At 33.7% G+C, this 126,256-nt stretch overlaps 15 protein-coding genes and 5 non-coding genes across 23 annotated transcripts; 6 read left to right on the top strand and 14 right to left on the bottom strand.

Annotated features, from left to right (window-relative positions):
- Positions 1-14,777: 14,777 nt before the first annotated feature.
- LOC123887088 lies at positions 14,778-17,439 on the top strand. Its single transcript, XM_045936369.1, has 2 exons — positions 14,778-15,335; positions 16,814-17,439. Exons 1-2 carry the CDS (start codon positions 14,968-14,970, stop codon positions 17,217-17,219), a joined length of 774 nt encoding a protein of 257 aa, XP_045792325.1. The 5' UTR covers positions 14,778-14,967; the 3' UTR covers positions 17,220-17,439.
- A 16,334-nt stretch (positions 17,440-33,773) lies between these two features.
- LOC123887075 (protein FAR1-RELATED SEQUENCE 7-like) lies at positions 33,774-38,358 on the bottom strand. The gene is made up of 2 exons (XM_045936354.1): positions 33,954-38,358; positions 33,774-33,863 (listed from the first exon to the last, which is right to left on the bottom strand). Exon 1 carries the CDS (start codon positions 35,159-35,161, stop codon positions 34,073-34,075), a length of 1,089 nt encoding a protein of 362 aa, XP_045792310.1. The 5' UTR covers positions 35,162-38,358; the 3' UTR covers positions 33,774-33,863; positions 33,954-34,072.
- On the bottom strand, positions 36,897-36,983 carry LOC123887833. The gene has a single exon (XR_006801825.1). It is a non-coding gene; the product is annotated as a small nucleolar RNA R44/J54/Z268 family (small nucleolar RNA).
- Positions 37,080-37,168, bottom strand: LOC123887828. The gene has a single exon (XR_006801820.1). It is a non-coding gene; the product is annotated as a small nucleolar RNA R44/J54/Z268 family (small nucleolar RNA).
- Positions 37,298-37,385, bottom strand: LOC123887829. The gene has a single exon (XR_006801821.1). It is a non-coding gene; the product is annotated as a small nucleolar RNA R44/J54/Z268 family (small nucleolar RNA).
- On the bottom strand, positions 37,525-37,600 carry LOC123887827. Its single transcript, XR_006801819.1, has one exon. It is a non-coding gene; the product is annotated as a small nucleolar RNA Z267 (small nucleolar RNA).
- Positions 37,684-37,833, bottom strand: LOC123887879. Its single transcript, XR_006801868.1, has one exon. It is a non-coding gene; the product is annotated as a small nucleolar RNA snoR145 (small nucleolar RNA).
- Positions 38,359-39,206: 848 nt separating the features above from the next.
- Positions 39,207-48,154, top strand: LOC123885134 (golgin candidate 3-like). 2 transcript variants are annotated; one of them, XM_045934390.1, is made up of 14 exons: positions 39,207-39,665; positions 40,881-40,979; positions 41,588-41,716; positions 42,355-42,487; positions 42,576-42,640; positions 43,456-43,623; positions 43,772-43,885; positions 43,977-44,123; positions 44,841-45,137; positions 45,243-45,308; positions 45,611-45,813; positions 46,070-46,124; positions 46,629-46,814; positions 47,281-48,154. In XM_045934390.1, exons 1-14 carry the CDS (start codon positions 39,471-39,473, stop codon positions 47,632-47,634), a joined length of 2,211 nt encoding a protein of 736 aa, XP_045790346.1. In that variant the 5' UTR covers positions 39,207-39,470; the 3' UTR covers positions 47,635-48,154. The 2 variants fall into 2 exon arrangements, with proteins under 2 accessions (XP_045790346.1, XP_045790347.1); XM_045934391.1 differs by lacking the exon at positions 40,881-40,979 and having other exon boundaries at positions 39,219-39,665; positions 47,281-47,957.
- Positions 48,155-50,728: 2,574 nt separating this feature from the next.
- On the bottom strand, positions 50,729-53,313 carry LOC123885818 (reticulon-like protein B5). Its single transcript, XM_045935148.1, has 5 exons — positions 52,935-53,313; positions 51,833-52,013; positions 51,573-51,714; positions 51,254-51,323; positions 50,729-51,166 (listed from the first exon to the last, which is right to left on the bottom strand). The coding sequence occupies exons 1-5, from the start codon at positions 53,155-53,157 to the stop codon at positions 50,988-50,990; spliced, it is 795 nt and encodes a 264-aa protein (XP_045791104.1). The 5' UTR covers positions 53,158-53,313; the 3' UTR covers positions 50,729-50,987.
- Positions 53,314-61,860: 8,547 nt separating this feature from the next.
- Positions 61,861-63,769, bottom strand: LOC123886019 (probable methyltransferase At1g29790). Its single transcript, XM_045935356.1, has one exon. It carries the CDS (start codon positions 63,480-63,482, stop codon positions 62,052-62,054), a length of 1,431 nt encoding a protein of 476 aa, XP_045791312.1. The 5' UTR covers positions 63,483-63,769; the 3' UTR covers positions 61,861-62,051.
- A 6,308-nt stretch (positions 63,770-70,077) lies between these two features.
- On the bottom strand, positions 70,078-71,118 carry LOC123886020 (RING-H2 finger protein ATL67). The gene has a single exon (XM_045935357.1). The coding sequence runs from the start codon at positions 70,903-70,905 to the stop codon at positions 70,333-70,335; it is 573 nt and encodes a 190-aa protein (XP_045791313.1). The 5' UTR covers positions 70,906-71,118; the 3' UTR covers positions 70,078-70,332.
- Positions 71,119-74,422: 3,304 nt separating this feature from the next.
- Positions 74,423-75,463, bottom strand: LOC123884615 (late embryogenesis abundant protein At1g64065). Its single transcript, XM_045933750.1, has one exon. The coding sequence runs from the start codon at positions 75,307-75,309 to the stop codon at positions 74,647-74,649; it is 663 nt and encodes a 220-aa protein (XP_045789706.1). The 5' UTR covers positions 75,310-75,463; the 3' UTR covers positions 74,423-74,646.
- Positions 75,464-83,091: 7,628 nt separating this feature from the next.
- LOC123885350 (desiccation protectant protein Lea14 homolog) lies at positions 83,092-84,378 on the bottom strand. The gene is made up of 2 exons (XM_045934628.1): positions 84,111-84,378; positions 83,092-83,562 (listed from the first exon to the last, which is right to left on the bottom strand). The coding sequence occupies exons 1-2, from the start codon at positions 84,314-84,316 to the stop codon at positions 83,322-83,324; spliced, it is 447 nt and encodes a 148-aa protein (XP_045790584.1). The 5' UTR covers positions 84,317-84,378; the 3' UTR covers positions 83,092-83,321.
- A 1,377-nt stretch (positions 84,379-85,755) lies between these two features.
- On the bottom strand, positions 85,756-90,756 carry LOC123884186 (39S ribosomal protein L46, mitochondrial-like). Of its 2 annotated transcripts, XM_045933221.1 has the most exons (8): positions 90,549-90,706; positions 89,600-90,002; positions 89,357-89,503; positions 88,072-88,137; positions 87,677-87,751; positions 86,769-86,898; positions 86,392-86,517; positions 85,756-86,150 (listed from the first exon to the last, which is right to left on the bottom strand). In XM_045933221.1, exons 3-8 carry the CDS (start codon positions 89,500-89,502, stop codon positions 86,007-86,009), a joined length of 687 nt encoding a protein of 228 aa, XP_045789177.1. In that variant the 5' UTR covers position 89,503; positions 89,600-90,002; positions 90,549-90,706; the 3' UTR covers positions 85,756-86,006. The 2 variants fall into 2 exon arrangements, with proteins under 2 accessions (XP_045789177.1, XP_045789178.1); XM_045933222.1 differs by lacking the exon at positions 89,600-90,002 and having other exon boundaries at positions 90,549-90,756.
- Positions 90,757-99,047: 8,291 nt separating this feature from the next.
- LOC123884185 lies at positions 99,048-102,881 on the bottom strand. Its single transcript, XM_045933220.1, has 5 exons — positions 102,464-102,881; positions 100,275-100,429; positions 99,867-99,933; positions 99,551-99,602; positions 99,048-99,386 (listed from the first exon to the last, which is right to left on the bottom strand). Exons 1-5 carry the CDS (start codon positions 102,810-102,812, stop codon positions 99,272-99,274), a joined length of 738 nt encoding a protein of 245 aa, XP_045789176.1. The 5' UTR covers positions 102,813-102,881; the 3' UTR covers positions 99,048-99,271.
- An 852-nt stretch (positions 102,882-103,733) lies between these two features.
- LOC123885782 (3-methyl-2-oxobutanoate hydroxymethyltransferase 1, mitochondrial) lies at positions 103,734-108,482 on the top strand. 2 transcript variants are annotated; one of them, XR_006801244.1, is made up of 7 exons: positions 103,750-104,314; positions 105,178-105,384; positions 105,474-105,620; positions 105,970-106,023; positions 106,128-106,482; positions 107,216-107,635; positions 108,280-108,482. XR_006801244.1 is itself a non-coding variant. In XM_045935103.1 (5 exons), the coding sequence occupies exons 1-5, from the start codon at positions 103,907-103,909 to the stop codon at positions 106,365-106,367; spliced, it is 1,056 nt and encodes a 351-aa protein (XP_045791059.1). In that variant the 5' UTR covers positions 103,734-103,906; the 3' UTR covers positions 106,368-106,694. The 2 variants fall into 2 exon arrangements, 1 of the variants encoding a protein (XP_045791059.1); XM_045935103.1 differs by lacking the exons at positions 107,216-107,635; positions 108,280-108,482 and having other exon boundaries at positions 103,734-104,314; positions 106,128-106,694.
- Positions 107,261-113,785, top strand: LOC123886347 (3-methyl-2-oxobutanoate hydroxymethyltransferase 1, mitochondrial-like). The gene is made up of 5 exons (XM_045935674.1): positions 107,261-107,449; positions 108,280-108,408; positions 108,477-108,677; positions 113,016-113,069; positions 113,178-113,785. Exons 1-5 carry the CDS (start codon positions 107,261-107,263, stop codon positions 113,415-113,417), a joined length of 813 nt encoding a protein of 270 aa, XP_045791630.1. The 3' UTR covers positions 113,418-113,785.
- Positions 113,786-117,107: 3,322 nt separating this feature from the next.
- Positions 117,108-118,928, top strand: LOC123886346 (3-methyl-2-oxobutanoate hydroxymethyltransferase 2, mitochondrial-like; the record flags this gene model as incomplete). Its single annotated transcript, XM_045935672.1, has 2 exons — positions 117,108-117,329; positions 117,425-118,928. Coding segments are annotated over 2 exons (414 nt in total), but the record flags the coding sequence as incomplete, so codon positions are not given.
- On the top strand, positions 118,287-118,772 carry LOC123887219 (3-methyl-2-oxobutanoate hydroxymethyltransferase 1, mitochondrial-like). Its single transcript, XM_045936501.1, has 2 exons — positions 118,287-118,373; positions 118,488-118,772. Exons 1-2 carry the CDS (start codon positions 118,287-118,289, stop codon positions 118,770-118,772), a joined length of 372 nt encoding a protein of 123 aa, XP_045792457.1.
- A 1,222-nt stretch (positions 118,929-120,150) lies between the features above and the next one.
- Positions 120,151-122,213, bottom strand: LOC123887218 (WRKY transcription factor 22-like). The gene is made up of 3 exons (XM_045936500.1): positions 121,737-122,213; positions 121,474-121,584; positions 120,151-121,031 (listed from the first exon to the last, which is right to left on the bottom strand). The coding sequence occupies exons 1-3, from the start codon at positions 122,102-122,104 to the stop codon at positions 120,623-120,625; spliced, it is 888 nt and encodes a 295-aa protein (XP_045792456.1). The 5' UTR covers positions 122,105-122,213; the 3' UTR covers positions 120,151-120,622.
- Between the last annotated feature and the right edge of the window lie 4,043 nt (positions 122,214-126,256).

The raw sequence follows: 126,256 nt of genomic DNA, 5'->3' as shown, positions 1-126,256 counted from the left end.
TCACTTATTTTGCATCCTCCTATTCTGGCAGCTTGGTTCCTCATTCTTTTCTGTTGCCTAGTGATTGTTGTCTATCTGCTCACCATCTCCAACCACATTAGCATTTAGCAACATCCCCCCAAGTCAATGTATCATCCCCAAGAAATTAGAAGAATTTAGAATTTTTGGAAAGCTGACTAGAAGGTGAAAAGAAAAAGAAAAAAACCACGGCGAACAACTGAGTTGAGATGTTTTCGGGTTTTGGAAAAGATTTTCCGTAGTGACCACATTTGGCCGCTACTCGAAACATTGATGCAAAACTGTTTTGCATAGCGTCTAGGGACCACAATACCGATATTGTAAGTCGAGTACGGACGGTATCAGTTAGGCGATTAGATTGAGAATTAAGGAAGTCAATATTGTCTTGATGTTGTTTGATCTGATCTTTAAAGCTCTCAGTAATAGCATCATCACTTAGATTCATCTGAAAAATGAGAATAATTTATAGTAACATGAAGCAATGAAGAAAGTAACAAACAACATTCAATTGAAGCAATTCTAGGTTTTGAAACCAGAAATTTCAACTCCTAAAAAAACCCACACTTATTCTTATAATATAATCTTTTACAAGTAAAAGGAATGTTGAGTTGCTCACAATCAAGTATTTTGATGATGTGGCACTCTATAAGAAAAGTTTACAATCTCTATTAAAAAACCTTTTCATCATCTCCTTTAATTAAATTATTTTATTTTTAATTATCTTTAATTAAATCATTTTAATTTTAATTATCAATATATCAAATTATCACTATATAACCTTTTCATCATCTCCTTTAATTAAATCATTTTAATTTTAATTATCTTTAATTAAATCATTTTTATTTTAATTATCAATATATCAAATTATCACTATATAACTTCTTACAAGGGACCAACTAACGAAAATAAAAAATTATTAAATTAAAATGGACCAACTAATATATAAGATTTATATAACTACAAAATATTCATGACTATTGGAATTCTTTCAATACTAATAAAAAAAGGAATCATTATATTTCAAGCAAGTGAGTCACTTTGATATTCCAAACCTCTTTGATCAATCCCTTAAAGAACTGAATTTAATAATAAAAAAAACGTGTGTCTCTTGCTTGAAATATATTCTTTCAATACTAAATGAATTAAAAGGGATCATTCTTCATTACTTATATTGTTTAGAAGGGATTGCTTGAAACCAAAGAGATCATACTTCTACTTAGCCTAATGAATTAAAAGGGATCATACTTCTAATTTTATGACTCTACTTAGACATATAAGTTATTGTGATGATGTGGCACTCTATAAGAAAAGTCTACAATCTTTATTAAAACCTTTTCATATTTCATATAATAGAGTTACTCTAATAATAAATAATAAACAATAATAATATATTAAAAAAAAAACTAACACAATTTATTGTTGTTGAATTGAGACAAAAATGAATTGCAAGTAATGAAAGGTGGAATGATGCATCATGTTATTGTTTTAATTGCATTGCAATATATTATTAAAATATATATTGTATGTTACAATTTCCTATTAATGCAATTGAAAACAAAGAATTCTTGGAGACACTAATATTGAATATGTAAATTTAGCTAATTATCAAACACAAGCTCTATATAAAGTTAACCCAAAAGCTAATTATCACCACACCATATCAGGAAGTCTAGCTTCTATGTTTTAACAAAATTTTAATTTATCTATCTCATGGCAAAAACTCTATGGTTTCTTTGTCTAACATCTCCATGAGAAAAAGTTATGCATCTTCACCTTCCATATCTTAAAGTTACACATTATAGTGTCTTGAATTGATTTAAAAGCTATTGTGTGCATATATATAGTTACATCATAAGTATATTGGTTTTTGTCCTTGGTATGTGATGGTGTCTAACCTCTTAGAATACCAGGTATGTCTAAATGTGATTGATTAAGAAATTGATATACATATATGTGATAGTTGCCTATTAATATGTTTGTAAATTGAAATTTTTCTATTACTCTGAGTTTAGAACATCTCTAATCATTTTTTTATTTCTTTTTTAGGTTGGATATTTTTTTAAATATCAACCGGTGTTTTGTTCGATGATTAATTAAACTTTGAGTTGAATCGATTAATATGAATATGACTATTTTTTCATGTGAAGGAGGAGAACAGGATAAAACATACTTATATTTTTGCTTACGTTGCATCCTTGCTCCTTATAAAGCCTATGAAATGGCACCTCGTGTAAGGATGTGTATTTAACTCTAATGGCAGTTTGTAAACCATCATTTTTTTTTATTGATATAATGTTTACAATCTCTATTAAAAAACTTTTTCATCATCTCCTTTAATTAAATTATTTTATTTTTAATTATCTTTAATTAAATCATTTTAATTTTAATTATCAATATATCAAATTATCACTATATAACCTTTTCATCATCTCCTTTAATTAAATCATTTTAATTTTAATTATCTTTAATTAAATCATTTTTATTTTAATTATCAATATATCAAATTATCACTATATAACTTCTTACAAGGGACCAACTAACGAAAATGAAAAATTATTAAATTAAAATGGATCAACTAATATATAAGATTTATATAACTACAAAATATTCATGACTATTGGAATTCTTTCAATACTTATAAAAAAAGGAATCATTATATTTCAAGCAAGTGAGTCACTTTGATATTCCAAACCTCTTTGATCAATCCCTTAAAGAACTGAATTTAATAATAAAAAAAACGTGTGTCTCTTGCTTGAAATATATTCTTTCAATACTAAATGAATTAAAATGGATCATTCTTCATTACTTATCTATCTATATATAATATAATTGTAAAGCAAACTTTTTTTTGCTGATGTGGCAGCCTAACAAAGCTTCTTTTTTTTTCTTTTTTTTTAAGCTTAAGTTGGTGCTTATGTGTCATCTCTCATACTATTATGATGATGATGTGTCATCTTTAAAAAAAAAAACAATGAATAAATATGGCTAATGATATCAACTTAATGGAAAGAATACATAAGGTCAAGAGTTATCTTGCATTGAATCTTCTTTATTTACGAAAATAATTACTACCTATTTGTTTTCTTACATTCTAAACTCTCTCATATATAATACATACATATAATACACCAACCTTTCAATTATACTAATCAGTAATCACCACTAACTTTTCCATTTTCATCAATTAATTGGTAACAACAATTTGTTATTACAATTGCATTTGCATGATGATGCCGAAATAGGAGGGTTTTGTTTAAAGGTAATTAGCTCTTACATAAAAATGTATTTTTATTTCATTATTTATTATTTATTTTACTTTAACATTGTACCATAGATCTTTGGATTTATATGTCAAACATTTGTTTTACTTTTTATTTTGTGATCCGGTGCATTCTGATATTTAACACCTTGATGTTTTTGTTATCTTAGGAAGGAGTACTCCATTGAAATTCTATCTACCTTTGTCAATCGCATTACTTTTACTCTTTGGCAAGGTGAAAAATGTTTGTTTATTTATTATAATATTTATATGAATATTCTCTAAGTATTTGCTTCTTCTTTTGCTACCATGGTACATTGGTACTTATAAGATATTCTCTATTTGCTTCTTCTTTTGCTACCATGGTACTTATATTGATTTTCACGTTTTTAAAAAATGCCAAGATTTTACATTTGTTTCATGAATTGTAAACTTGAATATGCATATATAAAAATTGTGCTTAGTTAAAAATTTTGTTCTATTTTAGGTTGAGTTGCTACCAGTCTCATGAATTGTACATTTTTAGTCTTTATTTGTTGAGATGTCTGTACCAACCGACAGATCAAATTTTTTTTACAAAAATTGCCTTCTTTTACAGATTATCTATTTCATCAAGTTTTAATAATGAGAATTTTAATTTTAATTTCTATTGATCATATGAGTTCACGCATGCTTGAATTTTTATTTGGGTGAGAAGGTTACGAGATTCACACTTTGATCATTAACGCAACATTGTTGTTGCTGAATGTGTAGCAACATCACAAATGGAGTTTGGGAAAAATATTACTATGACCAATTAAATCAATTCTCAAGCTTTATCATGGAGGAAGTCCTAACCATGGCATCATATGGAATTGCATTATATGAATAGTCCTATTCAATTTCTGTTTCAGAACCATTGTATAGAATTGAATAATTTAGAATTTATTTTCATTAATAAGAAGAGAGATATGTATATTTTTGGTCAAAAAAAAAAAAAGAAAAGAAGAAGAGACATGTATCTTTGTAAACTAAAAAAGCTTCACAATTTCTCTTAAGTTCTCTCGATTTCTATATAATCCAATAAAGTAGCACAAGAACTGCATTTTTTAAAATATGAGCAATTTTAAATTGCTTAGAGAATAGAGAAGAAGAGTAAGGGTAAGCAGTTACGCTATCTGATACATAATTTAAGACGAACTGAACCAAAGGATAAAAAAGATAAAAAATCACCAAAGATAAAATACATTTTAACAAGATTTTTATTCAAACCTTTCTAATGGGCAAGAAAGACATCAAACATATTTATCTCTATAAGAGATACTAAGATAAAAAAATCATATGAATTTACCAATTCGATCAACAAAAAATGAAAAATTCTTGCATATAATTGCAACATTAAGATAAAATATGATATATCTCTCAAAGCTTATGCAATTCTTTTCATTATTTTGATGATCACCAATTACAACCATTGCCAATGAAAAGTCAGGTATAATTGTAGAATGATATATTGCTTAATTTTATATACATTAGACCCCTTTTGTAGTTATTATTATATTTTTCTTATCTGCAAAATATTTATTTTTTAAAAAAATTGTTATCTCATTATGTGTCTTGATCTTTTATTGATTCAACATGTGAGACTATTATGGTGCACATTATGTGTGCTAATGTATATATGATTTGTACCTTTGACTTCATATAAGAGAATGATCATGAGGTATATCTCAATTTATATGTAAAAGAAGTGCTTCAAAAAAAATGTAAAGGAAGGTTTTCCCTTCAAAATTATGAGGTATATGTCTATTTATAACTTAATTATTTATAAAAACTCAAATTTGAGTGGTCGATTGATTATGAGAGCTTGGTTGTTGAATAGGTCTCGAGGTAAGGTCTGGCTTTAATGACCATTGTATGTATTATAGTAGTTTTTTATTATTGATGGTATAACTTAACCTATAAATATATTATTTTATATGAGCTTGATTTCATCCCTACAATACAAAAATACACCATTGTATGAATTGTCGTAACATTCTATTGCTTGGAACAATAAACAAGGTCGGTCTACGGTGTTGCAAGTGAGGTAGTAGCATTGAGCTTGGTATTTTTGTGTTGTTTAACATTTTAATATACAAATTAGGGTATAAAAAGCCTCTAATTCTATTGTTAGTTTTTAAAGGATCTCTTTCAAATTTCACTAACCTACATAAAAAGCTTCAAATTTTTACAGTTTTTTTTTCGGTGAGGGATTTTTACAGTTTTTTACTAATGAGTTTTAATCTATCTCGAAAGTTTATAAACGAACTATTTATTCTTTTGAAGTACATATCTAATATAAAATAGAAATAAATATATTTTTGGTCCTTCTAAATACACCAACTTTCATTTTTAGATTTAATAGAAAATATCGATCAATTTTATGTCTTGATTAAACATCACAAAAAAAATTTCATCATATTTTTTTTTTCCTTTTTGACTTGATCATAAAAAAGTATTTTTAATATACATACCTATCTTTGATAATTTTGTTTGAAGTTGAACTTAGAATAACTTATTAACCGCTTAACAAACTCATTAGTTAGCAGATTAATTAGGTCCATTAAATACAATGGACATTATGAATTTTATAAGTATATTATTTATCAATATTATAAGTCTATTATTAAATTTTAAAAAATTTAATATCATATTATTTTATTCAATAACCAAATTATAAAATAAAAAATTTAATCAACCCCGTGCATCACATATATGTAAGATTTTAAGCTTAAGTTACTCTATAATATATAAATTGGGCAAATATTATAGCCATTCTTTTTTAATTGCTAACCTTTGTTATGCTACTTTCTAACTTCCTTATTTTTTTTAATCCTTAATATTGATATGATTATTTTCATGTGAATCAGGAGAAGAGAATAAACGAGGCTTCTATTTTCACTAAGTTGTATCTTTTTTCAATAAAATGGTATAGCTCCTATACGAATATGTCTTTAACCCTAATATATATGCTTCAAGAAAAATTCAAGATTCTTACTTTTTGGTTTGACAATTTGTTGCCAATGAATTTTAATATATTTGGCTTTTTTTTATATAAGATACAATTCACTTTTTAAATTTATTAAATAAGACTAAAAACAATCATGCACGTAGATCTTTGTTATAAGTTTTGTTTGGTATGTTTGACAATTGATAAGTTGACCGTCACCCTCCTAAAACTAGAAAAAATAAAGGCATGTAAGTTGGAGGAGAAGCCGAGGGTAGCTGATAATGAGAGAAATATTTTTTATCAATTGATAATGAGGGAGATATTAATGTATAATTTGAGAAGGAATAGTAATTTTTTTTTAGGATTACTTAAAAAAAAAAGAGTACTAATCTTTTTTTTTTTGTTACACTATATGAGTACTAATCTAATAAATATGTTTCATACATTTCTCTTATGCTACCGATAACAATACCTTTCTACATTTATATATACAACCACATTCAATTGTTCAATTGTTCAAATTATATTCCTTTCTTTTCATTTCAGTATGAACGAAATCGTGTAGTGTGAATACTTTTCTCAACAAACTTTGCAATGCTACATGTGATTTCATTATCAAAATTAGAATTATCCTAATGTGGACTACTTTGAACATAACTAAAAAAAGATATCAATCGGAGCAAATATAGAGTTCGCCGAAAACGTATTTTTAATTTTTTTTATTAATCAAAGAGTTTTTATATACGAATGTGACCTAAATTATTGTCTTGAATTTCTTTGAGTTATGGAATATTTAGTATAAAGTTCAGTTTTGAGTCATCATCACTTTCTTCAATTTTTTATCTATCTCTTTATATTATATATTCAATTGACGAAATAAAATATTTAAAAATATTTTAATTGTATTATTAAAAAATAATATATCTATTAAAATTGTTATTACTAATAAAATTTTCTTAAAAATCATTTTAATTAAGCCCGTGCAACGCACGGGTTGAATACCTAGTATATAATGAATTGAAGAAATTGTGAATAAACCCATTTTTGTGGCAAATAAAAAGGTGGCATCTTTATGAATAATAATGAATGTTAAGATTAAAATGAAGAGAGGTAACGTTACAATACCATAACTGGCATCTTTATTAGTGTCAACACATTACACCGGTTGGTTGAAAACAAAGGAGAAAATCATCACTAAAGTCTTCTTTTTTACCTAATTAAGTCTATTTAAAGTTTTAATATGCTTTCCTAGTGCTCTGCTAGGGTTTGTATTTACTTCTCCAAGTGGGAAGCTTGTTTTTTCTTGTGTTCACCAAAGTTCTTGAGTAATTATACAAAACTGTCACATAGCTTTTTGTCCAGGTTTTTACTATGGCTACTCCAAACCTTGATGGATTATCACTTCATGAAGAGGAGGAGGATGGATTCAGTTTCGAGTTTGAGGAAGAAGAGGACGCACAAGTGGATCTTAGATGGTGTTTGATAGGGCGTTTTCTGTGCGATAAGGCTATCCATGTTAATTCCATGAAAGTTAGAATGGCGGATCTTTGGAAGCCGGTCATGGGAGTCACGATTAAGGAAACAAAGAGGGGCATTTTCCTGTTCCATTTCAACCATCAGATAGACATGGAGGAAGTGCTGAATGGGAGTCCATGGATTTTTGACTATAATATGTTGGTGCTAGAAAGAGTCCAATTAGGGATGCAGATTGAGCAGATACCACTGAATCATGTTTCTTTATGGGTCCAAGTCCATAATTTACCAACAGGGCTAATGAAGGAGCGGGTAGGGACGACGTTAGCCAACTATATCGGTGAGTTCATGGAGTATGACAAAAATAACAATACAAGCTTTTGGAGAGAATTTATGCGAATTCGTGTTAAGATTGATGTTCGGCTGCCGCTTAAGAAGGATGCAAAAGTGAAGAATAGGGAAGGGAAGTGGTGTACTGTGAATATCAAATATGAAAAATTGGGAGTTTTTTGCTTTGTATGTGGGATCATGGGACATGCTGAGAATAAGTGTCAAGTGTGGTTTGCGATGGAAAACGATGATGGTAGAAGGGGGTGGTCGGCAGACCTTAGAGCAGAACCGAGAAGAAGGGGTGGAAGAGTAACCTCGAGATGGCTGAAGGAGGAGGGAGGGTCCGGAGAGACAGCGATGGGAGGGCACACGGCGGTGCCACCAAACTTTCAGCCGGAACAATCTAGTGGGGGTCCTGCATATGCTGACGTGTCAAGCAATTCACAACCAAACCCAATTCCTAATCAATCTCCTTTAATTACCAGCCTAGCCCAATCAATGGCCATTCAAAGTAACCAAAACGGAAACCCAATCACTACCATACAAAACAGAAACACCACGCAAAACCAGGAGTCAAATTATCAATTCCAATTTTCCACCATAAACAAAAACCCATCAGTTACAATTCCCAAACAGTTCAGCGCCGATATGCCATTCAATGCCCTACCAAACCATAACAGCCTGTCAATTATTACCCATAATATCTCAAAACATCAATCCCAAACAGAAACAGTTATTCCTAAGCAGCAATCATTACCTAATCAAAGTTCTAATCCCATTGGTCAACCTCACAAGTTGGACCCACATCTCTTAAATCTCTTTCAAACAAAAATATCAGATGGTCCAAACCCTGTTCCTTTGTCTACTCGAGTAACTCCAACATCAATACCAACCCAGAAGACAACCCGACCCGGCCCAGAAAAAAAACGGAACCCCCCAAAAAAGACTAACAACTCAACCCATTTCTCTGATGCTGAACCATCGACCCGACCCGATACTAGTGCCATGGAAACGCAAAGTGATAAGAAGAGAAGAAGAGAGGTGGAAAGCAACACCAGTATTGTATCTTATGAAAGCTCTGAGCATTTTTTATCGGCAGGTCCTGGCAGCCAGGACTGCCGGGACCAATGAAAATACTGAGTTGGAATTGCCGGGGGTTGAGCACCCCGAGTGCAATTCCTAACCTTCGTAATGTCGCTCAAGGTCACCAACCTGATATTCTTTTCTTGTCTGAAACACTTTCTAAAGCTCATTCCATGGAGAGAGTCCGGGTGATGTTGCAATATAGTTCTTGTTTGTCAGTGGATGTTGAAGGGCGGAGTGGTGGGCTCTCGGTTATGTGGAGGGATACTACAAATTGTAGAATTATGAATTATTCTAGAAATTTCATAAATTTGATTGTGGATGATCCGGTGAAAGGTGAATGGAGATTGACTTGCTACTATGGCTACCCTGAAAGAAGTAGGAGAAGACAAGCATGGGATTTGTTACGGGAACTACGAGATATGTCAGACCTTCCGTGGTGTATAGTAGGAGACTTCAATGATTTGTTATCGCAGGAAGATAAAAAGGGTACTCTCCCTCATCCTAATTGGTTGTGCAATGGCTTCCGGAGTGCTGTTAGTGACTGTGACTTAATTGATATCCAGCTTCAAGGGTATCCCTTCACGTGGGTCAAAAGTCGAGGCACGCCTCATGTTATTGAAGAAAGACTCGATAGAGCCATGGTAAATTCAGATTGGCTTGCACTGTATCCAGATGTTAATTTGCTCAATCTTCTTACTTCGCATTCTGATCATAGTCCTATCTTAATTCAAAGCTCACCTATGACCAGAAACGGGAAGAATTACTCTTTTCGGTTTGAAAATCACTGGCTGAAGGAAGATGATGTGGAAGAGGTTGTAAAGGAAGGATGGCGTGTTGGAAGTGGTGGTGAGATAACAAGTAGAATATCCCTTTGTGCGGACAAGCTCAAAGGGTGGGGTAGAAGAAAGCGGATGCGATTCAAACAAGAGATTATTGTGTGTAGTGAAGAGATGGAGAGACTACGAGGCAACCATGATCCGATGTACTCAGGGAGGTATAAGGAGGTTGAGGAAAAACACGCCAAATTACTTGTTCAAGAAGAAGCCTATTGGAGACAACGGGCAAAAATGCATTGGTTAAGAGAGGGAGATCTTAATACTAAGTTTTTTCACATGTCAGCCTCCATTAGAGTTCGATCGAAGAGAATAGAAAAACTTGTCAATGGAGCAAACATTGAAGTTAGAACGCACCCGGAAATATGCGAGGTGGCCTTAAACTACTTCGATCAGCTGTTCAAAGCTAACCCATCATTCCAAGATCCTGTGTTGTCACTTGTTACACCGAGAATAACCCAGGAGGATAATGAACGGCTTACAGCGCCATTCACTAGAGAAGAGCTGAAGGAGGCGTTGTTCCAAATGCATCCGGACAAAGCTCCTGGGCCAGATGGGTTCAATCCAGCCTTCTTTCAACATTTTTGGAATCTTTGTGGTAACGATGTGTATGAGGCTGCGACAGAATGGCTAGAGAGAGGCTACTTCCCTTCCTCGCTTAATGAAACAAATATTTGCCTGATTCCCAAATGTGAGAATCCGATAACTATGAAGGATATGAGACCAATTTCTCTTTGTAACGTGTTATATAAGATGGTTTCAAAGATGCTGGCAAATAGACTCAAGGGGTGCCTTCAAAAGTGTGTATCAGAGGAACAATCAGCCTTTGTGGAAGGCCGCTCTATCACAGATAATGCGCTAATAGCGGTTGAGGTTATCCATGCTTTGAAAAGAAGGACAAGAGGTATGAAGGGAGAGTTGGCCCTGAAAATTGATATCAGCAAAGCATATGATAGAGTGGATTGGGGTTTTTTGCGTGGTATGCTTGAGAGGTTGGGATTTGCTAATAAGTGGATACATTGGATGATGTTATGTGTCAGCTCAGTTAATTACTCAGTCTTGGTGAACTTTGAAAAAATTGGCCCTATTTTCCCAGGGAGGGGGCTGCGTCAAGGCGACCCTCTCTCTCCTTATTTATTCATTCTAGTGACCGAGGGATTAACAACACTTATAAAAGATTCAGAGGCTCGAGGAGATTTACATGGTGTGAAGATTTGTAGAGGGGCACCTTCGGTGTCCCACCTTCTATTTGCTGATGATTGTTTCTTATTTTGCAGGTCAAATTTAGCAGAAACTAACAATCTTATGCATATTCTCAAAACATACGAGGCAGCCTCAGGACAAGAAATAAACATGACAAAGTCTGAGGTGTTTTTTAGCAGGAATATGAGTAGGGCAGCTCAGGAAGATCTGTCTAACATATTGGGAGTTCGACATGTTCTTGGTACCGGTAAATATCTTGGTCTCCCATCAATGATAGGTAGAAAGAAGAAGGATGCTTTTGCTTATGTGAAGGACAGGATATGGAAACGTATAAATTCATGGAGAGGTCGAGCTTTGTCAAAGGCAGGGAAGGAGGTGATGATAAAGTCAGTGTTACAAGCCATTCCAACTTACGTTATGAGCATCTACCTCCTACCAGACACTACAATCAATGAAATTGAACGGATGATCAACTCTTTTTGGTGGGGGGGAGGGGCGAATAACAAAGGTATAAAATGGTTAGCATGGGACCGCATGGCCTTCCCTAAGGCTGTAGGAGGGTTGGGTTTTCGTGATCTACACAAGTTTAACCTGGCCATGGTAGCAAAGCAGGGATGGAACATCATGACGAATCCTCACACTCTAGTAGCACAAATATATAAAGCAAGGTACTTTCCCAATTCCACTTTATTTGATGCTCATCTTGGTCATAATCCGAGCTACGCATGGCGCAGTATCTGGAAGTCGCGGTGTGTTCTTATGAATGGGTGTAGGTGGACTATAGGGGATGGTACTAAGATTAGAGTCATGAGTGATCCTTGGCTTAAGGAGAAAGATGGAATTTGGGTCAACTCACCACAAGTCCAAGGTGCATTTAGCATTACTGTTAATAACCTTATGATTCCAAATATGAAGCTATGGGATAAGGAGAAAGTTGAAAATTTATTTTCCCCGGTTGCTGCTAAACACATCCTTGATACTCCATTATTTGATGAGATCAAAGAGGACAAGTTAATATGGAATGATAGTACCTATGGCCAATATAGTGTGAAAAGTGGTTATAATAGTCTGATAGATATTGCAGGGAAGGAAAAAGACTTGAAATACAAAGATGAGTGGAATTGTTTATGGCAAATCCATGCTCCACCAAAGGCCAAGCATCTCCTTTGGCGAATATGCAGCGGTTGTCTTCCTACCCGGTCTCGTCTACAAGCAAGGTGTGTAAATTGCCCACTGGTTTGCCCACTTTGTGACCACTATAATGAAGATGATTGGCATATTCTGGTTACTTGTAAGGATAGCAAATCTGCAAGGCAGGTTCTCGGCGTTGATAAGGTAATATCTGATCGCGAAACACAGTGCAGTACAATAAAGGAGCTGATTCTTCAAGTTTGTCGCGAGGAAGATAGGGACACAGCTGGATTACTTGCGGTGTTGTTATGGGTTTTGTGGAATAATCGAAACAACTGTGTGTGGAACGGGATAAGGGATGAGGGGCGGTGCCTAGGCTTTAAGGCACGACAGATTTGGGATGAATGGAAGGCTGTGCAGCAACACCAGCAGGGCAGTTCACGGCAAGCTCAGCAGGTCCAACAAGTTCAGTGGCAAAAACCATCCTATGGTTGGTTCAAATGTAATGTAGATGCGGGATTCCATCGCGATATCAATAAAACTAGTGCAGGCTGGGTGTTACGAGATCATATGGGACAGTTGGTATTGGCGGGCACCTTATGGAATCATGGTCATTGTTCTATAATTGAAGGTGAAGCAAAAGCACTACTTGAGGCACTGCAGCAGATTGAACGGAGAGGGTTCACTCATGTCATCTTCGAAACGGACTCCAAAAGTGTGATGGATGCAGCTAATAGTTTTATTGGTGGAAACTCGGAATTTGGTGCTTTAATTTGTAATATTAGAAATATTTTGTCTCATAATTCAAACTTTGTGGTGAAGTTCATTAAGCGACAAGCGAATATGGTTGCTCATACACTTGCTAGGGCGGCCATTTCTTGGTCTAGTCGCAACATATTTGATTTGATTCCTCGTTGTATTTCCTCTTTATTGATGACTGAAATGCTATAAGTTTTTATGTGTCAAAAAAAAAAAAAGTTTTAATTTCATAAAATATTTTATTAACAAGATGGCAAAATTGTCTTCGAATTGAATGAGGTTTCGAGTCTTGGTATTCGAAGATGTTCTGGATTTAGAATTATTTTCAGCATGAAATGGTAAGAGTTTCGAAGGCAGGGTTCGAGCGACAGTTAAAGCTAAAGAGGCAATTATTTTCTTCAAACTTGATCAAGAGATCGTGGGTTCATGGGTTTGGGAAGCTGGCGAAGCACATTTGCACAAGCAGTTGTTCATTCTTGTGCCTATAAATAGTAGTTCCTTTAGTTGGAATAAGGGTCACAATTCATATACAAAATTCACAAACCTAAAGTATCCATGCGTTCGAGAGAAAAGGGTGAAGTGAAGAACATGTATGAATTCGTGAACCATTTACTTTCTTTGTAAAACTTTTACATTTTTTATGCAATTTTAATCTTTCTTTTGCAATTTATCTTTTCAAATTCTCTCGTTTCAGTGAATCTTGTTTAATTTACATTTTCCTTTGTAAATTGTTCTTTCAAACTGGTTTACCAAATGTTTATTTCAATGATGAACATTAAAATTTATACACAAAACATGTCCTAGGATTTACTAGTTGGTCCTGCAAGTAATTAAATTAAACTAATGATTATTTTCAAAAAATCAGCGTAAACAATTACATAATCTTAAGTTATTGTGAGAAAACCTAGCAATGATAATAAAATTTTCGCAAAATTATAGATAACCGGTAATTTTCTAAAATAGAGACAAATAAAACTTAAATATATGGAATATGCCCTTATACTCCATACCCAATCCCAAAGACCAAGTGAAATATGTGTGGAATATGCCCTCTACATACCCAATAATCCTGATTTCTCTTTTTTGTAATAAAAATGTATGGTGTTAGGATGATATCTGGTCTAAAATAAATAAGACATCATGGCAAAAAAAAAAACATTTGAACTAAAATAGTAACATATATCTTTAATTAAACTCAAATAACATATTTCTCCAATCCAAAAGACTTAAAAATAAAAAATAAATTCTCTCTAATCTTAAATAAAAACAAACTCACTTGAATTGATCTAGTGGTGTTGATTTGAGATCTTAAAATTTACTCTTATTTTAAATGGGACTCCTGCAAATGAATGTAGAATTGGTTCTTTGAATTAGTCTATCCTTAAGCTCAGATACCAATTTTTTTTTTTAAATAAACTATAAGCCAAAATTCATTTTTTAAATTTATTGATAAATTTAATAAATGAATTTTTGGCTTATAATTTAGACGGAGAATATCTCTCTTAAGATACAATCTAAACCCAAATTTAAATTTTTTTAAATTCAATAACTGTCTTTTTATTATTAAAAAAAACTTTTCAATTTCAATTATCATAAATTTCCCATCATCAATTATTATGTCCTTTCATTATCATCCTAAGTCTATTTCCCCATTTTCTTTCATGTATATCCATTTTATTATCCCCTCTTCCCCACAAATGTCTTGTACTTTCCTAATTTACCAAAAAAATATCATAAAAAGCAGGGTCAAACTCAAACAAGCCCAAAAATATCCTAATCCAAACCCATCACACATTTTCCCGCTTAATAACTCAATTAATCCAATTATCCACAACATAATCTCTTTTTCACCATAAATTCAATTTTTCCCGGAAAAACCAAAATTTTCTCGCTCAATTTTCTAAATGGCTCTTCTAATTCACTCCCGGGAGATGCACGTTGCCTCTCAATTCGCACAAAACCCTAACCCTAAACTGAGGAAACACCACAGCTTCAAACCCTACTCAAAATTGAACGCAATTAGGTCAAAGCATGGGGTGAAAATTTCTTGCGAAGTGAAGGATTGTGCAGTTTTGGATTTGGATTCGGGTTTCGATCGGAACGTGAAGCAATACGGTCAGTTTTCGGTTCCGGTGAAGAGTGGTTCGAGGTCAAGCAAAGAGGAAGAGGAAGAAAAACAGAATTACTATGTGAATTTGGGATATGCTATAAGAACTTTGAGGGAGGAGTTCCCTGATCTCTTTTACAAAGAACTTAGCTTTGATATCTATAGGTTTGGATTTTGATTCATATGTTTCATGATTTTGCATAATCACATGCTGTGTTTTTTTAAGTATAGAAAAATAATATGATTTTGCCTATTCTATCCTAATATTTATAATTAGATATTAGGTTCATGTTTCGTATCACGTTAGGTTTGTCATAATCACGGTGAGTTTTACAAAATCACAGTGGCTCACTAAATGGTCAAATTTGTCGTTAAAGGTAGTTATAGTTATGTTATGCTCCTTAATGATAGAAATCAATCTTGTGCTAGGTTTTTGAGAGATTAATTTGGATGATAATTGTATAATATAGGAGTAAATAGACAAATTAATTCTCGAAATTGTAGGCTTTAGTCAAAATAGTCTTTGAATTTTGTGAAATGGCAAATAATATCTGAAATTGTAACGTGTCAGTCAAAATGGTCAATCTATTAGCTTTCGTCGTTAGATGCTTTGATGTGGCATGTTAAATGAACCTTTGGCCTGGTTTTTTTAATGGAGGAAAGTGTAAAACTGGCAAATTTTGCATACATTTATCTTGGTGGCTGGTTGAGTATATTGAAGCCGTGCTTAGTGTAATCCTGCATTATGACTTATGTTACCTTATTTTTGTTTGTCAAGGTTGTTGTATTTGTTTAAGCAATTCTCAATTTGAGTCCTAACTCCTAAGCATTGCATTCAGGAAGAACTTTTGACTAGAATGTATTGAGGCAGATTATTCTATTAGCCAAAATAATAAGAGGACATTTTAATCTTCGAGTTAACAAGATTAGAAGGAAGTTTCTTCTTTCTTCTATAATTTTTACTTATATTTCACAAGAGTTGAAAATCATACACTATCCATCAGTTAAATTAAGCAACTGGTTATTCTCAACCATGAATCATTGCCTAGCATTTTTAAGCCTTCATATACCTTTTCTGATTCAATCAATGTAAGAAATAAGGAGCAGGACTAACTGTTCCCATATCTGGATTGATTTCCAAATTAGAAAACAATAATGGTTTGGGTTTATTGCGGCCGAGGGGAAGAGAGAGGAGGGGGGGCGGGGAGTATGGGAGAATATCATACTGTGAATACATCATATGCTAGCAACTAGAATAGAGATTTGAATACAAACATGATCAGTGAGGTATTTCACGGTCTCCTTGCTTTGTTCAATGCTATAACTCAAATGTCAAATGAAGTCCAACCATATTTTTGTGTGATTAAGTAGTAGCACCCTCATGTTTGGAAGGCAACAGCAGGGGCCAAAATACACTTCTTGAGGCCTTTGTCATTAGACACACATGTTTCTAGAGAGACCTTCAGGCTTGAGCCTCTTTCCACCCTATCCGATATGATATCATATATGTTTTCCCACTAGTTACTGAGAATGGGATAGGTTGTTATGTGCTTGTGTTTAAATAATAAACTCCATAATGTTTTTTCTACTCTGATCTGCTAAATTTGCTGACTATAACATCTTGTTTCATTTTTTTTTTTCAGGGATGATATTGTATTGAAGGATCCCCTGAATACATTTATGGGTATTGAGAATTACAAATCGATTTTCTGGAACCTAAGATTTCATGGCAAGATATTTTTCAAAGCTTTGTGGATAGTCATAAATAGCGTGTGGCAACCTGCTGAGAATGTCATTATGGTTCGCTGGACCGCTCACGGTATCCCACGGGTTCCATGGGAAAGCCGCGGTAGGTTTGATGGGACCTCTGAGTATAAACTTGACAAACAAGGCAAAATTTACGAGCACCGGGTTGACAACATTGCTTTGAATAAACCTCCTCCTAGGTTTAAAGTGATATCCGTGCAAGAATTGATTCAATCTCTTACCTGTCCGTCAACCCCAGGACCAACTTACTTTGAATTATCTTCATCTAATAAGAGAAAGTAAAGATACACATGCTCTTCAAAAAGTTTTGGATCCAATTGTACATATTATATGTTATACATTAAGCTAAGATATCTAGCATCTTGTTTTATATGTATATGATGGTGCCCAGATCTACTGGCACCAGTTATAGGGTCTCATGGTTATATGTAACTAGTTGAGTTTGAAAAGCCTTGTATATATAATGCAATTCCTACTTTAGTCTTTCTTTATCTTCATCTCAGCAATTCATGTACTTCTCATTTTTCAATCCTTGAATCTTACTATATCTAATTTCCTATCCTTTTTAACTTTACATCAGTAATTTGCTTGTATTAAAAAGGATAGGAAATTAGATATACTAATTTGCATGTACACTCTTTAATTTTACGTGTTTTGGATGTTTTTTCTAGCCTAAATTTTCTTAATCGATTATTGTACACTATTTAATTTTCCATGGTCGGAATTTATTTTCGCTTGAATCCAACCAAATCCCTTGTTCAGCAACCATATCTTACAATAAACAACAATGGCTTGACAAAAAAAATTTGCTTGATCTTTTATATATATATATATATATATATATCATTTTTGCTTGATCTTTAATTGTAAATTACTTTGATTTTCCAATCCTCTTATCATTTTTTAATTGGATAGTAGTTATTGACTTTTTGTAATAGGAAGTTGAAGATCGAACTTAGATTGAAATAGGCTTATCATTCGTATTATTCAAAATTGCAATAATGGGAAAATTATACTCCCTCTGCATCAAAAATATTGTTCTTTCGCACTTATATTAAGAAATATAATCTTGTTAAAAGAAATAAGAATTTTACTAAATTATCCTTATAAATTATAAGTTTGTTTTCTTGGAAATAATGCATATAGTAATTATGAGGGTTACAATTGAAAAGTATTACATTAAAAAGTAAAAATGACAATTATACCATTGTCTATCAATTTAAGTTATTATTCTTTTTTTCCTCTTTTGTTTTTCTATTTGATTCTTTGTTTTGATTTTTACCTATATGGTTGGGAAGATTCTTGACCAAGGGTCGGGTGTCAAAAGTTTAAGGATGATATACAAGATGGATCATTTTAGTTAAATTTTTCCTCTGTGTGCTTGAGACTCATGGTAAAATTATTTTGAACTATTGAAAGAAAATATGTTTTTAGTTAAATGTGAAATGAAATTTGTAATGACAAGTTGGTGTGGAGTAAGCAATGAATTAAAAAGAGCAAAGTAAGCACAGTAAAGAGAGCCATGAAAAGTTGGCAATATTAATTACTCTTCCCAAATTTCTGAGGCAAGTGTGTGAATATATTTGTCTGGTTTTTTTTAATCTTTTTAATTGAGCAATAGTATGATTTTCTATGTGTCTTCAAAATTTTGAATAAGTTTCTGTTGTTTCATTGAGCAATAGTATGATTTTCTATGTGTCTATAGTTTTTCGAATTGAGTATTCAAATATGTCATTGATGTAATTTAGATTGAATATCAAATGATAAAGTTTGCTATGTGAGTAAATATACACTTATACCCTCTAATAACTTTTCCCCTCCAACATTTTAACAAAAACAAAATGTAAAATTTTAAATATTTCTTTTATTTAACAAATAAATATTTCCTTTTTTTAACAAATTTTTTGATATTTCATTCTAACACTTTAAAAATATCTGGAATGGAAAGTGAGTTCAAAAGATGTAAAGAACAATCATTTATAATTACATTTATAATTACATGAGTTGAGATCAACTCCATTTGTATATCCTCCTTTTCCTCCATTGGTTGCCTAGATATGTGACATACGGCACAAAGAAAATCAAACGGTTCAGCAATTAATATGTTTTTTTAATTAGAAAACAGAAGAAAATATTTTTCTCTCTCAATGATTCCGTTCTCTCTCTTTTCGATCTGCAATCTTCCACTGTTCTCTCTCTTTTCCATCTGCAATTTTTCAATCCACACTTAAGAAAATCTAGACGACATAGCATGAAGAAATTTCAACAACATTAAAAATTTGCAGCAAGAGAGCAAGAAAAAGACACGGTTACTACGCTGCTAGCTTTTACTTCGATTTGTTCGCCGCCAAAGTTTTGATACCACATGGTTTGCTCGTTGTTCCTCTTCGTCGCACGATGCAGCGCTCACTCTTTCTCTCCATCGCAGCTCGCCGTCATTTTCACCATTATTACCAACTTCAGTTTTAGGACAAACGTGTGCCATGAGCGATTAGGTTTCAACTTTAGGATCGTGTTGTTGTAATAATCAATTGTAGCTGTAATTTTAACTTTCAATTTTAGACTGTAATTTTAGCTTTCAATTTTAGCTTGTAATATTTCTCTTTTGGTTATGTTGAAGATTCTGCATTTTTTTATGCAGAAAAAAAATATTGTACTACTACATTGTTATAATACAGAAAAATTAACAATTGTTATCACAAAGAAGTGAGAAATTGTAACTTGTTATGATAAAGAGAAGTGCCCTGCTGGTTGCCTTATTATTTTCTGTCATTGCAATATTTTTACAGTATTTTTGCGTTTGGTTTTGCTGTGCCAGGTTATTCTGGCTTGTACATATTCTAGTTTCCCTTTGTACGGTGTGTTGATGGCTTTGTGTTGATGGTGTTTTAGCAAATTTCAAAAAAAATAAAATGGTACCGAATGTTTATAATAATGTAAAAGAGGTTATCTTTGACATCTTCAGCAAGGAAGCTAATAAGGAAGTAGCAGGTAGAGTGGTAACAATGATATGGCTGTTATGGAACAATAGAAATCAATGGCTTTGGAATAATGAGAAGAGAGATGCAACACAATTGGGTGTTCAAGCTTTTCATTTGTGGGAAGATTGGTATAAGGTACAAAAGTTTAATAATAATATACCAGATGATGTACAGGAACAACAGTATCATACAAGAATTGATACAAGTTGTATTGAATTGTAATCACTATAAAGCTATTAAGTGTCTAGCTATTGGTTTGCGAAGGGCTGCTGCATATGAGGTTTTGGCCTGGGACAGAGCTTTGTGCGCAAAACTCGGCATTACTTAGTAACAACATTATAAAGTAACAAAAATCTGCATTATAAAGTAACACAAATCTACTACAAAATCGAAACCGATAAAGACGGTGATAGCGAGCGGTGCTGGTACTGACAATTTCACTGTTCACATTCCTTGCTAATCTCCCGGGAAAGAAGAAGAAGAAGAGGTGACAGTGAAATTATTAACATTTTAATGTATAAAATCACTAAGAATGTGAAGAAGAACAAAATATTATAGTGAAACTAATGTATCAAATTATTAACATTTTAATGTATCAAATCACTAATGTATCAATCACCATTTACCGTTAAACTGTGAAAATGACGGCGACGATGGCGAAACGGATAGAGAGGGTGACAGCGAGCGGTGCTGGTACTAACAAAGAGAGGTGATGGCGGAGAATGGTGTTGAGACAGACGGAGAGTTGATTTCAGCGGCGAGTTGCAAGGAGATGACGGCGGTGAATGATTAGCAAGGAATCCTAATAGTGAAATTGTGTAAGGGAAGAAGAAGAAGAAGATGGACGTGATTAGCAAGGAATAAGGAGATGATAGTGGTGAATGATTAGCAAAGAGTTTACATGTTTCTTTCAATTTTTTTCTTTTTTAACCTGAACCGTTGATTTGTTTTATTGCCACATGTCACAGATCTAGGCAACTAATGGAGGAAAAGAAGAATATACTAATGGAACTGATCTCAACTCTAATTGAGTTACATAATAGTATAAACTGTACTTTATTATTCACAAAATTAACACATCATGTAATTGACAATTAAGGTGTATCATTGAAAAGTCTTATCTTGAAAGAGTAAGGAAAATGACATGTTTCACATGCTATTGATGTGTTACATCATACACACTTCACTAAAAAATCTTCTTCACATGTTATTGACAAATGAATAAAGACAAAATTTGCTCACATGAAACAACAACACATTATGAAACTTAAAATACAATTACAACTTCCCAAACAATATCATATCTAAACATTTATTGGTCATTTGCTTTCTCAATCTATTCACTGATAGGTCATTTGATTTGAGATTGAGAAAGCAAAGGACCAATAAATGTTTAGATCTGATATTGTTGGTCTTGTTTGGAAAGGTTACGGTCAATAAAGTATGAGAATATATAGTCAATATTTTTGGAAAGTTGTAATTGTATTTATATTGGTCAATAGTTTTTGTTTGAATTATATTTTAAGTTTCATAATATGTTGTTGTTTCAATAACTTATTTTGTATAAGTTCTGAAATTTCAATTGAATTATTTTGAAGTTACCAGTTCGAATTTTCCATTTACATTGTTCAATAATTATACAACTATAAGTTCGATTGTAGGGGACTATTTCAATTTTGATAATTTCAAAATAATTCAGGTATTTCAAAATGTGAAATTTCTAGAATTCCAACATATTCAAAAATCAAAATAGTCGAAAAACATATTTGTCTTCACCATGCTTATATTTTCGCATCCAAATGTGGCTACAAACTTTGCAACTCATTGCAACCGACTAACCAAAACCTTCTATATGTCTACTCCTTGGTAACACGTCAGATTCATATTTGATTTGTTGTCCATAATGTATTGGTTTAAACCTAAAACATGTATTGATTATGGGAGCTTCTAGGAAGAAGTCACAAAACTCACTTCTTAAAAGAAGTCAGGTCAACTGTCCAATAGGAAGATAGCTGATTCCACATCAGCTTTAGTGTGTTATGAAGGTTTATGGTGAGTCTTTTAATTAAAGTTTTTGTTATTGCAAATCAGTCCCCCTTAAAGTTAATTATAATTTTCTAGTTTACAAATAAAAACAAGTTTTATTTATGAATTAAATTGAATAATAATTTACAAAAATAACAAAGTTTGAATATTTGACAAAATTATTTCTCCAATTGAAAACCCTAAATTCCCAAATTCATCGTGTTCTTCATTTTGAACCGTATTCTCCCTGCTCCTCCTTCTCCTCAATCGAACTCTTTGTTGTCCTCCATCTACCCCATCGTATTCATCTCCTCCATCGTACTGTTCTTTCTCCCTCATCCCCTCTGTCGTATTAATCTTTGTCGTCCATCTCCTCCTTCGTGTTCTTCTTTGTTATGCATCGCTTATCTTCGAGCCTATTGTTCCTCTTCCCCTCGATTTGTAGCAAATTATAGGTTGTTCGTGTTTCTCTGGTTCGAAACAAGAGTTCAACGTCGTCGTTTTCTATCACAGGTAAATTAAATTGATTTTAATTTTAGTTCGACAATAATTACTAAATTGGGGTATTTATACTTAGCCAAAAAACGATTGATTTGGAAATAGGTTCGGTTTTAAAATTGAAGTTGATTTGAATTGTTTGCCACAAAGATGATTTGGTATTAGGGTTGTATTTTTAATTAAATATGATTGAAGTTCTTACCCAGTAACTTATGAAATTGGTGATTAGGGATTGTATGTTCAAATTATCATCATTGAAGATGATTTCAATTGTTACTCAGAAATATCAATTTTGGGTGAAGGGTTTTCTGTTAAATTGAATATGGTTGGAGTTCTTGCCCAGTTAAATCGTATGTTCAAATTATTCAATTGTAGCTGATTTTAATTGTCAGCCACAAAGATCAATTTTGGGATTAGGGTTGGGTTTTAAATTGAATTTGACTGACCTGAAAATTATGTCATTGGTGATTAGGGTTTGTATGTTTCAAATTCTTTACTTATTAATTTGAAACTAAGGAAATTAGATTCAATAGATTAATAAATTGAATGTGTAGTGTCTGATTTGAATTGGGAATTTCACTGTTTGACACTCTATTAATATGCCTATCAATTTGTTAATAAATGAATACATGCAAAGTTTTGTTATTAGGAAATACCTAGTTTTCTCACAATGGTAAATTTGTGATGAATTTCTTAATGTGAAGGAGAGCATATGAATTCTAAAGTTCGTTTTCAAAATAGTAGCAAAAGAGGTATGTTAGAATAAAAGTGAAAAAACGCATGTGTGTGTGTGTGTAACATATAATTTTTAGTTTTGAATTACGTTGGAAACAAGTACATTATGTTTCCATATAATTTTGTATTAAGTATGTTGGAAACTAGTAATGTACAAGTAAATCACAACCAAAGTAACTCAAACATATAAAGCACAACCAAAGTAACTCAAACATATTAAGCACTACCAAAGTAACTCAAACATATAAAACAACCAAAATAATATCCAAAACACTTAAAGAAACTGAAACATCCAAGTGTCAAAACACATTAAAATCCAAAATTAAAGCAACTGAATGAAGTTTGTAAAAGCAACACATTACAACCCAAAATTAAATTATAAATCAAAACAAGCATAATGCCCCAAAGTCTCATGCGTTAACCAACATAGAACACAAATTCAAACTTTAACCAACGCCCTTCTTTTCTTGTGTTGATCATCCCAATTCTTGGTAGCATTTGACACGAGTTCATTCTTCAACACATTATTAGCTGAGAGACAAATAAAAAGAGCTAGCTTCATCCTTGTGGCCGTAACAACCTGAATACAATTATTAAACAGTTAAATAAAAACATAAATATAAGTAGAGGGGACAAGTATAAGAAAAAAACCAAAGTGTGTTTGCTAAACTTACAGCTACGTTTTCATAATCATTCATGTACCCACACTCAATCATCCACTTTGCAACCCACACTCCGCAGTCGTTGCTACAGTCAGTCATTTAAAAGCATTACATTAGTGTGAGAGTCATTGGTAAAGTTGAATTAATTTAAAATATAGTAAGGGTTGATGAGACGTACGATCCGTGTCGCTAGAATGGGAGTCCCTTAGTGTGAGAGTCAAGCGGATCGTCCGTAATCTAATTTTTTTTTTCTTTTCAAAAATTTCAATTTTCAATTGATTAGCTCTACTCTCGAATAAATTTGAATTTCAATTTTTTTAAAGATTAATCGGAGAGTGACTTTTGGCGTATCCGTCGTATTGTTACGGGTACGGCTCTATAACATATGAATTTCAAAAAAATTAAGTACTTCAAAATACAAAACACATTGTCAAATAATTATCAATTGTCATCAAAATACATTGTCAATTTGAACATAGCAGCCGATCAAAATACAAAGACTAAATTGTTTCAAATCAACACCAAATATCATTTCAAACTCCTAACATAAAAGGTGTGGTCATCATAGATGTTGCTTGTATTGAAGAGCAGCCGATCCCCAAGCTTAAATCCGTTGATTCCAACAACTTCCCTCCAACCGCTTGAGATCGTTACCACAAACGGATTCCTTTGATACTCTAGCTCGCACTTGTGCTTTTCTCTAATGTCTCCAATAATGTTTATTTGATCCAACATTGTGTCCCACAAGTACTCCCCCATCTCTTTGGACAATGTCTGCAACAAAGAACATAAACATAATAACCATCAATTTTTCATTTTCTGTTCATATAATTAATTAAAAAAATTAACCATAACATTTTGATCGAGATACCAACCAAAGATTCCACAATTTCAGGATCCTCCGTCATAGTAATTTCGAAGGTAACCGCCTTTCGGAGAGCTCGCGACTTCGTATGCCAAGTAGGAAATTTGTCGGGAGTTATTGGGTGATCTTTAGGAATGATCTGAAACTGGTTATTACATAAATATTTGAAGAAAATTGGATGATGACCTTCAAACTTGGAGTGTGTTCTTAAAGCCGTCCAACCAGCTGTAATTCTAGGGACATCATCATCGTTGTTGAACAATACTCGGAGTCGAAGACCTTTAGAATCAAACAGCTGCCAAACTTGTCTCAACTCAGCTTTGTGATCTTCATAAAAAGTTCTTTCAACCTCTCCCTTGACCTAAAAAGGAAACAAATAAAAAATTTATAACAAAATTGACAATTTTTCTTAAACAAATTGACAATTTTCCTTAAGCAAATTGACAATTTTCCTTAAAATAATCGACAGCACTAATAAAGTTAGATTCATATTTTTTACTCAGATAGCAAAAAAACTACGATGCTCTGTTTTCTTAACTCAAACTCAAACTGAACAAAACTAAAGAAATCGAACCACAAAACTTACCTCTCCTCTAACATGAACCGTAAAAAAATAACCCCTTGCTGGTTTTTGAAGAATATCACCAACAGTTTCCACCATTTTTTGCTATCTGAGATGGAAGGAGATGAAGTTTGAGATGGATAAAAATGGCGTCTGGGAGATGAAGTGTGAGACTCAACACTGGCGTGTGGGAGATGAAGTTTGATATGGAAAATGGCGTGTGGGAGTAGATGAATGAACTTAATTGTTCTGTCTTGGTAGAAGAAAGGAAAAGATTTCGGTAAACACAATTCGTTTACCAAGGTTAGCAATGATGATATTGGGGAGGGAAATTAATTTGGGGGTTATTGAAGTGAAAAGACAGAAACCTGTCTAGTTGAGATTAACGAGTGAAAAGTTGTGAATTGAATTGTTTAGTTGGTTTGAAGTTTTCAAAAGTCACGCGTGATCCAGTAAACGTTTTGGATGGTTGGATCTACAGAGTGTGTCATCCGATGGTTGATGTTAAATGGATGACTTTCTGACTTACATACTAACCACCGTCCGATTAAAACGCGTTTTAAATGGAACGCTGGATGATGTAAACGCCTGGGCAAAGGCTGCATCGGATAAATGACACGATTTTACTTATTTCTTTTTGTTAGTCAGTTTTTTTTTGTTAGGGTTGCGGTCTATAACTCACGGCGTCTTCGTCCACAATCTCAACTTTTATTTTTTATTTTTCTCAAAAATTTAACTTCTCATTTTATTAGCTATGCTCTTGAATAAATTTGAATTTAAGTTTGTCGGAGAAGGAACTTAGTGTCTCCGTCATATTGTTAGGATTGCGGTCTATAACTCACAGCGTCTTCGTCCATAATCTCAACTTTTATTTTTTATTTTTCCTCAAAAATTTAACTTCTCATTTTATTAGCTCTACTCTCTACTAAATTTGAATTCAAATTTTATAAAGATTGTCGGAGAAGGAACTTAGTGTCTCCGTCGTATTGTTAGGGTTGCGGTCTATAACTCACGGCGTCTTCGTCCACAATCTCAACTTTTATTTTTTTTTCCTAAAAAATTTAACTTCTCATTTTATTAGCTCTACTCTCGAATAAATTTGAATTCAAATTTTATAAAGATTGTCGGAGAAGGAACTTAGTGTCTCTGTCGTATTGTTAGGGTTGCGGTCTATAACTCACGGCGTCTTCGTCCATAATCTCAACTTTTATTTTTCTTTCCAACACTTTTTTACTTCTCATTTTATTAGCTCTACTCTCGAATAAATTTGAATTCAAATTTTATAAAGATTGTCGGAGAAGGAACTTAGTGTCTCCGTCGTATTGTTAGGGTTGCGGTCTATAACTCACGGCGTCTTCGTCCACAATCTCAACTTTTATTTATTTTTTCCTCAAAAATTTAACTTCTCATTTTATTAGCTCTACTCTCGAATAAATTTGAATTCAAATTTTATAAAGATTGTCGGAGAAGGAACTTAGTGTCTCCGTCGTATTGTTAGGGTTGCGGTCTATAACTCACGGCGTCTTCGTCCATAATCTCAACTTTTATTTTTTTTTCCAACACTTTTTTACTTCTCATTTTATTAGCTCTACTCTCTAATACATTTGAATTCAAATTTTATAAAGATTGTCGGAGAAGGAACTTAGTGTCTCTGTCGTATTGTTAGGGTTGCGGTCTATAACTCACGGCTTCTTCGTCCATAATCTCAACTTTTTTTCCTCAAAAATTTAACTTCTCATTTTATTAGCTCTACTCTCTAATAAATTTGAATTCAAATTTTATAAAGATTGTCGGAGAAGGAACTTAGTGTCTCTGTTGTATTTATTTAATGAAAATTGTCAGTTTATCTATCTACTGCATTCAACTTTGACACGGTTTGCATTCATTTTAATCACGACCGCTGGATTAAATTGGATGTCTGCGATTTAGCATCATCATATTAAATCGCAACCACTCATATATATCCTACGGGTGATACTTGAAATTCTCTAAGGCATATGAGGTACGAAATCTGAATCCCTAATAATGTAGACATTATTATATATAAAGGAGTTAATTCAGTCTCTCTTCACACAAACCCTAAATTCCCAATTTTTATCATCTTTCATAACAACCACTCACCTTCAACCTCCAACCCCATAATGCTCCGAGACTGATAATCACTCTAGGTCGAACTTAATCTAGGGTTTTTTACGTGGATAAAATAAAAAAAGTTAAGTTTCGGGACATATAAATTTGAGAGTGTATAATGCTCCGACACTCATTGTAACGCCTCGAATTCTAGTTACAAATATTTTAGCCATATTTGATTTATCAAGTGATGTCTAATTTTGTGCTAATGTGTATTTGTTTATTTTAAATTAATTTTTTTTTGCATGTTAAGTGTGTCTATATGTCTTGGGTAATTATTGGAGTTGAGATTAAATTAGATAATAATAGTTTAATTTGGGAATTTCACACTAACCTAATTGGAGGGTATATAAAGGATAAGTTGGTAAGGGTTATGTAACATTCCAACTTTAAGTAAGACAAGAAATATTAATTAGAGGTGATTATTGAAAACAAGTGAGTAAAGCTATCACATAAGTAAGATACCATGTGTAATGAGAACCACATATTATTACTTAAAAACAAAGAAAGAACCAAAGTGAGACCCACACTCTCATTATAAGCCATATGATTCATTTTTCACTTCCTGAGATATGAAGTCAGAAAGCTAAACTTTCCTTCTTCTTCACACGCCGACTAGCACCAACCTATTCATTCTTTCATCAACCACTCCCACTCATTCTTAGCTCTAAATCCACTTGCAATTTCACCTACATGATGGAAGGTACCTTAGGAAGAACAAAGAGGAGAGGAAAAACTTGGGAACTTGAAGATTAATCATTATTTCTCCGTTTTTGCTAAGGTAAGAGGTTAGAATCATAATCATTAGAGATATGTTAAGGAGAGGGGAGAAGTGATTCTTCTCCGGCCCCAAATTCTCTTTATCTCTAGGTGGGGGTTTGTAAGGGTTTATGGGAATTTGTTTAAATTCAAGTTTTATGAATTGTTGCATGATTGTAAATGTTTATCCATGCTTGAATGATGTTTTGCTATGGCAAAAATGATTCCTTTGTATGTTGATTGTTGTCTTTGATAAATTTGTGGGTTTATGTAAAATGATGAGAATCCATGAATTAATGGGTTGTTTTTGATGATTTAAGTTGATTTAAGTTGTTTTAATCATGTTATAAGTGTGGTAATTGTTTGACATGAATTTCTGGGCTTAAATAAGTGATTTTCGAGGCTTATAAGTGCTTTTGGAGCCAAATCCGAGCCAAAAACACGTTTCTGCAGAATTCTGCAGCATGAATAGTGGTTTCAATTGTTAAAGAAATTCAATTCAATAAGGGGGAGAAGATGAAGATGAAACTACACAACGAAAGGAAGACATCAAAAATGTTTAAGAATTTGTTGTTTTGTTCTTGGATTATTATCTTTGTTTATGTTAAAATGTTTACTTAATTAATTTAACTAATTTTGTTTGAAATTTTTAATTTCCCAAATATTGTTGGATTGTTTTCTTTTCTCTATTTGTTCCAACAGTGATAATCTTCTTTTTTTTTTTTATTTAATTTTTACAAGTTTTGGTTTGTAAAATCGAAGTTTAAAATTCAATGAATGTGGACTAAAGAAGTGAACATTAGGGATAAGGAATGAGATTGGTTAGAGTGATTATAGGGTTGTGGAGTGATTATAGCGTTTTTCAACTTCCCAAACTTAATAAATCTGAAAAAGTATACCTATTATTTGAGCTTATCAATACAATACCATCACTAACTGTTAACCAATTAATTTAGACATAGGGGCATGGAATTGGGGTTTACGCAAAATCAGATGTTTACTTATTTATTGAGCTTATCAACTTCCAAAAAAGTAGTGAAATTGGAGTTTACTCAAAATCAAATGTTTACTTATTTGAAAACTAAGTGAACTACGACTATTCTGACTCTTAATGGAGTTGTTTCGATTTTCACCAAAACGGTTCTTTTTCCATAACATGGTCTTCTTTTTTTTTGACATAACAATGAATAATCGATGAAGCAAGTTAACAACATAGATATATCAGGCCAAATAAGGTAGAGATTAACTGATTGCATTCAAAATACCACATTGCATTCAAAATATATTGACAAACACATATGTGTTTTTCAACTGATGTCTGACTACTAATAAAAGTAGCATTTTTACACTTAATATTCAACAACTACATAATTAAACATAAAGCAGAAATAAACACATCAACCGAACTTCGATTCATCCGAACATCAAGTGAAGCAATTAACGAGTCTTCTAACGTATCAATGAAACAACAATTAGGTTGTAAGGCGGATTCATAGAAAAGTGGAGGATGTCACCAACTTTTGGCTTGTGCAAATCAACATAGTCATACCAACCATCACCAATGTATCTCTGCAACGAGCGTCCGGGATTTAAAATAGCACATTCATAAGTACGCTTCGTCTGCGCAGATCGCAGGTAAATCTCGGTCTTCTCTAATAGAGCATGCTTCACAACCCAGCTAGGTATATGCTGTAACAAATAGGATAAATTCAACATTATCAATCACTAAAACAAAGTCAATAATAGTTAATACATTATTTTAGTTACTGGTGTTAAACTAAAACAAATTCAATAACAGTTAAACTAATACCAGTGTTTGTTTTTTTCTCAATTTCTGCATAGCTTTAGTTACTGGTGTTATCCATTCCACCTTTTCTTTTCTAACCCTGACCACCTTAGGAGCAACATTCTGAACAGCCGTCTTATCAACCCTATTAGCACCGTTGTTATCAACCGTCTTATCAACCCTCTTAGCACCGTTGTTATCAGCCTTCTTATCAACCCTCCTAGAAACCCTCTTAGCAAACCCCTTAGCAACATTGTCACCTTCATCGTCTGAACTTATCCATATTGCGTCAAAAGGTTCTGTCTTAACTGGTACCACGCCTATTGTCCTAAATCAACAAAAGGAAACAACAACATCATGTAATAGTTCATAGATCAATAAACGAACAAAAAACAAACCTAATATGGAAGCAATAAACATCAACAACTCAGATAACAACAACATCCTCTACAACAAAGACAAAATTTGGTAAATCAACGGACCATCAACGTTTCAGATCTTGTTGTATGAAAAAATATAAAATTTCTGTTTAAAAAATACTTTTTTTTTACTCTTTTTATCAAAAAATTACATGCATATCTTATTGAAGACATTTACAGGGTAACTTATTCAAAACTAACTCCTATAAAACGATAACAAATCAAAATAACACTTAAATCCTAAAAACATGCGATGAAAAGATATTAAAAACAGTAGCAATGAAACAAACGACAACGAATAACACAAACTCATGTTGTCGATCAAAAGCGAAAGCGAATAACAGTGGAAATGACCAACCTTTGCTTCGATGAGGACGCCATTCGTTACTCTGGTTGCTCCGATCTTCCGTTTTGGACACTTAGAAGAGAAGGGTAAGGGTTTCGTTGTCGTTTGTTGGAGAAGGGAAAAGTGAATATCTTTCGTTTCATTTTAAGTACCAACACACAAAGGGAAAATCTTTTGGTTTCCACCCAAATGTGGTGTGGTTATGGTATCCGTTCAAAAGAAAACTTTTGGTTTCCACGCACGTGTGTGTTTGTATTTATTTAATTTTTAAAATTTTTACTCCTTACGGTCTAAGAAAAGTCCACCGACAATAACGCACGAGTTAAATTCGAGCGAGGTGGAATATTTAGTTTATTTCATTTTAATGTGCAAATCATTTCATTTGATTGAGTATATGTCGTAGTGTTGAGAGAATAGGTCCGACAGTAGCTCGGGTGAATCAGATCATAACCACATTTAGAAAAGTCTTCCGCAATAACGCACGAGTTAAATTCGAGCGAGGTGGAATATTTAGTTTATTTCGTTTTAATGTGCAAATCATTTCATTAGATTGAGTATATGTCGTATTGTTGAGAGAATAGGTCCGACAGTAGCTCGGGTGAATCAGATCATAACCACATTTAGAAAAGTCTTCCGACAATAACGCACGAGTTAAATTCGAGCGAGGTGGAATATTTAGTTTATTTCGTTTTAATGTGCCAATCATTTCATTCGATTGAGTATATCTCGTATTGTTGAGAGAATAGGTCCGACAGTAGCTCGAGTGAATCGGATCATAACCACATTTAGAAAAGTCTTCCGACAATAACGCACGAGTTAAATTCGAGCGAGGTGGAATATTTAGTTTATTTCGTTTTAATGTGCAAATCATTTCATTCGATTGAGTATATGTCGTATTGTTGAGAGAATAGGTCCGACAGTAGCTCGGGTGAATCGGATCATAACCACATTTAGAAAAGTCTTCCGACAATAACGCACGAGTTAAATTCGAGCGAGGTGGAATATTTAATTTATTTCGTTTTAATGTGCCAATCATTTCATTTGATTGAGTATATGTCGTATTGTTGAGAGAATAGGTCCGACAGTAGATCGAGTGAATCGGATCATAACCACATTTAGAAAAGTCCACCGACAATAACGCACGAGTTAAATTCGATCGAGGTGGAATATTTAGTTTATTTCATTTTAATGTGCAAATCATTTCATTCCATTGAGTATATGTCGTAGTGTTGAGAGAATAGGTCCTACAGTAGCTCGGGTGAATCAGATCATAACCACATTTAGAAAAGTCTTCCAACAATAACGCACGAGTTAAATTCGAGCGAGGTGGAATATTTAGTTTATTTCATTTTAATGTGCAAATCATTTCATTCGATTGAGTATATGTCGTATTGTTGAGAGAATAGGTCCGACAGTAGCTCGGGTGAATCGGATCATAACCACATTTAGAAAAGTCCACCGACAATAACGCACGAGTTAAATTTTGAGCGAGGTGGAATATTTAGTTTATTTCGTTTTAATGTGCAAATCATTTCATTCGATTGAGTATATGTCGTATTGTTGAGAGAATAGGTCCGACAGTAGATCGGGTGAATCAGATCATAACCACATTTAGAAAAGTTCACCGACAATAACGCACGAGTTAAATTTGAGCGAGGTGGAATATTTAGTTTATTTCATTTTAATGTGCAAATCATTTCATTCCATTGAGTATATGTCGTAGTGTTGAGAGAATAGTTCCGACAGTAGCTCGGGTGAATCGGATCATAACCACATTTAGAAAAGTCTTCCGACAATAACGCACGAGTTAAATTCGAGTGAGATGGAATATTTAGTTTATTTCATTTTAATGTGCGAATCATTTCATTCGATTGAGTATATGTCGTATTGTTGAGAGATTAGGTCCGACAGTAGCTCGGGTGAATCAGATCATAACCACATTTAGAAAAGTCTTCCGACAATAACGCACGAGTCAAATCATTTTATTTTAAAATGACTTTATCTTTCGTCCTTTTATTTAATTTAATGTAATTTAAATGTGTTATAGAAACTAAATATATGTCTAATTTTTTTGAAACATGATCTAAGTTTATAAATATATAACTACAGAGTGAAACATTTACAAATGAAATTGTCACAGTCTAGCGGATATGTTGATAGTCCATAATGTTGAGGTCCCTGGTTTGAACCTTCTCCGTTCCACCTTTTTTTCTTATTTTATTTCCAAACCAGTTAACAGTTAAAAATAAATTTAAAAATGTAGCAAACAAGATTCGAACTCACGTCCTACTTGCAATATGAAACGCATTAAACCACTGCCACGCTTCAAAACCATTTGCATTATTATGCATTATGAATCTTAAATTATTATCACATTCGACCTTCAGTTTTATAAAATTTGCATCAATGTCTACCTTTCAACCATCAATATAAGCTTGAATCGGTGTTCATATTCAGTAATCAATATGAACTTGCATCAATTTCTCAAACTTTAAAAAAACTTGTATACATTAAATTTATCAAACATCAAATCCCAAACTTAAATATTGTTTCAATATCTCCACATATAATTATCCACAAACATTACAACCAAAATCATCCATAAACATTACCTAACTATTACCAAAATACATTCAAATCTACTCAAAATAGTCAATCATTCTTAGCAGATTTCATAACATGTTGTAGCAGACCATAGCATGAACTTTGACCAACATTCGTTCCATGTTGCATTCCTTGTTGCAGTCCATACATTGGGTATATGGGTTGTAGGTGCATCGGTTGAATCATCGGATGTACCATAGACATCATATGATACAGTTGTTGATTCATATTTCTGCTTGTGCTCGGTAATTCCATATGTGCAGGTGTCGTAACATTAGCAGCACGGTATCTCGGCGGATACGAAGTTTTGTTTTGCACACTTCTTTCACCATTGCAAGCTGCTTTTCTTTTCCTTTTCTGAAAAATCAACATAATATAATTACGCAATATTTAAACCAAAACCAAATCAGCAATTTGGCTTTCAGAATATAATAACCAGATAATAAAAAATACAAATATAATACCTCAGCAATTTGGCTTACAGAATCAGAAATCGACACCGAGTACAAATCGACATTTGGTTCTGCCGCTTGTTCTGTCGTTTGTTGTGTACCCTGCAAATTTAACAATATCAATTATAATGCTCGATAACCAGTAAAACATTATATAAAACTAACAAACAAATAATGATTTATTAAAATTACCTAACATCTCTTCGAATTAGGAGTTGTATTTTTGGCATTTGAACAGCGCCTGGGAGATTTTGCAACATTCTTCTTTTTCTTTGGAGCACCTTTACTTTTAACCATAACTGGATCGCCTACTACTGACTTTTGTGTACCGATTGCATCATCATCTTTACTGCAATACTTTTTTTCAGCTGCATCAGGTCTTCCATTATTTGTGCATAAACACCATCTTTTTTTGAAGCTTCTTTGCAGAACTCTGTTAAAACCATACAATATGAACCAAAACAAGCTTCGGCAATCATATTCAAATCAACATTATCATTACAATTGCTGCTGTTCAAAAACTGAATTTTTGCATCCTTGGTCCATCGCGTCAAAACCAAATTGCTTGGAATACGATCAACGTGTTCTTCCTTCATTACGTAAAAAATATGAGAACACGGAATGCCACGGGACTCAAACCTCTTACATGAACACTTAAATGTCGAACCATCATAAACAACACTTCTTTCATAACCATCCTTACAAAATTTTGTCAATCTATAAGTCTTCCTACCCCCGACTTCACTTTTATCCCTAACTATCAATTCACCGGCTTTCAATATTTCATGTCTAACTTCTTTGAAAAGCTTCGCCGTATATATTTTACCGGCATGACTCTCAATCACAGGCAGTTGCGTCGACAACACAGGATCTATTGACGATGGTTTAAAATCAGCAACCAACTCATTATTTCTATAATCTCTCGTAGCCTGATCAAAGTTGTTCATAAATTCAAAAATGCATCCTTGCTTCCTGACATAACTCTTAATTATTGCATTAATAGCTTCGTACTGCGACATAGTTCTTATACGTCCAAAAAAGTTATCTCGTAGATATGCAGTAGCCCACAGTGACCTATTCTCGTACGTTTTGACTACCCATGGATGTCCTTGCACTCCATTTTCTTTAATCATTTGTGACCAATACTCTTCAAATTCATCTATTGTAAAATTTGAGTACATGACCTTTGAAAAACCGTCCAAAAAATTATTTCTGTTCTTCACATTCTCACTTGCATTCTTATTCAAATGCCAAGTACATAACCTATGGTTAGCATCGGGAAATATCTGTTTTATGGCCTCTCTCATTGCCCCATCCCCATTTGTTACCACCGCTTTTGGTTGTTTACCTTCCATGCATTCTAGGAAACACCTCAACACCCACTTATACGTCTCCGTCATTTCATCTGACACCAATGCAGCACCAAAAATTACTGTTTGAGAGTGGTGGTTACACCCTGAAAATACAACCAACAGATAGTTGTAAGTCGTGTCAAATGCAAGCACATCACCAAAACAAAAATAGTCAGTCCTACTAATCCAATCAGCCCAAAAAAGTCTTCATTCTTCCATTAATGTTGTCTACAGCATACTCAGCATAAAGCATGAGATCACTAGACGACTTTATATTCAGATAGTTTAAAGATGTCACCATCTTTATCAAAATAGTTGTACAAATATTTCTTTGTAAAACCAACATCAGCATATCCACCCTTCTATGCTACCATGTACCCCATTATATGACATGTTCTAATGCCATGTTTCTGAAGACCATCCACCTGAGCCTTATCCTAACTAAGTGTCTCTTCTCTCTTACACCGTGTTTGTTGTATACAAACTACTTTATTTTTATTACTTTATTACCTTCACTACCTCTTACCCTAGTATCACCTTTCCTAACAGCAAAACCATTATATTTACCATAACGGTAATAAAAGTCATAAGCTTCATTAAGAGTGGCAAATTCCATAGAACGAATTTCTTCAACAGTTATGGTATCAAACCTTATATGGCTATTGTCACAAAACAAAACTCAGCATCAATTACAAAACAACCATATTACCTAAACACTAAAATCAAAGGTCTCTAACCTAATTCACAAATTAATTTATGAACAAAGGTATCTAACTTCGTTCAACAATGGTAGACGAGCAACTGGTGAACGATAGAATCTAAGATAAATGAGGTTGGGTGGTGAGAGAATAAGATGTTGATGAACGATGAAACGACAAAGTTGAAGAAATCACTTCGTTCAACAATGGTGGACAAAAAACAAAGAGGTTGGCTGGTGAATGGAGAAATACGAATAATGAAACAAAAGATATGATTTGATTATTTGATTATTTGGGAATTATGATTATTTGATTAATAAAACAATATTAAGTTTGGGGTAATTTTGTAAGTTTTAATTTGTTAGGGACTTATTTGCAACAAGAAGATGTATGGTAAGCCTTCTACACCATATAATCCTATGTGGCAATTGACTAATTCAACTGTTTCATTAATTGGATTAATTGGACACAGTGGCGACTTCTTTTAAGAAGTGAGTTTTTTGACTTCTTCCTAGAATTTTCCATTGATTATACATACTCTGGGGTATTAGTAATGGAACAATGCGTTAGTATTTGATCTTAAACAAAAACTATATATTAAACAACGAAAATTGCATCAAACCAGTTATATGCAAACATCCAAAAACAAGCCTTCATTAATACAAACATAGAACAATTTATTTCAGAAGATGCTTTTGGAGCCCAGAGATTATCAGAGGCTTCAACAAAAGCAACTTTCAAATCTCCGTTCTTAATGACAATCATCAGGCTCAAACATTCTGATGAAATTTCAAAGTAAAAATTATAGGATAAACATTAAACTCAATATGAAATGGCCTCAGAGGTAGTGACAATTAGAGCATATATCATCAAGTAACACTTCTGGTAATACGTGCAATGAATACATCACTGGCCAAATCATTACTTACTAAATTTTCTGAAAATTTCTCAAAACTGGTAAATCAACAATTCAATTTGGATAATCAAAGTTGCATAAGAATAGAGAGATTTCACATTAAATTAAAACCAAAGTATGTTCAAAACACAATCAAATTTTTCTTTAAGAAATCAATTTTTTAAAACAATATGCATCAGAGAGTTTTCCCATTAGACAAATCAACATTCTCCTTTCGAAGTGCTGAGTCCCTGTCTAGCGTATCATCATTTGCACATAAAAGTTTAAATTCAAAGTTGGAACACAAAAATATTGATTAGAACATAAACAACTTTACAACAGTTTATTAAAAAAAAGCGATTTTGTAACATATTATGCATCAGAGAGATTCCCATCGACAAATCATCATTTTCTCTAATTAGGAGATCTGATGTCCCTGTCTAATTTATCGTCACTTGCAAAATTGAATATGATGGCACTAACCCAAAAACAACAAACATTTTAACATACCTAAACCATATAAACAACCGAAAGAAAAACATCATTAAAAACATAAGAATCAGAAGCAAATTATGGTTTAAAAGAATCAATTATGCATCAGAGAGATTCCCACGACAAATCATCATTTTCTCTAATTAGGAGATCGGATGTCCCTGTCTAGATTATCATCATTTGCATTGTAAAATCATAGTACAAAACAAAAAATAACTAAACAAAGTGTCATGGGATTTCGATTAGGAATAAAAAAACACGTAACTAACAATCATAAAAAGTACTAACAAAACCTAAATGAAAAATTGAATTTCTGAAGTGTAAAATCGGTGCCTCAGAGTTAAATTGTATTCATAGAAATAAATCTCAAAGTATATTTAATAACACCATCATAGACACACGATAATTGAAACATGATTGAGAGTAAAAAACAACATAGTTTCATACTTGAAAAAATGAATTTGATATCATACAATACAATAATTAAAAATATAGCCAAGGGTTCAAGATGCACCAAAACTAAAAATATTTGGACATCCTACGATTCGGCAATTAATTATGCGAAGGATATTGAAATCAATGGTTAGAGTGGCCTCTTATAAGAGTAACTTGCCTCTCTGCTGGGATCTTCGCATTCGTAATAACAACATATTCATACATTGACAGTTTAAATCTATTTTAAACACCCATCAAATGTAAAAATTACGCAAAATAAAATTAAACTGTCAGTGCATGAATATGAATCTCAAAATAATATATACGAAATCAAAATCAAAAGTTGAACAAGCTATACGGAAACCTGGTCAGTAATAAGATTTCAAACTCGATTTAATTTTCGAAGGCAAACTTGAATAAACAACGCACTGATTTATGCGTTTCCTCCATAGGAACCTTCGATTTTAAGTTAAAAAGATAGGAAAAAAAAAAAGGTGTTTGATGATTATGCTCAGTGAATACGAACCAAAAACAAAGGGATCATGTTGCTGAATTATCAGCAATCAATTAAAATTTCCTTTGTTTGTTTCTCTTCATCGCAAATTATTTGATTGCAAAAAATATTTTTTGGTTAAACAAAGAAAAATAAAATTGATGAAATTGAAGAATGAAGGTTGTGTGTGTGAATGAAGCTGCGGCTATAACCCTTATAACCACAAGCTTATGAATTATTGTTACAGCAAGCTGCTTTATATAGTGCATATAGTGCACTCTGATTTGTGTCTCTAATGCTAAACCTAACGGCCCAATTGGCTTTAGTCCGGGCGAAGCCAACGGCCCAGATTGTATATTTTTATTTTCATAAAAACAATATCTCTTACTAACTTTTTTTTTTTTTTTTAACATATATTAATAAACAATCTTTCCAGTATAAGGTATACTGAGAACAAAAAAAATATTTCTTACTAACTAATTTAATTCATGGGATAAATAGTGACTAGAAATTCCACCGGAACCAACATAGTGTTGCACAAGTGATAGATATTTGGGTCACTTAACCATTTGGTCTTGAGTTCGATCCCTGGCCGGTGCATATGGAGCAGAATTTGTTGGGAGAGGTCAACCCCTAAAATGAATCTCGGTTACCTAGTATTAGTCTCTGCAGTTGGGCGCAGAGATACCCTTTGGTTTACTAGAAAGAAAAAAAAATTCCACCGTTAAGATGATGATATCAGTTTCTGCATTTGCGCGCGGAGATACCTTTGGTTTACCACAACAAAAAAAAAAAAGAAAAAGAAATTCCACCATTAAGATGGATAAATGAGATGTTCAGGCTTCGAGTTTCAGTCCCTGCACATAAAATATGCAATTTTTTTTTTAAATCGGGTATCATCTGCATGCAAATGCAGAGACTAATCCCTCGAGTCTTGTGAGACTCAAATAGATGACAAACTCTCCGAATTTTAACACTACTGCATGCGCAAGTTAAAAAGAACGGTGCCATCTTATCTAAGTGATATTGAGTTGCAATATCCCAAGTTAAGCTCATGGGAGAAATCACATGTAACAAACAGACACTAAATTAAAAAAGAAACAACAGTTAGTCAACATAAAAAATGAGTTTAATTTAGTGACAGTGGAGAGTATTACCACAGAACTTGTAACTTACAGAATCCTCTCTGTTATCTAACCTGAGATCTACCGATAACTGCATTGCAATATTCCATTTTCACATAATCATTCCCTCCCAATTTCCCCGCGAAAATTAACGCGGAAGTTGATCACCGTAACCGCTACATCTTCGATTACTGCAAATTTTTGAATCATCATTTAAATCATGTGGAGTACCATTGCCAATTTGAAAGAGAACTTGAACAAAATCGCACTCGATGTTCACGAAGAAGATGAAATGTTTCGCATCTACGGCGAGGAATCTTCCGTTTCAGATCGCCGGAATTCTAACGGATTTGTCCGTTCATCGGGAATTAGGTCGCCACTCGCTAATGGTGTCGATCATGTTTCTATTTCTGAGGTTAATCTCATCACTCTCTTCAAATTGTAATGGATTGTGTTTATACTTTTTTTTTTTTTTTTTTTAAGTTTCATGAATAATTGATGTATTTGTCTATAATATTTTTTGCTTATAGTAATAAATAACTCAAGGAGTAATTCTACTTTAAGAAAAAGATATAAATTACTGCATGCAAAAACACAAATGATGGATAGCTGAGTTGTGTCAATTGTGCCTATGTCTTTGAGAACAGAGTGGCAGCGATTGTAGTTATTTTTAGTATAATACTTAGAATATAGAATACAATGTAGTGCTTAAATACTATTCTCCGGATTATAAACCACTATTAGCTACACTCGATATGCTCGAGTGTTAGCACACTTATTAGTGAATGAACCATACTCAACAGCTAGAAATGTTGATGATTGTTGATCATCTTAGACTTTGAAACATAACAAGAACATATATGTTTCTTAAGTGAACTAGGTTTTGGGTTTTATTTTAGTCCTATTAAAATTAAATCATGTTATTTATTTATTTATGTAATTATCCAATAGTGGTGGTAGTGGACTGGGAGTGAACATTACTTGCATTGTTAGAGTTGTAGAGTGCTCTGGTCAATCACCATACTCAATGATAGAGGATTTGTCCCATAACTATGCTTGCGGTATTCCCATGATCTGTTCCAGAGGTGGAAACGGGAAATATTAAAAGAAACTGAAAAACTTAATGTCCAAGCTACTATGAAACTGACTGGCCATCAAAGAGATATGTTCTTGCATTTTACTGGAATTTTTATTTACTTAAATAAATAAAATAGCTGTCCTCGTTCTATCTTGATGGATGTAGTGATATAAATAAATTCTCTCCATAACATTGCCAACTTTACAATTTTCTACTTAAGTTTTAGCAGAATGTTCATTGGTGAAAATTTGTTACATAATCCCCTGTTATGTGCTTATAGTATTGTGACGAGTGGCACTGGTAGCAATACATTCTCTATTACAAACTTCCAAACCCACTCCCTTTTATTAGTTGAAATTCAAATATGTCCCACTATATTATGTAGGTCTCACATAAATTTGGTGAAACTCATGAATTTCAAAGTATATATAGTAGGGAGTAAGTATGTTGAAAAATGTATGTTGCTAGAATTTCTGCAGTAGTATTATGGTTAAATAGTTTTATTACAATAAAGAAAAAGTTTCATTTCAATCTTTCTTGTGCTTCTTATAGACAGAACAATACAAAGCTGAAATCAAGAGACTTCAAGCCTCCGAGGCAGAAATTAAAGCATTGTCAGTTAATTATGCAGCTCTATTAAAAGAAAAAGAGGTGCGGCTATTACATTTCAACATTCATGTATTGTAACATTAATATGTACTTTTTTGTTTTCTCTTGTTTTTTCGTATGCTGGAACTATCTAAAGAACTAAAGGTAGGGTGGGCGTGTGCATTGTCAATGTTTAAGTCTGAAGGGCCTGTGCAGCTCTATAAGGTAGGGTGGGCCTGTGCATTGTCAATGTTTAAGTCCGGAGGGCGCTTGTGTGAGGGGGGTGTGTTGCTTTCACCCTACAATTTTAAGTTTTGAGGATAGTCGTCTCATGAGAACAGTCTTTGTGGTCTGTATCTTGGGTTTGGTTATTTGAAACTAAAGATCTATATATATTCTGGATGTGTGTTATTTAAAGTAAAGCTCTAATAATGTCTCCCTCTCCTTCAAAACCTTAGGACTTCTAATTTTCTTGAGCACATGGTAAAGTTATATCTTCATTACGTGGCTATATTGCTTGGTCAGCGGCAGCCACACACCGTGACAGTAATTAGTCCTTGATCAAAAGCTTTGAGATACACTGGATCTTGGATAAAATAAACAGAAATTTCATTAATGGTAACATAACAATTTATATGTTAAGATTAACCATCCGGTCAATTCCTTTGCAGGATCAGATTGTTAAATTAAATAAAGAAAATGGTTCACTAAAGCAGAATTTGGTGGCTACAAATACTGCTTTGAGTGCTTCCAGAGTTGAAGGTTCTAGAGCATCTACAAGTGGAACTTCTTCAATGAAGGTAGTCCTCCTGTATTCTAATTTTTGGGTCTTTGACTGGCTATCCTGACATGCATAGCTGAGACTTACCCTCAGGTCAGAAGTAGTATCCCACAATTTATGATCTTGACCCCTCCTGATTTTAACTACCTTGGTGATCAATCACCCAATCGACATTATAAATTAACAACACAACCGAAAAATCATTACCCTGTGAACAATGGAACCATGTCCGATTTTGAATCGGATGCTATTCAAATTAAGATGGAGTATGCACATTAAAATTTACAAATGATATCTTAGATTTATTGTGTTCTTATACATGCACCACTGAAGGATGATAATAGGAAGATTTACTATTAGGTGGTGTTCACTTACATCCTTTGTCTATATTGTTTATTGATAAATTAAAATCATGGTATTGTCCTATTTCTGTTTGATTTTCACTGCGTTCTCAGCTTGAAGTGCATTTTTTGTTCCGGTTTTTTTTAATGGACATAGCCTAGAGTTTGGTTTTTCAGTTTTTATAATGCAAAAACTTCTTTTATTTGCATGTCACTTTGATTTTGATATTTAACATTTTGATTAGTTTCTTTATATTTTTTTATTTTATTTTTAATGATGAGTGAACTTGACAACAGATGTATGAATGCCTTCTAGGAGCTTGCAGATTCAGTTGATGGAAAAAATAGGGCGTCAAAAGCTGTGCAATATTCCTCAGAGATAAGAAAGATGAAGTTAGAACTAAAGCAAGAACGTGATCAATTGGCAAATATTCAACTAAAATTTCATGGTATTTTTATTTTTCATTTGGAATGTCTAAATGGTACTATCGTGTAAGTAGAAGTTGTATAATACTCTGCCTCTTTTTTCAATGTCAGAGGTACAGGAATTGAACAACTCTTTCCGGGAGGAGCTTAAAATGCTAAAGTTGGAAAGAGAAAAAGTGAGTTTTTATTTTGGTTGATATGTAATTTATATTATCATAGCCGCAACACTACATAATTTCAAACTTAAAAGAGCCGAGATAAAGCAATAGGTGCACATATGAAATGAATGTTTCAATTCTCTGTTGTTGATTCTGGGACGTCTTTTGCACTTGATAATTTTATCATTCTCTTGTTACTATTTCAGTGACATTACATGTTGCGATGTAATAAAACAATTGATGTAAAGCACCCAAGTGAATTGTTTTGCCTTTTAGAAATACCTTTCAAATTTTTAATTTTTTTTTCATTTTACTGTTAAAAGACTCATTAGACATTTTGTCAACTCTGGACCATACTTTCTCAAAAGAATTCTCTCAAATATAAATAGCATTTGAAGGACACAACACAATGAGATTCGGTATCAAACTATCAAAAGATGGATCAAAGGCATACATATATCCGCCCAGTCCTTTCTATCAAAAATAAAAAAATTGCCTTGCTGTTATGGATTCACAAATTTGTCCAAATTGAAACTCTTCTATTTTTTCTTTATCAAATAAAGTGTCTGGTTTGTTTTGGCAACAGAAACTAAAAAAAAACATAGATAGCCTTTCCCAGTGTTTGAAAATCACCATATAATTTTCCGTCCAGATAAATTTTTATGGAACTGAGAAGGAATGACTTAACCTTTTTTCTGGTTACATTCTAAAATCTTCTATTGCATCATTGAGCAATTGAAATATTCGCAAGGAATTGTGCACTTTTGCAGTGTCATGATCTGGATTGCATTGTTTTTGGTTATCTAACCATATATATTATTTTTGCTTGGAAGACATCAAAGGAGATGAGCAAAATACAAAATGAATTGAATGAGAAAGCTTCAGAAATAAAGCATCTGCAGTTAGACTTGACTAGACGGCAAAATGAAGAAGCAGGGGAGGCTTTCAATAGCTTGAAAAGACTGATCGAAACCTTGGAGAAGGAAAACACCGCTCTTAAGGTTGGTAGGTTTATACTTTATTTATTTAATTGCAACTTAACAAGTTTCTACTTTCTATTATCTTATCACTCAAAAATTGTTAATGTTGCTTTTCTATTATTTTGTTTGAAAAACACTCTGATATATGATCGTTTCTACTTGTTATTAGATGGAGAAGAATGAAATTGAGGCTGCTCTTGAAAAAAGCAAGAATTCTTTCACTGAAAAAATGTTGTCTGATGCTTTGCATGTTCAGAAAAAGGAATCGAGTAGCATCAGTGATGTGAGCCAAAACTTTATAGAAATAGGTGCTTTACAGGTTATGCATCAATAATGATGTCAATATTTTATTTTCTACTTTTTTTCGGTAACAGATGCCAGATCGTTCTGAAATATTTCCTGGAAAGGAAGAAATGGAAAGATCCTTGCAAAAGCTAAGTGAAGATTTGAAGCAAACACAGCGAGACAGAGAGAAATCATTACAAGAATTGAGCCGCCTTAAACAGCATTTGCTGGAAAAGGTTTGATTCTTTTTACTTGATATCTTTATTTTCTACAGCAGAATCAATGTGGAATAAGTGTGGCATTCAAGAGGCTCAATGTTCCAATTACCTTAATTTTATATTTGTATGTATCTCATAAATTATAAAATATGTTTTTGTAATACATTTTTTATGTTAAATAAATTTCCCTGGCTTGTGCTCTTGTTAGCTGACAAAACACAGTTGACAATATTTAGTATACAATTGGACTGAGACACATCAATTGTACCGATATTGGTTGTTGGATTCTTGCTAATTAGTAATACCCAATTGCTATTACAATGTTTTCTTTGCCGCAATCATGGATTTTGAATAGAATAGTAAGTGGTCATTAATGTTACAAGCCAGTGCATATTGGAGTGGATTTGTTTTGGTTTAACAGTACCTAATGTCTTTTTGGGTAACTTTTTGCTTTCCGAAATCAATTTTGCAGTGAATAGAAATAATTTTGAGAGAAGTGAAATTTTATGTTTGATATAATTGATTCTAGATGTGAGACTTACAAAATATAACCACATTTGCACTTTAAAAGTTATTTACTTTGCCATCCAAACAAAATCATATCTTTCAAACTCACAAATAAAATTTTCCAACCTTAGTTCTTTAGGAATCATCTGAGTGTAGATGAGTTCCAGTTATGTTCTCCCGTATAGACTTAGTATATGAATATCAACTTGTCTGCTACTTTTTATCTAGGCATCCGAGGAAGCAGAAAAAATGGACGAGGATAGTAAAATCATTGAAGAGCTTCGTGAGAGCAATAACTATTTAAGGGCTCAGATATCACATCTTGAGAGAACTCTGAAGCAAGGAATTGCAAGTCAGGAGGAGCTGAAGATGGCAAAGAATAATGAAATTCTCAAGTCCAGGGAAATCATTGATGACCTGAACAAAAAGCTTACAAACTGTTTGAGCACAATAGATTCTAAAAATATTGAACTATCAAATTTACAGACAGCTCTTGGACAGTACTATGCTGAAATTGAAGCCATGGTATACAAACATGACATGTCTCCCTTTTTATTCATAACTTAACAGAGAATTGTTGGGGTGTTAATGTTCCCTCTTGTTTACATGCACTGTTTTTGTATTTCTTAGGAACATTTAGAAGAAGAGTTAGCCCGGGCAAGAGAAGAAATAACTAAGCTTTCTCAACTGCTGAAAGTATGGCTCTCTCGTTCACTAAATACAATATATGGACCACATAGATATGCTTTTATTCCATTATATGCCATTTATATTTGTTGATTTTTTATTCCCTTGTTCTGAATCTCTACATTCTTATATTTTCCTTTCCTATCATTTTATTGAAGCTTTATGCATCCTGTGTTATCTGTGTTGTTTCCCAAAAATTTGCTCTAGTATATTGGTCTTGTACTTTTTCATAACTCAAGGAGAAAAAAGTTAACTTCTTGGTATTTTTTTATTCGGTATCATGTAGATTAAATGCTTATTCCTATTACCAGGACGCAGATCAAAGAGCGGATGCATCAAAGACTGAAAAAGAAGAAATTTTGGCCAAGCTTTCCCAATCTGAGAAGGCACAAATTGAATGGAAAAGTAGAGTAAGCAAGCTTGAGGAAGACAATGCCAGATTGAGGCGAGCTGTTGAGCAGAGTATGACACGGTTAAATAGAATGTCGGTGGATTCAGATTATCTTGTTGACAGGTTAACCTGCTTGTGCTCTTAGAATGTTTTTCTTGCAAAATTTGTGTGACCGTCGGATTTCTGATAAACTTACGAACTCTTAGAAGGCCAACTATCTTTATTCCTTTTTTCTTCAATTTTTTTAAAAGGATAATCATTGCAATTTTGTAAATATGAATTTGGGCTGAACTTAGACTTGTGATAACTTTTGTCATTCTGTTGCTTCCATTTGATACATAGTAGACTGTTTTTCTAATATTAATTGTATTGGTTGCAGGCGCATTGTTATAAAATTGCTTGTAACTTATTTTCAGAGAAGTCACAGCAGAGAGGTATGCAAATCTTTTATTTTAATTTGTTTTAGTTACATTGTGCTGGACTGGGATGGAAGCCCCCTTATTCTTCATTATGCATGAAATTGTCATAATTTTTCGTGTTTGCATGTGGTTGGTTGGTTGAATGAAGGCTGGACGGTGATCGAGAGAGCAAATTCACGTGCTCAGTTTTAATATTTCTGATTTATTATTGTTATATTTAGCCATGTAAATCTGTATATAGTTATTACATCAATGGGGGAGGTCTGTGACTTAAACGGATAAGAATGCTAGGATAGGCTTTGAAATATTGATGATTAGACACATGAAATGCGATATTGGTTAATATTTCAATATATTAACTGGAACGATTACTATTTTCCTTTGTTTCTTTCTGCAACTTACTATGTTTGCTTTCCTTGTATTATTGACGTTGGCTGTATTCTTTTATCTGGTTTAGTGATGCCTTGGTTTGTAAATACTCCGCTTCATGTTTTCTTAATATTTATGATGTTGGAACAGGTTTTGGATCTAATGGTCCGCATGCTAGGATTCTCTGATGAAGATAAACAAAGGATAGGTGTTGCTCAGCAAGGTGCCAGCAAAGGTGTTGTTCGAGGAGTTCTTGGGCTGCCTGGCCGTCTGGTTGGAGGCATCTTGGGAGGAAGTTCGTCTGAAGCAGCAGCAAATGCAGGATCTGATAACCAGGTAATTTCTTCTCCTTTGGGGGCTATATACAAGTCTATGGATAACTGTTTTTTTTGAACAAGCCATAATGAGATATATTAACATAAAACAACCCCCCAGCACAAAATGTACCGAGGTAGACTACAAGAGTTTACATGTCTATGGATAACTATCTAGTTACATGTATTTTATAAAATCAAACCGATGATTGTTTTACTATGACAGAATCATATGCAGTCCACACTGTCCTTTTGGAAACTGTGTTGATTTTATTAGTCCTACCTAATGGACAATAGTAGTGTCTTGGCATGGCACATCGTTTTATGCCAAAGGATGCTCTATATACAAGTTCTTCCTAGACATGATTAACTCAAATATTATTATGTTTTTCTTTTGGGAAAATACTCACTCAATTCTTGAACTTTGATATGAAGTTTACTTATTGTGAATTTAGATATAATAAATAAGTATTTTTTTTCCGTTACAGTCCTTTGCAGATCTGTGGGTGGATTTTCTTCTCAAGGAAACAGAAGAAAGAGAGAAGAGAGAATCATCAGTAAATACAGGTACATCCACTGAAAATTCCAGTAATAAAAGTCCAAATACTATTTCTGCTACTCCCCCACTTCCCAATCAGAGGTTTGGATCTGTTCCACTTCCACCACTTCCTAATCAGAGGTTTGCATCTTCTTTTCCAATAACTTCAACTAATCAAAACATCAGTCTTCTTCCTCCTAGCTATTATCAGCGTCCTGAAAATTTTGGTTCCGAATTCTCAACCGTTCCTCTTACACCATCTGAAGCCAAACCTACTGGTTTAAACCAGCTTCCGAGATTCTGATATAGACACCGGATCTTGCACTTAATCTAAGGTATATATAATTGTTTGTATAATGGTAGGCATGTAATCTTGTTCAATTATCTCTTTCTCAGTCAAGATGAGAGTTCTTTTCACAAAAGGGGCCCAGGGGGAACTTCTAAAGTTTTTTGTTTTCATTGCCTTCATTATCTCGCTATTCTTGTGTGCATTCACATATAATTTTGAAAGAAAAAAATCCTGGTGTATATGTCTAATAATATCATTCTATTTCTTCAATTTATATAACTTAAACTAGTCTGTAGCTATAATATGTTCTCTATTTTATAATGCATATTCATTTTTGACAAAATGTTTCATGTGCATATACATCATATAATTATAATCTAATCTTATGGTATTGAATTCAGCAAATGTTTTCAAACTTCATCTAATAATTTGATAGAAACACGCTTCATGTGTATGCTTCTACCAGAAAAAAAGCTTCATGTGTAAGCATGTCATGAGAATATATGCTGGGAAAGTAGTCAGCCTAAAATTTCAGATTTATATTTTATTGAAGTTATCATCACTAAATTTTATTGGTAAGTACATCACATGTTTTATAATAAGGTGAAATTTTAGCCACTGACAACTTGATAAAAAAATCTTGGAAAGTAAGAAGTATCAACACACGTTGAGACTAATAAAAGGGGTTAAACTATGTCAACATGACAAATTAAGGTTTAAATTACAGTTGGAAGAGGTACTCATTTAGTGGATTAAACTTATAAAAATTCCAGAAAGTTTGGTAAAAGAAATAGACAGATTCGAGAAAGTGGCGTGGTATCCAATTGAGATCTGAGGTGGTTTGAATATATAGCGACCATAGAAAGTAGAATGCAGAAAAACTGCAATTATATTCTTGACTGATTTTGGCTTGTAGATTAATCTACTGACCTTTTTTTTTTCCTTATAATAATAGAAAAGTAGTAAGTGAAAATGCAGGAAATTTTCTAATTATTACGTAGGACTACCATGTGAACTCTATTGATTTATACCATTGGATATGTCTAATTCAGATTGATCTTTAGGTTATGTTTGAGCTCCACCTTTAGCATGTCTATCTTAGGGTGACAATCCAGGTTACGTTGAGTTCCACATTCAATACGTCTAACTTAGCTTGATCATTTAGGTCACGTTGTGCTTCACGTTTAGTATGCCTAGTTCAGTTTGATCATCCAAGTTACGTTGCGCTCCACCTAAAACCTCAGCTTGATCATCTAGATCACGTTGAGTTTCACCTTTAGTATGTCTAGCTCAAATTGATCAATGATTATCCAGGACTTTCAACATGTCTAGTTCAACTTGATCATACAGGCCACACTGAGCTCCACATTTAGCATGTCTAGCTCAACTTGATCATAAAAGCCATGTTGAACTCCACCTTCAACATGTCTAACCCAATTTGCTCAGGTCATGTTCAGCTCCAACTTCAAAGTTCCTAGCTCATCTTGACCATTCAAATCATGTTGAGTGCCTCCTTGATCAACTACATCAAACTCGTCTTTAGATTACTATGCAATTCATTTGGACCTCGAGTTACTTCTAAGTGAAAGTTGTGAACTTCAAAGTTCCTAGCTCATCTTGACCATTCAAATCATGTTGAGTGTCTCCTTGATCAACTACACCAAGCTCGTCTTTAGATCAACTATGCAATTCATTTGGACCTCGAGTTACTTCTAAGTGAAAGTTGTGGTCCTCCGAAGAAGTGTTTTGTCACTTGTACATATATAGTGACTTGAGCTACACATGCTCCAAGATTCATCGGATTCAATATCTCAGCACATGTTAAGGAAGTAAAATTAGAAACAATATCTTGAAACTTCTGCATTTAACTTCTTAGACATTAAAAAAAATTCTAACATTAAATACAATTTTCTATATTTAGAACCTTAAATACACATGTTAACCTGACCCATAAAATATTACAATATGTCCAATTAAAAAATATGCTACAGTCCGATAAGATAGCTCAGTTGGTAGTTACTAAAGACATTATTTAATGGGGTTAAATTTCAAACCTTGAATTTTCCACTTTTCACTGCTAAGCGTTCAATCTTCACTAGTTTTTTTTTTTTTTTGTTTACAATGAGTTGGAGATCGAACCGAGGACCTATAACGTACTACTCAAACCCCTCACCACTAGACCAAACCTAGTGGCTTAAACTCTGCCAGTATTTTTAGAGGGAAGTAAATATAAATAACTTTGTAAATGTTCTTTAAACTATAAAATCTTCCCGGCCTTAAACTTGGACACCATCCTCTGATCTTAAATTTTATTTTTTTTAAAAAATAATAATCTTCCATCCCAATACACTTGGGTCCATCCCCTTCAGTGATATAATATTGACCCAGCTCATATGCAGAGGCATTGAATCTCGAAAGTGAAACCTGTAAAAAAACATATCGAATAATGGATTTCGCAGTAAAAAAACATCAATATTGATTTTGGAACAATTTTTTTGAAAATGGTCGCTGATAGTTTATTAGATTAATAGTTTTCTTCTTCGTCCAAAAAAAAATCCAAGACCTCCAACTTTTTTAACTTCATTCAAACTAATTGAACTGCCCACCCATTCCGGTAAAAATTAATTCTAAGTTCATCGAATGGCATTGAAAACAATGGTTTTTATTTTTTATTGGTGTGCATTGTTCCCAATTCAAATAAAAAATAGTTCCTAGACTAGCAAATTCATTCCTATCCAAGGATGCACAAGATTCATCAGATTTGGGATGAATGAACAAAATAACTTGCTCATGAAGATAACTGCCCAATATAATTGTTCTTACAAATAATTCCAAAAAATGTCATGAGTATTAGCCAAACACATTTTCTAAAACATATCAAGGAATTATGTTACTTTGTTATTTTTAAGAAAAGTTTTTCATGAGTGAATTTTTAAACCATGAAACAAACATCACAATGAAAAAGATTAATGCCTTAACTTGAAAAGTTCTCCTTTAAACAATTTAATTTTTAAAATAACAAAGCAACAACTTATTCATTCAATAAAATTTAAAATATATATTGAATCATCAGTTCACTTCTGAACTTTTTTCCACAGCAAAAGACACATGAAAAAACCAAATATTTTATCAATAAAACTTTAACATGAATATGTTTAACTTACAACAGCAAACTAGCAGCTAATAAATTAAGGACTACAAGATGTTCAACAATGTAGCCAATAAAATCCATATGCAAAATTTTAAACTACATCTTCGCGAGTATCAATACCCGCCTAGAAACAACCCAAAACAAGGCTCTATATATAAAACATTCAAACGGAGCCTTTTTTTTTTCTTCTATCATCAGGAGCACACATCCTTCAACACTAAGCTAACTTACCTTTCAATGCACCTATTGGAATCTTACTCAAGACCTTACTTAAGACCTTTTCATCAAACACTGCATACTGCTTTTTAATCTCAATGAATGCTTTTTCGGCCAGAGGGTCTATCTTGTCCTCATACTTATCATACACAAAAGGAACAGTGTGCAACAAAACAAAAGCTGCAAATGAAGAATGTGAAATCAGTGAGAATTCAGTTGATAACCAAAAAAAAAAGCTTATAATCAGCTTAATATAATTATTCTTACTTATGTAGAAAAGGGTCAAGAAATTGGTCCAGCTCCCCACAATTGATACAATCCACAAGCCAAAAACAACCTAACATGACATCAACAACAAAATCCTTAGCAGAAATCAATAACATGACAACAATAGTTTAGTTCTTTACGAAAATTCAAAATTATACCAACAGTAGATTAAAAACCATAATTCTAGTTGGAAATTATTACATAATTATCATGAAAATTATTACGTAATGATCCCCTGTCATCGATTCTTTTCTGAAGACTACATTATGTAAATAATATTTAATGTGTGAAAGGACTAGCAAGTAAGCAGGTTACATACAATGAAGAATTTCTTCAAATCTCTTCCAGAAGCAATATTATGCAAGGCAGAAAATCCTCGGTTGATTTCAATTCTCAATGCAGATGCAATTTGCAAAACTGGTTCCTCTGGTAGATGAACCACTGGTATGCGAGGTGGAGTCCTACAAAACATTATTTGATATTTATCACATGCAAATGGTTAGACAAGAGCTTATATTCTAACATGCACAATTGTGCGTTGATTTAATAGATAGATCAATAAGTACTACAAAGTCTTACTTATGAAGGAAGGTATGAGCATTGGACCACAAAAACAACAGGGCAAGCACCAAAATCGATATGTGACAAATGAGAGTAAGAAAGTGATATTCAAGCAGCTCAAAAAACACCCAAATTGCAGTTGCTACACCAAGTGCTCCAGCAGATATCTTCTTGTTCTTCCATAAGAACACATCAGCAGCTGCAATTCATAATTGCCCATCAGATAAATAAGCAATCTCATAGCCAAAAATTAAAAATTTTGGCTCTTTTTCTAGAGGCATATATCATGATTCATGAATCAATAATGAGTGAGAAGCAAATCAACAAAAGTATAGCAGTAAAAGTAAGAATCATAATCACATTATTCCACAAATTACCCAGTTTAGACATCATAGATCAATCATGATTACTAGATACAATTCAATGGACTAGCTAACAAAAAAAGGGACAAAATTGGGGTCTGTTTGGATTGACTTACTTGAGCTTATAAAAACAAGCTATAAGTTTTGTGAGACTGTTTGGGAAAACTTATAAAAACAACTTATGATAATCTTCACAAGGTTTTCAGCTTATTTTCATAAGTTCTTTGATATAGCTTATGAAAAGTAGCATATATTATAAGAACAATTTATCATTATTTTATCTTTTACTATACAAATAGCTTATGCAAGCTTATTCATGTGCACTTATCCTGATAAGCACTTATGTTAAAAGTTGCAAATTTATCCAAACAGTCACTCAAGATTCATAGAAATTGACCACATACAAATGCTCATATAGATTCAACAGTAGTAAATACCTAACACTAAAAGATCTACAATTCAATCTCATACATAAATATCTTTAAAGATCTTTTTTTTTTTTAAGAAGCTAAACTAACCCACCAAAATTAGCACCGGAGATAATCGAACCTCAGACCTTAAGGAGGAGCACACTCCCAGGTCCAAGCCAATACCAGACCAACCCAAGTGGGTTAATATCTTTAAAGATCTTAACCAAACAACATTATCATTCACATTAATATAATAAATCAAAATGCAGCATTCAATTCAAAATATTACTTTTTTCACAGATCTCAACCAAAACAACAAGTAAACAACATAGTGAGAAAAATTCATACGCTTTCCTCCACCAAGGACAGAATGAACAGGCTTCTCCCTTCCAAAAAGACGAAAAACCTTCTCCTTAACGGACTCAACAACCGGTTTATCGGTATCAGAATGTGAATCCGATGAATCGGAGGAAGAATCATCAAAGTGAAGTTTCTCAGTGATCTTTTCAAGCAACGAATCGCCGCCGTCACGACTCACCGCGGTCACCGTGCTTTCTGATTCGTCAGCCATTTTTCTCCGAAAACCCTAAATCTCAGGAAAAGGAACAAAATTGGGAAAAAATTTCTCTATCGGTTTTGAAAGAGTATTGAAACGAGTGAAGTGTTGTTTGTTATTGGCGAGAATCTCGGTGTGCGTTTTTATAGTGTTGTGTTTAACTAGGTTTTGATTCCGAACCTTAGGTTCGGGAGAATTTTGAATCTAGTACGAAAAGAGGAGTAAAGGTAACGGTGTTTTTCACGCCGTTGAGATTGACGGTAGTGCATGTGCTAAGTAACGTCTAATAGTTAATTTATATTTTTTGGTAGTATATTGTATTTTTTCCATATATAATCTTTTTTTTTTTTGTGTCAAAAAATTTTGAGACAATTTTCCATATAATATATATATATATATATATATATTTAAGTGTATATATAATTTATATTTACTATGCTTAGAATAAGGAATTAATTTGTACCCAAAAAAATAAATAAGGAATACAACTTTATACCAAAAAAGGAATAGGGAAATTATAAAAAAAAAAAAAAGGAATAGGGAAGTAAATGTTTTAATTTTGCTAATGCAAAAAATTAATTATATCTTTTATGTTAAGAAATGTAGGGAAAAAATAGAGAAATTAAAATATGTATAAAAAAAATGACAAAATTATTAGGTCGGACGCTATGATCGAGGTTCGCACCTTAACCTCTCCAATGTATGTAAGTGAGTTTATGATAGATTTGTCATTTCGTGTAGCTATAAAAAAAAAAAAAAAAAAAGAAGAAGAAGTGTATAAGTTTTACATTGGCATTCAATGAATGTGTTGGCGACATTGTCTGTCTTAGTTAATGGAAGTCTAATAGGTGAGTTTCCTTTTGAGAGGGGCTTAAGACAAGGGGATCCTTTATCCCCCTTCCTTTTTCTTCTGGCTGCGGAGGGCTTATATGTTCTGATGGAGGTCATGGTGGAGCGCAACTTATTCACGAGATATAGTGTTGTTGACCTCGCCCCAGTGTCGGTTTCACACCTTCAATTCGTCGATGATACGCTTCTGATGGGGACTAAAAGTTGGGCGAACGTTCGTGCTTTGCGAGCTGTTGTTGTGCTTTTCGAGACTATGTCGGGGGTTGAAGGTTAACTTCAACAAAAGCATGTTGGTTGGGGTTAATATTCCTGCTACCTAGTTAGGTGAGGCGGCGTCAGCTCTGTGCTGTAGCGTGGGAAAGATTCCTTTCATTTATCTGGGCCTTCCTATTGGGGGTGATCCGCGGCGGTTGAGTTTTTTCGGAACCTATGTTAGCTCGTTTAAAGAATCGTTTATCTGGTTGGAAGAGTCGCTTCCTTTCTTTTGGTGGTCGTCTGGTTCTGCTTAAGTCTGTTTTGACCTCTCTGCATGTCTATGCTCTTTCATTTTTCAAAGCTCCTTCCGGTACTATCTCCTCTATTGAATCTATTTTAATTTAAAAAATTTTTTTTTTTTGGGGGGGGGGGGGGGGGGGGGGAGTGAGGACTTTAGGAAAATATCGTGGATTAACTGGAAAACTATTTTCTTACGAAATGAGTATGGGGGTTAGACAGTTGAGGGAGTTTAACCTGGCTTTGTTAGGCAAGTGGTGTTGGAGGATGCTAGTGGATAGGGATGATTTGTGGTTTCGAGTGTTGGCAGCACGTTATGGGGTGGAGAGAGGTAGGTTGAGAGAGGGAGGAACGAGAGGGTCCACGTGGTGGAGGGAGTTAGCGCGTATTCGGGATGGTGGAGGTGAGCCAGGGAGAGGGTGGTTTAGGGAACATATTTCGAGAAAGGTGGGGGATGAGTCTGACACTTTCTTTTGGCTTGATCCCTGGGTGGATGGGATCCCTTTGTGCGAGCGGTTTGGGAGGTTGTTTGACTTGGCAGAGAACAAATCGGCTCCAGTAGCTAAGATGTACTCTTTATGGTGGGGGCAGGTGGAGAGGCGTGGGTGTGGTGGCGTCAGTTGAGGACGTGGAAGGAGGAGATGTTGGGGGAGTGTCAGACTTTACTTTTTCATTTCTCCTTGCAGGATCTTATTCCAGATAGATGGCAGTGGCAGCCGGACTTGGATATAGGCTATACGGTCCGTGGTGCATATCAGTTGTTGACGGCTCAGGACGGGGTCATTTTGGATACTGCGGCAGGCCTTATTTGGCACTCTTGGGTTCCTTTGAAGGTTTCCATTTTTGTGTGGCGACTCTTGCGGGACAGGTTACCTACCAAAGCAAATCTGGTATCTCGAGGCATTTTATCTCATGAGGCTCATCATTGTGTTTCTAGATATGGAGTGATCGATTCGGCTCAGCATGTGTTTTTATCTTGCAACACTTTTGGTTCTCTTTGGTCTCTTGTCAATTCGTGGATTGACTCCTCTTTGGTGACTACTCAGACTATTTCGGATCACTTTGTGCAGTTTACTAGTTCAGCAGGGGGTTCTCGTGCACGGCGTTCTTTTATGCAGCTCATATGGCTTGCTTGCGTGTGGGTTGTGTGGACTGAACGAAACCATCGATTGTTTAGAGGCTCGACAAATTCAGTACATCAGATGTTGGACAAGATCAAGTCTTTATCTTATAGGTGGTTGAAAGCGACGAATGATACTTTAGCTTTGAACTTTCATATTTGGCGGTCTAGTCATTTGATTTGTATGGACCTTCTATAGTTTTCTCTATGGTTTTGTTTTGTATTTTGAACTCTCTTGTAACTTTATAGTCTCCCTTGACACGCCTTGTGCTGAGAAGATTACTTTTTTATATATGCATATCTCATTTTGACTTGTTCAAAAGAAAAAATATTGCATTCCTTCAAATCACATGTTTTTTTTAATGAATTACTTTGTAAAACTACTTTTTACAATCAATACATGTTCATTAAACTCAAAATAAAATTCATATTTTAATTATCCAAAACGTAAATAAAATGTTCAATTTTTGTACATGTACGTCAGCATAATATTTTATATTGTCAATATATCACAACTAATCACGTGCATGATTTTGGAAATTATTATGATAAAAGTTAAACATTTTTTAAGGATCGAAAAAGTTATACTAATTGATTCATAGTATAAAAATATTTAATATTGACTGTGTATATGAATTAAATTGATAAACAAATATTTTACTATATTTGGTAAAGCTTTTTTTAGAAAATTAATAATGTTATTTCCAAAATACTCTTAATATTTTTTGGTAGTGTTACAAAGTAACATAGAAAAAGAAAAGGAAGAAATAAGTGTAAGCTAAGTTCCAAGCTTAAAACACACAATATAGCATTTAGATGAGATGTTGCGAATCTCTTCTAACTTAACTAAGGTCTTGTGTTCAATCCTTGACTTGGACATGCAACAATGTTAAAACTGTTACGGAGAATTTGCCGTCCATTTAAGTCCTAGTATATTCGAGATTAGTCTTTGCAGTTACATGCAGAGAATATTTGATTTACACAAAAAAAATTCCAAGCTTAAAATACTCTTAATCTAATATAGATTTGAGCGATATCTCATTGATTAATATTTATTTAGTTGATTTTTTAAAATTATTTTTAAAAAAAAAATTGTAGATAATTATCTAACAACCAATAAAAATTAAATATATATATATATATATATATATATATATATATATATATATATATATATATATATATATATAAATTTATAAGTGAAGTATACTTATATATAAAAATTTCTAGAAGGAAATATTTTTAAGTGAAGTAAAAATTAATTTATAAATACCACTTATAAATCTATCCATGTCTTATTCTCATTGTTGGATAAATTTCTTTTAATTTTTTAATCTATTTTTTAATTTAATTTAATGGTCGTATGAGAAATAGTGGCGTGCATTATTAGTGGTTGGCTGGTTGTGGTTGCAGACTTACCGGCGGTGGACTCTTTCGAAATGTATGACACATGGCTACTACTACCCACCGAAAATATGAATGTGTATTTTTTTTTCCTTCTCTTTTTATGAAATAGATAAATAAAATATGAATGTCTTTAGTTTTGGACGGCTCCAGTTTATTTATTTTTCATTAACGACTTTACTTTATATTTTGACAGGGAATTGCTAACAAGTATGATACTACATGTTAAAAAAAAAGTCACGGGTTCTAGGACATTGGTTAAGAAAACTAAAAAAAGAAACTTTTAAGTTAAAAATAATATTTTTAAAATTTTTAAGAAGTTGATTGCATAAGTTTTGATGCCATATTATGACAGTCAATTATATGATGTTTTTAGTAGTAATTTAAGGTAATCTTAATAGCAATTGAAGTCCAAAAGCAAACAAATACCTGGAAAAGTGAAATTATTTGGCCCAAAAGCAAGAAAAGTGAAAAAAACAGCAAAAAATGGCAAAAACATAATAAACGGCGCAATCATCGTACCTACGATGAGATCCAGCGTGGCGCGATGAGAATGCGGTTTAAACTGAAGAAAATCTGCAACAAATTTTTTCCATCGTACCACGATGACTTGTCATCGTTGCACGATGAAGGCAGTTGAAAAAAGCAAAAAATCTGGAGAAAATCTTCCATCATACCACGATACGATCCATCGCGGCCACGATGAGGCGAAATTACACGTCATCGTGGCCATGATAGGTGCGATGGACGCGCAGAAAAGCCCAAAACCCAGCTGAAAAACTATAAATAGAACATTCTCATTCACTATTCAATATTCACTCTAGAGTTAAGAGAACTCTAAGGATAAGGCAAGGAGGGCCAAGGAACTCCAAGGCCAATAAGGTTTTTTTCTTTATTGTCTTTGTAATTTATTTTTTCTAGGTTAGGTGGAGTCGATGAACTCTCTTACGAATGCTTGGTATTGTATAATTTGGTGTTAAATTCAATTGTTCTTATATAAACTCTTTTATTGTTCGGTTTTTATTCATTATTTTAATATTGATCACATTAGAATAAACTCTAAGAAAAATTAGTGGATATCGCATAGGAAATGAAGCTAATTGTCCCGAACGAAGGACGTACATTCAAACTTCTTAAGGAGACCATTAAATTCAGTGTCTGTTGTTTAAGTGTAGGATTAATGCTAATAACAAGAACAATCAATTCTACATGAGTTAGGGTGATGACTAGTATAGGCACACGTGACAACTTGTGAAACCATTGAGCCTCAAAGGTAAGGATACCTAAGTATAAGTAACTACGAAGAAGTGGAACCGGTTGAGGCGAGGATACATATAAACAACGTAAAGGCAACCTATACTAGGCTCTTCTCAGATTGTAATAGAAATAGGCAAAGAGTGCTCATGAACCTAATTTATATAGACTAATCCTAATTGAGGGGAACAAGGGAAATTAACAACCAACTATCAAGCAAGAGTAAGAGAGAGATTTGAAAACACTTAACCACCCCGCATGGATACACACACACCATTTTATTATTTGTCCTTTATTTTCATGCTATTTATTTTATGCACAACTCTTCCAAACAAACAAAGCGAATGCAAAACTATCTAATTCCTAAGCGAAACTAGTAATTTTGGCACAATCCATGTGGAGAACGATAACTTATCACTTTATTACTTGGTTGCGATTCTGTGTACTTGTAGAGTCACCATCACCATATTACTATATTTACTTCCTTAAAGGGCACTGTTTAACTTTTTTTTAAAAATAAAATAATTGAGAGCAGATGGTAGAGATGCTCGAGTTGCTGTTTGAATTGATTTTGATATAAAAATTTAATCAAATAAAATTATTTGCAGTTTGGTTTAATTTTTAGAAGAATTAATTTTAATTAAAAGTGAGTTAAAAATAAGTTGATTAATATTTGAAATTGAATGTGTTCGTTTAAAATTTATTTTTATCAATTTATGTTGTTTAATGTTTGAATTAAAAACTGTTTTTTCTCTTATATATTATATATTTTGTGATTTTGTGATTATGTATTGTCCAAGTATGAAATTAGTGACCAAAATGATAATAATCAGTCTCAAAAAAGTAGTAATAATAATAACAGAGTTTCAAAATATAAGATAAAACTTCAAAGTAGTTGCATAAGGGTTCCATTCATGATTTTTCCTTTTCAATTCAACCAAAGTTTATGTGTGTCTGTGATACTGAAGTTTCAACTTTTTCTTTAGTGTTGATGAAGCTGTAAAAGTAAAACATGGAAAACAATCGGAAAAAAGATAGGAAATCAGTACAATAAAATAATCCAGACATGTAAAATAAAAAATGAAGTTTTAGCGTTGATGATGCTACCAGAGAGTGATGTCGGTCGTTTTCCCTTCCATTTTCCCGTTAATCTGAAAGGAAGATAAGTAAAAATGGAAGGAAAGTGAGTTAAAGACAGGACTAAAAGGAAGAAGAAATGGAAATTTATCACATTTTGTTGAAGGTTCAAGTCTTCTTCTCTCTTTCCTTTGAATGCCAATGACTAAAAGAAATATGTTTCCTCATCTCATTTTGCATATGCAAGTAAAAATTCAATTGTAGATATATGACCAAAATGTAGATATAAGAACTAATTGTAGATATCTGAGCTAATTGTGATAGAATAGCGTGCATCGTCTATGGCACATAAGATTATTACTAACCACACTGATATTTGAAGACGAATGGCTAGAAAACTATTCTATCACAATTTAAGCGTGATGAAAGATTTTAAGAGTTTAATGTTGAAAACATATATTTGAAGCGTTATGGCTAGAAAACTATGATTTTAATCGTCGTGAAACATACCAAAAGATGAAAAATCAGACCTTTTTATCGTAAATGGCGACAATGAAAGATTGTAAGCGTGAAAACATAGATTTTAAGCGTTAAAGCTAGAAAACACAGATTTTAATCGTAGAAAAACTTACGAAAAGATTTAAAATCAAACATTTTTTACCGTAAACGACGACAATGAAAGATTGTAAGCGTGAAAACATAGATTTTAATCCGGTGTCCATATCAATGTCTATACTTATAATCAATATAAGGACATAACTAAACATTAAAAGGTAACATTTGAGTTAAAGATGTAGGTAAGAAAAATTATCAGTATGGACACAATAAAGGAAGAGCTACCAAGAACTTGTATGTATCATACTTGGATATGAGAAAGATAATCATATTTTACCTTTTGTAACTCATTTTCCATGGAAGAGCTACCAAGATTCAACTTCATAGACATAAATAAAAAAATGTTAATTTCATATTAGAGAAAATATTTATATAAAAACATGCATTAAAAGCAAACTTTGGTTAAATGTTGAACAAAAATCCATATGAAAAACAACCTCCTTATCTTCTTTAGCTCCATTTGCGCAAGCTTCATTCCAAAAAAAATGAAAAGTTAAATTTTCAAGGTTTAAAATGACAAAGGAAAGCCTGACCAAAAAAAAAAAAAAAATGACAAAGGAAAGAAGAACGAATGAAAGGGAGAGAAAGAAACCTTACCTAGGATTTACAGATTTTTTTTTTCCAAAGATAGAATGAATGGTTAGGTAAATATACAATGAAAATGGTAAAATAAAATTATCTCTTTGGACTGCCTTTTTGCACCGTAACTTCTAATGTTGATGGGAAGCCACAACAACATTTAATCAAACACATGGTGTGCATATAGAAAATGAAAGTGATGAGTAAAACAAATAAACAAAACAGAAAAATAAAATAAATAAAGAAGAACAACAACAATTAAATTCATGTTTGATAACCCTTTTCTAAATTCTGATTCAAAAATTGAAAAATAACAAAGAAAGAAAAATCAAATACCTGGAAGGAAGAATAATGAAGATGATTGTAGAGAAAATCAAATACCCATGTAGTTCTTCTTCTTTGAAGAATCTTCTTCTTTCTCTCATGTAGAACAAAACTTTGATTTCTTCAACAAAAATCATAGAACAACTAATAACAAAGCATAAAAAAATGAAACTGAAACAAACAAAGTCAAATTGTAAGAGGTAATTAAATTCCAACATAGCAATAAACAAAGAAAAAGATTTATGTTTACGGAGGAAATCACTACCTCGTGTAGGTGTTGTTATCCGGTTGATCTTCTTTCTCCTTCTCCCGTCGTTTCTTTCTCGAATTTCTTTCTCTATCTACGACGAATCTTTTTCATGGATCTTCTTCTTCTTTCTCTGTGTATTGAAAGGCTTAAAGAGAGAGAGCAAAAGAATAGATGAAGAATCAGAAGTGAGAAGAATGAGAAGAAAGAGGGATGTTTCACGATTAAAGAGATGAAAGAGAGATTTGAGTAAAAATTCAAATTAAAGTGCTTTGGATAGTGTGTATACAATGTGAAATACCAATATTGTTCAATGTCTTGTCTTTGCACCAAAGAATGATTAGTGTAGTATATGAAGGTCAAATAAGTCAATATGCAAAAAGGGGGAGTAAAATGATTTAGAGAACTTTCATCCAAATATTCCAAAATTGCCCTTAAATGAAGAAGCAAAAAAAAACGAAAAGAAAGTGCCTAAAGGGCAAAATCGGTTTTTTGGTATCATCTTTCTTTCTTATATTTATAGTAGATTATGTTGTATTTTTTTTTTTTCTTTCTTGAATTCAATAATTGTTACTTATCAGTTATCATAATTATACCGGTTAGTTAGACCAAAAATTGGAGCCGCTGCCATCAGTCTAGTTAGCCTTTCAAAATTAGAACAAAATCAATTAAGATAAGAGAAAGGAAGAAAAATTAGTGCAAAATCAATGGAGACACAACTACATTAACATGAACTATATATTCAATTATATGAAGCTCATTATTGACATATATTATATTCATATGCATTATTTCTACAAGTTTATTAAGACAAGGCTGCTAAATGTTCAACATTTACGATTACAAATGAGTACGTAGTTAGGAGTTCGATCCAGATACATATATGTATATAAAAGAACGTCTCAAGGATTAATGCCACATTTTCGGCCGGAGGAATACAATGTAAGATTACCTAAATGGCCTAGAAGGTTTCTCTAAAACAGCAGAAAAGAACACCTCTTTATCATCCTTATCAATCTTTGGAACAACAATCCATTTATGCTTCTTATATCTCAACATTTTGAAAGCCTCCAAATAAATATACAAATCTTCCTTCAAGCAAAAAAAGCTATCAATCCAAAGTAACCCTCCTGGCCTCAAAACTCTATCCCAATCATACAAAACAAAATCCAAAAGAACAAAATCAATCCAACCATCAAGAAACCTTGTTGTATGAATCAAATCAAGTGTATTATCAAAAAATGGAAGCCTTTGATTTATAGTTAAATAAAGAGGAACAAGTCCTCTAAGAGCTATCATTTCACTAAAAGGTGCACCAAAATTAATAGTTGCTGAAACTATAGTCACATTGAAATCTTTCATTCTTGCAGCAAAAGTTCCTGTTCCAACACTAAAATCCAATCCAATTCTAATCTCACCTAACTTAATTCCAAGAACATCATCTATGAAAAAATCAGCTTCACTTGTTTGGTTTGAAATTGAATCACCTTCCAATCTTATCCATCTCGGCATCTCATGATCGGTAAGATTGAAACAATCCGCACACTTGAAGAATCCCTTTCGAGCGTTGTTGTTGCTTGCGAGACAAGTAAAGTTCTTGCACCTATATTGACTCCATCTAACATTTCTATCATCAGGTAATTTCCACATGGATTCTTTGATAGGGAATGGTTTATTGTATAGCTTAGGTGCTCGAGAAAAACACCTTCTTCTTGGTAAAGGATCACATCCATGAACCATAAGCTTTTGAGCTAGTTTCCAATCATCATTACATATTTCACCAATATCATAATCCATGTACTCTTCTAAATCTTCCTTCATGGAAAAACATGCATGTCCTATGCTAGTGAATGTTGCGTTCGCTCCCATGAAATTTTGTTTTCCTAATCTATTAGGCCTAACTCTGACATATTTTCGAATCTCTTCTCTCAAAAAGTAATTAGCAGGTTCGTCAGATCGTTTCTTTTCTTTCATCAAAGGATGAACCACAAAACCACCGTTTTGATCTTCACTATGCAGAGATTCGAGTAGTCCTAATATGTCAGAAAGGAAAGCACCTTGTTTCAACACAGATTGTGACGAGGATAGCGACGATGATGATGGATTTTGATGTATTTCTCTAAGTTTTTCAAGTTCTTCCTGAATTTTCGTAATCACAATTTGCACAGTTGCTAACACTTCATTTTGATTATTCCTATTTGTGTCCTCAGAAGGAGTTAGATGAGGGTAAAAAGATTCAACATCAAGAAATGATTTCAAAGAGAAGAATTTCGACATGGATGCACCAGAAAGAAGAAGAGCAATGGATCCAGCTATAAAAATGCAAAAATAAACACCTCTCCATCTTTTTATCTTTGTATCAACATTTTGTTTTGTCATATTCTTCTATTTTGAGGACTTAGAATATCCTAAGATTACATAAAAAAAAAGTACCTAGAGACAAAGTTCTAAAAAAGAATACATACCTTAAAGTTTGAAAAGTGATGTTTAGATTAAGAAATAACCAACCAAATGCATCTCAAAGAGAAAATATTCATTCAGCCACAGCATTAAGACTGATATTGAAATAAGGACACAAAATTTAATCATGGAGTAATACTTTGAAAATGAAAGTATAGTAAGATATCAAAATCATAAAAGTAAAGAAGAATGAACAAATTGAAATTTAGGATATTGAGATTGGATTCAATATTCTAAGCTTGCTAATAAATACTAGACATTAGCACCTGCCTAGGTGATTATTCTAGGATTGTTCTAGTGATTGCTTAATAAGTACTTAATTTGAAAAAGCAAAAAGTGAATGTCAACACACACACAAAACTTAAATTTAAGGTAATCAAAATCACAATTAATTTACAAGTTTTTTTTGGGGATCAACTGGGAATCCACTGCGTGCAACTGCAGAGACTAATCCATCGAGCTTTGTGGGATTCTAATGGGCGGCAAACTCTCGCTAAGAGTTTTAATGTTGCTGCATGCCTAAGTCAGATATCGAACCCAAAACATTGGTTAAGCTGGAAGAGACTTGCTTCATCTCATCTAAGTGCTATTGCGTCAATTAATTACAACTTGTTAGTAATAATAATGAGATTGAACTATTACACAGATCTAGAGGATATTTATGAGCGAGAAACTAGGAAATGCATATGAAAATAAAATTAAAAAACTTATATACTATATATACATATAATGTTCTTACTTATCAGTGCAAAAAGTATGAAGTGTATGAAACAAGCAAGCATATTATAGTAATTGACTAGCTTAGCAGGTTTTGTATAAAAAACTGAGAATATTTCATAAGCACAAGTTACAACGATTATATAAGTGTCAATATCACATGATGAATAGTGTGTATCTAATTAATTCCTGTAATTAAGGATAACAAAGTCAGAATATTAGGCCAAAATTAAAGCGTCATGCTAACCGGTGCCCCCGGGGCACTGGTTAAGGAAACCAAAAACAGAAAGTTTTGAAAAGAAAAATACATTTTTTAAATTTTCGAGGAGTTGACTGCACAAACTCCAATGCCAAATTACTATTTTTTGCATCCTCAACGAGAAAAACTAAAATTGAAACCGTTGTGATCAAGTGATTAACCGTTTCGTAATTTTCATTCATACCAACTTTAGTCTAAATTCATTCATTGATTTGCGTAATTTTCTTTCCTCTGACATTTTTTCCATCATACCAAACGAACCTTTAGTGTTGAAGGTTGAACTACGGTAATTCAACATGTAAAGACTTATGTGGCTCACTGACTACCATATTACATAATGTAGCATCATGACTAACACCACTAACGTAGTTAAGTACTCCGTAGGCTAAGATACAAACCAAAAATGTCTGTCTGCAAGTTATTTACTTCCATATCAGCCAATCATGTCCTCCATCATCATAATATTATGGGAATAAGTTTTCATGCACGTTTTCGAGTTAATCATCAAATATCTTGCTCATACGACTGAGTTGGGGGGAAAATTATAGTTGTACGACTGACTATTCGGTTGTCAACTACTCATGTTCTTCACATTCCTACTTTTAAAGGATTGGATACTTGACCGTTTCTGCCTTCTTGGTTTCAATTTTATCTTTTTTTTTTTCTCTCTCTTTGTAACTACTTCCTTTATCATGCCACATATGTAAGAAAGATGTTGCGTACATGACCTTTGACTTGGTCAAATCTATACTCCCTCCGGACATAAATATAAGTAAAAATGCACATTTTAGATTCTTTGAATAACAGATGTATTTGAACTATAATACAGACTAGATACATTTGTTATTCAATGAATCTAAAAAGTGTAATTTTGCTTATATTTGTGTCTGGAGGGAGTATTGTAGTATCTTAGGACTCTCGTTAAACATTATCACAACTCTAATAAGACTCAATAATAGCCTTCAAGTCTTTTTAGAGACTTGATAACCACGTTTAGCCGTCAGTTTACGGTTGACTTAACTGTCAACCTATCTTGCATTGAATGATTCCAACATCATCTGATTGTGATGCATGTTGTGAATTCGTCTTAAAATCACACCAATAAAAGAACTTGATGTGTGGAGCAATAGAACGGCAACCAATAATTAAGTGGAATAAGCAATAATAATAATAATAACCGATAAACAAGATAAAGGAGAAGAAAGAACACGATAATTTGTTTACCCAGTTCGGTCCAATAATGACCTAGTCTGGGGGAGAGAGCAGCCCCTCCGTTCCACTATATCAAACGAGTAACTTTACAAAGAGTTCCAATTGAGTTACAAGAATTAATCCTAATTCTACCCAAATCCCGAATCTCTTCCCGTGGCCAAGAGACTCAATTTGATAAGTGTTTCCCAAGGTGTACCACAAAGATAGTTCGCCCACCCTAGAGTTATACCAAGAGAAAACCTTTTTCCTCTCTAAAACCCTAGCCCTTGTGTGGTGGCAAACCCTAATCCTTGCCTCTACATCTCTACTCTCTTTCTCTCTCTCTCTCTCTCTCTCAATTTTTCTATGAATAAAACACTCCCTATTTATAGAAAAATAATATGCCAAAAAATTAGTAACAAATCTGTTTTAAAATAAAACAAATCCAAGTCAAAGTATCTTCCAAGAAAATATATTTTTTTCCCAAAAAATCTTCAAAACATCAAAGATGCAAAAAGATTCAACAAAGATTTTTCTGACTTCTTGTAACTGAGATTTCAAGGCATATCCAACAATTCTCCACCTTGCCTTTAAATCGATGGTGATCCCATCATCCACCGTGCTGCTCTCTCCATCTTGAATCTTCTATTCAAGATCACCGGATTGTACCTCCCTCTTCATCCTCGGAATGCCTTCCGCTCTCATGAAGATCTTGCATCCCACTACCATAGGATTTTAGGTAGCCCCACAAGATTCACCGCACCCTCTTCAGACTCCGAACTGGTCAAGTCCGTACCTCCCTGAAGAAACGCTTGCTCCCAACTATCATCGGAATTTTAGATAGCTCAACAAGCTCTACCATCCCTCTTCAGCCCCCGGATTGTGCCTTTTCCGTCCTCCTGAAGAATCGCTTGCCTATGACTATCCATGGATTTTTGCGATAGCCCTACAAGCCTCCACCACTCTTCGACCCCGGAATGCCTTCCGTACTTTCGAAGTTTTGCTTGGCTCCAAACCAACCTTGGAATTTTAGGTGGTTCCACAAGCTGCAACATCAAACTCTCCTTGTATCCAACTACCTCCAGCAGTCTCACAAGTTACCAAGTCTGATCACCTGTTGCTTTCAATTGCCTCCCTGAAGATCCTCTCAAGGTCTTGCACTTCTTCAGCCACAATTGAAACATAACTCACAAGGTCTTCATGGTCATCCCCCTTTGGTTCAACAATACCACTCTCCTCCCTATCTCCGATTAGATAGCCAAGAGCTAATGTTGACTGTCTACCACTATTGGAAGACTCCACCTCAAACTGAGTTTCCACCAAAGTATACCCACCATGATCTCCACCTTGTAACACGCAAGACCTTTTCAACTCTTCTGAAACATACTTCAAGCTATTGTTAGTCTCCAACAATTCCAGTTCAGTTCAACACCTAGTAAACCTTGTTCACTAGTCCAACTAAACTCATGTCACTAACAGGTCCACCCAAAGTCCCACAACTCAACTACATTATGAGAGTCACCACTAGTTATAGATGCATGACCAACTATCTTTGCATCTAAGTTCAGAAACATACCTCACATCGTGTAAAGAAACTCACGATTGTCAAACTTCGTAAGACAAACTGAACTCATACCTTGAACCTTCAAGCTTTCCGTTTTCAAGATGAACAACTCCACCTTCAACTAGCTCTAGAGCCTCAAAGTATTCATTCTTTGACCACACGTGATAGGAGCATTCAACGTCCATGACTCAACACTCCACCGAATCTCAACTTCCACTAGCACCTCCGCATAATAAAGTTGTTGTTTCAGATAGTAACCCGAGTATTCTTAGCACCGCCTCTCCAGGCTGATGTTGAGTATTATTACCACCGCCTCTCCAGGCCGACCTTCTTCGCGATCTCCATTAACCTTTTATCTTCGAGGCACCGGATAACAACACTCCATGTTTTATCCATCACCTCGAACATTAAAATTGCTTCCATCTTCACTTTCCACAATTCCAAATTGCTTTCGGAAAGTTCCTCGATATCCCACTTAGAAACCATGGTGCTCACTTCAAATTGTTCCTATTGCCCCACGGTGGGCGCCAATTGTTGTGAATTCGTCTTAAAATCACACCAATAAAAGAACTTGATGTGTGGAGCAATAGAACGGCAACCAATAATTAAGTGGAATAAGCAATAATAATAATAATAACCGATAAACAAGATAAAGGAGAAGAAAGAACACGATAATTTGTTTACCCAGTTCGGTCCAATAATGACCTAGTCTGGGGGAGAGAGCAGCCCCTCCGTTCCACTATATCAAACGAGTAACTTTACAAAGAGTTCCAATTGAGTTACAAGAATTAATCCTAATTCTACCCAAATCCCGAATCTCTTCCCGTGGCCAAGAGACTCAATTTGATAAGTGTTTCCCAAGGTGTACCACAAAGATAGTTCGCCCACCCTAGAGTTATACCAAGAGAAAACCTTTTTCCTCTCTAAAACCCTAGCCCTTGTGTGGTGGCAAACCCTAATCCTTGCCTCTACATCTCTACTCTCTTTTTCTCTCTCTCTCTCTCTCAATTTTTCTATGAATAAAACACTCCCTATTTATAGAAAAATAATATGCCAAAAAATTAGTAACAAATCTGTTTTAAAATAAAACAAATCCAAGTCAAAGTATCTTCCAAGAAAATATATTTTTTTCCCAAAAAATCTTCAAAACATCAAAGATGCAAAAAGATTCAACAAAGATTTTTCTGACTTCTTGTAACTGAGATTTCAAGGCATATCCAACAATGCAGTTGATAGTCGAATCATTCCACTTCATCTTGGTGGGAATTAGAGTTGTCAATGTATTTAAAATTAATTTTGACATGTTTAGTGGTTGGACCTGGATTCCATACAGTCATGGGCTGATGCATTCATACAGTCAGTTCATTGTCTACCATTTGATTGAAATCAAGTGATTCAGATTTAATATATCAAAATGTATTGATCAGATCCAAGGGTTGTGATTCACCTGCAGTCACTTTTTGACTGCAGATTGCAGTGAATCCATATCCTTAGAATTAATTTTGATTTGAAGCTAGAAGGTAAACAAATGTAAACAAACAAAAATCATTTATCGTCTCAATTCACTTATAACCAAAATCAATTTTACATTATAAATTCAAATAATTTTTGTTTAATATATATAGAGAAAAATGAAGTGTCAATAAAGAAAAAGAGGCATAAGGAAGAAATTAATGTGAAAATATGTTGAATACAATGTCCTCACTACATGACTTTTTATGTTGCACAGTACACATTAAAATAATGTCCTCACTGTAAAAGCCAAAAAGTATCAAAAGTGTGGCTGAAGCAGGGCTACAATATAGTAGTAAACTCAGCTTGAACTGATGAATACTAGCAAATTGAAACTAGTTCCTATGATTAAGGATTGTAATAATATAAAATCACATCATATTGAGCCAAAAAACAAGACAGAAAACCATGTCCCCAGAATGAATGGTACCAAATACTAACTGTCTGCAAATGACGACAACTAAATGGGCCCATTAATAATACGAAGAAGAAAAGGAAAAACATTACAAATTGTGGCTCTAAATAGAGACAAAGTAGATAATGTGAAAACAAAAATTATTCTGAAATGCATATGATTCTACTATCTCATCATTCTCATGTCTCTATAGTCAACATAAGTCAGTACTAGAAGAACGTCATATCAATCAAAGTATGCTAGTACAACAAAATGCATATGATTTTCCCTTATATAACTAACAAAATTTTGAATTACAACTACAATTACAAAAAGGTTAAAAAAGTTTCTAGATCGGAGAAGATCCACATCTCGCCTAAGTTTTACCTCCCGCCAAGTTGTGTATGGTACACAAACTCACATCATGTGAAGCGGCAAACACGCGCACGCCTATAAGCGTGTGTTTGGTTTACTAAGAAACCACGGGCGCGCTGACTTGAATCTACAATTTGGTGTGTGTTCGTCATGAAAAACAACCACTCATGAAGGCATTACGTGACGCGACAAGTTTAAAGTCAATCCTATTAATTCAATAACTACTCGAATATGGTTTGGCGGGATCCCTTATCAACTTATTAACGATATTGAAACTGCGGTACATTGAATCAAATCACGGTGAAAGATCACGTTGACGTAGAAGCTAAGACTTATAATTTCTAACAATGTTGCAATGTAAACAATGTTGGACATGGGTTTGAATTTTGATCATTCAATCATGTAACTAAACACTCACTTACACTCACTTCGTATTATGAACATTTTTGTAGTGAGAAAACATTTCACACTAGTCCAACATTCATAGAAGTAAACAATAACCTCAATAATTTTTTTTTCCTTAAATATGATTAGGTGAAAGACAAAAAATCTTGATACTAAATCACATCATCAAACCCCTAACAATATCATAAATTTTTTCATAACCAAATCAAAACCAACAAATCCCCCATCATTCTCCATCTTTCTAAATTCTAACCACAATCCACAAATTCCATACTTCAACAACAACCAAGATTTCCAAACTCACTACATACAATTGCTAATTTCTTACATTAAAAAAAAGAAAAAAAAAAAGTCACCTTCTTACCCTTCTTTCACCAATGTAATGAGAAAGAGGAACAACTTCTTGCAACGGCGTCGACAACGGCGTAGGCATAGGTGAATTCCGACAAACGGGACAAGAACCATTAAGTTTCAACCATGAATCAAGACAACAAAGATGAAAATAGTGTCTACATTCCGGCATCATCCTTAACATCTCCAAATCCTTATACTCACATAAACAGATCGAACAAGTACTATCATGTCCCAAATCTTTACCATACTGTAACCTAGGATACGAATTTATCACATTCTGATCCAAACCTAAAACAACATCATCTCGATCTTCATCTTCTTCTGCTACAAAAATTACCCTCGGTAAAACCACGCCGTCATCTCTGTGGTGGTTGTTGTTGTTATTGTTGTTGTGACGGTTATGACGGTTACGGAAAGTACGACAACATAGGTAAGAAGAGAGGATTAAGGTTGAAAGAAGGAAGAGGAAACCGAGAGCTATGGCTATGGAGTAACCGAAGCCGAGATTGGTGAGGTAAGGAAGTGGTGGTGGTGGTGGTGGTGGTGGAGAGAAAGGGTTTGAGGAAGACATGAAGGAGGAGGAGGGTGAAAATGGGAATTTTCCATTTGGGAAAGGGTGGGTTAGTGATTTGTTGTTGTTTGAAAGGTGGGTGAGGGTCTTAGTTGCAGCATTTAATACTAAGGTTTATGTGAGTAACTCAAAACTTCAACGGTATTCAATTGTTGCGTTGATTTGGTGATGATTTTATGATGTGTGTGTTTGGTTGGTCCCTTTGGAACTTGTAAAGGTGGTTAGTAGTAGTAGTAGTAGTGGGGAAGCATAAACTATGGTTAGGTACTTAACTATCTTGTGTTAACTTGCAAGTCTCTTGTTATAAAGACGTTTTGATTTGTTTAAAGCTGCAGTTTTTTTTTTTTTTTTTCTTGTATGGACTTATTCCATCGAAATTGGTATTAGGAGGAATAGAATCTGAGACCTTGAGAGAAGCATACTCTAAGGACTAAAGCCAACATCACTAGACCAACCTCAAGTGGAAACTCGACTTGTGGGGGTTTACTGAGGGATGCCCGTGGGAATCTTATTCAAGATTTTTTTTGTAAAACTGGTACTATTAACTCTCAGTGTGTCGAGATGTAGAGTTTGGTCCATTCAATGCATATGGTCCATCAGCTACAAATAAACCATGTTATTTTTTAAACAGATCCCCCCTTAGAGGCAACAACAGACCTCTCTTATCTCAAATATGTTAGCTTTTCCCTTAACTTTATACCTTTTTTATTTGGGATAGCGGGGGTGAACATTTGAGTAATCGGGAAAGGAAGTATGGAAGTGAACTTTGACAGACCATTAGAAAATTTGACAATATATTCGACACTATAATATATGTTTTTAACTATTGATGTGATCTGAAATGAAAGAATAAACTAATTAATAATTGAGTTTGTACATACATTGTAGTTATGTCCGACAACAAATTTGTTGTCACCGTAATATTTTTTTATGAGTAAAGCTTTAAGAACAACAAATATCACAATAGAGTATATATATATATATATATATATCAAACTACTCTTTATAATTATTCTTATCAAATCGGTTCTTCAAGCAATTCTAACTTATTTCATGAGTATTTTTTCTCTCCCAACTTCTCTTTGTGACGGAATTGAAAGGATGATAAGTTTTTTTTAGTGGTGACACTCGGATGCTCAAAATAAAGGAATACATTGGTGGTTGTTATGAAATAAACTCTCAATGCAAATTAATGATGGACGTATGAGTTTCAAAAATTTATCGGCATTCAATATAGCAATTTTTTATAAACAAAGTTGGCACCTTATAACTCATCCAAATATCGTAATTATTAGGATTATTTTTTGGTATAAAAGAGGGCCGAAGCCCAAAAGAAACAAAATTACAAAGTTAGACGGATATTTCTAGGCATGCAAGCCCTGGAGAAATCGTCAAAAAGAAGACTCTGAAGCTCCCTAGGCGGAAACTTGAGAAAATGAACATTGAAAGAACTTAGAGAGTAGCTGATATTAGCTAGCCAACCAGCGCTTCGGTTTCCTTCACGCCAAGTGTGAGACAAATGAACTTGCCAATTCAACTTCAGAAGTTGTCTGATACGATGCACCATGGTGGATATGTTTCCATTGAATTTACTTTTCTTTGTCACCATATCAATCAGAACTTTAGAGTCACTTTCAACATGAAGTTGTCTGATTCCCTATTGGCGAGCAAGGTCCAATCCCAAGTACATTCCCCACATCTCCGCATGAAGAGCATCACAAGCTCCAAGCTTCCGCGAATAGCCTTTTATCCATCTGCCAGACTCCCTTAACAAACCACCACAGCTAACAATGTCCAGCCTATTATTCTGAGATCCATCACAATTGAGCTTCACCCACCCCTCTGAAGGTCTTTTGTATCCAATGAAGATAGTGTCATGTCGATTACAACTCCATGGATTGTTGAAACACCATTCGATCTCTTTAGTCATCTTTATAACCGCATAAGTAGGGCAATTGGACGTTGAAAACCTTTTTCAAAAATTTCTTTATTTCTCCAGGTCCACAAGTACCAACATGCTACCATGAAAGTCGATGTCCAATCTACTTCACACACTCCACGCATATTGTTGGTAATGTTCTGGAATATCCAATCCCTGCAACATAAAGAGAAGAAATTAGAAATCTGATTAGAAGGCACTAATCTGAGCCATTGCACTTGTGATTGAAGCTAAATGTTTAGAAATCATAATTATTAGGCTTTATAAAGCTAAATGGTTTTTTCAATGTGATTTTCTTAATACTACTTTGAGACATAATCTAATTTTTGTTTGGAGGAATATTTGTAATTCTAAATTCATCCTTAGAGCGAGACGTCGATGGAGTATAGGACCATAGGTGATTGAAGCTCAATTCCATTGTGGGGGTGAGAATTGGATTGGCAAGGGTTCTTCTCTTGATTCATTACATGCTAGCAGCCCAGGTACTATTAATTGGCGTGTTGCAAATATAATGGATCTTGAACAAAAAGCTTGGAACCTCTCTCTAATTGTTACTGTTTTTAATAAAATGATGCAATTTTTTATTTTTTTTTAAATTGTTAAATTTTATTGATAATACAACTGAGCGTTAGAAGAGCACAGTCTGCAAAACCAACTCGTGTATACTCTTCACAAAGGAAGAGTTCTAATAACACCAACAGGAATTCCTATAAACTTTAAAAACCATTCATACGAGAACAACTGAAACAATAACCTTAGAACAAAAAATGACCCCAAAGGTCAAATAAAAGAAAATGCACGAAATACAATCATACCACCCATACTACTCTAACTCCATTGGTCACAACCAAAACCGCAATCCCGAAACCAAATAAGAATTGTTGCACCATACACCAACACCTCTATACCAGTTTATAATGGAGGATAACAGGATTTGGCGTGCAGAAGATAATGGAGAATATACGGTTAACAATGCTTATCGTCTATGTATTCAAGAATTGATTGATACTTCTCATCTAGAAGTGAATAGCTATTGATTTAAACATTTCATTCAAAGAAATTACAATATTTCAATTTTCAATGCACTGACTTCACATATTTTCATCAAAATTTCATAAAAAATTACTTCATCTATCTCATTTTATAAGACTTACTTTGACTAAATGCACTATTTATATGTCTTGTTTTGACTGTATTTTTATAATTTTTATTAATAGATAATTAAAGATATTCCTAATCAACATTATGTATTGACATACGTGCAATGGTCAATGAGTTCTTATATTTTGGGACGTAAGGAGTATCTCGGAGGCACTCGTTTGCAAGATAAAAAATATATATATTCACTCTAAACCCATTTAATGGTATTCATCAAAGTCAAATATGTACCATCTTAGCAAAAAATAAGCAAACTCTGTTTTCTTTAATGAATACCATTTGTTCCATTTTTTTCATGGTTACTTATGAAGTTGTCCATATTATTCCATTAACTAAGGAGTACTACACATGTAATATATTTATCTTCGATCTTAATATGACAAATAATTTTATTTTTTTTTGAAGGAATGACAAACAATGTTGAGGAACAAGAATCATGTAACATATATCAAATTAAAAAAAAAAAAACAATCAACTAAATATACATGTATACTATCGTTATCCAACATCAACACACACAAATCTATAGGCTTATCTAGCTATGGCCATAAATCTCTTAAAAAATTACAAAAATAAAATAAAGAATTAATTCAACCATAGGTCCCAAAAAGAAGGACAACAACAGAAACATTCAATTTCCATCTCTAAAGTTTCACCTTACGTTTACAAATCAAGTCTTCAATTCCTCTCTTTGAAATATTAATCGTCATAGTGCAATTCATTTTCACCTCAACATGTTTTTTAATAAACAACATCTTAACTCTCCCCGGAATTACCGAGTAAGTGGTCATGATCATCTCGCCGTTACGCACATCTCCCAACAAATCCGGACTAGAAACGAGACGGTCAGCCATAACATCTACCGTAACATTCAACCCTGATGTCTTCCTTGCCTTGATAACAATTCCAGGCGGTATTTGTGCATCCGCAACCGATATACCCCGGTAATATACCGATGTTGTGCTATTGCCAAGTCTAAACGATGCTCTATTAGAATTCTTAATAGACATGTTTACAACCATTGTTATGTTGATCTTAATTTGACCGGTTAGAAGTTGACCAACGTTGACATCAAAGTTTGTAAGTTGGATCTCATTTGTTGTTACTTTTGGATCTTTAACCTTAAAAACCGTGAATACTAAGATAACAATTACTATGACTAAAAGTAGTAGTAAAATTGTTGTTATACATCCACATAACTTGAATTTTCTTCTACGGTTCTTTGTTTTAAGAGCTTTTTCTTCATCATCACTTCTTGGGTGGACTCTAACTGAGGCTAGAGGTTTTGCTTGATCAGTTTCTGCCATTGTTGTGGAAGGTATATATAAAAGAGAATAATAGTGTGCACAAATTTATGAGAGATGGTTAATTAATTTGAGGGTATAGTTTGAATATGATTATTTATAAGAGAATTTTTGGGCTGTTAGTATTAAATTTTGTGGACACGTTTTGATGGAGTTTAATTTAATTTAATTGACTGAATTAGAGTCCTAATTAAAGATTTGAGACGCGGATACATAGTTTTATGTTTGTGTTGTGTTGTGTTGTGTGTGTCATAAGACTTTCAAAGCTGGTTTATTTGACTTGGATAGGTGTAGTTATTTCATCAATAAATGAACGGCATGACTTTTACTTACACCGAGTCTCGCGATGAATAATTCATTTCACAATTTCGCACGAATTAAAATTAATTATAAACAAATTAAGTCGTTGGGTTCAGGTGGTTAATAAGTTTTACCAAAAAGGACGGACTCCGAGAGAACCCGGGTTCGATTTCTTGGTGAAACATTTTTTTGGCCAGACTTTACTTACTTTGTAGCCGAACTATGGACTATTAGGGTCCCTTCCCCTGGGAACCAGAGGGTTATAAACCAAAAAAATAAAAAATAAAAATAAACAAAAGAAAGAAAATAATCTTTAATTAATTTAATGGTGATTGACGTTAAATTTGGTAAAAATGATGGGTTGAAACTATTTGATGTCTGAACTGATTCTCGAATCAGATTAAACTGATGACGAAAGCCAATGATAAAAAAAACAATATTTTCACTAAAACACTCTTGTCAAATATTGATAGATTTTATCTAATATTGCATTAAACAACTAAAATTAAATTTTGTCCTTGATCCCCTAAAAAAAATTGTCCCTGATCATGAAAATTTCTTTCACACATATAAAAGCGGTAGAAAGTCTTTTGAAAAAAATCTTGTAAAGTCTTTTCTAATATACAAAAGTTTCCTAATATATAAAGTATTATGAAATCTTAATAGTAGAAAGTCTTTTGAAAAAAATCTCTCAAAATTCATTCAAATCATGTGTTAAAAATCTTGATTGTAAAAAAGTCTTTAAAATCTCACAAAATTAATATAGTCCAACAAAATCTCATAAAATCATCAAGACTTTTTTTTCCCAAAATTGTCTCATAAAATCTCAATCTAATACATCATCCTAAAAGATGGTAAATTCTAATATGGACCACTTCATCAAGTGGTCCATGGTGGACCAGTCATGAATAACATTATAATGAATACGAATTTTACAAAATCCACCTTTGGATTGAATATTTATATCATATAGATCATCCATAAAAAAAATTAAAAAAATTAAAAATCATTTGATATGTTATTGAGACACATCAAGATTAACGGTTTATTAAATAACGTAAATCTTGATGGGTCTCAATAACATATCAAATGATTTTCAAAAAAAATTAAAAAATTTATAGATGATCTATACGATATAAACTTTCAATCCAACAGTGAATTTCGTAAAATTCATATTCGGTAGATCACTTATCCACGGTGGACCACTTGTGAAGGTGGTCCACCGTAGCATTGGCCCCTAAAAGATATTTTAGAAATGTGTCAAATAAAAAGATATTTTATAACCAACATAGCGTGACACATATGATAGATACTTGGGTCCCTTAACTATTTGGTTTCGGGTTCGATCCTCTGGCCGATGCATATGGAGAAGCATTTGTTGGGAGATATCAACTCCTTAAATGGATCTCAATTCCCTCGAGGGGATTAGTTTATGCAGTTGCGCGCGGAGATACTTTTAGTTTTTTTTTAAAAAAATTAGAAACATGATTCCGTATTTCATTTTGGACGTATACGGTAAGTAATGCCAAATTAAAAGAAATTTTATATTCACTTCACAGAGACTATTACTAGCTAGGAGTAGGACCATGCTATTTTGTTGTGTAGTATGCCGACGATGAAGTGAGAGTAACCCAAAATTCATTACAATCACAGAATTTAATTTGGATTTAACCTGAGTGAACATGTTCAACATATATAATATGTCGATTGAATAAGATATTAATTTTAGAGTTTAGATTTTTTTTTTTAACGGCGAAATAATATATATATTACTTTTTTTTTAAAGCAAATATATATATATATATATATATATATATTACTGTAATAGAGAGAATTGGATTTTAATTTTAGAGTTTAGATTTGATACGGTCTTTCACAATTTTCTCTGGGCCAAAACCTCCAACAAAAATTAATACTGTATTTAAATAATCTTTAATATTTTTATACCAATCATATATTAATCCTTAATATATATACTGTATCATAATAGACGAGCTAACGAAAATATGAAAGACTAATTTACATTTACTTTATTTCTTGATAATTTGAAGGTATTTACCTAACAACCAATGAGATAAAGTCACGTTAATAAATTTGTATGTGGTACCCACAACTAACTTGTAATTAACCAACTTTTATTTCACATATATATATATATATATATAATTTATTCTCATTGGTTGATAGCTCAAATTATAAAGATTAGATTATAAAAACATAAAATAACCTACTGTATTTTATTTTATCCGTGACTAACAAGCCCAAAAAAAATTTAAAATTGGGTTTCACTCTTCTTACTTTTATTTTAGTAGCATCATAAGAAAACATATTTTATTTTATTTTATTTTTCACGTTATTAATATTTTAACGACTAAAGTTCATACATTTCTAGAAGCTGGTTGCCGTATGAATAAAAGCCTTAATTCCATCATTATTAACAATATATAAAGTCAAGGGAATGGAGCATTCTAATTCTAATTAATCTGGTCCATATAATTACAAATTTCACATGGAGATTGGCAACTGCTAGCAAACACGTGAATGGTACGCTCTATGCTAAGATGTGGGGTATGTATATCGATATATGGATTTGACTTGGAGATGGAGGATTATCCATCTTCAATCAATTTGACAACAACTCAAAAGTGTGTTGACATGGTAATAAAAAACTGCAACATGTATATGTTAGCTAAAAAACATGAATTGACAAGTTTATATTTGACGTGGATCAGCTAAGCCAATTTTAGTCTTACTTTAAAAAAAATATATTCATATTTTGAACGCTCATTCTAAAAATCTTCAAAGACTTTTTCTATTATATTTTTTTGTCGCAACATTCATGCCTCAAATACTCGCGCGTGTGATTGTGTAGTTTTTTATTTTTTCTTGGACTTTGTCCTCATTTGTACAAAAAAATAATTAAAGAAAAAGAGGTTACCAAAATGTGTTACTTTTTCATGATATATATAGGAAAAAAAATTAATATTAATGAATGTGAAATTTAAAAATAGTAATATATTAAATTACAATGAAATATCGTAACAATTTTTTTACAATGACATATAAAAAATAATCTTATACTAACTAGATATAAAGAGTCGTATGCTAATGTATGTTTAAACTTCTCATCCAGCTATCGCATGATATAGGGTCCGTTTGTTTGAGATTTAAAAAAAATAATTTTTTTTTTTGAAAAAAATTATTTTGAAGAAAATCATTATTTTGTAGAGATTCTTTTGTAGAGATGAATGATAAAAAAAAATGAATTTTGATAAAAGTTATTGAAAATAGATTCTCATTTTGATGAAAAAAATGATTTTTTTACTAAAATGATTTTTTAAAAAATTTGAAACAAACACAAGCAAGATAAAAAAAATAGATTTTTTTCTGGGAAAAATAGATTGTTTTTTGTGAAAAATCTGAAATAAACAGGTCCATAGTGTTTCACTCCTCCCCTAGATTATATATTTTGAATAATTTATATATTTTGTCTGACTATCCTATGTCGCGAATTAGATTGGGGTGGATGGATCGAGAATCAAATTAGATGTTGTAAAAAGTACTTAAGAGACTATGGGTCTGTTTGACAAGCCAAAAAAGATAGCTTTTAACTTTTGTTTTATGACTTATAAGCTAAAAGACATGTTTAGTAACAGTCTGTTTAGAAAGAGTTTTTTAGCTTATTTTACTGACTTATAGCTTCTTTTTCAGAAGTTATTTCAAGTAGTTTCTAGCTTTTCATTTTTTTCTTCCTCTTTCACTCTTATTATTTTAACTAAAATCCATATTTACCCTTTATAATTTATTATCATTAGAATTTAAAATAAAATAAGTAAATGCATGTTTTAACGTTGCTTCTTCTAAAATCACATGTATATAGTATGTTTTAACGTTGTCTTATTATCTATTTTCAAATATGAAGGCTAAAGCGTATTATTTTTTTATCAATTCATAGGTACTTACCTTACTATAATTTATTTTAAACAGAGTACCTTATTATAATTAACCATTATACTATATTGTGAATATATGTTGTTATTTTTTCATAAAGTATATCAACTGAAAGGAAAATAATTTTTTTTAAAAAAAAAATCAGCATATAAAAATTAGTTTAATAATAATATTTGAAAGATATATTTATTGAATTAATAAACTTAAAATATTGTAAAAAAAATACAAAAACTTAAAATATTAAATTCTAAGTATCTTAAATAGTATTAATTTCTCTTTCAAAAAAAATTAAATAGTTTTAATTTGATAACAAAAATTATTGAATTAAAAATGTCCTTTCATGTCATTTTACATTTATCAGTCAGTTGAACCGCTAATTTTACCAAACACTTCAATCAGCTAGAAGCTATCATCAGCCATAAGCTATTTTTGCCAAACAGAGCCTATGTAAAAAGACCAATGTTTTAAGAACCGGACCGGACCGGCCGGTTCGACTGGTTCGGACGTGAACCAGACATGAAACCGGTCCGAACAAGAGCCAGAACCGCTAGTCAGTAAAACCGGTAAAAAACCACTTTGAACCAGTGTGAACCGGTGGGAATCGGGAAAACCGGTGAACCGTCAAACTGGAAAAATTGGCCGGTTTTCTCAATTTAAAAAAAAAAAAACTGTTTTTTTTCTTCTTTATTTTATTTATTTATTTCTTAATAAAACCTCTGAAATGAAATAACCAAAGTAAAACCACAAACACGTTAATACCTCTGATTTTATTTGTTTTAGATTTCTAAGTTAATTTATTAATCAATTATGAAATACAAAAATCATATGAACCAATTTTAACACCATTACTAACCAAGTTAAGTTACTGTCTGTCAGATTTCACCAGCACCACAAACTCATATCATCACAAAGATTGAAAAAGAAGTATAAAAAGAGGTTGAGCTTGAAGAAGAGGTAGAGTTTGAGAAGAAGAAAAAAATAGGTAGAATATGAGAAGTAGGAAAATGAAAAAGAGATAGATTTAAGTGGTTGTGCAAGATAATAGTAGAAATTTATAAACTAGAAAGTGGTAGAAATTTAGAGAAGCAGGAAAGTGACTGTGGCCTCTGTGTGGCGGCTTGCTGCTATCAAATGAATGAATTTTAGGGTTAGTGAAAAGTACTCCCTATATATATTACCTTGTGTTTTTTAAACAATTACATTGGGCTTTTTTTTAGACAAATAAATGTGTATTGGGTCATCCCATTATATTTTTGAAAATCTGCCATTATTATTATTATTGTGAATTTTTTAATAAAAATATTATTTATCAGGTCAAATATTATATTTATTGTTTATTATTATTATTCCGGTTCAATCGGTTCAATAGCGATCTAACCGGTCCAACCAATTGAACCATGAACCGGAGGTCACACCGGTTTGATCTCCGGTCCGGTTTTTAAAACATTGAAAAAGACTCGTGATAGGAGGGAACTAATTAACTCCTAAAAGTGAATAAATATGAGTATTCGTGAACTTGACTCAATTAAAAGGAACACTATATTATATACTCAAGGGCTGAGTTCAAACTCTAGGCAACGACTTATTAACCTTAAAAGGTAAAATTCTAATAATTAGACAATTTAATTAAAAAACTGAATAAATAGGAAATCTCTAATTTAAACTCCACAATATTCCTATCAAATGAATCACATCATATGCTCCCAAAAATATTTTGAATAAAATATTATTTAAGATAAGAAAGTAGTTAATTTTTTTAACGAACAAATAACAAGCAATACACAACCAATATGAGTTTTTCCTACGGTTATACTGCTGTTAATTTATTTATTTATTTTCTATCACAAAGAAATTATTTGCCAATCTTGAGGAGCCTTTGCTTATGTATCAATATATCAAATTCTTATGGGCATCATTAACCTTTAGGGTTTCGTCCAATGGAATAGAACTGCTCCTTATTATGTTTTAGGTCCGAAATTAATCTTCTGATGCCAATTTTTGTCCATATGCAAATATAGACATCAAACATAACACAAGATATTAATTAAAAAAATAATATAATTCAATAGAATTACATGTATGTTGTCGGTGCCAAACATCGATGTGTATCTTACACTAAGACACATTTTCTAACACTAGGACACACTTAATCTGAAGAGTATTCATGTTTTATTGGTTAAAACTTTCAAACACGCTTAATCTGAAGAGTATTCGTGTTTCATCGGTTAAAAATTTCAAACAAAAAAATTATGCTTATAAAATATTTTACCACCGCCCATTGCCTCCCTTAAAAATGGATTTGAAGACAAACACCTTAAAAATATTTTACCACCGCCCACCGCCCATTGCTTATAAAATATTTTACCACCGCCCATTGCCTCCCTTATAAAATGTCTAACGAAGAGCTTAAAATTAAATTCAAAAGCTCGAAGTATTATCAATTAGCCGGCAATTATTCTCGTATGAATAAGATAAATTCCATTAGCTTCATTTAATGGAGGTTGAAGACGAACACTTTATTTTTAATTTTTTTTTGTCAAGCAGACTAGTAGCTAAAAAATCCACCTTAAAAATGAATAACATTACAAGAAATCAGCAATTTATTGGTGGCCAAAAGCCTTCTATAAGTGACAAAAACCGCCACTTTCTTTCCATTTACAGGCGGCCAGCTGGCGGCATCAAAACACCTTAGTTATATAGTGTAATGTCTCTACCAACTGAGAGAAGCTCACGGGAACGACGAACACCTTATTTATATATGTTCTTACTTTGCCATTATTATAAAAAAAAAAACCCACCATCCATATATTTTAGATTAAAATTTAGATTTTAGATTTAGAGAATAGAAATTAGGATTTGTGAGATTTAGGTTTTAATTTAGGTAAGAAATAACTATTTTATGTATTTTTGACATTCGAATTTCAAAATTGATCAAATTATGAAAATGTAACTACTGACATGAAATAGTTAACATCACAAATTAACATTTTTTATTTAATGTTCACAAATTCAATGATATTTTAACTATTTTAAATAATTAGTGGACGAATTTGATTGTGAGTAAAAATTCAGAGAAACAAATTTTCTATTTACTCTTCCAAAAACACATAAAAAATAAATTGAAATTATATTGTTGAAGTGATTGTGGGTGGAAAAAAAACTATACAAATATGAGAGTCATCGGGTATCTCACATGTAAAAAGTTTACATCTCTATAGATAAAACCCTCAATATTATTCAATATTATCCAATTTGTGAACTTAACTCAGTTGATAAGACATAACATTATAAACACATTTCGAACTCTGGACACTCCAAACTCCACTTATCCGATCCGCTTTTAAGGTGAAGTTTCTTTTTCCTATTCTTTTTTAAGATTGAATTGTCCGATAATTATATTCCGCATTTAAGGTGAAGTTTCTAGCAATTGGTAGAAAATAAAACCCCATGGCTAAAAAATAAAACCCTCAATATTGAAAAGTAGAAAGCAATTGCTAGAAAATAAAACCCCATGGCTAAAAAATAAAACCCTCAATATTGAAAAGTAGAAGGAATGGTATGCAGTTATACTTAGGTATACAGTTGCAATTACTTATATCTTAGGTATCTCCATGAGACTTTTAATAGTTCCATAATCTAAAACCATTTCCTTCATTCACATAAAATGAAACATAACATGGTACATAGTTACTATAAAAAAAAAACATGGTACATAATTATTTTTTCTTAGTATTTTCCATCAACTAGGAGCAGCTAGCACATGTTTAGAAAGGGCTAGGTAGCTTGACCTCTCCTTTTTGAGAAAGAGGAATGGTGAAGTTGCCAATGACAGGAAGGTCAATAACAAGACCCAAATCTAAATGATAGTCAATATCCCAATCAGCTCCAATGTCCTTTGCCAAGCTCATCAATATGCTGTATGGTACCTTAACAGGTACATCCACCATTGTTGTGTCCTTTGCCTTTAAAGAACCTGGATCTGGTATTGTCCCTGATGCTATCTCCCTTTCATTATCCAACACAAAAACATTAGATTCGATTATATTTAAAAAAACAAATCATCAATTTAGACTTTTAAATATCTCATTATCTAATATGGAACTTTAAGGCATAATAGTGACATACATAGTATGTTATTGTAAGATATTTTTTAATTTTAATTGCAGTTTTAGTTCTCATATTTTTTTTTCTATAAATTGGTGATGCTGACATTTTAAATGACGTAATATATGATTAATAACAATATACAAAAATTCGATGAGACCCAAAACTGTCAAATTTTAAAATAAAAGAACCAATTTTGCAAAATAATAAAAATAAAGGATTAAGAGTCCGTTTGGATTAAACGAAACTTATGCAATATAAATTAGGTTTTATGTTATTTTATAATCAGAACTGTCAAATTTTAAAATAGAAAAACCAATTCTGAAAAATGATAAAAATAAAAGATTAAAAGTCCATTTGAAGATTAAAAGTCCATTTGAATTTGGATTAGTTTAAGCTTATGCAATATAAAATGAACCTTAGTAGGAAATTGAGTAATAAGAACGAACCTATTGGCGCTTTTGAAAGAGTACTTGATCTCACAAATAGGAACCGGAGTGGAATAAGGATTATGAACAGAAACCTTTGCTAAGTACTCAGCACTATCCATCGTCACGCGCTTGAAGTCAACGTCCATAACACTCGCCTCAGGCTTTGCCACATCACCGATTTTATCAGACACAAAATTCTTAGCTTTATTCACCAACTGCGACATTTTCAAATTCTAGTAGTAATTAAATAAACGCAACACGCACTTAACTTAAGTAGTATACTAATGACTAATGAGAATGAATTAGAATGAATAATGGATATTATTACTATTTATAGTGATGGAGACTCTGTCTTTTTTTGTATGACGCTTGTCAACCATACGAGGTTGTTACTCTTGACAATGCATATATGAGATGTCGTTGTTTTGTTTGCTATGTGACACGTGACTATACGTGTTGCACGTGGCATTCTTTATCTTGGTAGTAGAGTAGGGATGTGTTTGGTTAAATGAGAATGTCGGTTACAATCACAAGCGGTGATGATAAGTGAAAGTGAGGTTGCTCCTCTATTATCATGAGTTGTGTATTTGGATTTTTTTGTTATGGGTAATGTGAGTTTAGTTTAGGGTCTCTAATTTCCATTAGAAGATGGTTTCTAATGTTCCTGTTATTTGTTTCGTATTGTCTATTGAAATAATGGTAAAACTCAAATTTTAATACAGTTAATTTGGGTTTTTCTTATAAAAATTTCTCCAAACCAGATTAAACAAATGATGAAAAAAAACAAATGGTTTAAACGGTCACCCAAAGTGTACCTTACTAAATGCTTATTTTTTAGAAGGGTTTGATAAGTTTTGTTCAGATCGAATATTTGTCCCCTTAAAATGAATTATTCTCTTTCAATTAAATTTTTTGATATGCAATAAATTGAATATATGTGATCACTTGCTTAGCTATGTTTAGATTGATGAAATGATACGATGAAATGATTAATGTTTCATTATTGTTTGAGTTATAAAAATCACAATAAAATTGAATGAAATAGAATAAAATGGCATGATGTACAGGTATTTCATTTGAAGGAGTACCAGTACTGGATAAGTACCCGTACCAATACCAGATAAATATTCATACCTTAATTTATGCCCATACACAGTACATTAATTTTTTTAAAAATGTCGTACCCCGTACTGGTACCCGATACAGTTACCGTACAGGCACCTAGGCAAGGTAATAGGAGGACTAAAACTCATAGAACCACTTTACTTTCAAATTTGTCCCTCCAATTTAAGGGGTAAGGAATGAAATTTAACATTTGTTCCAATTCATCATAAACTATGATTTATTCCATTTTTTAGTAAGATTTCTTTCATTTCACTTTGTTCCACTCTACTATTCCATTATATTCTATCGCTACAAACAAACTTGCAAAAGAAAAATATGATGGTGAATTAACAATTGCCCTGTGATACTTGCACTTTCAATTTCTCATGAAACAAAATTTATTTCTTTCACTGTTGTTGAAGAGAAGGAGAATATGCAGAAAAGGGTGATTGAGATGCAATTACAGTTTGGATTCAACAAATTCTTTGCAACACAAGTGAAAAGTGTCATTTTCAATATTCTGGACACCATAACAAGATTAGTTGGTGAGCTAATAAGATATCCATGGAACACAATTACAAAATTGGGCATTATATTCTTAACATCATAATCACCATGGCAACTTGTTATTACAGCACAAAGTACAAGAAAATATAGATGACAAGTAGAAATAAGTTTTTAAACAATGGCCTCAAACTGAGATGTGAAATCTAATTATAATTCAAAACCTTCTGTTGATCTAGAAACTGTTACCTTGATCTTCTTTCAATGAACTAAATGGTGGTTTTAACTAAACTGTCTCCACTGTCATCAGCTAATGATCATTTTGTTAAAAAACTCAGCTTGCTCAGGAAAATACTCCATCAACTCATCCTTAGTCACCCAAACAAATTCCTCACATTTTCCAATGTCGAACTTGGTTTTAGCAATTACTTGTGACTTGAAGAAGAATTTCTGACAGAAGAATTGAGCAAGGGAACGAATGAGCAAGTATAACGAATTTCCACACAGAGAAATAAGGCAGAAGTATTGAAAAGGCTAGTTTTTGAATCATGTGGTACAACCAAACAAAGCAAATGTCTACAAAGTCATTTTCAGAAAATGCCAACACATGTTGATATAAATAACATATTTAAAGATATTAACCTTCCAATAGTAGACTGAAGTACCACAAATTTCTTATAAATATATATACCTTAAAAGATGCAGATTCTGCCTGCTCTTCTTTAGGCTGAACAACCATATGGGCCATTGGAGCATTTCCCACAAAATATGTATTGGAAAGATCTCCAATGACTGATTTCAGGGCAGATTCTGCACACTGCAAAGTAAAATTTAAAACGTTACAAGGAAAAACAAGATGTCAATGTTGTCAATCGCAATTACGGAAAACAGCGATTTGTTAAAACTTCTCTTCGCAATAGTGCTATAGCAGCTATTCGACAACATTTTGTGTAAAATATATCGCACAACAATAGCACCCTGTTCCAATTCTGTTGAGTCATAGCCGCTATTTAACAGAATGGGAAGATATAGGAAATAAGAAAGGGATAACCACATAAGAATGTTTACCTTACGCATAGTTTCCTCTGATTCATATACTTTCTCTGGAAAATGCCACACAGGTTTTCCATCTGGAGCCCCATAAGCATTTCCATAGAGGAGAAGGTAAAGTCTTCTGTCAAGAGCTCTTTGTAGTGACCTAAAGAGGCAAGTAGTAAGAGAGACTATTCAACCTCACAGCAATTATGTCTGAATTAAGTTTTCATATCTCTCATTCAAAATTACATTAGTTATGACTCTATTATCTAAGAGACAGACAAGACAAGGATTGGCCTACCCTTCCCTCGCATAAGTATATCATTATATTGGTCTTTTATAATAACTTGTCAAATTGTATTAAAAAGAAAAGCATTATAATGTTCTAGGTCTACACCAGTTCACCCTCATCATTTAATGCATTTGATTTGATACTCACTAAATCACATAAGTAGTTCGCAAGAATCAATCCTAAGGCTTAAGATTGAACTTCATTCAAATAATTGAAAAATTAACTAACAGTAACTGTATAGCATTACTAATTAAAGACTGGATGAGCACGACAAATACAACTTAAATATCTGATTAAGGTCTGAAGGTGCACTAAGAATACAACTAACATATCCGACGACAAGCTTGCATCTACATTATATAACTACCAATAGTTCAAAGCTAAACTAAATTAAAAACCAATAAAGAAGGTAAGTAAATAAAATAAATAAATAAATAAATAAATAAATAGTATATACCACACCAAAGAAAAAGGAGATTTGCTCACTTTGGGGGGATGTGGTCAAGATAAGAACCAAGTTATAAATATTTGTTATGACCTATGAGACATCTCTTATATATCATTCATTCTACATTATATATACCAGAAATTGAAATAAAACATTTTTGTATGGCAAATAACATAATGTGTCTGCTAAATTGGTGCACACCTTAGATCATTGTTTTTGTCTGCTTCGGTGATTCGTGGTGCTGGCACGTATTCAATTTGATAATCACCTTTACCCCTGGAAGTAACACAATTTTAACAATAGTAGATGAAAAGAAAGATCTATCTGTATTATGCCATATGTGACATCACTTAACAGATGGAAATGAAGATATCTCCCTTTTAAATGAGCCAATTCTAAATAACCAAATTATTTACTTATAAACCTTTTTTTTTGAAGAAGCTAAATTAGCCCACCCAAATTGGCGCCAGAGAGAATCGAACCTCAGACCTCAAGAGGAGCACACTCTCAGGTCCCAAGTCAATACCAATGCACCAACCCAAGTGGGTTTATTTACTTATAAACCTACCGTTAACTCTTAACTTAAGTACTCATACCTAGCATCAGATCTGTCTAGGAATTCATCGGGATATCTGCGTTGATATTGTTGTCTCCATCGAAACCTAGCCATCAAAACCCCATGAAAAATGTAGTTATATAACAAGAACAACAGCCAAAATATCAGTAAGAAATACAACAAACATTGAGTTTACTAAGTAAACCACGGCACAATTTCCATCTAACTAATATTAACAGAAAATCCTTATTTTTAGACATTAACCTCATTTTTTTTCCATTCTAAAAGAGAGAAGCGAAAGAAAGCACTGATATTTCATATCATTTATTACCCTTTTTATATATAACTTGGGAAAACAAAATTTCACTGAAGACATAAGACTGCAAACCAGAAGAGAAATTCCCTTATTTTTCACTTAGATAATATGAAGAGGTGTACATTAGGGTATTCAGTGCTAGATCGCTTGGCAATATGTAAAAATATGAAACAGGGGGTATTCAAATTTCACTGAAGTCAGTGTAAACTAGTTTTTCACTGAAGACAAATGATAATCCAATATTTTGCAGTTACTTTTTAAAAAGGTGGTTACAAAATGGACTTATGTGGCAAAATGATTAGTTCTTGTTGGATGTCAGTATAAAACTAATATAGGGTTTAAGGTTTACCCCGACCATGCATCCCATTCAACTCAAAATACATAACAATTAACAAATAATGGTAGCCTCTAATAGGATACTTCATCCTCCACCTAGTTTGCAAAATCAACAAATTCATAAATAAAATCGAGTCCAAATTCGACATTCAGCTTGCAATCCTGTCCTTTTCTATTGCCCTCAAGCAACACCAGCAAACCTTTTTCCCTAAAATTTGGATTAATTTCTTACTGCGTGAATAAACAAATTAAACCTCAAAATTGTGGGCATCAGTCAAAATAGTCTCGGCGTTTTACAAATTGGTAAATACTCTCTTCGGACTCATATAAGCAAAGATTCCCTTTTCATCATATACATCCGTTATTCAACGAACTTGAAAAAAGAATCTTCGCTTATATATGAGACCGGAGGGAGTACATCCCGAAATTGTATTTGCCAATCCGCGAAATTCAATGACTATTTCGACCAGCATTCACAATTTCCACAGCCAATTTATCTATTCATATTCACTCATTTCTTACATGACTACAAAACCCAATACTAAACTAAATACCAAATCCAAATCCATTTTAGTAATTTGATGCTTTTATTCATAAACTACCTCAAATCCAAGCAGAGCAAAGTAAAATTAACACAAATTAAAATACAAAGAGAGAGAAAAAAAAAACATACGAGAATTCTTGAAACGCATAAACAATAGGGTCAATTTTGGGAATAACCACAGGCAATCTTTCAAACAGTACAGAGGCAACCATTTTCTCAGAGCTTGTGCTGAATCCTCGCCTCGTTAACAGAGGCCGAATCAATGACATCTTCATCCTGAACGAATGCAAAAACATCATCGAACACACACATATAGTACAAGATTTAAACAATGTTTATTATTTTGATGATTGTGATTAGGGTTTTTCATACCTTGGCCAAAAATGGAAGAGTGTGTGACACCAAAAAAATATGCAGAAAAATGAGGTAGTTTAGTGTTATAGAGTGAAGAAAAAACGCGAGAAGGGTTTACGCTACATGAACAAATTAACAATGTTTTTTTTTACTTTTTACTAAAAACAAATTAACAGTGTTGTTTTTGTGCATATTCCTCACATTTCAATATTTTTATTTATTTTATGAGTTTAATGGAAATACATCGTCATCGTTGGTATAAAATAGTTTGACACGGACATCCAATAAGAAATCATCATTTTTTCCATTTCATATAAGCAGTGGCGATTCCCGTAATATTAGAGAGCCTAGGCAAAATTTTGGAGGGAATTTTATCAACCAAATTTCTGGATAGCTCTAGGAACAAAAAACTTCCTCATCTCTGAAATTAAATTATGCAAAATTAACAAATCGATGTATAATATATTGCAGAACCAAAGTACTAGTTATTGAATACTATTGCAGAGACAAATCGATGTATAATAACAGAGAAAAACTTCCTTCATTCTCACTATTGAATACTAATTATTTTCACTAACTGAATACAAAAAGACAATTCTCACTATTTAGGTTAGTAAATTTAGAACAAAAACACTTGATGTTACCAAGGTGAATTTAGAACTTGGTGATAGACACTATTGCAGAACAAACTCTTATTAACTCTATTGCAGAACAAACACTATTGCAGAACAAGATGAATTTAGAACAAAAACCCTTCATTCTCACTATTTTAGAACAAAAACACTATTGCAGAACCAACCAAAACTACTTATTTATATAACCAAAACAGCTTATTTATATAATCACTTAACAATCAAAACAGCTTAATAAATTTAAAATTCAAAACAACACCAAATCATCAAACAAAGATTCTAGATTGAGAAGGTTAGGTTGTTAAAAATTAATTGCAGTATGTTAGTTTGCTTACCTCAAACGAGACGAAGAGAAAGAGTGAGTGCGGTGCGGCGCGGTGAGCTGAGCAGTGGTGCGGCTGCGGCGGAAGATTGAACGGCGTTACGGCGAGGTGAGGGAGAGAGATTGAGAGCAGCGATTTTGAGAGAGAGGGATCGAGAAGGAGAAAGCAAATTGGTGAATTTTTATTGGATATCTGTTTAAAACCGTTTTACACATATCATGCATATTCTTTAAATTCTATTTATTTATAATATTTTTTTAAATAAAATAAATGTCAATGAATTTCCGTGAACTTGGTTAAGTTGGTAGGAATATCGGACTATATGTTTAGGAGCTGGGGTTCGAACCCCGAACACTTCATTTATTCACCTTTAAGGTAGATTTTCTAGCTACTAGGCTACTTGACAAAAATTAGCAAATTTTATTTTATTTTTTTATAAAAAAATTATATATTTTTTGTTTTTTTATAAAAAAATTATATATTATTTATTTTTCATAAAAAAAACCTATTTTTACTATTTTTAAAGAATGATATTTTTTTAGCATCGATGTTTTAAATGACGAATGGAAGTCGAGGAGTGAAGACTCCTAGGAGATGATCAGAGAATGCGTTGAACTCCATACCCACCCAATGATCTGCCTCAACCCTTTTTTTTTTTTCCTTGGATTTGGTGGGTTTGGTCGGATTAACCAAGTTTGCTCAACTTATGTACAACGCTATTCTTACCCAATTTATTAAGGATCAAGACCGATGTTATACTGAGCAATCTTTTTATGATGGCAAATGATCCATTAGCAATGTTTGGGATCTTAACTGCAATTAAGGCCTTGAAAGAAAGCAAAGCATGCCATCACTATTTTTGTAAGATGTTTTCTCTTTAGGCCTTCAAAGATTCTTTTTCATCCTCTGGATTTTACTTTTTTGCCCTTTAATAAAAACTTCGGTTTCTACGAACCGAATTTTTTTTGCCTTAAAAAAAATTCGGTTTCTGTTAACCGAAATTTTCCCGAATTTGAACTAAAAAACTTCGGTTTCTGCGAACCGAAGTTTTTATCAAGGGCAAAATTGAAAATTGAAAATATTTTGAGTATAAAAGATACATCGGGGCCCGAAGAGAAAACATCCAATGTTTCATTCTTTTAATAGAATGTCATTGAAAGATCACATTGTCGAAAGTGAAAACCCTCATTGTGCCACATAATGCAAGTTATAGAGTTTGCTAGTATCGTACATCAGAAACAGATTGGTAGGTAGAGGTGGGAATAGGCTAGGCCGAGCTAGGCTTTGCCAAGCCTGAGCCTGGCCTGTCAAAAAATCGAAGGTCTGAGCCTGGCCTGTGGCCTATCATAGGCTTAAATTCTAGGCCTGAGTCTGGCCTTTTGAAAGTCTGATGTGGCCTGTTAGCCTGTTTAAAAGCTTATTTCATATGAACATATTTAAATAAATAATTATATTTATTTTGAAATATACTTATGAACTAATAAAATAATGTTTCATTTGATATTTTAGAGAATTTGACTATATATGTCATCATATTTCAATTCTAGTTTATAATAATACATTTATATATGTTAAAAACTAATGTAAATTAATAAACTTAAATTACTTAAAAAGTTAATAGATTTATAATTTAATCAAAGTATAAATTTTAATATATAAATAATAATCGTAATAAAAATATTATTCATGTTAACTTAAATAGGCCAGCCTAGTAGGCCTCAAAGGCTTTTTTAATGGCCTGCGGCCTGGCCTTTTTAGCTAAATAGGCTTATAAAAAAGCATTGGCATGCTCTATTTAAAGAAATAGGCTGGCCTGGCCTGAGCCTATGTAGGCTAGGCCTTAAGGCCATGTAGGCCGGCCTGGCCTGTTCCCACCTCTATTGGTAGGAGAAGTTTGCTGCATAGTGTATTGTTAGTAGCACTCCTCATACATGAAGTCAAGGAAGACTAGCAAACATAAACAAAAAATATCACAAAAGGAATTAACTTCAAACTAATTAACATAATTAGTTATAATTGAAGCTAATCAATGTTGCAAGTTCGAGATCTTGACTAAGAACAGAAGGAGGGTAGCAAGGTCGTAATGTTTAAAATCGTGAATAGGACAGAAAGATCTTTCCCAAGTATTTACTTAGGATCGGGAGGGGTATAGCAAAATCGTAAAACGTAAGATCCTACCAAAACGAAAAATAATACTAGTATATGTCCATAGTTAGGAAATGTTTAATTAATTAGGGAATAATTAATACTAGCGTACCTTTTTTTTTATATATAACAAGCAAAATCAAGGCATTTCATTTATAATAATATTCCAAATACAATGAGTAGTAGGCGAAAAAACAGAGTGAGTAGCATAGTTGGTAGATGCTCCTGCAAGAGTGTGAGCACAACCAGTTTCTTGTCGCCTACTGAATACAACTTGGTAGCTGTTTTTCAAAACAAACAGGTCCTTAAACATAGCTATAAGGGACCCGTATTCAGTAATATCGGATTTGTCTTTGTGAATACCACACCTCACCTTCAGCTGCTGTCATTTTGGTGTGCGTCCATGTCGTATATACATTTTGAAATCAGCCAAGATTGTCACGGATGCAGGCCCCCCATACCAACAGTCTGATGAAAAGAAAATCGCAGCGTCAATGTTGCTTCTGTTATGAACAGGCTGAGCATGACACCAAGCCTGCAGCACCTGAGATGCTCGAGCCAGTACCTGAAGAGGATTCTTCTTGTAAACCTTCCCATAATTTGTTGTATCTTCTATTCCAAAGGCTCCATAATACCATGTAGAATGAAGCCAAATTTCCATGATCCAGCCACTGACAGACTTTGAAGAACACCTATGCAAAACTAGCTGCACCGGCCATAATTGCGTCGAGTCCGTCTGTGATTCCCATATTCTGCCAGAAATCAACACTGCACAGGCACTGCAAGAACATATGCCAGTTTTTTTTTTTTCCATCGCATCATCACAACCTACACACCAAGGCGGACAGATTACACCTCTAGTCTGTGGTTTGGCAAGCAATTCCTCAATAATCGCCATATGAAAGTATGTCCCTTAGGTGGTGCTCAAAGCAACCAAATGGGTGACCAATCTCCCGGAACTTTGAGCTCATCACGATTGAATAATCTCTCCATACACGCCATATAAGCACTTTTCACCGTATAATTTCCATGCTTATCAAAACGCCAAATCATTTGGTCCCTTTTTGAGACATCAAGTAACGGAATTCTTAAAATCTCCTCCACATCTGTGTCATAAAAAACTTCCCTCACCAATTGTTCATTCCACTTACCATTATTTTGGTCTACAAGTTGGTGCACCACCATGCTCTATATGTCTCTTGGCCTTAATGTTGCAATAGCAGGAGCCTCCACATTTCTCAGCCAAGGGACACATCCCAAACTGAGATACTTCTACCATACCAAATCCTCCAACAATAGCACTCCTCCAGTGTCGATCGGTTGACTAGATACTACATCATACTGCCCATAACTCGGATTGTACCCCAAGGCCGCTCCTAAAAAATCCCAATGTGAATATTTGGCTTTGAAAATTCTTATTAGTATATGTAGAAAATAATAAGTAAATACTGTTGTGTATTATTCCTCAGCTCAAGGCTGGTTTAAATAGGAAGAGTACAAACATAAAAGGAAATAATAGATAAGCTTAGAATCTCCTAGAAATAACAAACTAGGAAACTAAATATTTTCCAACACCCCCCCTCAAGTTGGTGCATAGATATCTATCATGCCCAACTTGCCGATCAAATGCTCAAAGGTGGGTCTTGCTAAGCTTTTGGTCAAGATATCTGCAGTTTGCTGACTCGAAGTTACAAAAGGTAGACATATGATTCCGGCATCTAACTTCTCTTTTATGAAATGTCGATCGATCTCAATATGCTTGGTTCTGTCATGTTGAACTGGGTTATGAGCTATGCTAATAGCGGCTTTACTGTCAGAGTATAATTTCAATGGAAGCTCAATTTTCATCTTAAGCTCTTCTAGGACTCTGTGGATCCATAATCCTTCACAAATACCTTGAGCCATAGCTCTAAACTCAGCTTCTGCACTACTTCTTGCTACAACTCCTTGTTTCTTGCTCCTCCATGTCACAAGATTACCCCAAACATAGGTACAATATCCGGAGGTTGATCTTCTGTCAGTGACTGAACCTGCCCAATCAGCATCGGTAAAGATAGACACATTTCTTTCATTAGTCTTCTTAAAAAATAATCCCTTTCCGGGATTTGCTTTCAAATATCGCAGTATCCTATAGACTGCCTCAAGATGTTCCTCAAAAGGAGAATGCATAAACTGACTTACTACACTAACCGAGAAAGCAATGTCAGGTCTAGTGTGTGACAAATAAATCAGTTTCCCAACCAATCTCTGGTACCTTCCAGTATCAACAGGAACACTACCTTCTTCCCAAAGTTTTGCATTAGGATCCATGGGAGTATCTGCTGGTCGACATCCACTCATTCCTGTTTCTTTCAATAAATCTAGAATGTATTTTTGCTGGGAAACTACAATACCATCTTTTGATCGAGCAACCTCCATACCAAGAAAATATCTCATGGATCCCAAGTCCTTGATTTCAAAGTCTAATGCTAATTTCTCCTTTACTCTTGCCATTTCAACTATATCATCTCCAGTAAGGACGATATCATCAACATAAACAATTAGGACAGCAATTTTTCCATCTTGGGAGAACTTTGTGAACAAGGTGTGGTCAGCTTGTCCTTGAATGTATCCTTGTTTCTTCATGGAATAAGTGAACTTTTCAAACCAAGCTCTAGGAGACTGCTTTAATCCATACAAAGACTTATTTAGCTTGCATACATTTGATCCAAACTTGTCTTCAAAGCCAGGAGGAATGTCCATATATACTTCTTCTTCTAAATCACCATTGAGAAAAGCATTCTTAACATCCAACTGATGTAGGGGCCAATCTAAGTTAGCAGCAAGAGACAAGAGAATTCTGACAGTGTTCAATTTTGCAACAGGAGCAAAAGTCTCTGAGTAGTCTATACCATAGGTTTGAGTAAAACCCTTAGCCACCAATCGAGCCTTGTACCTTTCGATTGACCCATCCGAATTATACTTCACAGTAAACACCCATTTGCATCCAACCGTCTTCTTGCCATCCGGTAGTGTCATAACACTCCAGGTTTTGTTCTTTTCAAGAGCTTTCATCTCCTCAAGTACAGCTTCCCTCCACTTTGGAACTTCTAGAGCAACCTGTACATTTTTTGGAATCTCTACACTAGACAATTTTGAGGTAAAGGCAGAAAAAGATGAAGACAAATTTGAATATGATATAAAATTGGACAATGGGTATTTAGTGCAAGATCTAACAGGTTTTCTAACAGCCACAGGATCATCGATATCAGGATACAAAATACGACTCTCAGAAACAGAGATAGACTTACCTTTTCTTTTTTTAGGAAGTTGATCATCCCCCAGTTCAGATTCATGACAGTGTTGAGATGTGGACTCATCACTTTCTTTGTGATTCTTTCTCACAAAAACCTTTCCTTTCCAAGTCTTGTTTCCTGCTTCAAACCTATTATCTTTATATGACTCATTATTTTGTGGCATTTCAATTAGATCATCATTATCATTGTTTTCAAGATTCTCATTGTTTTCTTCATGAGAAAATGTAGGCTCGGATTCACCAAGCTCACTACTCATAACAGGAGTAGGATTAGATAAAAAATCATGGCCATTTTTCGTTGGTGCAGAAGTATAAGTCTTAGAACTTTGTGATACCGGCAAAGATAAATTATTAAAAAAACTCATGTCCTCAGTTTGAAACGAGTTAAAAAAACTCATGTCCTCAATTTGAGACGAATCTTCATTTAAATTTCCCCCCTGAAGATGCGTGTCAAAAAAAGGTTTGTTTTCAAAGAATGTAACATCCATGGTGACAAACATTTTCTGGTTTTTTGGATCAAAACATTTATATCCCTTCTGGGTTGGAGAATACCCAACAAAAACACATTTTATAGCACGCGGTTCGAGTTTGCTAATATTCTTATGTTCATGAACAAATGCAGTGCAACCAAAGATTTTTAAGGTCAAATCGTTTGAAACACGATCATTAGGAAAACATTCTTTGAAAATATGAATTGGAGTTTTAAAATTAAGAACTTTGGAGGGCACTCTGTTAATTAAGTATGCAGCAGTTAAAACTGCTTCACCCCACAAATAATTTGGTACTTTACTTGCGAAAAGTAAAGCTCTAGCCACCTCCAACAAGTGCCTATTTTTTCTTTCTGCAACTCCATTTTGTTGGGGAGTGTTAGGACATGAACTTTGATGCACAATTCCATTTTCACGAAAAAAATCACTCAACATTGTGTTAAAATATTCTTTGCCGTTATCACTTCTAAATACTTGAATATTTGTTTGAAATTGATTTTGCACCATTTTAACAAAATCTTTTACGGCCTGACAAACGTCAGATTTCCCTTTTAACAAGTACACCCAACTAACTCTTGAGTGATCATCTATAAATGTGATAAACCATTTTTTATGAGAAAGTGTACTCGTTCGGTTAGGGCCCCAAACATCACTGTGAATAACAGAAAAAGGTTTTGATGGTTTGTAGGGCTGTAATGGAAAATGAGAACGATGATGTTTTGCAAATTCACATGCTTCACATTTAAACAAAGATAAATCCTTATTACGAAATAACTCAGGAAATAAGTGTTTTAAATAAGGAAAACTAGGATGACCTAATCGTGAATGCCATAACATAACATCATCATTATTATTATTCAAAACTAAAAAAGATTCAAAGCATGAACTTATTGGTTTGGAAGGTAGTTGTGATTCAGGTTCAATGTCGAAGTAGTAGAGTCCTCCACTCTCCTTAGCACTACCAATCATCTTCCCCGAGTTCAAATCCTGAAAAACACAATGAGTACGGAAAAAATTAGTTTGACAATTTCTATCTTGGGCTAATTTACTGACAGACATGAGACTACAAGATAGATTTGGGACATGAAGAACATCTTTAAGGGTTAGACTTGGAGACAACACAACCGAACCTTTACCCGCAATGGCTGAAAAGGATCCATCCGCAATTTTTATTTTATGGTTACCTGCACATGGACTATAAGAAGAAAACAGAGTAGAATCACCAGTCATGTGATCACTTGCACCCGAATCTACTATCCAAGCACGACTAGGACTGACACTAAAAAGGGCAGAAGTACCTTTGGGGGCAACAGAGCCAGAAAGAGTGTTAGATTCAAGAATTTTGTACAGTCTGTCTAGTTGTTCCATCGTGAATGAAAGCTGAATTGAAGAAGACTGATGCTCTTGATCAGAATTACTGGCTTGGAATGTATGACCCTCACCTCCACCTTTGTTCTTCTGATTTGAAGGTCGCGGAAGACCATGTAATTTCCAACATTGAAAAATAGTATGTCCCAAACGATGACAATATTTGCATTCACGACGGTATTTGAAAGTGGATGATCGTCGTCGAGAATAAAAAAACGTCATAATTAATAATCTTAGCCAAGGAGTACCGGAAGCAGCAAAGAAAAGTAACGCCGGTGAACAGTACTCGTGAACAGTAATCACGTGAACAGTACGTATGAACAGTGCCTCCGATGAACAGTATTTTAAATGAACAGTGGTGCGTGAACAGTACCACGTGTGAACAGTGCCGCACACAAAATCAGTCGTCGTGGTCAGATTGTAAACACGACGGCGGCTAGGGTTTTGCGGAAGCGAGACCCCCAAAATCGGGAGCTCTCGATACCATGTAGAAAATAATAAGTAAATACTGTTGTGTATTATTCCTCAGCTCAAGGCTGGTTTAAATAGGAAGAGTACAAACATAAAAGGAAATAATAGATAAGCTTAGAATCTCCTAGAAATAACAAACTAGGAAACTAAATATTTTCCAACAGTATAGTATCCGGGTTGGTTATAAACTTCCAACCTTGTTTCCCCACATAGCTAGATTAAAGCCATGAAAGTCATGAAACCCCAAACCTCTAAACTCCTTTCGCATGGTCAACTTCTCCCACTTCATCCAATTAATCCCATCTACAAGCTCCTCTTTGCAATCCCCACCAAAAGGTTTTTATAATTCGTTCAATCTCTGCCTCTAAAGATTCTGGCATAAGAAAGACACGGAATTCCCTGAACTACCGATTTAATCAAAACCTCACGGCCAACCTGTGAGCATTTTGCACCTCCAAGGGTTTCCCCTTCACAATGTTTACAAATATTCAATAATGATCAACTCTACATTGTGTTCTCCTATTTATACAAATAGCCCATTAACAACTAAACTAACTAACTAACTTCTATAAAACCCTTAACTACTTTAACTACTCTAATTAACCATTATTCCACATCCTAACATAAACCAACAAATGTAAGGGCCAAAAATTGTACAGAACAATCTATCAATACTAAAAACAAACTTCACTTTACATTACTTTATGTTTACGAAAAAAAGAAACTTTACTTTAAAGTAACAAATGAAAAGGAAAAAAAATCTCTTTTTATCTATTTTCTTTTTCTGGTAACAAAATCAAATTCACAGTCCTAATTAATCTGGTAAACCACATATATACAGGATATTCCTACTATGTCAGAAGCTCCTATCATACACTTCTAAAATTAATACATACCAATATCACACAGGCTTAGGTGTGTATAATGAAACGTTGACAGTGTCGCAAAATCTTTGTAAATTTAATGATTCACTGGAAAATTTTCAACCACCTAGTCAGATAATCTTTTAAGCCAAATCCCTTGCTAGGCCTTAGAATTTGCTTGAACAAAGCCGATTTTGGAACATTCCAATGCTCCACATGCCTGAAAATTTTTCAGATATTTAGATGATTTTGAAAATGATAACTTACTCACAAAGATTTCATTTTGAAACTTATTCGCATTATTTCATATTAGTCAAATTTATTCACAATTGAAATCAGACAATGGTAGAAACATGTGTCATCATAATTGAACATTTTTCACACCTGCATACTTTTCCTGATTGTGCATCAAAGTAATATTCCGTGTATCCAGTTGCTGCAGCATATATTAGTAACATGGTTAAAAAATGTACCATACAATATAATTTAAGCTTCTTTTTGCTGGTTACTACTAAATAAGCATTTTGCAAATGTCACATATTCTATGAAAAATGAAAGAAATTTCAAGAGAGGTTCCATCGAAATGCAGATAAATTACAATTATACAAAAATATGTATCGTATTAGTAAAGCAATTTCATTTTGTTCATTGATGGCTCAATCAATTGGATATACTCTAAATGGATAGGCTTAAAATTTACCAGAAAGAATAGGCCTCCATGGAAAGGACAAGATGCAGCTGAATCTCCAGTGGCCAATTCCTTTGTCCTGTCAATAAGAAGTATTGAATTTTAAAAAAGAAAAAACACGCGTTTCTAAAGTCGGATGTGTAGCAGGAGATTGAACTATGTCCCTTTAGATTACATAGCTAAGCAGTTAACACTGCACTAACACCCACGGAATAATCCACAATCCCAGCTACGACAACAATTGTTGTTTAAGTCTTCGCAACTATATCGCAACTGCAACCGCATCAGTAGCAGTTATCCTCAATTACATGTAATGTCAAGGATTGCAAGGTAATCTCAACTTTAACTGCAACTTGAATTCAAAACGTTGCAAAACTATATTTAAGAAAGCGGTAGAGAAGTGTTAAAGCTTATTCGCACCTCAAAATCTTCCCACTTCATAAGATTCATATTTGACTTCTCCAAAAGGGATCCAAAATTAGTACAGTTTCTTTTGAAACGCTGAAGCCCTTTGAAAGAGCCGGCAGGATCCGCAAATTCACAATCCTCTTCATATGCATTCAATGTGAGATCTCCTGAGAGTTGAGAAGAATAGATCAACCATGTGAATCTTCTGATTATAATCAAAATACTAACTAGAAACTGCCAATTGTTGGTAGCTTCATTTTGTGTCAATCATTACATAGGAAGCAAACATTTGCAAGTTAATTAACATGTATGAAATAACATACTATACTCAAAGTACACTATCAACAGTTATTAGCCAATAATGAGGAGAAGATAGACTCGATGAATAACTAGAGTTAGTTTATTACACTATCATCAGTTTGTTACAAGTACAACTGCTAACTGAACTCCTGTAGTATTACTCTCTTGTAACACTTCTCTTATCAATGAATGAAATCTATCAATTTTCTAGCTTGGTTTTGTATGGAATTCTAATACTTTGATGCTATCAGAGCAGGTTCATCCCGCTCTGCTTCCACAGCTATAGAAAGTTACAGAAATCTCTTCCGATCGTTTTTCTTGTGTTGATTTCGATCCTTTGCAGCTTCAGTTTTTCGTTTTGTATCAGTTTCTTGATTGTTCAGTTTCAATCGTTCAATTTGTAATGGCGAGAGGTCAAGGAAGTCAGAATCCGGCGAATCAAGATCATTCGCAATCCCTAGATCCCTATCATGTTCATCCGTCGGAAAATCCAACCACCGTCTGTGTCACACCGGCAATGAACGGAGAGAATTATCATGCCTGGGCGTTGAAGATGCGAAGAGCACTTGCAATGAAAAATAAGTTCAAGTTTGTTGATGGATCAAATGAAATTCCAATGGAAGAGGATCTGAACTTTGCAGTATGGAAGAGGTAGAGGAAATGGCAAAGTGGGTACCTATTGTGGAAAGGGAGGACACACTGTGGAAGGATGTTACATTGGCTATCCACCAAATTGGGGGCGTGGAAATGGTTACAACAATGCGTATGCAAACCATGTTGATGGTGATGAATATGAAGAGAAGCCTGTGACCAATGCATCAGTCAATAATGCAGGAAGTAGCAGTGAAGATGATGGAAGAGTTTCACTCACCAGGAGCAGTATCAAGGGCTGATTGCTCTGCTTGAAAAGAGCAATGTGGAGGCGAAGTGTTCAGCCAATGTGGCAAAGGCATATGGATCTGGTAGTGCTAAAGGTAATTTCTTCTTAATTCTAAATAAATCAAACAAAGTAGTACTATGGAAGTAACATTGACTCTTCTAATTGAGTTAATTCTACTACACTAACTCTAGTTATTCATTGAGTCTATCTTCTCCTCATTATTGTCTAATAAAAGTAAAAGATACGAAAACAACACAGACAAAGTAGAAAACACAGACACACAATATTTGATCACAAAGTTCAGCCAATTGTGTCTACGTCTCTTACTACAGAGTGGCTGCAGTTCCTTTGAATTATTATTTCACGCTTAGAATTTACATTGTACAACGTATTTAATTAAATATTGCGGTCCATAATTCAACAGCCCTGAATCGTACCGCAGGGTTGAACCACCCCACCCCCACAATTGCAACCCAACTAACGTTTGACCCTAACTAACATGCCTACTTATCGGTAACTATAAGGCATACCCAACCCAACATTTTTGAATTAGTTATACCCTTTCCCTAGAACATATCTACTATTTTAGTTATAGAATGAAGACCCGTTTTGGTCCTTCACAAACTTTAGACGACAAAAATAAAACTCAAATTAGTCCCCGACATTTTCATATTTGAGATAAATTGGTTCTTCTGTTATAACGAATCAGGGACTAATTTGTCCTCGATATGAAAATGTCAGTGACTAATTTGAGTTTTATTTTTGTCAGGAACTGAATTGTCCTGTCAGAAATTTGTGAACGATCAAAATGGGTCTTCACTCTTAATTTTAATTAAATATAGAACTTTTTCCCCCAAATTAATCATCCAAAATCCAAATGAAATGTAAAAAAGAAAAGCATAATTTAAGAAACCATACATACATACATACATAAAATTGAAACTATAACATATATTAAGAAGGATCTAAATAAAATAAATTGGTATTAACCCATAAGATAAGAAAAAGCATTTGATAAAACCTGTGACAAAATAAGATCTTTCAAAGTCTTGTTTAATTGTATCCACAACAGAAGCACGATCAATGGTTTCAAGAAGTCTCAAAGGAGAAGCTTCATCTTCACCAGATGAAGAACGAAAAACAGAAGCAGCAATTCCTAGAAGCTCAGAACTATACCATGCTACTTTAAGAAATGCATTGTTCTTAGTTTGAGACTCTTGATTTGGGTTTGTTCCATTGCATTGAAACCTATGTATTCTTCTGGTGTTATGATGGTGATGATGTTGTTGTTTTGGTGGAAAGAACAATGAACTGTGGTGATTGTGAGTAGTGTTGATTAAGGTAATGGAAGCAATAGTAGACAATGCCATGAAACTAGAATAGTAAAGAGAACAAACGTTAGAATGAGTTTGTTTGAGAATCTAAGTCAGATAGTTGCTACCTGCCTTGTATTTAAATATCTTAGTTTCTGATTAATGATAGCCACATAAAAAAGAAGGAGGTTTGAAACAATTAAATTTTTACGACTATAAATTTTACAAGTGAAAGGGGAGTGCTAACGACACACTCTTTAACAAACACACTCCAACACATTATCTTTTATTGGTTGAAATTCACATGGGTCCCATAAAAGTTATATGGGTCCACATTTTTTTATGGGACCCATGTGAATTTCAACCGATAAAAGAGAGTGTGTTGGAGTGTGTTTGTTAAAGAGTGTGTTACTAGCATTATTCACCAGTGAAATGAATGGATTCGAACCGCGGCTCTGTATATAATGTCCTGAGTTAAACTTCTTTAATGGGCAAAAAATTGTAATTAAGCCAAATTTTTATATATAAAAAATAAAAGTGACTATGCAAGTTATTAAAATGAAAATTACTTTTGGCTCTGATTGAGAAGGCCAATAAGCTGGCTTATAGCTTTTAGTTTATAAGCTGTTTGGTAACAATTTTAAAAAAAGAGCTTATAGCATATTTTACTAACTTATAACTTATTTTTCAAACGTTATTTCAAGTAACTTACAAGCTTATAGCTTATCATATTTTCTTTCAATTTTACCCCTATCATCTTACTTGAAAAAAATAAATATTAATTTTTTATATCATTTCACACTTATAAGATAGTTCAACCGCTAATTTTACCAAACACTACGAATTCAATCCGTTAGCTTATTTACTATAAGATAAAAGCTAACTTACAAGCAATCCACTATAAATTAACTTATCAACTATCCGCTATTTTTTATCTAAGAAATTCCTTAAAATAGTGTGTGAGACCAATTTTGTTTTGTGGTCTGACCAAATCACGAATGTCATGACATAACCAAAAGTCCAAAATCAAAGCAAAAACCAAATACTCATGAATCAACGAATCATCACAAAATTGTAAAGTACATAGAAACTAGTTGAGTTTAAATTCGGAGTACCTTTCATTCTCTCTGTCAGCATCACAATTCACAACTATGTCATTTCTAAGGTCCATACTCCGAACAACAACCCTTCACCGTTCATCTCTTCAAAGACACATTCGTTCCATGAGCAATCTACCAGAAAACACAGTATATTCAGGACCAACACCACAAAACAAAAGAGTAACACTTTCACAACTTCGACAAAAACATCGAAACTCAATACCAATCACAATGGTCACTGCTTATGATTACCCTTCTGCTGTTCACCTTGATACAGCCTCCATTGATATATGTCTTGTTGGTGATTCTGCTTCCATGGTTGTTCATGGTCATGACACTACTTTACCTATTACTTTAGATGAAATGCTTGTTCATTGTCGTGCTGTTGCTCGTGGTGCTAAAACTCCTCTTCTTGTTGGTGATTTGCCTTTTGGAACTTATGAATGTAGTTCAAAACAGGTACTATACCCTGTTTTTTTGTTTCTTTGTTTTTAATTCAAAGATTTGAATTTGTTTCTTTTGGAGTTGAATTGTAAAGTTTTTGGCTGTTAATGAGAAATTTGGTTGAGTTCCTCAAATATTTATGAGAAAGATTGGTTTTTTTCATCTGGGGTTTTGGAATTTGTTTGTGGTGTTTGATATTCACTTTTATTTAAGATTTGTTGAAACAAAATTTAGGAGTTAGAGGATTTTTTTTATAGATTTATTCCTTGTTGGGATTGTTGGAATTAGCCATGAAATCATTGAGAAGTACACCTGAGATGACACTGACACATAGACGGTTAAAAATGGAAGTGATTGAATGTAGCTATATACATTGGTGTTAGACATGTGTCTGTGTCGGACACCATGCACGTCTGAAGTGCTATATAGGGAATTGAATTTTCTATTCGGTTAAAAATGGAAATGATTGAATGTAGCGTGTTAGACATGTTTCGGTGTCAGACACTAGACATGTCTGAAGTACTAGTTCTATTCTTGCGCGGCTGTGATATCAGTCCTTTGTTGAAAATTGGACATTTTATATTGTGAATTGCATTTTTAAAGTTGATTTGGTGAAGTTGGAATACTAGTTGTTCGATAGTCATCCAACTACTAAGTTTTCTTGACTGCATGGTTGTCTGCTTCCCTAACTATAGAGAATCCGGGTCTAGGGTTGTTAAGTTTGGTGATGTTCAGAGTAGAAATTGTTTCTCTTGAACTTGAAATGTGGAAAGGAAATGGTTGGAATTAAGGACTTGGGGTGCATTTTTGTTAAATACTTTAACCTTTTTCTTACCATATGCAATGGTTTTAAATGTTGATGTTTTGATTATAAGCAGGCAGTGGACGCGGCAGTTCGGATTTTGAAAGAAGGAGGAATGGATGCCATAAAATTGGAAGGAGGCTCACCTTCAAGAATTGTTGCAGCAAAAGCTATTGTTGAAGCTGGAATAGCCGTGATTGGGCATGTTGGTCTTACTCCACAGGCTATTAGTGTTTTAGGTGGATTTAGGCCTCAAGGAAGGAATATTGCTAGTGCTGTCAAGGTCTATATCTCTATTCTCTCCTGCATGATGCAACTGTTTTTGCATTTTGAACAATTTTTAGTGATTCTAAATGGAATGAGTTTGTGTAGGTTGTTGAGACGGCAATGGCTTTGCAGGAAGCAGGGTGTTTTGCTGTTGTTTTAGAATGTGTGCCTGCACCTGTGGCTGCCGCAGCAACAGCAGCGCTTCAAATTCCGACTATTGGAATCGGGGCTGGACCCTATTGCAGTGGACAGGTCAGTTGGCCTAATTTCCATTTTAGCTGTTAAGTGCATTTTTCAATTGACAGTGAGTTGGTCAGAATCACAATGAGCTACCGCAACTTCTTGATAACTGTCTCTCTTGAATAATATTTTCACTTCAATGCAATATATGGAGATGTTATTATTGAGTCAGAAATATGTTAAGATTGGTCTTATGTCTCGTATGAATGGCATTTAAGTTTGTATCCCTCAGTTATGTTGAAATAATTATGCAAAGCTTCATTTGTGTTTATAATTTTACATTAAGGAAAAGAAAAAGAAATACTTTTCTCAGTTCATAGAAAGCCAATAATTTCTAATTTAGTTCTTATTAATCATGTAGGTACTTGTTTATCATGATCTTCTTGGTATGTTACAGCACCCCCACCATGCAAAGGTATTTAGATCAAATATTAATCGAGTTTTTCTTTCGATTTCTTATAATGTTAAACAAGGAGATACGATTCAATGCTGAAGTTAAGATTACTCTATCTTTTGTAGGTTACTCCAAAATTTTGTAAACAATACGCTCGTGTCGGAGATGTCATCAACAAAGCCTTACTCGATTATAAGGAAGATGTGATAAATGGTTCATTTCCTGATGCTCAACACAGTCCATACAAAATCAGTGAAACTGATGCTAATGGTTTCTTAAATGAGCTGCAAAATTTAGGTTTTGACAAGGCAGCGTCTGCGGCGTCTGAAGCAGTTCAGAAGATGGTTACAAAATCAACAAAGTGACAATTTAGTAAAGCTACCGACTGGTCCTCCGTTTTTCCTTTGACGTTCTTCGTCTTTTTCAATGACAGAATAAATCGTAGGACTTAAGTGAATAGAATTTTGGCAGAACAGATAGGTAGAGAGTTAGATTGATATCATTTTCTTAAGGCGGATTGCTTCAATTATTCAAATACATGAAGAAAAAAAATTATGTTACGTTTTTTTTTTTTTGCCATCTCACATCATATATGGAACCTCCATAAATGCTAAGGCAATATCACGAAAAGAAATGTTGTTTTGAAGCATTGTATAAGAGAAAAATGTTAAAAACCAATTTTGATTTGTTCATGTTTGTTTTGCTTATTCAAATGGAGCTTCTTGTCAGCAAACTTGAACATCAATTATTGCTCTTTCTACCTTGCTTGAACTGTTATCTCATAACATAGAAATGAATCAAGGCTCTTAACAAAGATTGTAAAATTTTCGTTTTTTCCCATATTTTAATGGTTTCTAACACCATTTAGAGTTCATATTACAATTACATTGCAATGCAACTTGGAATTTACCGATTTATTGCAATAAAATTTTCCCGCGTCCTTATTTTTCTTAGTTTACATTTCTTTAAATAGCTTGAATTTGAAGATGATAAGAATAGGTTTATCTTGGTTTTCCTTTCACAGTAAGTTTCTTATGTCATTCATTCATTTCATAATTAAGAAAATTGCTTTTGGTATGCCCTAAAAACTAAGTTTCTAATTGGATGGTTAGTTTCTTATGATATGTTTTTAACTGTGATTTGTGCTCAAATATGTTAAAACCTATAGGATAAACATAGGATAAACATCAGATTATGAGTATATGCTTTTCAGAGGGATCATGTAAGTGTCGTGTCGAAACCACTTTACTTAACTATGATGGTTTGGAGGGGTATTCTTAAAGATAGTTTGCAGGTCTGTTACAAAGTTCTGAGCTGGTTGAAATTTTCTACGGCACTGCATAATCAAACTTTCAGCAATTCGCCGGACTGTGAGGAAGGAGCAGAATTTGCACTGAAAAATTCAGTGTATTATGATTTATTTGTACATGGTTTCTTTGGAAAGGTCGTAATGACAAAATTTTCAGAGATAAAGAAATATTGCACATGATCAATTGATAGAAGACATACAACTCCTCTCGTGGAAATGTCTAAAATGTAAAGTGACCATTCTCAGATATCAAGCGCGAAATAGCGAATATCAGAAGCGTATGCAAACAGTTTGCGAGGTGTGAATTGTGTTGTGCATTTAAAGGTTGGTTGGATCCGTTGATTAGTTTGATATATACTGGAATACTGGTATGATTATACAAGATCATGCACCAGTTTTAAGTTCAAATAAACTTCTAATACCACTTGAATGAATAAACTCTCTTATATAGATGATCCATAACAAATACACCTGAGATGACACTGAAACACATAGACGGTTAAAAATCGAAGTGATTGAATGTAGCTATATGCATTGGTGTTAGACATGTGTCTGTGTCGGACACCATACATGTCTGAAGTGCTATATAGGGAATTGGATTTTCTATTCAGTTAAAAATGGAACTGATTGAATGTAGCGTGTTAGACATGTTTCGGTGTCAGACACCAGACATGTCTGAATTGCATTTTTAAAGTTTATTTGGTGAAGTTGGAATACTAGTTGTTCGATAGTCATCCAACTACTAAGTTTTCTTGACTGCATGGTTGTGTGCTTCCCTAACTATAGAGAATCCGGGTCTAGGGTTGTTAAGTTTGGTGATGTTCAGAGTAGAAATTGTTTCTCTTGAACTTGAAATGTGGAAAGGAAATGGTTGGAATTAAGGACTTGGGGTGCTTTTTTGTTAAATATTTTAACTTTTTCTTATCATATGCAATGGTTTTAACTGTTGCTGTATTGATTATGAGCAGGCAGTGGAAGCGGCAGTTCGGATTTTGAAAGAAGGAGGAATGGATGCCATAAAATTGGAAGGAGGTTCACCATCAAGAATTGTTGCAGCAAAAGCTATTGTTGAAGCTGGAATAGCCGTGATTGGGCATGTTGGTCTTACACCACAGGCTATTAGTGTTTTAGGTGGATTTAGACCTCAGGGAAGGAACGTTCCTAGTGTCTGTGCAGGTTGAACATTTTTGGTGATCCTAATAGGAATGTGTCTGTGCAGGTTGTGGAGACGGCATTGGCTTTGCAAGAAGCAGGGTGTTTTGCTGTTGTTCTAGAATGTGTGCCTGCACCTGTGGTTGCCGCAGCAACAGCAGCACTTCAAATTCCGACTATTGGAATTGGGGCTGGACCCTATTGCAGTGGACAGGTCAGTTGGCCTAATTTTCATTTTAGGTGATAAGTGCATGTTTTGATTGACGGTGAGTTGGTCAGAATCACGATGTGCTACTGCAACTTTGGCAATAACTAGATTTTGTAGCTTAAACAAAATCACGGTGCCAACATGATTTCGTGAAACTCGACGTGATTCCAAATACTTTGAGTAGCCTACATAAGTTGCAGATATTTTATTTAGCCTACATTAGTTGCAGAGTATGACACTGAGTTCACTTCACTGGCGAATCGCATTCATGGGGTTAGTGCAGATGCCCTTCTGGACTGTTTCATTAGTGGGCTTAAGCCTGATATTAAGCGTGATGTGTTGGCCCAAACCCCAATCAACATTTCTAAGGCAGTCTCGTTGGCAAAATTGTTTGAAGAGAAATATCAACCCAGGCCCAAACCTTTTGTTGCTGCAAATCACTCTCGCCCTACCCATCCCTACACTCCTAACCTGACCCGAAACACCAACCTCGCACCCGTACTACCAACTACAAACACACGACCCACCCAGCAACTCAATCGTAACCCTAATGTTAAACACATCTCGGCGGCGGAAATGCAACTACGCCGTGAAAAAGGGCTCTCTTTCACTTGCGACGACAAGTTTTCGTATTCTCATCGTTGTCCCAATAAACAATACCTTCTCTCTATAGTGAAGACGACCTTTCACCACCCACAAACCATGAACCTCCAGATATTACCCACTTACACCTTGAACCAACAGATAGCCTTTCACCAACCACCGAACCAGAAAATGCCGAACCACCACACCATCTGTCCTTCAACGCCCTACGTGGTGCACCTGGTCTGGGTAAGGGCAAATTCGTGAGTTGACGGTGCAGATTTTACTTGACTGTGGTAGTTTTGAAACTTCCCATTCAACCAGCTTCGAAATTTTGGGTTCTCGTTGGTAATGGTAATTCACTGACAGCTGAAGGCTTTATTGATCAATTGCAAGTACAAATCCAGGGTCACACACTTGCCCTTCCTATTTATTTACTACCCATTGCTGGAGCGGATTTAGTACTGGGTGCAGCATGGCTCGCCACTTTAGGGCCTCACATTGCGGATTATAGCTCTCTATCAATCAAGTTTTATTTGCGTGATCAGTTTGTCACACTCTATGGTGACAAAAAACCAGAGTTACCTCGACCTGCCCAATTTCATCAATTACGTCGTTTGCACCACATCCATCGATGCAGTTTATGAGTTGCAAGTTCAGATGGAACCTGATAATTCTGCACCACATCCGGGCCTTCCATCTAACTTACCTGAAGAATTGCATCAGCTGCTTTTGAAGTTTTTGGATGTTTTTGCCACACCTTCGGGGCTTCCTCCTCCTCCTCAACTGCAGAATCATGCTATTCCATTACTGGAGGGTAGTAACCCTGTCAAAGTCAGACCTTATCGCTATCCACATAGCTAAAAGGCCCAAATTGAGTTAATGCCATGGTCACTGAAATGCTGAACCAGGGGATCATACAACCCAGCACGAGCCCTTTCTCCTCGCGATTTCTCTTAGTCAAAAAGAAGGATGGTACATGGCGCTTCTGTACTGATTACCGGGCTCTCAGTACAATCACTGTCAAGGATAGTTTCCCAATCCCACCGTGGATGAACTGCTGGACGAACTTCATGGTGCTAGTTATTTTTTCAAACCAGATGACCGTTACAAGACTGCTTTCCATCAAGGGTTGTATGAGTGGCTTGTGATGCCATTTGGCCAAACCAATGCGCCTGCTACGTTCCAAAACCTCATGAATCAGGTCTTTAAACCTCTGCTTCGCAAATCTGTCTTCTTTTTTTTTATGATATCTTGATTTACAGTGAGTCTTGGGCTACACATCTTGATCACTTACACCAAGGTTTACAATCGTTATGTGATCATTGTTTATATGCAAAAATTTCCAAGTGTTCTTTTGGGCTCACTAAGGTAGATTATTTGGGTCATACTGTGTTAGGTGGTGGAGTTTAAATGGATGGATCCAAAGTCCAGGCAGTTCTGAATTGCTTACCTGTTAACATGAAACAGTTTCGCGGTTTCTTACGGCTCACGGGTTACTACCGCCATTTTATCCAACATTATGCTTCAATTGCCTTACCGTTTACTACCTTAAAAAAGATGGATTTCTGTGGAATGATGAAGCAACTATGGCCTTCACCAAGCTTAAAGAGACTATTACACAAGCTCCAGTGCTAGCTTTACCCGCTTTTGACAAGGTCTTTGTGTTAGAAACGGATGCGTCTGGATCTGGTATTGGGGCTGTCTTGAGTCAGGACAAACACCCTATAGCTTTCCTTTCCAAGAAGCTAAACAATCGGATGCAAAGACAGTCGGCGTATATTAGAGAGCTATTTGCCATTACTGAGGCTATGGCTAAATTTCATCACTATCTATCGGGTCACAAGTTCATCATATGCACGGATCAGAAGAGCTTGAAGTCCCTTATGGATCAAACTATTCAAACACTGGAACAGCAGAGTTGGCTCCATAAGTTCTTAGGCTATGATTTTGCTATTGAATACAAGCCAGGCAGAGACAATATTGCTGCAGATGCCTTATCACGCTCATTTATGATGGCCTTGTTCTCCCATCACTCAATACTCATACAACAGATTCATGAAGCTATTAAGTCTGACTCCACCCTCACTGCTCTGAAGGCAAAATGTTTAGCTGGGACACAGGCAGATACCAACTATCAGGTTCAGCACGATTCCCTATTCTGGAAGGACAGATTGGTTGTACCCGCCCAACCTTCTCTTATTGCACAAATCTTGACTGAATTCCATGCTTCTCCTATTGGGGGTCACTCTGGTATCCTTTGCACTAAGGCTCGAATCTGCCAACAGTTTTATTGGCCCAACATGTCCAAGGATATAGTTAAGTCTGTGTCGGAATGTCTTATCTGTCAACAGGCAAAGTCAGCTTCCACACTGTCTGCTGGGTTACTGCAGCCTCTTCCAATTCCCAGCCGGATTTGGGAAGATATTGCTATGAACTTCATAACTGGATTGCCTATGTCTCATAGTCTTACCGTTATTTTTGTGGTCATTGATCGTCTCTCTAAATACGCTCACTTTGCTCCTCTCAAGACAGATTTTACAAGTGCTAAGGTTGCTGAAACCTTTATGCACTCTGTGGTCAAATTGCACGGCATTCCTAAGAGTATCGTCTCGGATCGTGACAAGGTTTTCACGAATCGTTTTTGGCAACAACTCTTCAAACTGGTGGGGACTATATTAGGCATGAGCACTTCCTACCATCCCCAAACTGATGGACAGTCCAAAGCGCTTAATAAATGCTTGGAAATGTACTTACGATGCTTTACTGGGTCTAACCCAAAGTCCTGGTCCCGCTTACTATCGTGGGATGAATTTTGGTACAATACATCCTTCCAAAGTAGTATTGCAACCGTACTGGCAACACTCTGGTGCTCTTCGCAAAAATCAGAAGCTGGGCCTTAGTTTATTTTGGACCTTTCACTGTGCTGGCTACCATTGTAGCAGTGGCATATCGTTTGCAGCTACCCCCGAGTGCAAAGATGCATCCGGTGTTTCACGTTTCGGTCCTGAAGCTTTGTATAGGTGATCATTCCACACCGTATCTACCCTTACCATCCAGTGTTTCACGTTTCGGTCCTGAAGCTTTGTAAAGGTGATCATTCCACACCGTATCTACCCTTACCATTGCTGCAGACTGTGGTCCTTTGCTTCTGCCACACACCATCTACAGACCAGACATGTTCACAGCAATGGTCAAATCATTACTCAAGTCCTAGTGCAATGGGAAGGACTCACAGAGGCTGGGGCAACTTGGGAGGATTGGGAGACACTGCAAGCTAGTTATCCATCCCTTAGCCTTGAGGACAAGGTTAGTCTTAATGGGGAAGGTAATGTCATGAATACTAATCACAAAATGACAAAAGAAGATGAGAGGAAAGGACAGATGTCTATCATTCCACATGATCAGGAAAGGAGAGTGAGCAATAGGCTCAAGGTGCCTAACAAACTATTCAAGGACTTCACAATATAAAACAAGAGAAAAGGGAATGAATCAGGCAGGCAATGATTGGTGACTTGATTATTCTCTCCCTCAGTACTTCTTCTATTAGCTTCTATTTCATCTATCATTTGCTCATCATTACCTGTGTACTTACTCTGAGTTTTCACAGAGAATTTCCATGAATATGTTATGTACTTGTTTATGAGAAATTAATAATAAAGTGAGCCACTATTTACATAATTCCTTTTGTTCCATCTTTTGTTGTGTCAACACATAACAGAAAGCCAATAATATCTAATTTAGTTCTTATTAATCATGTAGGTACTTGTTTATCATGATCTTCTTGGTATGTTGCAGCACCCCCACCATGCAAAGGTATTTAGATCAAATATTAATCGAGTTTTTCTTTCGATTTCTTATAATGTTAACCAAGGCGATAATGATGATTCAATGCTGAAGTTGAGATGACCCTATCTTTTGCAGGTTACTCCAAAATTTTGTAAACAATACGCTCGTGTTGGAGACGTCATCAACAAAGCCTTACTTGATTATAAGGAAGATGTGATAAATGGTTCATTTCCTGATGCTCAACACAGTCCATACAAAATCAGTGAAACTGGTGCTAATGGTTTCTTAAATGAGCTGCAAAAGTTAGGTTTTGACAAGGCAGCATCTGCAGCGTCTGAAGCAGTTCAGAAGATGGTTACCAAATCAACAAAGTGACAATTTAGTAAAGCTACTGACTGCTCCTCCATTTTTCCTTTGACGCTCTTCGTCTCTTTCAATGACAGAATAAACCGTAGGACTTAAGTGAATAGAATTTGGGCAGAACAGATAGGTAGACAGTTAGATTGATATCATTTTCTTAAGGCGGATTGCTTCAATTGTTCAAATACATGAAGAAAAAAAATTATGTTACGTTTTTTTGTTTTGCCATCTCACATCATATATGGAACCTCCATAAATGCTCTTACAAAGATCTTAAGGCGATATCACGAAAAGAAATGTTGTTTTGAAGCATTGTATCAGAGAAAAATGTTGAAAACCAATTTTGATTTGTTCATGTTTGTTTTGGTTATTCATATGGAGCTTCTTGTCAGCAAACTTGAACATCAATTATTGCTCATTCTACCTTGCTTGAACTGTTATCTCATAACATAGAAATGAATCAATGCTCTTAACAAAGATCTTAAAATTTTCGTTTTTTTTCCCTATATTTTAATGGTTTCTAACACCATTTAGAGTTCATATTACAATTACATTGCAATGCAACTTGGAATTTACTGATGGAAGGCTATTTGGTGTATGCATATTTTGATTCAGTCGACTATCTGCAACTATATTTTGAGTCTAGGAATATTTTTATTTTTGGATGTATAAATTTAAACGTGTTTTCTTTTTAAAAAACTCTGACCGATGATGTATGTTGTAAAATATGATTTATTAATTTTGGAAACGTTGAAAATACAGAGTACTCACTAAATGTTATTTGACGTAAAGAATCATTTTGGAAATATCATGTTTATTGTTTGCTAAGTTTGGTCATACGGAGTAAAAATGTTCTGACTTTAAATGAGGCCCCGCATGTGGGCGGTGAAATTGGTTTTCTCGAATTAGTCGGTTCTTAAGCCAAATATCAAGTTGAAAAAAAAATGATATTGAGCCAAAATGGTTTAGTCATGCACTTCAATTTCAATATATAGCATCCAAACCTTCATGTGGTTAGCAGCACATGATCGCCTTCTAACCAATTACCGAAGGAGCAAATGGAATGTGGGAATATCACCAATTTGCCATAGTTGTGGAAACGGGGAAGAAACTACCATCCACACATTAAGGGATTGCGCATACGCTACTCGAATCTGGATCAAGTTAGTAGCTTCCAATCATATTACTAACTTTTTTTCTTTCAATTGCAGGGATTGGTGCTTCAAGAATCTCAACAACGAGGATTATGGAGTGCAAAAAGAAGGGTGGAAGACTATTTTCATGGTGGCGTGTTGGCACATGTGGACTTGGCGCAACAAAGCCATCTTTGATGAAGATTTTCGACAACCTGCAGACCCTATTCAGGTGATCCTCAAGATGGCGAAGGATATCGATGGGTACGAGCATCATCATTTTACTAGAGGTCGACACCGATTGGAAACCATATTCATTCGTTGGAAATGTCCCAATGAAGGCTGGATCAAACTTAATTGCGATGGAGCTCATAAGAAATCTATGGATCTTGCTGGTTGTGGTGGCTTACTGCGGGATTCTGATGGTCGGTGGATACAGGGATACACTCAAAAGATTGGTACTTGTGACTCTTTACATGCCGAAATGTGGGGCATGTATGCGGGAATGGAGTTGGCTAGACGAAAAGGGATTACTCACCTCATTGTGGAAAGTGATTCCAAACTACTAATTGATATGGTTACAGGGAGATGCAATCTTAATGGGGCCACCCCCATTCTGATTCGGCGCATTCAAGAGCTTATCAACATGAATTGGCAAACTCAGTTTCAACACACATGACGAGAAGGCAATAGAAGCGCAGATTGGCTAGCTAACCATAGTCTTATGCAAGATTCTTTTGATTTTATAACTCTGGAGACTCCTCCTATAGATCTTCAGAGTTCTCTCTTTGCTGATATCTCCGGGGTTTCCATGCCTAGGACTGTGCGTGTAATTTCTTAGTTTTCTTTTCTTTTGGGCTTTGCCCCCTTCATGTACCAAAAAAAATAAAAAATTCAATATATAGCAACAAATACTAATGTTGGTACAACAACTATATATCAATGTTTTGATTCACTTCATTTGGTTTCCAATGAGATTTATTTTGTTTTTCATTTTCTACTTTGCCTTTTTATCGATAGGTTTATTGATGTATTCTACAATACTCTATAGTTTTACTTTATTTGCGGATTTGGATTCAGTGAATTCACAAATATACTGACTGCAGTGCAGTCGGCCACATATAAACCGTCCAATCAAGATCGGACGGTTCAGATTTTAAAATCAGATTTTATAATTAAAATCTGACCTTAAAATCTGAGCCGTCTGATCTTGATCAGACGGTCCAAATCTACTGACTGCATGCAGTCAACTTCACAGAATCCAAATCCTTTATTTGCCGATATTTTTAGAATAATTTTTCATTTTGCCCCAAAAATATAGGGATTACCAAAACCATACTTTAAGGATTTCAATTATTTTAAGAGACAGACAATATTGACATTTTAATCGCTATTTTATATGGGGATGGATCAAATTACACCGGTGTAACATTTGAGTAATGTTACACCGCTCAATAACGCTTTAACGAATACAAATTTTATAAAATCCACCGTTGGATTTAAAGTTTATATCGTATAGATCATCCATGTTAAATTTTACAAAATTCTAAAATCGTTTGATATGTTATTGACATCGATCAAGATTAATGATTTATGCATTTTTATTGAATACCGTTAATCTTGATTCATCACAATAGCATAAATTATCTTGGGCATGATGAAGAATGCAACAAAAGTTTCATTAATAGTCATTAATTTATATGTTGTTGTTTATTTATGATTTTGTTATGTTTTTAATTTCTTATTTCAAAAAAAAATTGGAAATCAAGTTAGTTCGTTTTTAGTAAGCATTTTAATTTTAATTATATCATATTATGATTTATTAATAAAATTTAGTGATAGGATTTAATCGATATTCAGAGACTAACAATGATTTATATATCTATATATAACGCCCTATTACCTTTGGTGCTCTTACTTGTTAGCTGGAGTCTAAGAACAAGAAGAGGAAGAAGAAATGAGCGATGCAGGTACAAGTCGACAAGGTCATCGCAAATGAAGAGATTCCTCTCCTAACATTCTCCGTTGTTCATGCAATTCAGAACATCGAAGACAAGTATTCTTTTTTCTTCTACTGTCAACCTCTCTCTCAACTCAACTTTGCTAATTTTTCTTTATTTCTAGGCTCCCAGCTTTCGAATCCGTGTCTTTTTTGAGGGACTTTAACTCATTTAGAATAACCTCCTTTTAAAAAAAAAATTAATAAATTGTTTTTGTTCTGGAGTGATCTAAAATGTTGTTATTTGTTGGTTTTTTCACATAGGAAAACATCACACGGGAGAAATGTTTAATACAATACGAAATAAGCCTAGAGATGAGATTGAAGTTTATACATGGATAAAATGCGATATTCCTTAGCAACTGAGCTAAGCTCATGGGGATAGTTTGGTAACTTTTTAATCAAAGTGAAATTTGCTTCTTTTGGACTTTAAATGGGACCTCTTTGGTTGTTGGTAGAATCAAAATGTTGACAGGAAATGGTTGAAATTAAGGACTTGAGGTGTGTGTATGTGTGTTTGTTTAATTGTTTTATAACTATCTTAACATGTGCAGTGGTTTTAAGTGTTGATGATTTGATAATAACCAGGCAGTGGACGCCGCGGTTCGGATTTTGAAAGAAGGAGGAGTGGATGCCATAAAACTGGAAGGACGTTCACCATCAAGAATCGTTGCAGCAAAGGCTATTGTTGAAGTTGGAATAGCTGTGATTGGGCATGTTGGACTTACTCCACAGGCTATTAGTGTTTTAGGTGGATTTAGGCCCCAAGGAAGAAATGTTGCTAGTGCTGTCAAGGTCTATAAGACTATATCTCTATTCTCTCCTGCATGATGAAACTATTTTGCATTTGAACAATTTTAGGTCATCCTAAAAGGATTTAGTCTGTATAGGTTGTCGAGTCGGCGTTGGCTTTTCAAAAGGCAGAGTGTTTTGCCGTTGTTCTTGAATGTGTGCCTGCACCGGTGGCTGCCACAACAACAGCGGCGCTTCAAATTCCTACGATTGGAATAGGTGCTGGACCTTATTGCAATGGACAGGTCAGGGTTTCAATTTTAGCTGATATTCGTCTATGTTTGGATTGATGGTGAGTTAGTCAGAATCATGATGTGCTACTATGATTTTGGCAAAAGATGTACTTTGTAGCTTCAACAAAATCATGTCGCCACTTGTAAGTCAATTTCGACCAATCTCTCTCTGTAATGTTTCTTACAAAACTATTACAAAGATTGTGGTTAATCGATTGAAGAAAATTATCCCTAAGGTGGTGTCCCTCTTTCAAACCGGCTTCGTGGCAGGGCGAAATATACATGAAAATATTGTGATAGCGCAAGAGATGCTTCATAGCATGACAAAAATGAAGAGTAAAGTGGGCTATTTTGTGATCAAAGTTGATTTATCTAAGGCATATGATCGGCTCAATTGGTATTTTATTCATAGAATGTTGTTAGAAGTGAAAATTCCAATTGAGATGATTAATATTTTTATGAGTTGTGTCACCTATGTGAAGAGTAATGTTCTTTGGAATGGCGCCAGGTCGGATTTCTTTACTCCGCATTGTGGTGTCAGACAAGGGGACCCAATGTAACCTTACCTTTTTGTGTTGTGTATGGATAAACTTTCTCATCTCTCATCTCTCATTGTTGAAGCCTATGCGTGCCGGTAGAAATGGGCCGTTAATCTCACATCTCATGTTTGCGGATGACCTTCTCCTCTTTGGTCAAGCAACAGATGATAATATGACAACAGTTATGGATGTACTACAGACTTTTTGTGCTATGTCGGGCCAACAAGTCAATTATGATAAGTCCTCCATATTCTTCTCTCGCAACGTTCATACTAGTAAGCGTTCTAATTTGAGTATGCAGTCCGGACTAAAGGAAACCACAAGCCTGGGCAATAATCTAGGAGGTAATGCTCGAGTACTGAAGTTGAGATGACTCTATTTTTTTGCAGGTTACCCCAAAATTTTGTAAACAGTATGCTCGTGTTGGCGATGTCATCAATAAAGCCTTACTTGATTCTAAGGAAGCTGTGATAAATGGTTCATTTCCTGATGTTCAACATAGTCCATACAAAATCAGTGAAACCGATGGTAATGGTTTCTTAAATGAGGTACAAAAGTTAGGTTTCGACAAGGCAGCATCTGCGGCGTCTGAAGCAGTGATCAGAAGATGGTTACAAAATCAACAAAGTGACAATTTAGTAAAGCTCCCGATTGCTCCTTCGTTTTTCATTTGATGTTCTTCGTAAGTGAAAAGAACTTGAACTGGACAAATTGATAGATTTACGCCATTTTCTTACGGCATACTGTTTCAATTTCTCAAATTCATGAAATTTTCTTGAGATGCTACAGACAACTTTTTCTTATCGTATATGAAGCTTCCTATCAGCAAACTTGAACATCAATTATTGCTCATTCTACCTTGCTTGGACATATCTGAGGCTGAGTATGGAGCTTTGATCAATTCATTTATCTTGCACACAATCCAATCTTCCATGAGTTCACCATATCTTCTGCAAAAAGATTCAAAATGGTCATATACACACCTACCTAATGTCAGTACTCAGTAAGTATCATCATCTTCACAACTAGCTGATGTGCTAATTCATTCCAACACCTTATCTCCAACTTGTGGTGCCATATATCATCACATAGTCATTAATCAAATTTTAGTTAGTTAAAATCAATAAGCACCAACATGCGGACATCAGATACAACACTGACACGTCGATACTAATAATAGTTTTTTAAAAATGAAATAATTGAATATTTATCTTTTCCGCACCTAGTGTACAAGTTTCACCGTTAGACATTTTCAAGTCAAGTTAAGATCTTCTCTAGTTCTCATAAGAAATAGAGAGCTCAATTTGAAGAAATATATACACAAAAAAATTTAGAAAAAATTAACAATAAAAATGATGAATGATGGTTGAATTCGCTATCTACTTTTTGTGTTTATCTCTCTACGTGCGGACATTGGATACAACACTAACATTGGATACAACACTGACTTTTTAAACAAACAAAAAACAAGACTATAGAAAATCTCATTCTTAATCCAACATGTTCAAGTTAAGATCTTCTCTAGTTCTCATAAGAAATAGAGAGCTCCATTTGAAGAAATATATACACAAAAAATTTGAGAAAAAATTAACAAATAAAAATGATGAATGATGGTTAAATTCGCTATCCACTTTTTGTGTTTATCTCTCTACAAAAGAATCCCTGAATTCAACTCTCCTATAATCAAGATTCTATTCGTTTAAGACATCTATGATGATTTGATCGAGATAAAACAATTTATATGCAAGATTAATATTTCAAATTATATAATTAAAATATGTATTATATTCGAATAGGTGAAAGCAAATTCTCTATAACTACTAACTAAGAGATGATTAATTTTTAAAATTATCTACTTCTTTTGAAAAATTGAGAATATTCCAACTCTTTAATCACAGCCTCGGTGTCGAAATGGAATCAAAAGTGTTGTTGATGAGCTTAAGTTCATAACACTGTTGGAATTGGGATATTACCAACACTTATTGACCTTTCTATCATAGTCACACAATATCAATCATTGCTACCAAAAGTCAAAACAAAAGTGCTATGCAATTTATATAACAACCAACTTTAAATTCAACTAACTTGAAAAAGATTACTAAGACAAACAAAAGATGTCGAAAAATTAATTGTTTGTTCATTACCAAAAGTATGGCTAACAATCACTAACATAAACAAAAGATTAGTTAATATTCCTCCATAATAATGTACCAATTCCTCTAACCTCAAAAAACAAAAGCAAATAAACAAAATAAAATTAAATTAAAAAGATTCTATTCTAATTCATATCCTTATCCTCAATATGGAAAATGAAAAGCCTAAACTAACCTAAACTATGAAACACCAACACTTCAAACATGTTTCGATATCCGACACGATACTGACACATACATTCAATTATTTTATTTTCTCAAATAAATATTGATATTAAATGTGTCAGTATAGTGTCAGATGTCTGTGTGTATGTGTTGTTGATGTTTAATGGTGATCACATCAATGGCCACCAAAAGTAGGAAGTGCAATACTAGATACTAGTAAAACCTTCCAATTCATCTAAACCTTCAAAGAAATCATCTGATACAACCATATCAGATAACTCAAATTCATTTTCCACATCATCATCATTCATCAAATCTTCCAAATCCTCTTTGCTATCTGATTTTGTACTTAAGGGTGTACCATTTTCCTCTTCAGCTCCTGAGATAGGTGGAGAAACTTGTTTTGCAAAGGGTTGAGAAGAGTCTTCGGCAGTGATAGTTTTTGGTGACAATGGCTTCTGTCGTGTTGAACCAGCAAGAGAATTTCTATGTGTTGGAGCAAGGTGACTATGTTCACCGGTATATGTTACAATGAACATTGTTGGGTCTGATTTTTTCCTCTCAACTTGTTTTCTAGCTGGACACCCTTTTGTACTGCTACATCTATAATATCCCCTATAAATCGAAAACAGAGTTTGGTTAAGTTTCAAATCCAAAAAATAAAACTTTTTTTTTTCTAATTAAAATTGTACTTGAAGAAATTATCATCAAACAAACATTATGAAACACAGACATAAAAACCAGATACAACATGAACACTGACACTTCGATACTGATACTAATCTAATAAAATGGCATAATTTAATATAATTATGTGTCACCGTGTTCGTGTTGGACCAGAACATGCTTAATCCGAAGAGTGTTCATGTTTTGTAGAATGACACCGTATTTGAGGAGATTTAAACTTTTGTCCTGTTTTTTTTTTTTTTTGGTGTTACAAAGTAACATAGAAAAAGGGAAAACTTTATTGTTTGAGATTACAAGACCAGATTACAAGACAGAACACTTAACTTTTATTTGAATAGAAATTAAAAAGTTGAAATCTTTGAAAACCAACCTTGGATATGGTGATCCTTTAATGGGTTTTTGACCATATTTCCTCCATGCCCATATATCTGATGAGAGATTCTCAGCTTTCACTTCACATACCTTCTTATGCTGAATCTTCCTGTAATTTCCAAAACATGCATTTCACACTCAAATCAGGAATGATTTTTTTAAAATGGAATAACTTTTAAAAAAAGGAATATTGCAATTTGATTCTGATTCCATAAATAATTTGGAATAAACAAACAAACAAACAAAAAAAACTCAAATTACCTTCTTTTAGATCTTGGGGTTGTAGCAGAGACAGCATGATGGTGTTGTTTTGGTTGTAGTATGTGAGGTGATTTTGGTGATGGTGATGAATAAGAGAATGAATTAGAAGAAAGAGGTTGTGGTTTAAGGAAGAAAGGTTTGCAAAGATCATGCAATTCTTCAATGGAACTTTTTGTTTCCAAAGGCAAAACTTGAATTGATTGTTCTGCAGGGTAAAGAGAGAAAAAGTTGCAAGATGTAGAAGTTTCAAAACCAGAGGAAGAAGGTGTTGATGGGGTGGCTATTGTGGTGGTGGTGGTGGAAGATGAGGAAGAGGTGATGGTGGTGTAAGGTCTGATTACAGCATATAGATCCCAATCTGCCTCCATTAGAGACAAGGTCGGTCTGCAAGTGTCTGTTCTGTGTTCTGTCACTGTTTGTTGTTCTGAGAGAAAAAGGACAAAAGAAGGCGCTGACTTTTTGAAGAGAGATGTGATAACTGATAAGAAGAAGATGCAAGAAATGGGAAAAGACAATAATATATAAACAAAGAACGTGGACTTTTTCATAAAAGTCTAAATTAGAGAAATAAATCTTTTATGGAAACAAAGCCTTATATTTGCCTCATAAGTCCTAGTTCAACTGATAAAAAATGTCAAAATCATGATTCGGGTTCGAACCCGGTATCTCACAATTATGTGAGTTTATTTTCAGTGGATTTACCATTTCATCTAAGACAAAAAAACCTTATATTTTACTCCCTTCGTCTCAAAATAAATGATCTAGTTGATCACCTTCACGTTTACTATGCACAAACTCATCGAGACAAATCAAATAACATCTCGTATGTTAATATTTGCATATACATATTAGTAGAAAAATACAGTCAAAGGAGATCATATGAAAAGTAAACAAAATAAAAAATAAGTCATTTATTCTAGGACGGAGTGAGTAGTATTTATATCCACTCTTGCCTTTTATTACATGTTGTTTGACTTTGAGTTTTGCTAGTTATCTTTTGGAAATGCTGACGATTGTGTTTGGAATAGTCTTTAAGCATTTTAAATACTCCCTTCAATTTTATATATAAGAAAAAAATTGTTTTTTAAATTGGAAAATGCTAACTAGTGCCCCTGGGGCACTGGTTAAGGAGCTAAATAAGGTATGAATGTATTGGAAATTGTGTAATTTACTTTTTATAAGTATAAAAAATGCTATTTTCAATGCAAAAATTATTTCTTTTGGTGTTCTTAACTAGTGTCCCGGGAGAACTGGTTAGCATGACCCTTTTAAATTTATTGTAAAACTAATATATTTAGACTATATTATAGTCTGAATACATTAATTGTACGATAAATTAACAAACAATTTTTTTCTTATATATAGAACCGAAAGGCGTAATACATCTATACTTATATATAAAGATAATATAAAAAAAATTGGTGTAAACTTTTCATAATACTGACAATACCTTTGACATTTTTTCAGCAGTTAAAATCTTTTATTAACAAACTCACCATAACATAAGGCATGTCTTTTTTTAGCAGCAAAAATCTTTTTTATAACTATCTATAAAGAGGATACAAAATTTTTTGGTATGGAGTTTTCATAATAACAACAATACCTTTGATTTTTTTTTATCAACAAAAATTTTATATTAACAAACTCACCATGACATAAGACATGTCTTTTTTTCAGCAGTTAAAATCTTTTATTAACAAACTCACCATAACATAAGACATGCCTTTTTTTTTTACATAAATTTACATAACAAACACAGACGGGTGCGAAACGTGCTGCTCCTGTCTGTCTTGCCGCTAGTTTTTATAATTTTAATCTTATACTTTGAAACCCATCACTGATAAAAAAAAATTTAGACACTAATAATTCTAATTTGAGATTTCAATCATATCCTACCTTTTTTTTGTCGAACTGTTTGATCTACGCTAATCTCAACTATTATATAGTGTTAAAACATTCGTTTAACATCATATATTTTCTCTATGTCTCTTACTACTCCCTCTGTCCCATTTTATAAGATTCATTTTAACTGAATGTACTATTTATATGTTTTATTTTGACTGTATTTTTTCAAAAGTTTATAAATGTAAATATAATCATATAAGATCTTGTTTGATTTGTTTCGATAAATATTTTTAAAATATCAAATTTCTATAATTTTTACTAATAGAGAATTAAAGATATTCGTAATCAAAATTATGCATTAGCATACGTGCATTGACAAATGAGTTCTTATATTTTGGGACGGAATGAGTACATTATTTTATTTATTTATTTGTCTCAAGATCGATGTTCATGTTGTGTATAATTGAACACAAATCATGTATGAGTGCGTTTGATCTGCTAAAAAATAAGGGACTGAACAGGACAACTCATGTTGTACTGTGTTTGATTTTAAAACTGTTTTTGGTACTGGACAAACTGGGGGCCAAGGGACAGGACAAAACTTGAAATTCTTGTCCCCACAGAACCACGAGACAACTTTTTGTCCTCAGCACAAGTTGTCTAAAATACCAAAATAACCTTTTGTCCACCAAACATCGTACAACACAAAGTTTGTTCAATACCTTAAACGTTTGTCTCGTGCTATTCTGTCTTGTACTGTCCTGTACTGTTCTGTCCAGTATTTATATTTTGCAGATCAAACGGGCCCTTAATGTATTGAATATACAAGTTCTAAAATAGAATTTTCTTATTAATAAGCTTAACTAGTGCCTAAAGGACACTATTTAGCGTTTTCTTAATTTTATTATGGAATTTTGTTTTTTTTTTTGTAAACTTTGAATTTTTAGTTCACATTTTTTTTTGACAAATAGACCACATGTTTTATTAATTTTAAAATAAATTTATATAGTAAATATTTATATACAATGGCGGCCTTGAGCACGGTTTGAGATGGACGACTGCACATGACTCCAAGAGGTTGGAGACCGAGATTATTGTAACAAATTAATCGATTGCTCTCGAAATATACTAGATACATCCTCCAATCCTTTTTATAAGAAACAACTCACTTTTTAGATTCATTGCAAAATTGATGTATTTGGTCTATATTATAACACAAATACACTAATTATTGAATAAATCTAAAAAATTAATTGTCTCTTATAAAAAGGACCAGTATTAAAATTTGTCCCCCTTATAAAAAGGACCCTAATTATTTATGAGTTATCTCAAGCTCAAGTTAAACATTTAGGGCCCGTTTGGTGCGCAGGATAGGATAGTGACAGGATAGGATATACAACAGGATAGTGATAGGATAGGATATCAGCTGGATAACAGTTATCATCGGTTATCCTATCATGTGTTTGGTGCACACAGGATAACAAACATGATAACTATTATATCATATTTTTAATACATATTTGTTCATACCAATATGATAAGATACATAACATATTTAAATGACAAAATTACCCTCGTAAAACAATTGTTATTTGTTAAAAATTATATTGTAATACTTTGAATTTTATAAATAAAAATATAAATAAGTAATTGTACAAAAAGAAAAAGTAATCAAATAACTTTAAATTTTAAATACAAATCATGAGAAAATAAATAAATTAAGTTTTTTATATGAATCATGATCAAATAAATAACTCAATTATACATGTTAGATAAGCTAAATAAATATATGATATATGTAAATAATAAAACTACCATTGCAAAAGAATTATATTTAAGTTGTTATTAAATTTAAATTAATATTCTTATTTTGCAATTTTTTAATAATTATTTTAATTTAAAATATTGTAATTTTAGGAGAATTTTGATTTTTTAGATTATATAAATTACAAAATTACCCTTGTGAGAAAATCCCATATATATTTAAAAATTAATTATTTTATTATTAATTTACTATCAAATTATTTTATTAATTTTCAATTTTTTATTTTAAAATATATTTTATAGAATAAATCAACGATTTTTTTTCTTATCCTATCCTGCTGGTAACCCAGCTCAAATTCAGGATAAGGATTTTAACTAGAGAAACAGGATAGGATAAACTTCAGGATTAACTTATCATATCCTGTTGTGTCATCAAACACTGGATTGAGACAAGATATGATATAGTTATCATATCCTGTCTCTTATCCTGTGCACCAAACGGGCCCTTATTGTTAGCTAATATTATTAAAATGTCTACTATTTATTTGATTACTTTGTAGTAATTTTTGTATGCGTGAAGGAGTGCTAGTGTAGCAATATGCTATAATTCCAATACACTATTTTTTTATTGATTAATTAAAATTCATATAGATCTCTCATAAAATTTATATAGGTCTCACGTTATTTCATGGTACTCATGAATTTCAACTAATAAAATGTGATAGAGAGTATAGGTATGTTTTTAGCATTATTCTTTATCTGCATTTTATTTCAAATAAGTGTTCATTGAATAGAGAGTATAACAACCTTGTAATTTTGTACTAGCACCTGTGTACTATTCTGATCTTAGTTTGACCATAATGAAAAACAGTTTTGGTTATTTGGTTGACATTGTGAAAATGTCAAAGGGT

This window comes from Trifolium pratense, linkage group LG5, assembly GCF_020283565.1.
Source record: "Trifolium pratense cultivar HEN17-A07 linkage group LG5, ARS_RC_1.1, whole genome shotgun sequence".
Classification (NCBI taxonomy): Eukaryota; Viridiplantae; Streptophyta; class Magnoliopsida; order Fabales; family Fabaceae; genus Trifolium; species Trifolium pratense.
Note: the sequence above shows the minus strand (reverse complement) of the source record. Positions and strands in the feature narration are given on the sequence as shown.

Coding starts and splice junctions, on each gene's coding strand:
- LOC123887088 (XM_045936369.1), top strand. CDS start 14,968: ATGGCTCTTCTAATTCACTCCCGGGAGATGCACGTTGCCTCTCAATTC. Junction 15,336..16,813: donor CTTAGCTTTGATATCTATAG/GTTTGGATTTTG, acceptor TTTTTTTTTCAG/GGATGATATTGTATTGAAGG.
- LOC123887075 (XM_045936354.1), bottom strand. CDS start 35,161: ATGACGGAGACGTATAAGTGGGTGTTGAGGTGTTTCCTAGAATGCATG.
- LOC123885134 (XM_045934390.1), top strand. CDS start 39,471: ATGTGGAGTACCATTGCCAATTTGAAAGAGAACTTGAACAAAATCGCA. Junction 44,124..44,840: donor AACAGCATTTGCTGGAAAAG/GTTTGATTCTTT, acceptor CTTTTTATCTAG/GCATCCGAGGAAGCAGAAAA. Junction 46,125..46,628: donor AGAGAAGTCACAGCAGAGAG/GTATGCAAATCT, acceptor ATGTTGGAACAG/GTTTTGGATCTAATGGTCCG.
- LOC123885818 (XM_045935148.1), bottom strand. CDS start 53,157: ATGGCTGACGAATCAGAAAGCACGGTGACCGCGGTGAGTCGTGACGGC. Junction 51,715..51,832: donor GCTCATACCTTCCTTCATAA/GTAAGACTTTGT, acceptor AATGTTTTGTAG/GACTCCACCTCGCATACCAG. Junction 51,324..51,572: donor ATTTGAAGAAATTCTTCATT/GTATGTAACCTG, acceptor ATGTCATGTTAG/GTTGTTTTTGGCTTGTGGAT.
- LOC123886019 (XM_045935356.1), bottom strand. CDS start 63,482: ATGACAAAACAAAATGTTGATACAAAGATAAAAAGATGGAGAGGTGTT.
- LOC123886020 (XM_045935357.1), bottom strand. CDS start 70,905: ATGTCTTCCTCAAACCCTTTCTCTCCACCACCACCACCACCACCACCA.
- LOC123884615 (XM_045933750.1), bottom strand. CDS start 75,309: ATGGCAGAAACTGATCAAGCAAAACCTCTAGCCTCAGTTAGAGTCCAC.
- LOC123885350 (XM_045934628.1), bottom strand. CDS start 84,316: ATGTCGCAGTTGGTGAATAAAGCTAAGAATTTTGTGTCTGATAAAATC. Junction 83,563..84,110: donor TCTTTCAAAAGCGCCAATAG/GTTCGTTCTTAT, acceptor GGATAATGAAAG/GGAGATAGCATCAGGGACAA.
- LOC123884186 (XM_045933222.1), bottom strand. CDS start 89,502: ATGAAGATGTCATTGATTCGGCCTCTGTTAACGAGGCGAGGATTCAGC. Junction 86,899..87,676: donor GACAAAAACAATGATCTAAG/GTGTGCACCAAT, acceptor TTGCCTCTTTAG/GTCACTACAAAGAGCTCTTG. Junction 86,151..86,391: donor CAGAATCTGCATCTTTTAAG/GTATATATATTT, acceptor TTCTTCTGTCAG/AAATTCTTCTTCAAGTCACA.
- LOC123884185 (XM_045933220.1), bottom strand. CDS start 102,812: ATGGCATTGTCTACTATTGCTTCCATTACCTTAATCAACACTACTCAC. Junction 99,934..100,274: donor TGAAGTGGGAAGATTTTGAG/GTGCGAATAAGC, acceptor TCTTATTGACAG/GACAAAGGAATTGGCCACTG. Junction 99,387..99,550: donor CAATCAGGAAAAGTATGCAG/GTGTGAAAAATG, acceptor AAAAATTTTCAG/GCATGTGGAGCATTGGAATG.
- LOC123885782 (XM_045935103.1), top strand. CDS start 103,907: ATGTCATTTCTAAGGTCCATACTCCGAACAACAACCCTTCACCGTTCA. Junction 104,315..105,177: donor ATGAATGTAGTTCAAAACAG/GTACTATACCCT, acceptor GATTATAAGCAG/GCAGTGGACGCGGCAGTTCG. Junction 105,621..105,969: donor GACCCTATTGCAGTGGACAG/GTCAGTTGGCCT, acceptor TTAATCATGTAG/GTACTTGTTTATCATGATCT.
- LOC123886347 (XM_045935674.1), top strand. CDS start 107,261: ATGGTTTGGAGGGGTATTCTTAAAGATAGTTTGCAGGTCTGTTACAAA. Junction 107,450..108,279: donor ATGGTTTCTTTGGAAAGGTC/GTAATGACAAAA, acceptor GATTATGAGCAG/GCAGTGGAAGCGGCAGTTCG. Junction 113,070..113,177: donor AGCACCCCCACCATGCAAAG/GTATTTAGATCA, acceptor TATCTTTTGCAG/GTTACTCCAAAATTTTGTAA.
- LOC123887219 (XM_045936501.1), top strand. CDS start 118,287: ATGTACTACAGACTTTTTGTGCTATGTCGGGCCAACAAGTCAATTATG. Junction 118,374..118,487: donor CTCTCGCAACGTTCATACTA/GTAAGCGTTCTA, acceptor ATTTTTTTGCAG/GTTACCCCAAAATTTTGTAA.
- LOC123887218 (XM_045936500.1), bottom strand. CDS start 122,104: ATGGAGGCAGATTGGGATCTATATGCTGTAATCAGACCTTACACCACC. Junction 121,585..121,736: donor ACCCCAAGATCTAAAAGAAG/GTAATTTGAGTT, acceptor TGGAAATTACAG/GAAGATTCAGCATAAGAAGG. Junction 121,032..121,473: donor AAAGGATCACCATATCCAAG/GTTGGTTTTCAA, acceptor TTCGATTTATAG/GGGATATTATAGATGTAGCA.